General features: G+C 41.7%; 9 protein-coding genes across 12 annotated transcripts; 3 read left to right on the top strand and 6 right to left on the bottom strand.

The window, feature by feature from the left end:
• Positions 1-9002: 9002 nt before the first annotated feature.
• On the bottom strand, positions 9003-16871 carry LOC124118208. The gene is made up of 10 exons (XM_046480330.2): positions 16771-16871; positions 16038-16149; positions 14447-14575; positions 13816-13976; positions 13237-13327; positions 12680-12771; positions 11765-11986; positions 11304-11403; positions 10809-10893; positions 9003-10469 (listed from the first exon to the last, which is right to left on the bottom strand). The coding sequence occupies exons 1-10, from the start codon at positions 16793-16795 to the stop codon at positions 9981-9983; spliced, it is 1506 nt and encodes a 501-aa protein (XP_046336286.1). The 5' UTR covers positions 16796-16871; the 3' UTR covers positions 9003-9980.
• A 6010-nt stretch (positions 16872-22881) lies between these two features.
• Positions 22882-27987, top strand: LOC124118207 (coadhesin-like). Its single transcript, XM_046480329.2, has 6 exons — positions 22882-22984; positions 23943-24032; positions 24549-24586; positions 24719-24910; positions 26477-26665; positions 27660-27987. The coding sequence occupies exons 1-6, from the start codon at positions 22920-22922 to the stop codon at positions 27941-27943; spliced, it is 858 nt and encodes a 285-aa protein (XP_046336285.1). The 5' UTR covers positions 22882-22919; the 3' UTR covers positions 27944-27987.
• Positions 27988-30755: 2768 nt separating this feature from the next.
• On the bottom strand, positions 30756-46233 carry LOC124118210. 2 transcript variants are annotated; one of them, XM_046480332.2, is made up of 10 exons: positions 45834-46233; positions 38325-38387; positions 37117-37206; positions 36498-36596; positions 35613-35761; positions 35288-35369; positions 34143-34192; positions 33695-33863; positions 33158-33260; positions 30756-32077 (listed from the first exon to the last, which is right to left on the bottom strand). In XM_046480332.2, exons 2-10 carry the CDS (start codon positions 38372-38374, stop codon positions 31280-31282), a joined length of 1590 nt encoding a protein of 529 aa, XP_046336288.1. In that variant the 5' UTR covers positions 38375-38387; positions 45834-46233; the 3' UTR covers positions 30756-31279. The 2 variants fall into 2 exon arrangements, with proteins under 2 accessions (XP_046336288.1, XP_046336289.1); XM_046480333.2 differs by having other exon boundaries at positions 45965-46233.
• Positions 46234-59727: 13494 nt separating this feature from the next.
• On the bottom strand, positions 59728-82381 carry LOC124118209. Its single transcript, XM_046480331.2, has 10 exons — positions 82119-82381; positions 70295-70364; positions 69929-70090; positions 66728-66832; positions 66242-66396; positions 65651-65729; positions 64603-64652; positions 64216-64390; positions 63440-63545; positions 59728-61716 (listed from the first exon to the last, which is right to left on the bottom strand). Exons 1-10 carry the CDS (start codon positions 82141-82143, stop codon positions 60961-60963), a joined length of 1683 nt encoding a protein of 560 aa, XP_046336287.1. The 5' UTR covers positions 82144-82381; the 3' UTR covers positions 59728-60960.
• A 1663-nt stretch (positions 82382-84044) lies between these two features.
• LOC124118206 lies at positions 84045-91232 on the top strand. The gene is made up of 5 exons (XM_046480328.1): positions 84045-84171; positions 85147-85233; positions 88255-88366; positions 88921-89021; positions 91111-91232. The coding sequence occupies exons 1-4, from the start codon at positions 84126-84128 to the stop codon at positions 88982-88984; spliced, it is 309 nt and encodes a 102-aa protein (XP_046336284.1). The 5' UTR covers positions 84045-84125; the 3' UTR covers positions 88985-89021; positions 91111-91232.
• Positions 91233-100134: 8902 nt separating this feature from the next.
• Positions 100135-106142, top strand: LOC124118199 (A-agglutinin anchorage subunit-like). Of its 3 annotated transcripts, none has more exons than XM_046480316.2 (10): positions 100135-100221; positions 102029-102085; positions 102533-102595; positions 103232-103294; positions 103423-103470; positions 103635-103694; positions 103837-103920; positions 104115-104159; positions 104929-105064; positions 105400-106142. In XM_046480316.2, the coding sequence occupies exons 1-10, from the start codon at positions 100176-100178 to the stop codon at positions 105473-105475; spliced, it is 678 nt and encodes a 225-aa protein (XP_046336272.1). In that variant the 5' UTR covers positions 100135-100175; the 3' UTR covers positions 105476-106142. The 3 variants fall into 3 exon arrangements, with proteins under 3 accessions (XP_046336272.1, XP_046336271.1, XP_048257425.1); XM_046480315.2 differs by having other exon boundaries at positions 102497-102595; XM_048401468.1 differs by lacking the exons at positions 103232-103294; positions 103423-103470 and having other exon boundaries at positions 102497-102595.
• Positions 106143-109813: 3671 nt separating this feature from the next.
• On the bottom strand, positions 109814-115685 carry LOC124118197. Its single transcript, XM_046480314.1, has 7 exons — positions 115609-115685; positions 114912-115053; positions 114346-114428; positions 114020-114220; positions 112315-112462; positions 111396-111480; positions 109814-110714 (listed from the first exon to the last, which is right to left on the bottom strand). The coding sequence occupies exons 4-7, from the start codon at positions 114207-114209 to the stop codon at positions 110145-110147; spliced, it is 993 nt and encodes a 330-aa protein (XP_046336270.1). The 5' UTR covers positions 114210-114220; positions 114346-114428; positions 114912-115053; positions 115609-115685; the 3' UTR covers positions 109814-110144.
• Positions 115686-115727: 42 nt separating this feature from the next.
• LOC124118193 lies at positions 115728-121919 on the bottom strand. Its single transcript, XM_048401568.1, has 5 exons — positions 121890-121919; positions 119617-119680; positions 118309-118392; positions 116523-116673; positions 115728-115920 (listed from the first exon to the last, which is right to left on the bottom strand). The coding sequence occupies exons 2-5, from the start codon at positions 119654-119656 to the stop codon at positions 115728-115730; spliced, it is 468 nt and encodes a 155-aa protein (XP_048257525.1). The 5' UTR covers positions 119657-119680; positions 121890-121919.
• An 11078-nt stretch (positions 121920-132997) lies between these two features.
• On the bottom strand, positions 132998-138336 carry LOC124118201. The gene is made up of 8 exons (XM_046480321.2): positions 138228-138336; positions 137102-137159; positions 136699-136870; positions 136174-136322; positions 135366-135401; positions 135117-135158; positions 134417-134461; positions 132998-134259 (listed from the first exon to the last, which is right to left on the bottom strand). Exons 2-8 carry the CDS (start codon positions 137124-137126, stop codon positions 134156-134158), a joined length of 573 nt encoding a protein of 190 aa, XP_046336277.2. The 5' UTR covers positions 137127-137159; positions 138228-138336; the 3' UTR covers positions 132998-134155.
• Between the last annotated feature and the right edge of the window lie 5843 nt (positions 138337-144179).

Raw genomic sequence — 144179 nt, 5'->3', positions numbered from 1 at the left:
ACAGTGTGTCACCCTTTCTGTTTTAAGTTTGGACTTGGCATATAACGGTCTTGGGACAAAGGAAAGTATTTCAAGTTGTAGAAGAGTATAAACCACTGACATGTACTAAAACTGATACCCAGATTCCACGTAAACATTCAGTTCAGTAAAACAACACAATACGGAAAGCTAGAGGTGAACCCATGTATAGATATGACTGGAACCAGAGAACATGTGCAAGCAATTTCCAAGAAGTTTTGTTTCCAAGGAGATAATATTGTAAAATGGAAGAATGAAGTTACCTTCTGCTGAAATATTCAATGAAGATTTGTAACAGACATTTTGACAAATTCCGCACCGCAGTGTACGTTCAGACCTAGAGAAGAAAGGTAAATTACAAGCTATGTTACAAACTACACTACTCATAACTACCTCTGATACATACACGTATGCACACACGTCGCTTTAAAAGTGCAAAAATAAACGCAACGTTAAACCCCATTTCACCTCACCTCATAAGCTATACTTACACTCGGGCATCTCCGTGTATACGTTCTATGACCGTAAACCAGTTAATAGTAGCTGCAAATGCTGTTTAATGTAAAAACGCAATCAGTGATCATAATAATATCACTGATAAAGATATTTGTTTTGAATTATTGCAAAAAGAATAATTAAAACATATTGATATTAAGTGTTTTAGCTTTGAGATAATAATTAAATAGCATTGTTCTTCATACACTAAACCAACCCTATTTCATTATTTTAGGATAATGCTTTTGCAGAAGTAGATGCTGCACCATTGCAAGAAAACAAAACAAAACACAAAGACTTGAGTTGGATGTAAGGCCACAGGTTTATATACAGAAAGTACAAGGACTGGAGAACACTCCGGGCTGGGAAACGCTAAACACGGCTGACTGTCAACCCGAAGGTGCCCGGACAGAACAGCAAACGCGGCTCCGAGGGTAATCCATACAGAGCCAAATGATGGGACCCCCCAGGGAAAAGCGCATAGGGGGTCTGCTGTAGGCTCTACAACCACCATTATACAATAGAGCCTAGAGGGTACGCCTCAAAGACCCCAAAAACACCAAAATCACAACTCCCAGCCCAAAAGTGTTCCGCTACGCGTACAAACCAATTGTCGTGCGATGTAATGTGTAGAATGTGCCAGTCCAGGATCATCCCACATGTTGTGCACATACAAACCCGTGACTTGTTCGACACGTTTGTGCCAGGACAGCTCTTGCCTCGCATATATTAACTTGTCCACAACTACAATATAAAGGAAAACAAGCAGCAGAACATGTTCCTGATACATGAAGCATACAAATACATGAAATAAGATTAACTATCAACTGAGGAATTGTTATACAGATATATATGTTTGAAATGAGAAATAATGGGTGGGATGGGAGGGAAAAAGCGTGTTACTGGTGTGGTTGTGTGAATGAAAAGAGGATGTAGCAACTAAATTCAGCTGAAACATGGATTACTTCCCTTTGTTTAGTGCATGTGAAGAGCAAAGACTGAATAATACACTAATAATGTGCCTTGCACTATTAAACCAGGAAGAGTAGCTTCCCTTTGACCCTTGACCACAAAAACAGGGGGAGAAGGCCCCTTGAATTGGAATAATGTAAGATTACCAAAATAATGCATTTTATTAGTTAGTAATAAACTTAATTATTTTAGGATAATGCTTTTGCAGAAGTAGATGCTGCACCATTGCAAGAAAACAAAACAAAACACAAAGACTTGAGTTGGATGTAAGGCCACAGGTTTATATACAGAAAGTACAAGGACTGGAGAACACTCCGGGCTGGGAAACGCTAAACACGGCTGACTGTCAACCCGAAGGTGCCCGGACAGAACAGCAAACGCGGCTCCGAGGGTAATCCATACAGAGCCAAATGATGGGACCCCCCAGGGAAAAGCGCATAGGGGGTCTGCTGTAGGCTCTACAACCACCATTATACAATAGAGCCTAGAGGGTACGCCTCAAAGACCCCAAAAACACCAAAATCACAACTCCCAGCCCAAAAGTGTTCCGCCACGAGATGTGTCTATACACAACTCCTCCAATACTTGTACTGTGATTACCGTTATGATGCAAGAGATTAATTAGCCAAAAATACCTTACTTTTTACTTCAGTATCTGCCATGAAGTGCTGAAAAGCCTCTTGTAAAGTGTTTACAAACAATGCATTTCCGACTTCGGAAAGATGTACGCCATCATGGCGGAAAAGTCCTGTTTCAGACATGGTAAGCTTGTGATAAATACAGCGCCCCCCCCAATGCAACACTGCTTTGGCCCCAGCTCGGTTCAGTCGACGTCGAGCCCTTTCTATCGCCTTTGGGTTGACAGCTCCATGCCAGTATAACCTTGGTAGCACTTCTGACCAAACAAGAACTGTGCTTGGCAGCAGTTGAGCCAGGTAGTAGATGTCATCAGTAACATGGCAAACGAGGGAACCAATATTCTGGTCAACAAGGTCATTTGATCCCAAATGCAAGAGTATTAGACTTGGGGGGGGTAGACGGCCTAATTGTGTCTGGACGACTTGCACAAGTTCTGACCACTTCATCCCCCGCTTTCCAAACCAGTAAAAACGTAACCCTAGGTAAGCCAGTCCCAGGTTGTTTCCCAGTTTCAACCTCAACGACTGACGATGGGCCCAATAAATGAATGATGAGCCTATTATCCATACATCTGGAATAATAATAATTATTTATAAATAGCAAATTACCTGAAGTCATTGATTGTAAATTCAAAGTTTAGAGTCTAATGTAAGTTGAGTACGCCTTAGACTTCCATCGACCCCACATCTGTATTGTCTCCGATGACACGCCCATGTCTGCGGCAGTAGTGGCTGCTCCAATGCGGAACGAGTGTGATTTGAACTTACATGGGTCGAGTCCCATATATCTGATGCATTTGGAAACCATAGCTGCAAACTGGTATCTTGTTAAAGGTTGACAGTTCCTATGGCAAAACAGAAAAACTGAACCCACTGGACGAAGTGCAAGGTATTGCTTCATTGCTTTTAGTGGGCACATTTCACTTGCATTACCTTGGATGTGGAGTGTGCAACCCCTTGCTAACTGATCTGTCTTCGACGATCTCACGGTTACTTCTAAAAATGTCCTCTGGACTGTGACATCTGAAATCCTAAGAGGCCGTTCCAAATGAAGATGGTCAGTGTAAACCAACTCGCCAACTCTCATGAAACCGAAAAAGGCCAGAAAAAATGCACTTGTAAACAAAATAGCTTCATAGGGAGAACTGCAAAGAGCATTAAGAGCTTGAGGCATCTTAATCAATATGGAATACATGATTGGAGCCCTGCCGTCCCTATGACCCTTGAGTCGTTTGGAGCCTTCCAACATCTTTCGGATGATAAAATTGCTTGTGGTATCATGCAATCCTGTGAGCTTATGTTGGTAGCTTATTGCTGAAAGGTGCTGACACTGTGTAGAGTGGGCCAAACCTTTCAGGGACAAAAATGCAATATATGTTGTAAGTTGTCCTGATGGAACCGGCCAAAGATAAGGAAAGTTGAACTGTTGTCGAAAGCGAGAAAAGCTGGTCAGTGCTCCCTGGTAAGCCTTCCTCGTATTGTGTGAAATAGCCGCCACTAATAATCGGTTTACTTCTCTTCCACAATCTTCCAAACTGTGTCTGGTATAAGAGTAGCCGCCAAATCTGCATCTGGAGCCAGCTGCCTGAATTTCTCTAACTGAAAACGTGAAAGTGCATCAGCAAGAACATTCTTTTTCCCCTCAATGTACTCGCCCCTAATTGTGACATTCGACTCCAAACAACACAAGACAAGGTGCCTAACCAAACACATAACTGGATCTGATCTTGAGGTCATCTTGTTAATGATCTCGACTACGGCCTGGTTGTCAGAATGGAATGTGACCTTTTTCCCGAGTAACTCAGGACCCCATATCGCAACTGCAACTACAATGGGAAAATACTCAAGGAAGGTAATATTAGTCATCAAACCCTGCTGTACCCAATGATTTGGCCAAGGTCCACAGGTCCATCGTCCGGCAAAATAAATACCAAAACCTTTGCCTTGTCCACCAGCACTGTCAGTATAAAAATCCAGATCAGCATTTGAAGCCCAAAACCTTGATCTCATTATGGAAACTCCATTGAACTCCTTCAAAAATCTCTGCCAAACTCTTAGGTCACTCTTCATGTCCTTTGTCAATCTTATGTGGTGGTGAGGCTTCCTACCACATGTTGCATTAATCATTCGTCGGAGGAAACATCTGCCTGATGGAACTGCGTTGCACAGGAAATTAAGTAAACCAAGTAAAGACTGCATTTCCTTTAATCTAACCTTTAAACGTGCCAAAAATTGGTCTATAGCATCTAACGAATAAGAGAGCTTCTCCTCCGGCACACGCACACACATGTTGACTGAATCTAGTTCCAAGCCTAAAAATGTTAGCTTTGTTGTTGGCCCCACTGTCTTCTCTGTAGCTATTGGTACACCAAGATCAGCACATACCGAAATGAATGAATCCAGATTTGGCAGTGGTTTGTAGCTTTTTTACCCCCAAAAAGGAAGTCGTCAAGGTAATGCATGCTTTTTCCATTGCTGAATCTTCGTGCTCAAGCCCATTCAATAAAGATTGAAAATCTTTCAAACAAAGAGCAACTTGCTGCACAACCCATTGGTAAACATTTGTCAAAGTAAAATTTGTTTTCCAAAGTAAAACCTAATAACCTAAAGTCTCCTGGCCAGATAGGCATTAAGCGAAAAGCACTCTTTACATCGGCTTTAGCCAGTAAAGCTCCCTGCCCTAGATGCTGAACCATTTGAACTGCCTGGTCAAATGTAGTGTACTGAACTGAAGACAAACTTTCATCAATAAAATCATTTACACTCTGACCTTCTGGAAAAGATAGGTGGTGTATTAACCTATAATCTCCTTGAGTGCTCTTAGGGACCAATCCGAGCGGTGAAACCTTAAAATTTGGTAGAGGAGGGAAGTCAAATGGGCCTGCTATTCTACCCAAGTCCAACTCTTTTTGGATTTTTAAGTGTGACATAAACTGATTATTTTCCACAGATTTGAGATTTCTTGCCATAGCACCTACCACTGGACCATCATATCCTAGCTTGAAGCCATTTTTGAAACCATTAACGAGAAACTGAGCTTGAGCCTGATCCGGAAAATGCTTTGCCATACGTTCCAGCACTTGTGTCTTGACTGGTGTTCGACCGAGCTTGTATAACTCTGGAAGGAGTGCTGGCTGATGTACATCTGCAGGCTGGATGGGCATCACTTCCACATGCAGAACAGCTGTGTCGGTACTTGCACTTTTGTCTAAAGCACTTGCTCTGATTGAAGTTGTTACATGTGTTGTTTGCCGGTCGTTGTAATTTTCCCTGAAATGTGCTGACGTGTCGTTTTTGAAATCCAGAAAACCCAGAACTGACCTGTTGATGGTAAGGTGTCTGTACAAACAACATCCACAATTCCACATTCAATTTTCCCCATGGTAGAGACTGGTCACGAGCCTGGCGAAGACGATATTGTTCATCATAGGTTCTCCATCCCAAACCAGTATGACGAGACGCTGCTAAACGGACAGTAGTCATGTGTTTCAGTAAACCTTGAACCATGTCCATCCTGCGCTGGACCTAAATACTCATGTAAGTTGTGAAAGCTGTTGTCCAATCAAAAATGTTCTCAATTCTCTTGCCTTGAGACTTGGGCCTCAACTCCAGCTGTCCATCTGTACTGATGAATACTGCCGAAGTTGTCATATAATCCATCAAATCTCTGTCTGGTTTAAGCAATAGTGCGAAATTGATGTACTCACCATTCCATATTTTGTTTTTAATGTTGACAGGGACATTACAACCCAGGTTATCATCCACACTTTGTGTTGTTGTAGGTGGTGGCATATTTAACATGTCAACATTTTGAAACATGGGAATGCCTTGCGAATTAGGAGGAGCAATTGGGTTACTAACCATGCTAGGAGCATTGTTATGACACTGGGATTGAGGGACATGATTTGGGTTACTAACCATGCTAGGAGCATTGTTATGACACTGGGATTGAGGGACATGATTTGGGTTACTAACCACGCTAGGTGCATTGTTATGACACTGGGATTGAGGGACATGATTTGAAATTCCGGGAGAATACATTTTTGAGTTAACTGACGGGGTATATGTATTGTTAGGATAAAACCAATTTGCATCGACTCACCTCCTGAAGGAGTAGTGGTAACAGGCGTTATCTCGTCGATAGCCTCTGGGACCACGTGGACCTCTGCTTCGGCCATGCTGCTGTCGCCATTTTCCCCGTCTCTAAGAACAGCACTATCAGGCGTCGCATTGTTTGGAGCAACTTTCTGCGACCCTCGACGCCTCTGAGCAGACCCCCTTGCTTGCGACGACTGCCTGCTTGTTGTACTACCCTTCCGCTTGCTTCTCCGGCGACCCGACATCTCTCTTCCCAGCAAAATTGACAAAACTTACGTGTGGAAATAAAAAGCGTGTTACTGGTGTGGTTGTGTGAATGAAAAGAGGATGTAGCAACTAAATTCAGCTGAAACATGGATTACTTCCCTTTGTTTAGTGCATGTGAAGAGCAAAGACTGAATAATACACTAATAATGTGCCTTGCACTATTAAACCAGGAAGAGTAGCTTCCCTTTGACCCTTGACCACAAAAACAGGGGGAGAAGGCCCCTTGAATTGGAATAATGTAAGATTACCAAAATAATGCATTTTATTAGTTAGTAATAAACTTAATTATTAGATTATTAAAGCATGGAGGTTTGCTACCTTAATTGACTTGTGTTGATATATATTTAACACTCTGTTGAGTTTCTCTTTATGTCCTTCAAACAAAACGTTTAAAAGAGAAAAACAAGTCATGAAAAGTGCATTTAAACCACTATATTATTGAATTGCCTAAGAATTGCCTTCCACTCACCACAAAAACCCTATCACCCTGTCACACTAAAAAGATGTACACATTTACCATACCCAGATATATGTAGAGACGATCCATTTGTTGTTCAGGATGCTGAAATGAATAAACATATGATACAAGACATGAATTACTAAAGCTTATTTGACATAGCACGTGGTACGAGTTTAACGGTTTTCTCTCTCATTTGGGGATTTTATCGAAAAAAATAAATTGTTCAAGAAAAATAACTTATGCTTAAGACTAGAAAAAAAACTTGTCTGCCACAAAAAAAAATGTTTGCATTGTGTTTTTCTTGAAATATATTGAGGCACATAGTTTTAACTTAAAAAGATATTTGGTTTTGCAGCTGTAATTGAACAAAATAAATAATCTTCAGACAAAATCCCAACCCCAGTCCCACCCGAATATCACATGGTCGGTCCCTTACACGATGTGTGTGACTATCGACGTTAGACAGTCCAGATGGTAAATATGAGAGAGCTCTGGGAACGTCTGAAGATTTCAGAAAGAAACTCACCTGGGATTGGAACAAACCAGCTTCACTGCACACGCCATATAACGCCTACTGCCTTCATCGAGCACGAGAGACCGGTTAAGGGACGTCCTCGGTGCTCATAATACTGATCGATTTGCCACTTCGTGTTGACGACTGAAACGCTCTGATGACACAGAATGTAGACGGTGACATGCAATCTCTTCTGATGAATTGTGCAAAGGCATACCGAGGAAGATCGTGACTGGTAGATACCCCAGCCAAATGTATTTCCATTAGGCTGTCATAAAGCGCTAGAATTGATGGCTACCTTTTCCTTAAACGTCACGATAAATATCCATAACTCTCTATGTCTGTAGACGACTTTGATATTCAATGTGTAGATTTGAACTGATAAAATACGATTCGATATGTTAAGATCAACAAATATTACGCCGTTTCAATGTTCCAATACTATCACGGTTAAGGGCACATTGTAGCAATTGTGTTCGGGGTGAAAAACGACAGATTTATTTAACCAATTGGGTACCAAACTTGATGTATGTTGCATATAGACGTATTAACCTTTTCCAAAAAGGCAAATCTGTTAAGAAATTAATATTAATAGTTCTTTTCCGTCCCTTGTTTGTAACGGTGAAAAAGTGCGCGTATACTAACAGTGGTTGTTCGTGAAGCTGTAATGGATTGTGTTCTGTCTGAGGCTGTAGTACCAGTGGCTATGTAGAAGACTGTAGTAACAGTGGATATGTCAAAGGATGTCGTAGCAGTGGCTGTGCGTAAGGCTTTAGTGGCGGTGGATAATGTAGTACCAGTGGCTGTGTGTGAGGCTGTAGTACCAGTGGCTGTGTGTGAGGCTGTAGTACCAGTGGCTGTGTGTGAGGATGTAGTACCAGTGGCTGTGTGTGAGGCTGTAGTACCAGTCGTTTGACAGGAGACTGGTACCAGTGGCTGTGTGTGAGGCTGTAGTACCAGTGGCTGTGTGTGAGGCTGTAGTACCAGTGGCTGTGTGTGAGGCTGTAGTACCAGTGGCTGTGTGTGAGGCTGTAGTACCAGTGGCTTTGTGTGAGGCTGTAGTGTCAGTGGCTGTGTATGAGGCTGTAGTACCAGTGGCTGTGTGTGAGGCTGTAGTACCAGTGGCTGTGTGTGAGGCTGTAGTACCAGTGGCTGTGTGTGAGGCTGTAGTACCAGTGGCTGTGCGTGAGGCTGTAGTACCAGTGGCTGTGCGTTAGGCTGTAGTACCAGTGGCTGTGCGTTAGGCTGTAGTATTAATGATTGTGCAAAATTGTTTAAGTTTTGAAAATATATTGATAGGGTTTCAAAAAGTTTGATTTCGGAATAATTGCTCACGAAAGAAATGCCAATGTGATAGTAGAAAATCCCCTAGGCAGGATACCACTGATTGCTATACAGCTGGAACTAGTTGAGCACACATAATGAAAAAGTTGATATTTTCACTGCAATGTAATCAGTTGCAATCAGTCAAATACAGTGAAATATGCCATGTCAGGCTTAACACCGGCACAGGAATAACAAAAGAACCAGAGACTGAAATATGTTTAATTCACAATTCAGTATTCATTGCACATATGCCCGCAGAACAGAAGCAATGGATGTATATATTGCACAGCCAGATTAGAAGTGAACAGACATAAAAATGAAATAGTAAAACATCATCCATTACCCAATTGTAAAGATCATCTGAATGAACTGTAACAATCAAACAGAAAAGTAGTCTAAAAAGGCAGGCTATCTTGGTGGGTATGTTTCGTGTAGTCGCGTATATAGTGTGTTGTATGTTATATTATTGTGTATACCATTTCGCCAACACGTTGCTGGGCATGTGATTTTATCATCCTGTCGGAAACCAGTGACTGAAACACGACGCATAACAATGTAGATGTTCAGGTGACAAAAGCACGCTTTCCATGGCGTGAGGTTTACCGCGCACTTTAAACGAGTTTCAATAGAATTACGATGCTTACATCATTGAGAGGGGACAGCAAAGATAACGTCAACACCTTTGAAGAAACCCACATACACCGATATGGTGTTAACAAACCAAGAACGATAATCCAGAAATTGAACCAAAGCACGATGGGTCCTCTGGGCCTTTTCTCTGTATATCGACTTTGACAACTGAGCCTTTGTTGGCTTGTGATACAGGGGCCTTCGCGGGACCCCAAACCTATCACATTTGGTGATTCAAATTCTGAAGGGAAAAATCAATCATCTGATTACGCGAATATCGAAGTGTTCAAACATTGAACGAACAATTGGGCACATTATTGACTACATGTACACGGAGTTCGAAAAACAGAAAAGCGTGTCTGGTGTATGGAGGGATTCCCGTGTAACTACATTATCAAAGGGGCGTTAAAACGAAAGGTAAGTGAGTATAAGTCGTCTTTCCAAATGTATTTTTTCAAATGATTCGGTAAGCCTTTCCCACAAACATTGAAGACTCTGTTGACAATTCCTGCCTAGGGCTTAGCATTCAATAACGTTGTGTCAGTGATGCTTCAAAGAGCCTTTACATCTTGTCGATCGCCTTTCCCGAGAACTCCATCGGTTCCAGGGTGAAGTACACCCTCTTCTTTATAGAGCTGGTAGAAGGTTGTTTCTTCATGATGGTTTTCTGGGGACCATCACAGTTGTTGTGCTTCTTGGCGCCACAGTCATACTCCTCCGCCGCAGGTTGGTACTCCTCATAGGGAGGGAACTGTGCTCGGTGGTACACGTGCTCGCTGGCGGTGCTCTTCCCATCCTCTCTAAGCTTGTTGTAGACGCTGCTTCGAGACGACCGCTTGGACAACGTGTCTTGGTCCGTTATAGTCGAGTACTGTTGACTGTCTACCGACAGGGGGCGCCCCAGGTATCCTCGTGCCCCCGGGGAGATGTTGATGTTATTAAGGGTATTGTAGGAGGCGTCGTCGGCTGCGGACTTGTTGCCAACAACGCTGATGATATCAGGAGCATGGCGAGCAAGATAGCCAGCATTGCAGAGGCCGGTGTCCGAACCCTTGAAATCAAGAATATGTCAGTGTAATAAGCCTTAAATCTTGAAATCAAACATTCATTGCAATTATATAAAAACTTATACTTTCCTTCTACAGGAGTCATGAAAACTTTTACACTAAGATGTATAAATTTCACTAAGGTGCTGCGTTTGCTACAGTTTGTGCCATCAGCACCATTTTATTCTTTATTCTTATGTTGGCGGGTTAAGGGGGTTTAGTCTTGTGAATGGAGCTTTTTAGGCTGGAATAGATTCCCAACCGCACCGTATACTGTATTTCATTTCTAGACAGGCCCCCAATCTCGACTCAATCTCAGGTCTCCGACACACTACGCTACATACATTATCATCCACTTCAGCATAAATGGCAGACTCTTGTTTACGGACTGACATCCTGGGCCGAGGTGAAGAGGATGTAGAATTTGCTCTGAAATGCAGAATGTCTGTTATATTACCAGAGTATGACTATTGTTGTCACCGTAACTAGTATTACATGTAACAATTTGACATTGCTCCCTGAGAAACATCTTGTATTTGAGATATCCAACAGATGAACGTTGGTTCGAAACTGTGCTGAACTGGTTGTGTACTACATTTGGTCGTTCACGCTTTCACATAACATATCTCTCAAGTCATCCTCGATGTAACAGGTTAAATGTCTTAACGTCGTTTATGATATTCTTCACTGTCGAATACGAGATAAGTCGTCTTTCCAAATGTATTTTTATCCAAATGATTCGGTAAGCCTTTTCCACAAACATTGAAGACTCAGTTGACAATTCCTGCCTAGGGCTTAGCATTCAACGAGAATACGAGATATTTGAGAAAGAAAATTACCTCCTCCGTTTCGAAAACCAGCAGACGATGAAGATGACAGCGGTGATGAATATGCCGGTCATGACGCCGCCAAACACGCCGCCAACAATTCGAATAATATCTGAAGGGGGACACAAGAAATCAAGATCAACCATTATGTAAAACAAAGGGGTGGGGTGGGGGTGCCCCAGTCGTCAAAGGTGCCAGAATTCGCTGTGCAGAGTACTGCCCCTTGGGCACCATACCCGTGCTCGTGGGTTTCATCAAAGTGGTGAACGCCTGAAACCTGCATCACTGCGGGCTCTCCTCCCACATTAAGCTGACACGTCGTGATATAACTGGAATACTGCTAAAAACAGGGTTTAATCAAACTCACTCACTCACAAATAGAGTTGTGAATTAGAACTTTCTGAAGAGATAATAATGGGTAAAGAGGAATTGCAGATGACATGTTTTCAGACAGCATCCTTAACGAGTCCTACCATACTTGTAGTGCTCATCGCCCAGTGATCCGTGTTCATCGTGGTCGTAATCAACGTTGTTGGCGTGGTCGGAGTCATCATGACGCAATGATGACGTCACAGCAGGTTCTTCTGTGGTGGTTGTGTGTCGTTGGGTGATGATGATAGGTGGGTGGGGTGTTCGGGGTGGCGGCCATGAGTTGACTGGCGTGTTGTTGATAGGTACGGCTATCCTCCGTACACCTGCACAAAAGAATAATTAACACCCGTTAGAAAATCACATGCCCTTTCAGTCCTAGGATTTCTTTCCTCATTTGTACCGACGAGAATGTCAAACAGTGTTATCTAGCAGGTCTAATGGGAAATAAGTACAATAGTGTTCAGTGTGAATGTCAAACAGTGTTATCTAGTAGGACTAATTGGTAATATGTAACCAATACAGTGTTCAGTGTGAATGTCAAACAGTGTATAGGCAATGTCAAACACTGTATAGGCAATATGTTACCAATACAGTGTTCAATGTGAATGTCAAACAGTATTATCTAGTAGGACTAATAGGCAATATGTAACCAATACAGTGTTCAATGTGAATGTCAAACAGTATTATCTAGTAGGACTAATAGGCAATATGTAACCATTACAGTGTTCAATGTGAATGTCAAACAGTATTATCTAGTAGGACTAATAGGCAATATGTAACCAATACAGTGTTCAATGTGAATGTCAAACAGTGTCACCTAGTAGGACTAATAGGCAATATGTAACCAATACAGTGTTCAATGTGAATGTCAAACAGTGTCATCTAGTAGGACTAATAGGCAATATGTAACCAATACAGTGTTCAATGTGAATGTCAAACAGTGTCATCTAGTAGGACTAATAGGCAATATGTAACCAATACAGTGTTCAATGTGAATGTCAAGGACTGATGCTCACAGTTGAGGAAGTCTTGCGGGGCACTCCTTGTGTCGCCGAGGACGGTGTCGATGCAAATCAGCAACTCACAGAAATAACGGGACCTGCTGAAACTACACAAAGAGTACAAGTCCTTAATGACAGACCTTTCACATAATCAGGTTAGAATATTTCTTAAACTATTCTAAAAGGGTCGATAAGTAGATTCTTAGATTATTTTACCCGAAAAGGAAACAGTCAAAATAGATTTCCAAATAAAGATTATTGTCTGACATTGTAAATTTATTAAAAACATGCCCAATCGATCTTATTAAGTTCAACACATATCCATATTCACGACAAATTGACACTGAGTAATCTCCCTTTACAGAGATGGCCCAGAATAATATTGTTCCGGTCCGCACTTGCGAGGTTTTTATATTGAAACGTATTCTGTCCTCCCTGACAGACATGAACATACTTGTTTTTAAAGATTTAAAAAAGATCATGTCTAGTAAAATCTAAGGTGTTCTAAAGCAATCCTTTCCACGCTTCGTGGCAACGCATGTTGCTACCCAGGCCCTCCAGCGAACGCTCACCGACAGTCTCTGGAGAAAGGGGAATTTCCGACGTCATGGTAACACGCAATGCTCAAACCACCCATCCCCATGAAGGGGTTGCACTGAAAGCCTGGAATATATAGAAAAGCCTTAATAGCCTTTAATAGCCAAGCCCTGAGATTTTGTACTTTTGTAACATCATTAATAGGGTTTGTTTGTTGTTTCAACTACAGTAAGCACTACTCCAACTATAACAGAGCTAGTATTATATGACTGAGTCGGGGCTATCTGGTGTAAATCCAGTGATTGATTTACTGAGCAGCTTCTCAAGGCGTCCGGGATCGATGATTCGCAATCCACCAAGTCACAGAGCCTGACCACCCGATTCATTTATATGTCACTTACTGTCAGAAGGAATCATTAAAACATTTTATAAGCTATTGGTGTGAATGTTACAAATACTCATTTCTTGCAGCTGTATATAACCAAACATTATGGTTTACATATGACCAGTAATTGACTTGAAATAGTTTTGCTGGTTTTCGTTAGAAGTTTGGATTCAGGCAAGAGTTATAATCTTTTTGTTGGTGAGGAAACTTGGATGTCATGCTGGCTTACCCTCAAATGTCCAGAGATAGAGGAAGCCGACGTCGGTGCCGGTCAGTCGAGGAAGAATGGCCGGTATGACCATTCCGGAAAAGGCTCCCAGGACGTTGCTGAGTCTGAGGATACATGGCTGATGGTCCGCGCCTCCCACCTCACACAGACACTCCAGGAAGCTGGCGGAGGGAGACAACGTTAGCGGGCGAAGGACAAACCACAGACGTAACCTTAGCACAGGGCGAGGTCATGGCGTTACCGTATCGAATGGAAGCCATTTTGAGTTCAGTGTCTGGTAAAGAGTGAGTGAGTTGGGTTTAACGCCGCTTTGAATAATATTCCAGTTTTATCAGGGCGTGTCAGCTTTATGTGTAAGGAAAGCCCGAAGTGATGCAGGTCTCAGACATTTACCACTTCGGTGAATCCCACGTGCATGGGTATGGTGCTGACAAACCTAGAAATGTAATCGGGGAGAACCGGGATTGGAACTCACTATCATAGGTTTCAACTCGAATTTCTCAAACAGCGAATTGTGGCGCCTTAAACGACTGGGCTACCCGTGGCCCTCTGATAAAGATCATTACTTAGAGCGTATAATACATATGTTGGTGGTTTGTGGAGTGTCTGGATGGGGAAGCTGAAACCTTACCTGACTGTCCTGGGTCTGTTCCATCTCTCACCCGGTGGACATTGTCTAGCTGTCGTCGTTGTTGTTGGTGTCAAAGAAGTTGTAGATGCTGTTTGAATTCCAGCGCTTTGAGAAGCGGGAAGGCCAAAACTGTTTTGGAGAAACAAAATATATTGTTGAGATAGTGTTAAACGTCGTGTTCAAGATTATTTCTGAATCATTTACATTGCATACACGTGTGTGTGTGGCTGTTTGTGTATGGCTGCATTGGGTTGTCCAACTGATCGGATACCATGCCGCAGTGTAACACGGACACAGACACAGTACACTGACTCGGTCAGTACTTGCCAGACAGGGCAATAGAAAGTAACATATTTTAACGTATTTATTTTAAAAATATAATTATGCTCAGACTGTTGAAAAAAAGAAATTGTCTTCCATAAAATTACATTGTTGCAAATTGTTTCTGTTTAAAAAAATAAATCAGGATCATATTATTTTTCTTAAAAAGGCCTGTCCCTTAGTTACTGTAAACAGGCAAGATTACATACAAAAGCATTGTACGGGGCGATAGTTGATGGCAGCCATGTGTGACATAACTTCAGTTAAGAGACACAGTCAACTCGTAGAATGAAGCCCTCTCTTTAAAGTCGTGTTAAGATGAATACTTATACATACAGTATATAATAAATGTGTTTGCTATTGATAGATATATAACCCGTAGTAATTGTAGCTGCACGCCTCGTATAACATTACGACAAAGAGGAAGTTTGCAGTATATGGCATGATAAGTTACGTCGGCAACAGGAAGAGAGACGGAGGTAGACTATAATCCCCGCTGACCCTTCCTGCAGGGTATACGGATTAAGAGCAGTGCGTAATACATGCCCCCGGCTATACATTGGCTTATTCTAAGACTCAGCCGTCTAGATCTTCAATTCTTTGTCTAAGAAGTGTCTATCAAAAGTCTTTGTAGCTATCTTATATTTTCCTCTGACACCAACACATCCGCATTCCTATCATCGGTCATGACGTAGACGTGGATTTTATTCATGGTTGATTGAATTGATTGAGTATTAGTAATACTTCTTATGTTAATGAACTATATTGCACAACAGTATCTCGACACGACGTTGTGTAAGAAAACTGTTCAAGCTAATGTATTATGTACAGACATGTTTTCACTTTCATATTTCCGTTGCTCTTTTACTCTTTTCGTTACATCAGTGATTGTCTATACTTGGTAACTTACAATAAACGAATACGTCAAAGATTATGCTCAGATTCGATGCAGTGATGTAGTATTTTCTATATTATGTATCGTACTCGTATAGTTTCGAGAAATATACAAATATATTTCCTCAGGTAAATATAGGCATTGTCATAATGCACCAGAGGTACAAAGTAAAGATATTTGCATAAGAATTTATCAAGATAGTACCGAATGATTTTGCAGTTTTTTTAATCACGCCAGCTGTTAAAAAGGGGGTATCATATGTCACTACTGTGGTTATACGACCGCTCATGGGGTTACTGTGTATTACAACATGACGAGAAGCTTGGGTGGATTTAATGTTATTTATAACCCAAAATAAAATGATAAATTACTTACGACACTGGGCGAACTTCTCTATGTATCGAAACAGTTGACACCGTCTCTGTCCCCTCTGTGGTGACATTTTGTGCGGAGATGTCGCTGTAGGTGGTCACGACGACTGACAGGACTGTGATGAAATAAATTACGTAATAAATCACAACCAGATAGACGCATGGCAACAGTTTCCCAAGTTTTGATGCATGTACTTCTTAGAACGCATTAGGTACATTTTAATGTTTGAAATGTATATATTATAAGATTCATATATACTATAAGATGTATGATACTAGTGTATTACTGGTTTTGAATTTTTATAATGTTTGATGTTGTAGTCAGCAAAATTGTAACTAGTGGCCTGTAAATAGTTTGGTTCAGACAAGCCAGTGATTGATAACAGAGCAACAATCCACGCAAATCCGGTTACACATTGAAACCTCTGATCTTATAGATAATCGGCTCAATTATCAAACGTGGTTAGGCGTCATAATATGTTCATTGTTGGTCTTGTCAGACTTTTAACGAACAGTTTTGCTTTTCTATAGATGACCAGCCAACTTTGTGTGTAAACTGATTAGTAGTTGATATTACAACACAAGGTACTAGAGTGAAAGTATATAACATGAATGCTGAATTGATTTACTTGTACTTCAAAATGAGCAGATTAATTTTTTAAGAAATAAAAAACAATTCTTTCATATAAATATAAATATAAACAAGTATCACCATGCAATAATAATTTTCTACTTACAAAGAAGTTGTGTCCAGTACTTCATCTTGACCCACGGTCAAGTATACCATTCCTCAAGGATACGACTGGGGACGGCCGTGGTCACATATGACTGATGTCCACTGTTGAATTTTCTGATGCACATTTCCTTAATCAACACGTTCATCAATGACTATTTGTCTATGTCGGACACGCTCGGGTGACTACTCATGACGTCACGTTAATTTAACGCATACTTATTCAGCTTAAATAATGCAATGTAAAATTGACCATTTGTAAAACCAACCATTAGTTAAAGGGAGATAACCATTGTCGGTGTGAATGTAAAACTATTTCTCAAAACATGCTACTCCTGTTTGGTGTCAGTCTCGCTATAGCCCCAGGTAATGGGCTATTACGGATGTTTTGATTCATCAGGTAGTCACTCATAATTATATTCCGTATTAATTTAGACGTCACCTTAAAATATACCGCTCGAGAAATGACTTGATGATGCAGAGTACTTGAAATAAATGAACCCATGCTTGCCGTAAAAGGCGACTATGTTTGTCGTAAGAAGCGACTTACGGGATCGGGTGGTCAGGCTCTGTTACAACCCTTAATGTAAAAATTACTCTTAATGTAAAACTTTTTACATTAAGGGTTACGTTTTTACATTAAGAGTAACAACCCGCAACCCTTAATGTAAAACATATTTTTTTACATTAAGGGTTGATATCGTACATATCGCCCCTTAATGTAAAATATTCTTATAAACAAAGTTTGATTTGAAATATAGGATACGTTTTGCTATGTTCACGTTTTTTATTGTTTTTGCTCGGTTTCTTGCAATTATTAGTAATACGCGTAATTCGTAAAAGGTCCAAGTTCGGGAGGTATTCGGGAGGTATTCGGGAGGTATTCGGGAGGAATACCTTTGATAAAATATTCACTATTCACAAAATTTCGCTACAGATAACATGCTATTACTATTCAGTTGGATAAAAGTATGTTTGGTTTCAGTAGCGCTACATTATGTGTGTTTACATATATCCAGCCGGAGAGATCGACCTGGTAATAATAACAAAGATAGACAAAATGGGGTAGAGATTTTGTTGTATTTTTTTATTGAGTACACTGGAAGAATACACAGCTGTTTCTATCATTGTACTTGGGTTTGTTTGTTTGTTTGTTTGCCTGTTGTTTAACGCCGCACTCAGCCATATTCCAGCTACATGACGATGGTCTGTAAATAATCGAGTCTTGACCAGACAATCCAGTGGTCGACATCATGAGCATCGATCCACGCATTTGGGATTTGAGGACATGCATCAACCAAGTCGGCGAGTCTGACCACCCGATCCCTTTAGTCGCCTCTTACGACAAGCATAGTCGCCTTTTATGGCAAGAATGGGTTGCTGAAGACCTATTCTGCCCAGATCTTCACAGGTCCATTGTACATGAACAGTAGAACCGGTGTGACGCGGAACTATGTGGAGAACGATGTTATACACCATGTTAAAAGTAATAATTACTTAATAGATGTTTTTACACAATTTGAAATGGAGGGATATTCATGTGATAATTTACTTTGGAAAAATTCTTTTGGAAATGTGTTTAATTCTGAACAAACATATTGTGAATGGAAGATTTGGAACTGACTATCAAATCGGTGACTGAACATTTATTGGGCATTAAGTGAGCGAGTGAGTTGGATTTAACGCCATTTTTAACAGTATTCCATTCATATCACGGCTTGAGGCCAGTTTAATGTTGGAGGAAAGCCCGAAGTGATGCAGGCCTCAGACGTTTATCACTTCGGTGAAACCCACAAGCACGTGCACGGGTATGGTGCTGACAAACCTAACAACATAATCGGGGCGAACCGGGATTCGAACCTACAATCATAGGTTTCTGGCGTACCCAAGGGACGCAACTCTGTACAGCGAATTGCGGCGCCTTAGACGACTTGGCCACCCGTGCCTCCTATTGGGCATTTAGGGTGTAGTGTGATAGATTATGGTTTGGCATCGAGTGACATGTTCCCCGATGATGATGAATGTCTCTGTAAAAAAACATGAACGGTGCCATTATGTAAATGCGTTCAGAAATAACTAAAGATAACTCATACCTTATTAAGTAAAACAAAGTTTGCAATGAATACAGATAACTGTGTGGAATCAGGAAGGACCAGTTTGCACAATGTAAAAAGAGTGACCTAGAAAATGCAGCAGCGGTAGACTCTAAACGTTTCTGGGACATCATAAAACGTATGTCTGGACGACCGCAACGACCCAACCCTATTGATATACAAGACTGGGGAACTATTTCTCGTCGCAGAATTCTGAACCAATGGGTATTCAGAATAATCTTGGTGAGGTGGAGGACATAGTGACAGGTCATGGTTATGTGCAAGTACTGACAATTGACATATTAGAATCCACAATCACCAGATCCGAACTTTTTGAAAGCAACAGTGCCTGGAAACATAATAAATCAGCTGGCTTGACGACATCTATGGAAGCCATTGTACAAACATGGTTTGAGTGCTAAAATGGGTAAAATGTTACAATCCTTGTACAGTAATGTCAAGGCCTGTGTTCGTTCAAACAACAGAGTATCTGGTATAGGTGTTGCTTCATGGGTGTGGGTCAAGGGTGTATGCTTTGTCCCTTTTTGTTTCAGTTTTTTTCATAAACGAATTGGTTACAAAATGGAAACAAAAATAGTTGTTTTTCAAAAATAGGCGAGGTTTATCACGTTATGAAAAAATGGTATTATGATGGAAATGCGTATAAAGTAGTTACTGGATACAGTTATCTTGGCTTGTATTTTAGCAATAGATTACTGAGGTCGAATGCTTAAATAATATTCCAATTGAGGCAAGAAAGGTGTTCATGGTCCTGTTAATTAGTATACATTCCTTGAAACCACACTCGCCTCACTTTTACTTCAAATGTTTTGATCAGAGATAACACCAATACTTTTATACGGGGCTGGAATTTGGGGGTTCAGTGTCATAGAACCGAGTCTGGCAGATGTTCTATTCAGTCGCTCGCTGTTTTGAAATGTGTCAAATATTGGCTGTCTCTTTATAATATGCAGGAATCTCGTATACCCCCAAAATCTTACAATATGCTGCTGTTGTACGATGAACAAGGCCACGTAAATTGGGTAACGAAACTTAAATCTGTTACTTTCAGATTAGGTTTTGGTGATGTCTGGTACTTTCAAACATGTGGTAATAAATAATTAAATATGTTACGTCAGCGGTTAAAACCCTTTTTTTCAGGTTTGGCATGGTAATTTATGCGAAAAACCCCAAATGGCTTATTATGCACAGTTTTAAACATCCATTTCATGTGAGAACTATTTGAGTAGTATAACTGTAAATAAAATCAGGACTCGTTTGGGGTTCAGTTCAATATTCCTCGTGAATTTAGAAAATGTAAAGTTTGTAACCTAAACCATATCGAAAATGAATATCACTTTTTAATTTTTTTTCTATGTTATAGCCATCTGAAGCAAAGTTTTTACATCTTTCCAAATATTCTGAAGTTTAATACACTACTGTCATCGCAAGACCCTATTATCAATATGAATACAGAAAAGTACTTGTTTTTACGGCAATGCTGTAAGAACGCAAATACACAAATAAACTTTGATAATATGCAATTATGTTAAAACTGCTTTTTCAAAATTAAAATGCAAAGGAATGCATTGTATTTTATACTGTTTGCACTTAAATTGTATTTCGTTTGTACATAAAGTGCCATGGCCTACAAGTACTGAATAAAGTGAAGACTAATTATTCGTAATAGCTTCCTTCAACTGTGCGCGTTTATTCAGGAACAACAGAAAGTAGAGCCATTGAACTTGTGTAAGTGCAGTACACCTTACATATTCCAACAATCTCTCAACAAGGACAACCTGGTCGTTATTAACAGGTTTTCTTTATGGGTCATAACTGACGATTTTGTAAATCTTGTTACAAAGGTGTATCTAGGGACACTATACAATATGACGTTATTTACGTTATTTACGTTATTTACGAGGCATCTGATTGGTCGAAATTGAGCCCCACCCCCCAACCCCACCCACCCCCACCCACCCACCCCGAAGATCGAATGGTCGGTTCCTATATGAACTGATATGAAATACTCTACTCTACTCGTACTTCAGGATATGCTAAACTGCTTAAGAAAAGGTATAGAATTCATATTCGAAAAATGTAAACTTTAAGTGGCTATATTTGACTCGGCACGGTACTTGGGAAATCTACGGTTGTTGTTTTTTCTAACTAAACATCATTGCATTAGAATTCCTTTCGTTAGTAATGGCATATGATTCTGGTGTATGCTAAACTGCCGTATGTCATAACTGACAAAATGTCCTTTATTTTATGCCTAAAACTCTGTTTATGGACCATTCTTACAACCCAACATCATCTACAACTTGGTCTGATCTGCTTGGGCTGAGTCCTCCTTTCTTTCGTTACGGTATTAAGATAGCAACCTTGCCTTGCAGAGCATCGAAAAATAACCTTTGTAAAACAGCAAGTTTGATAAAAATCGGTTAAAGGGGTTAGGGGTCATTAACCCTTTTATGGAGCCTGAATATAACAACCAGGTGGTCGTTGTGGAGAGGGGATCTATAAATGATCAGTCATTTGCACATCTAGACAAAGTAACGATAAATTAAATCTGCGAAGTTTCATGAAAGTTCGATAAGTATTATTTCATAGTGATAACCCTTAATGTAAAAACAATATTATCTATCACTTCAACCCTTAATGTAAATTTTTTTACATTAAGAGTATTTTTTACATTAAGAGTTGTAACAAGGGTGAACCCGCAACTCTTAATATAAAATATTTTTACATTAAGAGTATTTTTTTACATTAAGGGTTGTAACAAGAGTTAACCCGCAAACCTTAATGTAATTTTTTTTACATTAAGGAGTAATTTTTACATTAAGGGTTGTAACAAGGCTCGTTGACCTGGTTGATGCATGTTATCGTATCCAAATTGCGTAGATCGATGCACATGATGTCAATAACTGGATTGTCTGGTCTAGACTCGATTATTTACAGACCGCCGTCGTACAGCTGGAATATTTCTGAGTGCGGCGTTGAACAACAAACAAACAAAAGCCATAAAGTGGTGAGTTTTCATTTGCATGTAGGCGATTGAGTCGTTTCAAACAACGCAGGTCGGCATTTTTGTCTTATCTGTTAAACACATTCCGCTGATATCAGCACACTTGCGTGAAACAAGAGTTCAATTGGGTTTCAATAAGTCAAAGTCCTGAAAACACCAAAAATACATTAGGATGTAAACCTATTTATTAAAGTAGATATTACGCTCCGTGTGCGTCAAGAGGATAAAGGCGTATCTCAAACAAAGACCGTGCACCTGTGCTATCCTTCACACATTCAAATATAAATGTTTACAATATTTTGCGACCAATATTTCAATTCTGATTAATACATTTACTAATTGTGCCACAAACTCGGATAAAGAGACAGGGACTGTGTTTGTTTGTTTGTGTGTGTGTGTGTGTGTGTGTGCGTGTGTGTGTGTGTGTGCGTGTGTGTGTGTGTGTGTGTGTGTGTGTGTGTGTGTGTGTGTGTGTGTGTGTGTGTGGTGTGTGTGTGTGTGTGTGTGTGTGTGTGTGTGTGTGGTGTGTGTGTGAGTGTGTGTGGTGTGTGTGTGAGAGTGGTGTGTGAGTGTGTGTGTGTGTTAGAGAGAGAGAGTATGGGGTCAGGGTATGGGTGGAGGGCGTGGTCTGGGAAAATTGAAATGGTTTAAAAAAAATAGGTAGGATAATTACTCACTTAATGTCCTAAATAAACTGTGCTGTAAATCCAATACATTATTTTAAACGGTGGCAGAAAAGAAACATATTTTACCTATTGAACTATTCACCCCGAAAAACCCCACCCCACCCCATGATTATTAAATGCTTGTTCCCTTATGAGGCCACAGGCTTTCATATTTGCATGGCTGTATTTAACTTAATCTCTATACGAAGTAGGAAAATGAAGTCTGTCGATAAGACCTAATAGGATCAAGGCGGTACAGGAATTACACAGTTTATCAATTAGAATAAATTTACGGTGCTGCTATATATTATGGCAGCCTTGTACGAACCCTGCAGACGCAGCCGACGTCTCAATCTTTACAGTCGACATGGACTTGAAAGCGTTCCTGGTTTTCCTGTTGATGGTGGCCTGTGTGGCCGCATACACTAAGAGGTAAGTGTAGTCCTTTACTGAATATAGCTAGGTTACTGATAAACTCATCGAAAACAAACATAAACGAGCAGTTCCGAATGTAAAATATCAAATGCCGCGTGGTATAATTTGTGAACATTTGATACACCCTGACGTTTATGAGCGTCATGTCATCTACTTCGAGACATCTACTCTCAAGTGAAAACTTCTATTCTGTTATATCTGTAAATATCTAAGTCGAGTTGGTAGAGAAATGAATTCGAAGCTTTTTATAAAGTTGACATCTGATTGGCTCAAGAACCCACGCATCTGTCATTTAATTTGGGCGATCAAAGGGTTCATCTTAAGCGACGTCCTGTGAAGGTGAAATGGACTAAAGACCCGTTCAAGATTATTGCAATTATATAGCGACGTACATGCACATGTGTGTGTGTGTGTGTGTGTGTGTGTGTGTGTGTGTGTGTGTGGCTGCTTGTACTAGTCCAGACTAATGCCTATTTTATAGTGCTAGCCCACTGAGTCACCATGCCGCAGTTTAACATGAATACCCCACTCAGACACAGTATACTGACTCCGAACCGACCAATCATTGTTTTTCCCCCTTAATGCCGAGCGCCAGGCAGGGTAACAATAAGCACCATCTTTTAATATCTCTGGTATTTCGCGGCCGGGGATCGAACCCACGACCCTCCGCTCTCCGGGCAGACGCTCTATCCACTAGACCACGGAGGCGGCCACGTCTTGTCAGATCATCACGCAGATGATCAAATGTTAATGAGAAGGAAGAATACGTTAACTCACTGATCTCCTTATTTTGGTAGCTGTCTTATACATGCCGACTACTAACGGGATGATCCACATAGGCAAATAATACACCCCTGTCTCGGGACAACGTATGTTGTGTAACATCTGCTTGTATGTCGATGTATATGTTGTCTGCATGTGGCCAACTATTTCATATGTGTTGTGTGTGCTTCAGATGCCGCAAGACCTGTTACAGCAGGACGAGGTACACAACCAACTGCAGCAGCAGGTGGAGCTGGAGCAGGAGCAGGTGCACCAGATACAGGTGGGTACAGAAGAAGGTGCACAGGACAAGGCGTGTACAGGTACAGATCTGTACAGGTGCAGGTGGGTACAGAAGCAGGTACACAGGTACAGGTGTGTACAGGTACAGATCTGTACAGGTGCAGGTGGTACAGAAACAGGTACACAGGTACAGGTTGGTACAGAAACAGGTACCCAGTTACAGAGAAGTCAGGTGCATGTGCACAGATACAGGTGCACCAGATACAGGTGCCCAGATACAGGTGTGTACAGGTGCAGGTGCCCAGATACAGGTGTGTACAGGTGCAGGTGCACAGAAACAGGTGTGTACAGGTGCAGGTGCACAGGTACAGGTGTGTACAGGTGGGTGTGCGGATATACAGGTGGGTTATCACTCTACCCTATGAATGGGTATGTAAGATAAACTGTTATATATTGAAATCTGTGTCAAGCCATCTGTATGTCAGAGCTCACATGACGAAACAGGACGACACTGCATTCGTCATGGTTTAATTCGTTTTTTCGTTGTGTTATCCAGGACCTCTTCCTACACATGCTTCGGACCGTGTCCCAAAGGTGAGCTGTGCTACCTAGCAATTTACCTTTGATTGTTAGATATCATGGTTGTACGATCTTTAAATTTCTATGTCAGTCCGTCAGTTGATGCGCTATAACTACAGTTGACTGTGACTCCATTACACACTGCAGTGAATGGCGGCTGGTCCTCGTGGTCCAACTCCCAGATGATGGGCCCCTGCTCGGCCACGTGCGGCACTGGGCGCCAGCACTACAAGAGGACCAGATCCTGCACCAACCCAGCACCAGCTAATGGTGGAGCTCGCTGCTGGGGCACAGGGGAGTACACATATTCCTCCAACTGCAACAGCAATCCATGCCCAGGTAAAACTCACACACAGTTGTGATGACGCTAATTTGGGTCGTGTTTGGGTGTTCTGTCCTTGAGTGAGCGGGCGACACATTATTCGTGGTCAATATATTCCATATGTTAGTTTTAAAACTATAATACATTAGTTTGATCTCAATCAATAATCATTATAATTCAATATCATTTTTATTCAGAATGTAGGCCTCTCAGCACATAATTCTCAGTAGGCGCAGTTTATATGATGAATTAAAATACATTATCGTAATTGCCATTAGAAATAAGTATAAACAAAATACACCATACCGCTAACCTTTCGGCACTTACCTGTTCCGAGTGATTGAAACATAATGTTTAAATTCCTTTAGAAATTAAAGTGGCTTAAAGTAATAGGCTCTTTTTGAAACAGTATTTATAAATATGAAACAAATTCACCGTCAGTAAATGCATAGAGAGGGGGCGGTCGAGTAGCCTAGTGGTTACAGCGTTCGCTCGTCACGTCGAAGACCCGGGTTCGATTCCCGACATGGGTACAATGTGTGAAGCCCATTTCTGGTGTCCCCCGCCGTGATATTGCTGGAATATTGCTAAAAGCGGCGTAAAACCATACTCACTCAAATAGAGAGAGAGAGAGATGGTTTTCTATATGTAGAGATGGTTCAGCTTGATTTTCACGAATATTAAATTTGAATTAGATTGATCTACATATACAAGACTCGGACAAGACATGTAGCCATTAATACAATATTTATCAATCGTAAAATATACTGAACAACAAAGGTTCCTGTGACATTGAATAAGGTTTAATGCAAAGTTATGTTTTTTTACCAAATCTGAAACAATTTCGGTTTGCAAAAGATAAATGATTCCTGTAAGTGTTCAAATGGTTAAATTTGCCATACTGACTTCAGAAAATGCTTCATTTCATAAAAAAATCATGAACATGCCAAAATGTCAATTTACAAATCTATAGCGTGTGTGTCTCACGGAATGGACCAGGCGTCGCACAAAGTCCTGTGGGATATCACCAAATGGTGTTTCTGTGGACGTTAAATTGTCTTGCAACATCACGTTGACTCGATCCTGCTTCAAGCATACCCATGGATCGCAGACGCTCATTTTCGGACAGGCATGGCATTTCGTAAAGTTGAATAATTGCGTAATTTTGTTGTTTTTCTGAGTGGTTGTTGTCAGCACGATGCTAAACAATGCATATGGAATCCCGTTAACTCACATGTTTTTATACCCATTCTTGGGTAGTGAAATGCATGTGGCTCAACTTTTGCATGTAATGCATGCTTTTCTGTAGCATATGCTTTTTTGTGACTTGATTCCATACATGTACTACAATATTGAAAACCAAACTTTACTTGTTTGAAAAATACACTTAAATATTGGTGTCACAGGAACTTTTGATGTTGAGTATATGTTGATCCAAATGTGTAGATTATTTCAATCTCAGATTTTGTGATTATTTAGTGACTCGTTAGACTTGGGATATTTGGTTTGATTAACCAACAGAGGAAACGTTGATGTAAATACATGCTACTGTCAGTGAAAGTTTTTTTATGACGATATTTTAGTCGACGGTCAGTGGTCTGGCTGGGAGGACTGGACACCAGTGACCGAGTGCCCCGTCCTGTGCGGTGGAGGCCAGACCGACTTCACCCGCTCTCGCTCCTGCTCCAACCCCATGCACGGGGGCAGGGACTGTGAGGGCGAGGCCACACAGAACAGGGAGATGCACGAATGCAACACGGAACCCTGCGGGGGTAAGGCAGAAATCTCCTAGTGTAATCTGGACACATTCATTACATGTAGGAGTACCACATAGCACAATGGAGTGAGTGAGTTGGCTTTGGTGCTGCTTTGAACTGTGTTTCAATGTCAGCTTGATATAGGAGGGAATTCCGAAGTGATGCAGGTTCTCAGACAAACCTAGACACATGATTAGGGCGAACTGGAAATATTGACAGTGTATGACGTTAAACGCAACAGTCTGTACGCTGACAGGGCCTGCTGTCACTGAGCCTGACCACTCAATCCTCACCACCAGCCTCTTGCAACATTCTGGGTACCTAGGATCCGTTGCACAAAGCGTTCTTAGCACTAAGGTGGTCGTAAAGACCAAACTTTAATAACGGCTTACGATCATCGTAGCGCCAAGATCGCTTTGTGGAACGGTGCCCTGCCCATGCAGTCTACACGTGCCCTATGGAAATATTGTCATGGATATTTATCAAATTGAAGGTCGTTATATGCCTTCATATACTTGGGAATCTATTGCTGAGATTGCAGGTTGAAATTGTAAATAGCATATCTATCACTGTAATACTATTAAATTGCCACCGCCTCCATGGTCTAGTGGTAGAAAGTTCGCCCGGAGAGCGGAAGGTCCGGGATTCGATCCCAAGCCGCGTCATACCAAAAGACGTTAAAAGACGGTAATTCTTGTTACCCTACCTGGCGCTCGGCGTTGAGGGGCTAAAACATGGACTGATGGGCTCTGTATACTGTGTCTGAGTGGGCTGTTCATGTTAAACCGCGGCATGGTATCTCAGTGGACTAGCACTATAAAATTGGCATCTGTCCGTACTAGTTAAAGCATACACACACACACACGTGCATGCACGTCGCTACATAAGTGCAATTATCTTGGACGCGACGTTAAACCCAATTTCACCTCACCTATTTAATTGCCAGTTCCCATGGATGAGTAATATATCTGATCAATGTTTAAACTATTTCAATGTATGTGTCATACAGACAGGTGTCGTGAGGATAGCCCAACGTCTATCGCCCACAGTGACCCCCTCAAGTACTACGAGTGCACTGACAGTGTAGCCTACCTCAAGGAATGTCCAGACCATTCCACCTTCTCCTCTTCCGGCGAGGCATGTGTCCCCAACCCATGCGCGAATGAGGGCCTTCTCCGCCGTCACCCCAGCGACAGCAGGAAGTACCTGTTGTGTCTGTCAGGTGCAAGGGTCATCGACTTGGTCTGTGCACCCGGCAGCTTCTTCAATGAGGAAACCAAGGTCTGCCAGTAGGCCTCGTAATCGAAAGCTAGCAGTCAATAAACATTGCAAATATTTTCAATTTCGTTTTCTTTTGTAAAACATCACATCTATTCGTGGTTTGGTGCGATATCTTACAGTTACACTCATAAATACATTCCCTTGCCACTTATCGATTCCGTGGTTCTTCCACGTTCAACATGTTTTACTTCTGTAGATTAGTGTAGGGTCAATACTGAATAGTGAATGGGCGAGTGAGTGAATGTTGTGTGACGCCGAAGTCAGCAGAAGGTATCTAATTCCTCGCCAGATAAAACAAGGGTTGCCACATCGATATGATGCCTGGATAAATCAGGGGTTGGTAGTTCCACAGTGCCCGGGGACAACATGCATTGATAGTTCGACAGTCCCGGGGTAAAACAGGGTTTGATAGTTCGACAATGCCTGGGTACAACAGGGGTTGATAGTTCGACAATGCCTGGGTAAAACATGTGTTGATAGTTCGATAGTGCCAGAGTACAACAGGGGTTGATAGTTCGACAGTACCGGTGTAAAACATGTGTTGATAGTTCGATAGTGCCAGAGTACAACAGGGGTTGATAGTTCGACAGTACCGGTGTAAAACATGTGTTGATAGTTCGATAGTGCCAGAGTACAACAGGGGTTGATAGTTCGACAGTACCGGTGTAAAACATGTGTTGATAGTTCGACAGTGCCAAGTACAACAGGGGTTGATAGTTCGACAGTACCGGTGTAAAACATGTGTTGATAGTTCGACAGTGCCATAGTACAACAGGGGTTGATAGTTCGACAGTACCGGTGTAAAACATGTGTTGATAGTTCGATAGTGCCAGAGTACAACAGGGGTTGATAGTTCGACAGTACCGGTGTAAAACATGTGTTGATAGTTCGATAGTGCCAGAGTACAACAGGGGTTGATAGTTCGACAGTACCGGTGTAAAACATGTGTTGATAGTTCGATAGTGCCAGAGTACAACAGGGGTTGATAGTTCGACAGTACCGGTGTAAAACATGTGTTGATAGTTCGACAGTGCCAAGTACAACAGGGGTTGATAGTTCGACAGTACCGGTGTAAAACATGTGTTGATAGTTCGACAGTGCCATAGTACAACAGGGGTTGATAGTTCGACAGTACCGGTGTAAAACATGTGTTGATAGTTCGATAGTGCCAGAGTACAACAGGGGTTGATAGTTCGACAGTACCGGTGTAAAACATGTGTTGATAGTTCGATAGTGCCAGAGTAAAACACGGGGTTGATAGTTCGACAGTACCGGTGTAAAACATGTGTTGATAGTTCGATAGTGCCAGAGTACAACAGGGGTTGATAGTTCGACAATGTTTGTGGTATCGGAATTCGCTGTGTGTTAACTGTCTGAGTCCGATGACACGCCCCAGATGGACACATTAGTATTGTGAGCGTCAGGCCTGCGAGCAGCTTGTAACGGCACAGATCTCTCATCTATGACTTGGTATTGGAATACTCCAACACTGACAGCTGTATGACACGAGTCAGTATTCCAACATCAAATGTCAATGTAGTTTGTGGTAGACGTTTCTGCAAAGCTAAACGTAAATCAACACGAAATATGCTTAACTACAGTGAGTGAGTGAGTTAATGCTTTACGTCACATCGGCAATATTTCAGCCATATCGTGACGGGCTTAACTACAGACAGACATCACAAGAATACAAGAACTGCTAAGCAATGTGCCTTGTGAAATATTGAAAATAAAGTAGAAGAAAGAATGAATAGTAACAAAAGCCTAAAGTCTCATATACCTGATGAAAGTGAAATGTACGACCCATTTCAGAATATTAATTGTGAACAGTTTCTTGAGATTCTAGATGCGGAAAATGAAAATATATGAATTTCCAGAATGTGAGGAGGTGGGTTTAAATAATGTTAGAAGAAATAAATGAATCTATCAAGACCCCAAACCGTAGCAAGTCATCGGAGCCTGACAAAATGGAAAATGACTAACATTGATTAATTTAGTTGCATGTTCATTGCTGTAGTGGGATATTGTCTACCCTGACACATGGCTATCTGGCCGTTCACACATTGACACGATAAAGGTAACAAATTAGATCCAGACGCTTAGCGACCAATTACATTACTGAGCTGCTTCGGTAAATGTTCACCTACATACACAATAGATTAAATACATTTCTGGACAAAGTAGACACAATTTATGGATAACAACTTCTTTAATACTGTAAAGGCGACGTTTCGGTATAGATCCTTATAAGTCAAGCAAGACTGAATGAGGAACATAGTACAGAACATACGTAGTAGGTAATCCGATATTGTAACCATCGGCATATGAAAATATAAATTTCCCGGAAAAGAGTCATACATTTCTTAATCTGGTCTGTATCCTAACAAAACTGCTAAATCCAAAAAGAATGATCACATCCACAGAACATTTCTTTCTCTAACAGTAACTGGTCTGTTGTTTGTCATACTGATCAAAGTATGTCCAGTGTATACATGTGTTTATTATGAAGTTGGCTTGCTGCACTAGGGCAACCGTCTCACCTCGTGCCTGCACAGTCGTTGTTTCTCTACACTGCCAACACCTGACACACTTCTTCTCGGGCAAAAGTTCATATTTCATGCACCAAAACTACAGACAGTTTATTATTTCTCTGTGTCACATACCCACATGAGGTAGGGCATTTGCTGACGAGAAGTATTCTAACGGCGTTATAGTTTCAAATAGGTTCTAGGGCATCTTCTTACCCCGGTCTTAAGGACACATAACAGAGCCACCCGTGCCCCGTTTTGCCATTTGCCAGATAGTCAACATCAGGACAAAAATGTATATAAAAAACAGACTTTATTCATGAATCCATAAAAGCAGATCATGCTTGATTGCAGACATGAGCTTTGGTGAAATACAAAACGCAATTAAACATAAATAATCAAATAAACTGAACAGGTGTAGTGGGAAAGCATTCTTTCCGAGACCAAAAACATGATAGCATAAAAATAGCACACAGGTATCAAAAACATTTTGATTTCCTGCACATCCCTGATCTCATGTATTTGTTATAGCATCCACTGCTGAACGACTGTTTTATATTTACACACGAAAATACAATGATTCTGTACAATTCTATACACATCACAATTTGGTACTCATCGCACACATCCATCGTCCACAAAATACACACACACAAGTAACTGTCAAGAATGCCTGGATCAAACATATATCTTGAAGTTGGTGTGAAGCCAGTATTATCGCGTCAGGCAACACCAGAAATAGGCTTATGGCTTTGATGTAATGAACGAAGAGTAATCACGAGGCCACCTTGACGCCCAATTGATGCGAGGCATCAGTGTATCAGACATCAACAACATCGTCCTTGTTCTTATCGTGCACACCTTCACTTTTTGGCCCCTTCCTAATAAAGGAAGAGGCAATGTCAAAAGCTGGTGCCTCCTCAGACACCGGTATTTCATATCCGTCTGAATCAGTTTCACTTTCAGGTGATTTTGACGAATGAGTTGGTTCCTCTATCAAATTTGACCGTTCTTTCACGTAACCACTGTCATTTGGACTGGTCTCAACACGTCCTTTCTCCTCGATCGTTTGTGGGGATGTTTCCTCATGTGTATCAGGAGTTACCCCCTCCTTGATGTCGAGAGTTGTGTGCTCCTGATTCTTACTGGCGCCGCGAGTATGTCCGCCGGGAGGCTCCAGGATATGGTACTCTGGTTTTGCTTCCGAGGGTTTATCATCTTGGCCTTCTACGATCTTAGGCGTTGTAATAGATGCATCCCCTGCTTCAGTTCCCATGAATGACTCATCCGGTGTGTCGTAGGGATGAAATCGTTTGACTGGCTCCGTTTCAGGTATTTCTCGACTGTCTCTGTCTGGTAACAAGGGCAGATAATCACCACCGTAACTGTCCTCAGTTTGGAGGGTGGTTTTAGGTGACGTGTGGTCACTATTTTGCGATGTGCTGTGACCTCTTAACAAAGGTTCGTAGAATTCACTATGGCTGGAATTCCTGTTGTAAGCAGCCTTGTCTTTGTCGACCTCAACTTGAGGGCCCAGTGGTGGTCTAGGTGTGATGGGCGGGAGAGATGGAACTCGACTCAGCAGGTCAGGTACCGGGTGGGTGGTGGGCGACTCATCCTGCACAAAAAAAATAATTAACCTAGTGTTTTGTTTGTTTGTTGTTTATTGACGCACTCAGTAATATTCCAGCTATATGACGTCAGTCTGTAACAGACGATCCAGTGATTAACGTCATCAGCATCTACGTAATTTGGATACAATGACACGCATCAACAAAATCACCGAGCCTGACCACCCGATCCCGTTAGTCGCCTCTTACAACGAGCATAGCCACCTTTTACGGCAAGCATGGGTTGGTGAAGACCTATTCTCTACCTGGATCTTCACGAGTCCGCACCATAGAGCGCCTCCGCCTTCGTGGAGTAGTTTATATTTTGCAAGACAAACTGTCAGTCAGTCAGATTTTACTGTAGTAAAGACCTAAGACCAATTGTACATAAAATCTTCAATAGGCTATTGTTGAGATGTATACTAATTTAAATTCCTCACGCAGTTTGAATACATTAATTAATAATTTAGCAAATTTGACACTTTTTCTGGTTGAGATAAAGCATAGAGAAGCACTGCTGTACTACTTGTCACTGTTTCGTGTAGGCAATTGGTCCCTTTTGCCAGTTATACAGAATATGATATCTACCCACAAGCACCTTACATCTTATACATATATCAAATACATAAGGAACGACCATTTGATATTAACCGGGCGTAAGCTCGGATTTTGTATTGAGACCAAATATGTTTTGCAGCTACAGATGCAAACCTGATATTTTTTAAATTAAAACTACAACAAGATACATTGCAAAAATGTAATGTTCGTCGCTGACAAGTTTTTTCCCGACAATATGAAGCATAATGCGGTTTTTTTCAAGAATTTTCGGGGGTAATTTTTTTCGATAAAATCCCTGCCCTAAACAGTCTAAAAAGTTTTAGTATACTGCAGCTTTAGTATCAGTAGTCGTAGCAAGGGGCGATGTGGACACTCTGAGCCTGTGGAAGGTCCAAGAGTTGCTTCCCTTTAGCCTACTGAGCGTCATGTGCACTGTGGATCATAACTTTCCGAACGTAATAACATTCAGATCTGAATAATTCATGTCAATATGATCGTTTGGTGGTGACCTTGGCCACGTCGTGTCTCACCACAGCTTTGACGACATCGTATATGTTTTCCTCAGTGTAGTCCTCGTCGTACAGGTTGGGCAGGCTGGAGTGTTCAGGGCGGGGCATCAGAGGCGGCAGCGGTCTGCAATATACACATACATAGTGTACACAGTGAACTCCCACTGTGGCGGCTGCTGTGTTTAACTCCAAACAGGAATGGGTGAATACGTGACTTGCATCGTGTGACGTTACAGTCATAATCCCGAGATTTTGGTCTGGCCAAAACGTGGAGTTCTAGAAAAACTAAGTATTAGAGTCCCACATAATGTAAGAATGGGTCAAGCTAAGTATCATCGTACAATAATTATACTTCACCTGGCATGGTAAGACTGGGTCAAGATAATACATTTATATTCACAAGGCTGCAAGTCGTAAGAACCGTAACCTATGATTTATCTGCTGAGGTCGCTTTGTGTTGCACAGCCCAGTAGTAGTTGTGGCAGTCTCTAATCTTTACAAACCTTTCGCCTCATCCTGGGATGCGGTGTTTGTGATTGTTCAACATATCTTCCTCACCTGTTGATGCGTCTCCTCTTGCTCCTCTTCCTCCAGCAGAAGATGCCGAGCCACGTGCCCAACACGCCCAGCAGGAGGCTGATGAGGAGGGCCATCACCAGCAAGGCGATCCGCGACTCTGGCGGGGCCGCCGTCGTCACGCCAGGAGGGGCCGCCGTTGTGATGGGGCCTGACATGGAGAAGAAAGGATGCGATGTGCAACAAAATCAACTTGATATTTCAGAAGATCAACTTGATATTTCAGAACATCAACTTGATATTTCAGAAGATCGCCTTCAGAAGCACGTATTGTACACACAGAGCATCTTTACTGGTAGCACATGCCAAATAGATAGATAGACAGACAGACAGACAGACAGACAGACAGACAGACAGACAGACAGACAGACAGATGTCACAATCACCCCCCTTACATTTACCAGATTCCATCACCATCTCTATTACTTACAGCTGAAGTCGGGCAGGCTTTCTCCCAAGCAGTCTAACACATACTGAAATCTGAATAGAAAGTCAAACTCATTACATATCTACAACGTATTTGCAGAGTGAGTGAATGAGTATGAGGTTTTACGCCGATTTTAGCAATATTCCAGCAATACCAGATGGGGAAACCAGAAATGGGCTTCACACATTGTACCTATGTGGGGAATCGAACCCAGGTCTTCCGCGTGACGAGCGAACGTTTTTATAGTCTTCTATGTAGAGAACGTGCTCATCAAATTGATACTGATCGTTTAGATTGGACCAATATTATACGTTAAATTGTTTTTTGTATAACCAGTACTATATTACAACATACGTGCATCGTATGTACGGCTTAAATTTCGTGCACATCACTAGTTTCTACTCATAAAAACTACAGGTCACCTTGGCTTGTTTCATTTAACAGTTAATCTTCATGTTTATTGATTGATTGATTGATTGAGTGAGTGAGTGAGTTAACACTTGCAGTCATATCTGCATTATTCCAGCCATATAGCGACGAGAACAAGATGACATATATGCAAGTGAGTCACGAATACAAAGTTGTATTTAAAAACAAATTAGTCAAACATATTTGGCATAACAAAATTACGCATTTTTATTGGCACATGCAACATTTTGTTGAGTGAGTGAGTTGGCTTTAACACCGCTTTTAACAGTCTTCTAATTATATCACGGCGTGTCAGCTTAATGTGTGAGGAAAGCCCGAAGTGATGCATGTCTCAGACGTTTACCACTTCGGTGAAACCCACGAGCACGGGTATGGTGCTGACAAACCTACCAACATAATCGGGGCGAACCGGGATTTGAACCCACAATCATAGGTTTCTGGCGTGCCTAAGGGACGCAACTCTGCACAGGGAATCGCGGCGCCTTAGACGACTGGGCCCCCCGTGCCCCCCGTGCGCCCAACATTTTGTTGAAACCAACGAGCAGGGTGTACGGAGTGTGGTGCTGACAAGCCAAGAAACAATTAGGGCGGATCCGGCTTTCGAACCTAAGCCTTGCGAGTCTTAGCATGGTAAAGGGATGCAACTCTGCATAGCCAATTGCGAACGCCAGCATTGGGAAGTAGACATAGATAGGTTGTGAAAGTGAAGTCTGCAGTACCTGGTCTCCCTCGGTGGGACTGGGACGTCATTCGGTCTACATGCGATTCTGCGTCCGGATTTCTTCATGTCACAGGTGAAGTCTACGGGAAGGGAATCAGGGAAAGATTACTGTCTGACTTGTGTGCCATTTAATGAGAAACTAACATTTTTTTGTATGGAAATCAATGACCAAATCAAGTTATAAGAGAGCAATTCATTAACCAGGCCACGGATGATAAATCATCCATATGATAATGGGTACAAAACAGTATTCCAAAAGATTAAATGTCCTTTTGTGAAGATCCTGGGAACAAGGCTCTGTGATGTCCCATTTTCCCACTCACTTGCGTCTAGGGATGTGTGGTGCAGGTGGACGTTGAACTCCCGCTCCCCCAGACACGTCTCCAGCACCGTCTTGTTCTGCTGCACGATAAGGAGGTTGAAGTTACAGTAGTTGAACGGGGAGTGGATGTCACACAGACAGTTGTTGAACCTGCACATGTCAAACAGAGTGAGTGAGTGTTGTTTTACGCCACATTTAGCAATAGTCCAGCAATATCACGGCGGGGGACACCAGAAATGGGTTTCACACATTGTACCTCTCCGCGTGAAGAGCGAACGCTTTAACCACAAGGTTACCCCCCACCCATAAACACAATGACAAGTCACGGGTCTAATTAGGTCTAATTAGATCTGATTATTCGGTCCCAAGTCTGGAGCATAATGTCAGTGAAAGAAATCCAAATTTATGCTGTTATGGCTTTGTAGTAGTGTCTTCAATTTCCCTGATTACATGACCAAAATAGAGTGAAAGGATCTAAAATTTAAAATCATTGCATTGAATGTAATGTTATAAATTAAGGTTAAAATACCTCTCAAATTAGGAAAATAATAACTTCTAAAAAATCTGAAATTGGAACAAAATAACGATTTTTCCCAATTTGCCTGCCACGGGCAGTTAGTATAGAATGCTAGATAATTGCCGGCAAGTACACTGTCACATTCGTCATCCCAACATCTATGGGATCAGACTGAACTACTTTGATTTACGGTGTGTAAAGTGACGACACTGTATATTTTGTGTAACCGCATTTCCACAGCCTAAACGTATAGCGCCTTCAACCTTATCCAGACAACCAGATCAGTTTACATTTGATTTGCATTCTGATTTACCCTGAATCGTTTCATGGATCTATTACCTGATTACAAACTAGAATAAAAATACTTACGTTTCCATCTCAATAAAGATGTTTTCCCTTCGAAGGAGTTTATCCCGTGTTGTGACCGGGACGCGGACTCTCTCCTCACTGATGCAGGTGTGCGTCTCACTACAAATACAGCGTCTTGCTTGTAGTAGGTAGAGGAATGTATTATAACATATAACTAATTTCTCAATACATACCGTAAATGTTCACAGGTGATGCATGACTTCACGGCGACATATCGACGAAAACTACGTCATATCTATCTGTACAAAGGGATTGCAAACTCCAGTCACGGATTAAACAGATTGCAACAGATGACAGACCGGCCATAGTTAATAATTTTATTGTGCGCTAAAAGTGAGTAGAGTGCAGGTTGTTCTTTTTCATGGCCAGGTTACCACGACTGCGAACCATGTCTCAAGAGACGACCAAAGAGTATCGGGTGGTCACAATGCGTGTGTCAGAGTAACCCGAGCCGTGGAACATTGCTCATACTTTCAAACACTGGTTTTGCCTGACACAGACTCGAATATTTACTGGTCGCAAAAGCTTACGTGGGGTATTGCTTCGGGCCACAGTTATAGAGAATATTGCTAACTGCCGCATACAGAAGCCTTCAACATATTCAGTAGCATGTACTTACTTTGTGCCTTCTACTGGCAGAGGTGTTGCTAAGGCGTTGTAGATACATTTTCGGAGTTGTCGTGGTCGGAACCTGTACTCAGCTTCGCTCCTGGAATAGTGTCAGATGGGCATAGTGACTTAGGTGTACGGAGTCGGGTGTACGGAGTCGGGTGTACGGAGTCGGGTGTACGGAGTCGGGTGTAAGGAGTCGGGTGTAAGGAGTCGGGTGTAAGGAGTCGGGTGTAAGGAGTCGGGTGTTAGGAGTCGGGTGTTAGGAGTCGGGTGTAAGGGGTCGGGTGTTAGGAGTCGGGTGTAAGGGGTCGGGTGTTAGGAGTCGGGTGTACGGAGTCGGGTGTAAGGAGTCGGGTGTACGGAGTCGGGTGTAAGGAGTCGGGTGTACGGAGTCGGGTGTAAGGGGTCGGGTGTAAGGAGTCGGGTGTTAGGACGTGAGGTAATGTTAGACGTAACAGAACCAAAACTGTCACTGGACTTTCACTAATTTTGATGAGACCCTTTGGGATAGGTCTCCAGCCACCCATGCTTGTCGTGAAAAGCGACAATGCTTGTCGTAAGAGGCGACTAATGTGATCGGGTGGTCGACTTGGTTGAAGCACGTCATAGTCTCCCAGTTGCGTGGAACGATGCTCATGATGTCAATCACTGGATTGTCTGGTCCAGACCGCCGTAATGTAGCTAGAATATTCCGGCAACCGTTCCCATTCAACATGTTGAATACTGAATATTTTATGACATGAGCAATTATGGCATTTTCCAAATCACAAGCGTTGAGTGATTGAGTGAGTTGGGTTTAACACCGCTTTTAACAGTATTCCAGTTACATCGCGGCGTGTCAGCTTAATGTGGGAGGAAAGCTCGAAGTGATGCAGGTCTCAGACGTTTACCACTTCGGTGAAACCCACGAGCACGGGTATGGTGCTGACAAACCTAGAAACATAATCGGGGCGAACCTGGATTCGAACCCACAATCATAGGTTTCTGGCGTGCCCAAGGGACGCAACTCTGCACAGCGAATCGCGGCGCCTTAGACGACTGGGCCACCCGTGCCCCCCACCAGCGTTGAAATATTGACACTTCTCATCATAATCAAGCATATCATATTAAATATTTCTGATGAAGAACACGAACGCCAGAAAGGTAACACTTTCACAGTAGCTTCATTGCGGAAAGATATGTCAGATGTTATTGAAATTATTCATCACCACATACCTGGCATCGCTTTCCTTATGATCGTGGTCACGTCGGACACGGGGAGACATCGTTAACTGATAGCTGGAACGAAAGAAAAACAAACTATCGTCAAGTCATTAATACTACATGAGCGGCAGAACTGATGACGAACACCTGCAAAGGAGCACGTTGCACGAACAAGGTCGACAGGTATCTGAAGTGCTCGTGAGGGAAGAGTGCGCATTGTTTGTTTGTTGTTTAACGCCGCACTCAACAATATTCCAGCTATATGACGGCGCTCTGTAAATAATCGAGTCCGGACCAGACAATCCAGTAATTGACATCGTGATCATCGATCTACGCAATTGGGATACGCTGACATGCATCAACCAAGTCAGCGAGCCTGACCATCCGATGCCGTTAGTCGCACCCTTACGACAAGCATGGGTTCCTATAGGTCAAATATTCACGGTGTATGTGCGCATTGGTGAGTAGAAGTAGTAGTAGTAGTAGTAGTAGTAGTAGTAGTAGGGGAATGAAATGGAGTTGCGTTCAAGATTAATGCACTTACATATAGCGACGACGTGCATGCACACGTGTGTGTGTGTGTGTGTGTGTGTGTGTGTGTGTGTGTGTGTGTGTGTGTGCCGACTAATGTTGATTTCATCGTGCTAGCCCACTGAGATACCATGCCGCAGTTTAACACGAGTACCCCACTCAGACACAGAAAACTCCGGGCCGACCACTCCTTATTTTTGCCCCTTCATGCCGAGCGCCAGGCAGGGTAACAAGTACCATTCTTTAACGTTTTTTGAAATGACGCGGCCGGGGATCGAATCTCCGACCTTCCGCTCTGTGCTCGAGAGTGAGAAGATGTATAGATTGGCGATGAGTAAATGAATATTGTTCTTTCTGGTAAATATGCAGGTTCGAGTAAATATGCTAACAGTCCATTGTCTTTGTCGGGGCGACTCTTGAGCTGCGACCCACGGACAGCGGTTCCTGGCATGACTAAGGGACACAAGTGTGCACAGTAAGATGTGCAGTATTAAAGTACTCACGGAAATGAAAAAAAACTGTTTTTACGATCTCAGATTTTAAATAAATGCAGTTAATATACAAAATATATAAATATATTTAAACAACGCAATTAGTACCAATTGGGCCTTGGCACAAATACATCGTATCAAAACAGACTATTGTGAAACTGAGCATAACCAGGTGTTAGTAGATCAAGGTGAATGTCCATGACCTATGACACCTTGACGACAGGTGAAAACAGGTGCTTGAAACCCACGTGCATGTGATTTGTCAATGGTTAGTGATTTGTAGTGGCATTGTGGGATAGTGAATCATCGTCAAAATATCAGAACGTAAAAGTAACATATTCCCTTCTCAAACAACAACTTACATGTCATTATTATTATGTACATAAACATGGCTGTTATTTTTATTGTCGTTTTGATAACTTTTTTCCAGGCTAATTCGCATAATGCCTATAGCCTGTTTCTGCAATGTCAATTTGGACTTAGTTCAATTTTTGAAGGTTGAAAGTGCCTACAAATTACCTCCTGTAAAGTACATTTTGTATTGAGCACTGAGATAAAACTAGCAAATCCAGACTAGTACTTTTCCAGTTGTTTTGTTATTTCGTACTTACATCTACGTTATGCTTTGTGTCGATTATTAAATCCAGCAAAACAGGTTTTTTTCCATTTCCATGAGTACTTTTTAGATCACTGGGCCACCCGTGTCAGTCTACATTAAGTGTCGGCGTTGTAACGTGATACCAAAATGTCCTGCATATCATAATCCAAACAAGGAAAAGACAAAACAAACATTCATGACTCATGTGAACCATAACTGAAACAGATTTCAAGGAAACTAACTTCACCACACAAGAAAATAAAACAATTCTACCCTCTCGTCTAAAAGTACAAAACAATTGTTGCACTAAGTACGTGGCGCAGGCCTATTCCAATATTGATTTTGTTTTCAAACAACAAACAGATCTTTGAGAACTAAAACCTTTCTTTGGGCCACTGTCACCGGCCCAGCTGTACAGATATATCCCACGGAAATGACACAGGAGGGGGGGGGGGGGGGGGGGGGGGGGGGGGGGGGGGGGGGGGGGGGGGGGGGGGGGAATAGTACTGCAGTCGAGCCTGTTGAGAAAGTACTTGTAGTTACAATGACGACGATTCAGAACAGCAAAATGCCATTTTTCAGATTTTTGTTTCCGGGTTAAGTTTCTGAAAACGAAACATGTACTCTTGTCTCGTGGTTGGGTATGTGGGCGTATGCACATGCTTGTGTGTTCTTCAATCACTACTGGCGTCATCACCGTCGTGTGGTGTATCGACGGCTGACCTCCTACTGGCGTCATCACCGTCGTGTGTGTATCGACGCTGACCTCACTACTGGCATCCTCACCGTCGTGTGGTGTATCGACGCGGACCTCACTACTGACGTCATTACCGTCGTGGTGGTGTATCGACGCGGGCCTCACTAATGACGTCATTACCGTCGTGGTGGTGTATCGACGGCGGGCCTCACTATTGACGTCATCACGTCGTGTGGTGTATCGACACTGGCCTCACTAATGACGTCATCGCCGTCGTGTGGTGTATCGACGCGGGCCTCACTACTGACGTCATACCGTCGTAGTGGTGTATCGACGCGGGCCTCACTATTGACGTCATCACCGTCGTGTGGTGTATCGACACTGGCCTCACTAATGACGTCATCGCCGTCGTGTGGTGTATCGACGCGGGCCTCACTAATGACGTCATTACCGTCGTGGTGGTGTACGACGCGGGCCTCACTAATGACGTCATCGCCGTCGTGTGGTGTATCGACGCTGACCTCCTGCTGGCGTCATCGCCGTCGTGTGGTGTATCGACGCGGGCCTCACTAATGACGTCATTACCGTCGTGGTGGTGTATCCGACACTGGCCTCACTAATGACGTCATTACCGTCGTGGTGGTGCATCGACACTGGCCTCACTAATGACGTCATCGCCGTCGTGTGGTGTATCGACGCGGGCCTCACTAATGACGTCATTACCGTCGTGGTGGTGTATCGACGCGGGCCTCACTAATGACGTCATTACCGTCGTGTGGTGTATCGACACTGGCCTCACTAATGACGTCATCGCCGTCGTGGTGGTGTATCGACACTGACCTCACTAATGACGTCATCACCGTCGTGTGGTGTATCGACACTGACCTCACTAATGACGTCATTACCGTCGTGGTGGTGTATCGACGCGGGCCTCACTAATGACGTCATTACCGTCGTGTGGTGTATCGACACTGACCTCACTATTGACGTCATCGCCGTCGTGTGGTGTATCGACACTGACCTCACTATTGACGTCATCGCCGTCGTGTGGTGTATCGACGCTGGAGGAAGGAAGTTGGCAGCACTTATCTACCATTGTGAAAACAGCCCTACATCCTGAGTATTTATCTACATCGACAATTATCCCCGGTACTCTAGTTAATGACAGTTTGTGTCCGGTGCACGTCTCGTGCGTAACAATATGTAGATTTAGTCACATACCATTCATGAGGTATCTAGAACTAAAGCAGCTATTCGTACATGTTCCTGCAGTAAACTACTTTGTCATCACCTCTATTTAAGATGTCTTCTAGACACATTCACTTGCATTCATTTAGAGCGTAACAAATGTGCTGCACGGTGCAAATAATATTCTTCACGTTTCTGACCCGTGAAAATCGGGGTTAGGATTAGTCTTCAGCAACCCATCAAAAAATCAAAAAGTACCGGGTATCATACGGAAAGACAACGAGGTGACTATCCTGCGGTGGGAAAAGGTTTTACACATTATTTAAATACATGGTATATCCATGACATATCCATGGCATATCCTTGAAAATCAGGTGAAATAGCAGAGTGTATAACGCTGCAGCGTCAACGCCTCCGATACATTAGCCGTACACAGTACAGTTGCGAATTATTCAGTCATAAAACTGTTGACTTAACAGCTGAACCATTAATCCTGTCTGCAAATACCCGGTCGCTCAGGCATAGACAGTTTTAGGGTGAGAATGGGGCTATGAAATATGACTTAGTTTGTCGGTCAACAGGGATCATTTACGGGGGATGTGCCTCCTCACCATGCACTCTATCTCGCTATGTACATTCAGCCTGATCTCATTACAATCAGATGTTAGTTCTCGCCACCACTAAAAGATCTGAGGACACCCAATTACGGGTTACGTTAGAACGACCTTTAGACAACTTTGACGACCATTTAAATTACTCACAAGAGGTTGACATTAGCCAATGAGAACACAGCTGTCTCGAACTTTACGACACAAGCTTGAAACTGGCGATTTTCATTCCAGGCAACGCTTTGAAAATTATCGATTTCAAATTTGAAAAATGAACAAACAAAAATTCTGGAATGTCTAATAGATGACCGAGATTGTATGGCAGAATTTTCCACGGGATATGCAAAGTCTCTTCCGTTTCAAATGTTTTGTTTCCCAATTGAAGCGATTTTGACGGAATCAGTCGTACAGTCTGTAACTGACGTTCGGAATACCTCGTGTTAAGCATTTCGAGGTTGCAAGATAAGAAAACACATCCGACAGATACGTTCCTGTTCTGGTAAGCGACGCTCTGATTGGTCGGATGAAAGGTCGTCCTGACGTGACCCGTGATGTGATGTTCTCAGATCCTTGTTCAACGATAGGTAGAGCTAAGATCTGATTTTAATGAGGTTGCATTTAGCCGATATATCGCAATTATATGTAATCGACTACTGTATACAGTTAGTTACCACAGGCAACATGATAAAGAGAGATAATTTCATAAATATGTCACAAGGTTCAACCGTCGCGTCCAAGATTATCTCACTAATACGTAAGCATGGCTGCACGTTCTGGTCTAAACGAGCCTTGTCCATGCCGCAGTTGACACGGATATCCCAATCAGACATATTATACTGACTCCGAGCCGACCATGTTTTATCTCCTTAATGCCGAGCGTCAGGCAGTGAAACAACAAGTAGCGTATTTTATGTGACACGGCCAGGGAATCGAACCATCCACACGGCAAGGACAGGCAACAGCGACTACATAGCATGGCAACATGCATGTATTGCCGTCATTCACATACAAAATCTAAACAATCCTTGAGTAGCTAATCATGACTAACTGACATGTACTAGGAGACACATGACCCGGAAGTGTCTGCTCTGTGTACATAAAGTGCGGGACTTTATGTTAAGGTTTACATCTAAAGCTAAGCTTTGTAATAGACTTCTATATCTTTAGTCGTGTGGAACGAACGACAAACCCTGGACACAATGCGTGTTTGTTGTCAAGGATCCAGATATACCAGGGCTTGTTGGGCAACCTAGTGGTCACGCCGAAGACCCGGGTTCGATTACCCACATGAGTACAATGTGTGAAGCCCATTTCTGGTGTCCCCCGCCGTGATATTGCTGGAATATTGCTAAAAGCGGCGTAAAACCATACTCACCAGGGCTTGAAACAATCGAATCTGGACCTGAGAACCCAGTGATTGATATCATGATCAACACCTCAGACTGTCACGGCAGTATCACACGCGTCGCACTATGGCGGAAATAATGCCGATGCGACGTTAAATTTAAACTCACTCTCTATGACAGGCGGTTCACTACGTCACCGACCATGACCACACTAGATATACATGTTATGTGTGTAGGTATGTGGAAAGTAATTATGCATGTGTGCTTTTAAAAACAATATTGTGGTTTCATGAAGCACATACATGTGAAGTGGTCCTTTAAGTTGTGTTTACATTTAGTTCTAATGAAGATAAGATTCATAAAGGTGTTTTTTTCATAAACCTTTATTGTCAATTTCACACGCTTCCTCTAAATTGTGGCGTTCTGTGCGGTTTAAACATATGTATTTGTAGAAAAACAATGTTGATACTAGTAAGTCATTTGGGTGTGATTTATGTTACCATGATACACATACCAACGACCTGAAGCCAGGAATATAGCACGAACGTGACCCCCCCCCCCCCCCCCCCCCCCTTAGTTGTTATTCAAAACCCCATCAGACGATAATTGCTGAAGTTGTGAACTAATACTTTGATAAATGTTAACTATTCAATTGATATTTAACTAATGGATCATAAAATAAGAATACGGGTACGTATTACATAAACAGGGAGTGTTGTATGTTGCAGGTCCCTGCTCTTACTAATTACCCTTCTTACCTAACATTGTATCATAGTAGCCCTTCACGACTCTTATATAACTGTTGTAATATCGCATAGACCATTTCAAAAGAATGCATAAATCCTTACGCTATACATGTATAATGATATTGATAAGAACATTTGGTTTGTTTATTTGTTCCATTCGCCACGATGTTCGTAGAATACATACCACACCTCTTTTGATATTTTTACCCTTCCATTATACACAAAACTGATTCTCATAATATGCTAAGTTTATAATAAAATAACATAACTGTTTATCCCTATCACATTGTGAGATGAAATAGATACATCCCTCGGTATTCATGGTAACATATCTTGTCTTCCTGAAGCAGTACTACTAATCAGCCATCTGTTCAAACAACAACATCCCTATTTATGGCAATAAATTGTCCCAGCCCTGAGGACATAATAGCCACGAGGATGCAAGTATTAATTATTCCTTAGCAATTTAAATGTCCGAACAGTATATTGCTGACTGACTGTCTGACGCGTGTACTGGTTCTGGGAGAACGCCACACCTGGTCTCACTGTGATGGTCCAGTGGTTACGTTGACCACTTACGTAACCCGACCTCTTGTCTGCATGACCGACCAAGCACACAAGCAAAACACATTGTGGCATAAACCATCGCAACATTGTTCAGCACTTGAAAGGGGATTATCTGACTGGTGACTTCGATTAGATAACCTTATTCACAGAGGGTGACACACACGCGGGGGCGGACTGGTATTTCCTAGTTGCGCGATTGTATATGTGCATCAATAGACTATTCCGGAGGTGTAGTGGTTTTCAACACAATACCACTTTTTACTGACTGTACAGATTAATACAACAAACATATGTAGGTCGGAGAAACATTGTATACGTATGAAAACATTTTGATAAACATCTGTTGCGAGAATCGTGAACATGACCCAGCTGCATAGCACAGAGTACAGTGGTATGTATGCTCATTCAAGGTTGGGGCATTGATCAAGATGCGATTGATATTACAAATCTCAACATCAGTCATAAGTGTGTATATTGCCCCACAAGACAATGTACATATTTTTATAAACCGTGGCCTATGTAAATATATTCACACAACAAAAAAAGCCAACAGAATGAGATTTGAACACCCTGTTAGCATCATTGAGACAATAACATATATAGTTTGTACATGATTTTGGTACAAAGACTGGAAAAATATACTTGTGACAATATTATCGAAAAATAAATATCATAACAACGATTTATGACGATTGTAATATTGAGAAAGACAATGGCATTTTTTAAAATGACACCACTAAAAGACTTACCTCAAAGTAACTCCACTGTTCCAAGTTTTATCTGTTGAAAATAACGACAGAAATCCGCTACACAGTAGAAGATCAGTGGCACTCAATGGCGGATAGAGAAATAGAATTGACAATGTGACCGGCGACCTCACCTCGTCTCAACCTATTTCCGTTGTCTCTGACTGTCCTGTGCCCGTCGCTGTATGGGAACAAAGTCGCCCCTGCACCGTTCAGTATATAATCTACCGCCACTACGACCACCTCGTAAGGAAATGGGACGGGACGCTGAGGCACATCGGTCACTTGGGTTCAGTAGTTACATGAACGCTCAACAATCCGCCACTGCCACTTTGTCACCTATCCTGAGTCAACTGGCGGCCATGTGTTTACGCGACATCTTACCTGACACGGGCAGGTAACTCTGTTGATTACCATTTACCTGTACGTGGGAAAATTTGCGTTGCAATTCATCATGTGTGGTTCGATTCTCTGATTTACCTGGAAAGCGATAATTTTAAGCGGAACCGTTTCTAGTGTGTAAGAAGAATGTTATTTATCGCTGTTAATAAGCTGTCAATGTTACTGACACTATATTAGAAACGAGTAATGAAATTTGTGTGCCGACGAAGCCAAGTCAATTTCGTCTGTTTTATGTTAAATGTTAAACACCTAACACCCCAAAGTGTTACCATGACAAATTTGTTTCTTAAAGTAAAAGTTATAACGGTTTATATATCGTAATCCCTAATTGAAGATACACATGGTCAAAGTGCCCCCCCCCCCCCCCCCCCCCCAACACACACACACACACGCACGCACGCACGCACGCACGCACGCACGCACGCACACACACACACACACATACACACACACACTATGCTCCCCTGACTGGACTGGACCATTCAACACCCATCACAAAAAAAGGTTAATATTTGAAATCCGTAATATCCTATTACAACCAACCAATAAGCTAGTCTGGAATGATCGATACTTTAGATTATTGCATTTTTGGTTCCATTTGCTGTTGGTGTCAATTATATGTGTTTTGCATCTCTTCTGTATTCCTTTAAGCCAACAGCTGTCAAGATTAATGCGTTTTGCTTTCTGTGTTCTTACATCAGATGATATCGAGAAAGTTGTCCTGTGTGGTAGTGATGCAGAAGCCCGATGTGAGAGTGATGAAGTTGTCTGGTGTGAGAGTGCTGCAGTTGTCTGGTGTGGTAGTGATGCAGTTGTCATGTGTGATAGTGATGCAGTTGTCTGGTGTGGTAGTGGTGCAGTTGTCTGGTATGGTAGTGATGCAGTTGTCTGGTGTGAGAGTGATGCAGTTGTCTGGTATGGTAGCGATGCAGTTGTCTGGTGTGGTAGTGGTACAGTTGTCCGTTTGAGAATGATGCAGTTGTCTGGTGTGAGAGTGATGCAATTGTCTTGTGTGGTAGTGGTGCAGTTGTCCTGTGTGGTAGTGATGGAGTTGTCTGGTGTGGTAGTGATGCAGTTGTCATGTGTGGTAGTGATGCAGTTGTCATGTGTGGTAGTGGTGCAGTTGTCTGGTATGGTAGTGATGCAGTTGTCTGGTGTGAGAGTGATGCAGTTGTCTGGTATGGTAGCGATGCAGTTGTCTGGTGTGGTAGTGATGCAGTTGTCTGGTGTGAGAGTGATGCAATTGTCTTGTGTGGTAGTGGTGCAGTTGACCTGTGTGGTAGTGGTGCAGTTGTCTGGTGTGGTAGTGATGCAGTTGTCCTGTGTGGTAGTGATGCAGTTGTCTGGTGAGAGATTGATACAGTTGTCTGGTGTGAAAGTGATGCAGTTGTCTGGTGTGGTAGGGATGCAGTTGTCTGGTGTGGTAGGGATGCAATTGTCTGGTGTGGTAGTGATGCAGTTGTCTGGTGTGGTAGTGGTGCAGTTGTCTGGTGTGGTAGTGATGCAGTTGTCTGGTGTGGTAGGGATGCACTTGTCTGGTGTGGTAGTGGTGCAGTTGTCTGGTGTGGTAGTGGTGCAGTTGTCTGGTGTGGTAGTGGCGCAGTTGTCTGGTGTGGTAGTGGTGCAGTTGTCTGGTGTGGTAGTGATGCAGTTGTCTGGTGAGAGATTGATACAGTTGTCTGGTGTGAAAGTGATGCAGTTGTCTGGTGTGGTAGGGATGCAATTGTCTGGTGTGGTAGTGATGCAGTTGTCTGGTGTGGTAGTGATGCAGTTGTCTGGTGTGGTAGTGATGCATTTGTCCGGTGTGGTAGTGATGCAGTTGTCTGGTGTGGTAGTGATGCAGTTGCCAGGTGTGTGAGTGATACAGTTGTCTGATGTGGTAGTGATGCAGTTGCCTGGTGTGGTAGCGATGCAGTTGTCTGGTGTGGTAGGGATGCAGTTGTCTGGTGTGGTAGTGGTGCAGTTGTCTGGTGTGGTAGGGATGCAGTTGTCTGGTGTGGTAGTGATGCAGTTGTCTGGTGTGAGAGTGATGCAGTTGTCTGGTGTGGTAGGGATGCAGTTGTCTATTGTGGTAGGGATGCAGTTGTCTATTGTGGTAGTGGTGCAGTTGTCTGGTGTGGTAGTGATGCAGTTGTCTGGTGTAGTAGTGATGCAGTTGTCTCGTGTGGTAGTTATGCAATTGTCTGGTGTGGTAGTGATGCAGTTGTCTGGTGTGGTAGTGATGCAGTTGTCCTGTGTGGTAGTGATGCAGTTTTCCTGTGTGGTAGTGATGCAGTTGTCTGGTGTGGTAGTAATGCAGTTGTCTGGTGTAAGAGTGATTCAGTTGTCTCGTGTGGTAGTGGTGCAGTTGTCTGGTGTGAGAGTGATGCAGTTGTCTGGTGTGAGAGTGATGCAGTTGTCTGGTGTGGTAGTAATGTAGTTGTCTGGTGTTGTAGTGAATCAGTTGTGTCGTGTGGTAGTGGTGCAGTTGTCTGGTGTGAGAGTGATGCAGTTGTATGGTGTGAGAGTGATGCAGTTGTCTGGTGTGGTAGTGATGCAGTTGTCCGGTGTGAGAGTGATGCAGTTGTCCCTTGTGGTATTGATGCAGTTGTATGGTGTGGTAGTGATGCGGTTATCCGGTGTGAGAGTGATACAGTTGTCTGGTGTGGTAGTGATGCAGTTGTCCCGTGTGGTAGTAATGCAGTTGTCCTTTGTGGTAGTGGCGCAGTTGTCTGGTGTGAGAGTGATGCAGTTGTCCCGTGTGGTAGTAATGCAGTTCACCTTTGTGGTAGTGGCGCAGTTGTCTGGTGTGAGAGTGATGCAGTTGTCCCGTGTGGTAGTAATGCAGTTGTCCTTTGTGGTAGTGGCGCAGTTGTCCGGTGTGAGAGTGATGCAGTTGTCCCGTGTGGTAGTAATGCAGTTGTCTGGTGTGGTAGTGGCGCAGTTGTCTGGTGTGAGAGTGATGCAGTTGTCCCGTGTGGTAGTAATGCAGTTGTCCGGTGTGGTAGGGGTGCAGTTGTCCCGTGTGGTAGTGATGCAGTTGTCTGGTGTGGTAGTGATGCGGTTATCCGGTGTGAGAGTGGTGCAGTTGTCTGGTGTGGTAGTGGTGCAGTTGTCCCGTGTGGTAGTAATGCAGTTGTCTGACGTGAGAGTGTTTCAGTTGTCTGGTGTGGCAGTGAAGCAGTTGGCTTGTGTGGTAGTGATTAAGTTGTCTGGTGTGGTAGTGATTCAGTTGTCTCGTGTGGTAGTGGTGCAGTTGTCTGGTGTGGCAGTGGTGCAGTTGTCTGGTGTGAGAGTGATGCAGTTGTATGGTGTGGTAGTGATGCGGTTATCCGGTGTGAGAGTGATGCAGTTGTCTAGTGTGGTAGTGATGCAGTTGTCTGGTGTGGTAGTGATGCAGTTGTCCGGTGTGAAATGCAGTTGTCCTGTGTGGTAGTGGTGCTGTTGTCTGGTGTGGGAGTAATGCAGTTGTTTGACGTGAGAGTGTTTCAGTTGTCTGGTGTGGTAGTGATTAAGTTGTCTGGTGTGGTAGTGATTAAGTTGTCTGGTGTGGTAGTGATTCAGTTGTCTCGTGTGGTAGTGATGCAGTTGTCTGGTGTGGTATTGATGCAGTTGTATGGTGTGGTAGTGATGCGGTTATCCGGTGTGAGAGTGATGCAGTTGTCTGGTGTGGTAGTGATGCAGTTGTCCCGTGTGGTAGTAATGCAGTTGTCCTTTGTGGTAGTGGCTCAGTTGTCTGGTGTGAGAGTGATGCAGTTGTCCCGTGTGGTAGTAATGCAGTTCACCTTTGTGGTAGTGGCGCAGTTGTCTGGTGTGAGAGTGATGCAGTTGTCCCGTGTGGTAGTAATGCAGTTGTCCTTTGTGGTAGTGGCGCAGTTGTCCGGTGTGAGAGTGATGCAGTTGTCCCGTGTGGTAGTAATGCAGTTGTCTGGTGTGGTAGTGGCGCAGTTGTCTGGTGTGAGAGTGATGCAGTTGTCCCGTGTGGTAGTAATGCAGTTGTCCGGTGTGGTAGGGGTGCAGTTGTCCCGTGTGATAGTGATGCAGTTGTCTGGTGTGGTAGTGATGCGGTTATCCGGTGTGAGAGTGGTGCAGTTGTCTGGTGTGGTAGTGGTGCAGTTGTCCCGTGTGGTAGTAATGCAGTTGTCTGACGTGAGAGTGTTTCAGTTGTCTGGTGTGGCAGTGAAGCAGTTGGCTTGTGTGGTAGTGATTAAGTTGTCTGGTGTGGTAGTGATTCAGTTGTCTCGTGTGGTAGTGGTGCAGTTGTCTGGTGTGGTAGTGGTGCAGTTGTCTGGTGTGAGAGTGATGCAGTTGTATGGTGTGGTAGTGATGCGGTTATCCGGTGTGGTAGTGATGCAGTTGTCTGGTGTGGTAGTGATGCAGTTGTCCGGTGTGAAATGCAGTTGTCCTGTGTGGTAGTGGTACAGTTGTCTGGTGTGGTAGTGATGCAGTTGTCCGGTGTGAAATGCAGTTGTCCTGTGTGGTAGTGGTGCTGTTGTCTGGTGTGGTAGTAATGCAGTTGTCTGACGTGAGAGTGTTTCAGTTGTCTGGTGTGGTAGTGATTAAATTGTCTGGTGTGGTAGTGATTAAGTTGTCTGGTGTGGTAGTGATTCAGTTGTCTCGTGTGGTAGTGATGCAGTTGTCTGGTGTGGTATTGATGCAGTTGTATGGTGTGGTAGTGATGCGGTTATCCGGTGTGAGAGTGATGCAGTTGTCTGGTGTGGTAGTGATGCAGTTGTCCCGTGTGGTAGTAATGCAGTTGTCCTTTGTGGTAGTGGCTCAGTTGTCTGGTGTGAGAGTGATGCAGTTGTCCCGTGTGGTAGTAATGCAGTTGTCTGACGTGAGAGTGTTTCAGTTGTCTGGCGTGGCAGTGAAGCAGTTGTCTGGTGTGGTAGTGATTAAGTTGTCTGGTGTTGTAGTGAATCAGTTGTCTCGTGTGGTAGTGGTGCAGTTGTCTGGTGTGGTAGTGGTGCAGTTGTCTGGTGTGGTAGTGATGCAGTTGTATGGTGTGGTAGTGATGCGGTTATCCGGTGTGAGAGTGATGCAGTTGTCTAGTGTGGTAGTGATGCAGTTGTCTGGTGTGGTAGTGATGCAGTTGTCCGGTGTGAAATGCAGTTGTCCTGTGTGGTAGTGGTGCAGTTGTCTGGTGTGGTAGTAATGCAGTTGTCTGACGTGAGAGTGTTTCAGTTGTCTGGTGTGGTAGTGATTAAGTTGTCTGGTGTGGTAGTGATTAAGTTGTCTGGTGTGGTAGTGATTCAGTTGTCTCGTGTGGTAGTGATGCAGTTGTCTGGTGTGGTAGTGATGCAGTTGTATGGTGTGGTAGTGATGCGGTTATCCGGTGTGAGAGTGATGCAGTTGTCTGGTGTGGTAGTGATGCAGTTGTCCCGTGTGGTAGTAATGCAGTTGTCCTTTGTGGTAGTGGCTCAGTTGTCTGGTGTGAGAGTGATGCAGTTGTCCCGTGTGGTAGTAATGCAGTTCACTTTTGTGGTAGTGGCGCAGTTGTCTGGTGTGAGAGTGATGCAGTTGTCCCGTGTGGTAGTAATGCAGTTGTCCTTTGTGGTAGTGGCGCAGTTGTCCGGTGTGAGAGTGATGCAGTTGTCCCGTGTGGTAGTAATGCAGTTGTCTGGTGTGGTAGTGGCGCAGTTGTCTGGTGTGAGAGTGATGCAGTTGTCCCGTGTGGTAGTAATGCAGTTGTCCGGTGTGGTAGTGGTGCAGTTGTCCCGTGTGGTAGTGATGCAGTTGTCTGGTGTGGTAGTGATGCGGTTATCCGGTGTGAGAGTGGTGCAGTTGTCTGGTGTGGTAGTGGTGCAGTTGTCCCGTGTGGTAGTAATGCAGTTGTCTGACGTGAGAGTGTTTCAGTTGTCTGGTGTGGCAGTGAAGCAGTTGGCTTGTGTGGTAGTGATAAGTTGTCTGGTGTGGTAGTGATTCAGTTGTCTCGTGTGGTAGTGGTGCAGTTGTCTGGTGTGGTAGTGGTGCAGTTGTCTGGTGTGAGAGTGATGCAGTTGTATGGTGTGGTAGTGATGCGGTTATCCGGTGTGGTAGTGATGCAGTTGTCTGGTGTGGTAGTGATGCAGTTGTCCGGTGTGAAATGCAGTTGTCCTGTGTGGTAGTGGTACAGTTGTCTGGTGTGGTAGTGATGCAGTTGTCCGGTGTGAAATGCAGTTGTCCTGTGTGGTAGTGGTGCTGTTGTCTGGTGTGGTAGTAATGCAGTTGTCTGACGTGAGAGTGTTTCAGTTGTCTGGTGTGGTAGTGATTAAGTTGTCCCGTGTGGTAGTGATTAAGTTGTCTGGTGTGGTAGTGATTCAGTTGTCTCGTGTGGTAGTGATGCAGTTGTCTGGTGTGGTATTGATGCAGTTGTATGGTGTGGTAGTGATGCGGTTATCCGGTGTGAGAGTGATGCAGTTGTCTGGTGTGGTAGTGATGCAGTTGTCCCGTGTGGTAGTAATGCAGTTGTCCTTTGTGGTAGTGGCTCAGTTGTCTGGTGTGAGAGTGATGCAGTTGTCCCGTGTGGTAGTAATGCAGTTGTCTGACGTGAGAGTGTTTCAGTTGTCTGGCGTGGCAGTGAAGCAGTTGTCTGGTGTGGTAGTGATTAAGTTGTCTGGTGTTGTAGTGAATCAGTTGTCTCGTGTGGTAGTGGTGCAGTTGTCTGGTGTGGTAGTGGTGCAGTTGTCTGGTGTGAGAGTGATGCAGTTGTATGGTGTGGTAGTGATGCGGTTATCCGGTGTGAGAGTGATGCAGTTGTCTAGTGTGGTAGTGATGCAGTTGTCTGGTGTGGTAGTGATGCAGTTGTCCGGTGTGAAATGCAGTTGTCCTGTGTGGTAGTGATGCAGTTGTCTGGTGTGGTAGTAATGCAGTTGTCTGACGTGAGAGTGTTTCAGTTGTCTGGTGTGGTAGTGATTAAGTTGTCTGGTGTGGTAGTGATTAAGTTGTCTGGTGTGGTAGTGATTCAGTTGTCTCGTGTGGTAGTGATGCAGTTGTCTGGTGTGGTAGTGATGCAGTTGTCCGGTGTGAGAGTAATGCAGTTGTCCTGTGTGGTAGTGATGCAGTTGTCTGGTGTGGTAGTGATGCAGTTGTCCGGTGTGAAATGCAGTTGTCCTGTGTGGTAGTGGTACAGTTGTCTGGTGTGGTAGTGATGCAGTTGTCCGGTGTGAAATGCAGTTGTCCTGTGTGGTAGTGGTGCTGTTGTCTGGTGTGGTAGTAATGCAGTTGTCTGACGTGAGAGTGTTTCAGTTGTCTGGTGTGGTAGTGATTAAATTGTCTGGTGTGGTAGTGATTAAGTTGTCTGGTGTGGTAGTGATTCAGTTGTCTCGTGTGGTAGTGATGCAGTTGTCTGGTGTGGTATTGATGCAGTTGTATGGTGTGGTAGTGATGCGGTTATCCGGTGTGAGAGTGATGCAGTTGTCTGGTGTGGTAGTGATGCAGTTGTCCCGTGTGGTAGTAATGCAGTTGTCCTTTGTGGTAGTGGCTCAGTTGTCTGGTGTGAGAGTGATGCAGTTGTCCCGTGTGGTAGTAATGCAGTTGTCTGACGTGAGAGTGTTTCAGTTGTCTGGCGTGGCAGTGAAGCAGTTGTCTGGTGTGGTAGTGATTAAGTTGTCTGGTGTTGTAGTGAATCAGTTGTCTCGTGTGGTAGTGGTGCAGTTGTCTGGTGTGGTAGTGGTGCAGTTGTCTGGTGTGGTAGTGATGCAGTTGTATGGTGTGGTAGTGATGCGGTTATCCGGTGTGAGAGTGATGCAGTTGTCTAGTGTGGTAGTGATGCAGTTGTCTGGTGTGGTAGTGATGCAGTTGTCCGGTGTGAAATGCAGTTGTCCTGTGTGGTAGTGGTGCAGTTGTCTGGTGTGGTAGTAATGCAGTTGTCTGACGTGAGAGTGTTTCAGTTGTCTGGTGTGGTAGTGATTAAGTTGTCTGGTGTGGTAGTGATTAAGTTGTCTGGTGTGGTAGTGATTCAGTTGTCTCGTGTGGTAGTGATGCAGTTGTCTGGTGTGGTAGTGATGCAGTTGTATGGTGTGGTAGTGATGCGGTTATCCGGTGTGAGAGTGATGCAGTTGTCTGGTGTGGTAGTGATGCAGTTGTCCCGTGTGGTAGTAATGCAGTTGTCCTTTGTGGTAGTGGCTCAGTTGTCTGGTGTGAGAGTGATGCAGTTGTCCCGTGTGGTAGTAATGCAGTTCACTTTTGTGGTAGTGGCGCAGTTGTCTGGTGTGAGAGTGATGCAGTTGTCCCGTGTGGTAGTAATGCAGTTGTCCTTTGTGGTAGTGGCGCAGTTGTCCGGTGTGAGAGTGATGCAGTTGTCCCGTGTGGTAGTAATGCAGTTGTCTGGTGTGGTAGTGGCGCAGTTGTCTGGTGTGAGAGTGATGCAGTTGTCCCGTGTGGTAGTAATGCAGTTGTCCGGTGTGGTAGGGGTGCAGTTGTCCCGTGTGGTAGTGATGCAGTTGTCTGGTGTGGTAGTGATGCGGTTATCCGGTGTGAGAGTGGTGCAGTTGTCTGGTGTGGTAGTGGTGCAGTTGTCCCGTGTGGTAGTAATGCAGTTGTCTGACGTGAGAGTGTTTCAGTTGTCTGGTGTGGCAGTGAATCAGTTGGCTTGTGTGGTAGTGATAAGTTGTCTGGTGTGGTAGTGATTCAGTTGTCTCGTGTGGTAGTGGTGCAGTTGTCTGGTGTGGTAGTGGTGCAGTTGTCTGGTGTGAGAGTGATGCAGTTGTATGGTGTGGTAGTGATGCGGTTATCCGGTGTGGTAGTGATGCAGTTGTCTGGTGTGGTAGTGATGCAGTTGTCCGGTGTGAAATGCAGTTGTCCTGTGTGGTAGTGGTACAGTTGTCTGGTGTGGTAGTGATGCAGTTGTCCGGTGTGAAATGCAGTTGTCCTGTGTGGTAGTGGTGCTGTTGTCTGGTGTGGTAGTAATGCAGTTGTCTGACGTGAGAGTGTTTCAGTTGTCTGGTGTGGTAGTGATTAAGTTGTCCCGTGTGGTAGTGATTAAGTTGTCTGGTGTGGTAGTGATTCAGTTGTCTCGTGTGGTAGTGATGCAGTTGTCTGGTGTGGTATTGATGCAGTTGTATGGTGTGGTAGTGATGCGGTTATCCGGTGTGAGAGTGATGCAGTTGTCTGGTGTGGTAGTGATGCAGTTGTCCCGTGTGGTAGTAATGCAGTTGTCCTTTGTGGTAGTGGCTCAGTTGTCTGGTGTGAGAGTGATGCAGTTGTCCCGTGTGGTAGTAATGCAGTTGTCTGACGTGAGAGTGTTTCAGTTGTCTGGCGTGGCAGTGAAGCAGTTGTCTGGTGTGGTAGTGATTAAGTTGTCTGGTGTTGTAGTGAATCAGTTGTCTCGTGTGGTAGTGGTGCAGTTGTCTGGTGTGGTAGTGGTGCAGTTGTCTGGTGTGAGAGTGATGCAGTTGTATGGTGTGGTAGTGATGCGGTTATCCGGTGTGAGAGTGATGCAGTTGTCTAGTGTGGTAGTGATGCAGTTGTCTGGTGTGGTAGTGATGCAGTTGTCCGGTGTGAAATGCAGTTGTCCTGTGTGGTAGTGATGCAGTTGTCTGGTGTGGTAGTAATGCAGTTGTCTGACGTGAGAGTGTTTCAGTTGTCTGGTGTGGTAGTGATTAAGTTGTCTGGTGTGGTAGTGATTAAGTTGTCTGGTGTGGTAGTGATTCAGTTGTCTCGTGTGGTAGTGATGCAGTTGTCTGGTGTGGTAGTGATGCAGTTGTCCGGTGTGAGAGTAATGCAGTTGTCCTGTGTGGTAGTGATGCAGTTTTCCTGTGTGGTAGTGATGCAGTTTTCTGGGTTGAGAGTGATGCAGTTGTCCTTTGTGGTAGTGATGCATTTGTCTGGTGTGAGAGTGATGCAGTTGTATGGTGTGGTAGTGATGCGGTTATCCGGTGTGAGAGTGATGCAGTTGTCTGGTGTAAGAGTGATGCAGTTTTCTGACGTTAGAGTGATTCAGTTGTCTGGTGTGGTAGTGGTGCAGTTGTCTGGTGTGAGAGCGATGCAGTTGTCTGGTGTGGTGGTGATGCAGTTGTCTGGTGTGGTAGTGATGGAGTTGTCTGGTGAGGTAGTGATGCAGTTGTGCGGTGTGAGAGTGCTGCAGTTGTCTGACGTGAGAGTGTTTCAGTTGTCTGGTATGGTAGTGATGCAGTTGTCTGGTGTGGTAGTGATGCAGTTGGTGATGCGTTGATAAGTTCCGAGCGTCACATAAAATGAATAACGTCATAGTGAAGTATGTTGTTGTGACATTGTGTCATTATGGTATTATCACAAAAAACTTGATTCTGTGGAGAAATATTTTCGCCGTGTCAAGTTAGTGAAATATACATGGATCTGTTTCCATTGACAAATTTGAGGAATATAAAGGGGTCAAGCACTTGCAGATGTCTACGTTCTCACACGAGTCCAGTACTCACGATCAACGCTTTTCTTTAATCATCGTAATCAAATGTTCCTTTAACTCATTTATTTCTCAAACTGCTCGATTTCTGCTGATTAATTTATATGTACAACCGGAGAGAGGTATCACACTCCTGGGAGGTCTGTGTTGATAAACCTGTCTGAAAGTATTTCCTTACTAAATAATACATAATGTTTTGTTTGAAACAGTTAGAAATTGAAGACTGAAAAACAGTTACGAAATTAAAAAACGCGAGAAAACTTTTTTTTGTTTATCATACTAGAGCGTTGTTTAAATTTCTCGACAAGGGTCACTCAGCTGTTCCAACTCGCTGTCACGTTACTGCTCAACCTGTCAATAGTTCAATTATCGCTAAACTGCTACCCCCTTTGTTTGCGTTGATAATGAAGGTAAATGCACGATAGTAATTTGTTTTGAACAATGTATCGATCAAACTTTAGTTTCTATAAAACGCAGCAATGCCTTTTTACAAATGTTTACCAGTATATGATATACAATGGTGTTTAAGATGTGATGTTCATCAATATTTACATACTTTTTGTTAGAATGAAGAATGTTTAATGTCACGTCTGACAAAGTAGACAAACCATTCTGGATAACAACTTCTCTATAATACTGTGATAGCGACGTTTCGTATAGATCTATCAAACAATTTAAGTCCCGTCTGTCAATATCCCTTCATTCCCTCCACTAATCAGGAACTGCTGAAACTACCACCAACGCATTACATGAAAAATACGTTGTCATTTATTACACTGACGCTGATTCCGAATATCTTGACGGTCATGTCACTGTATGCTAACAGTAGTGATTGTTTCAGATACTGGAATCTATTGATAGCTCTCAAATTGTCAGCATCTCCAGTAGGCGTGTACACAGTGCCCAAATATGGCGAGAGATCATGTGGACATTTCCGAAAGTCCACCCTCAGAGTGATTATATCTGTCTTTGCTACAAATCAAAGGTTATTCTCTGGTTCACGTACACAGTAGCCCGTGATCAACATGACTGCCCCAGTGCTACCCGATGTGCAGTGGTGTGTATGTTGGTGGCGGAATACGTCCAGTGGACCTGTCAGTGTCATGAGTGATATACACACACAGCAATGGCGGACAATAGAATGTGAAATGTAGTAATTTAATCTATACGATATTTGTGGGCAGTATCATATAAATACAAAGACAATATGATGAGAAATATATTAACTTCATATATACGCTATTTGTGGACAGTATGATATATATACAGGGACAATATGATGAAAAATATATTAATTTGATATCTATACGATATTTGTGGGCAGTATGATATATACTTAAACACAAAACAAATATCACCATGGATAGATATATGAGAAACCTTATTTGTCCAAACACTCTAAACATACTTTGAGACATATAAAAAACATGAAACATGGAAAAAAGTGATAATCAAGGTTGAAATTAAAGTGTCAAATGTTCTTAAAGTGAAACACAACAATAGTCTCTGAGGAAATGGCATCACAAGTCAGTATCTCGTGTGTCCGCTATGTGCATTGATGACTGCCGTGCAACGTTGATACATGGAATTGATGAGGCAGTTGATGAAGGCCATAGGCACTTGAGCCCGCTCTGAGGAACGCTTGACGCAGTTCAGCTGCAGTTGTCGGCCTTGGTCGGACGTCATTCAGCCGTCTTTGAATCTCGTCCCACGGGTGCTCAATGGGATTTAAATCAGGACTGAAGGCAGGCCACTGCGTGGTTCTGAGGCCATTCTGTTGGAGGAAGTCTCTTGTTGCTCTCGCAGTTTGGGCACCGGCGTTACCATATTGAAACTCATGGTTGCGTCGACATGCCAAATGAGGCATGGCGTGTGGTCTCAATACTTGATCAATGTACAGAGCTGCTGTGACGCCATTGCCTCTCCCTGGACCGATGTTCTGAAAGACCATAGGGCCTACCCTCTATGCAAGACCAATGCCACCCAACACCATGATGCTCGGACCACTCCACGAGTCGCTCTCAACAACACAAACATCCGAATAACGTTCCCCACGGTGTTGCCAGACTCTCCCTCTGCCATCTGCTGTTGAGATACAGTAACGGCTTGACTGAGAAGATGACTCTTCTCCACTGCTGGTGGCGCCAATGCTGGTGCTGTGTTGCCCACTTTTGATGGTCCCGGCGATGACATGTTGTCATAATGGGTCCTCGGTGTGGCCTGTGACAGTGAAGGTGTCTGTTCGTCAATCGTCGACGCACGTTGTCCGCACTAATGTGTCGCCTGTGTGTCCCCATGGTCTGTCGAGCAGTTTCCGCAGCAGTAACAAAGCGATCTTGAAGATGCTGTCGCACAATCTGACGATCCTGACGTCCGGCGGTGACAGTGGTCGGTCTTCTTTAGTTTTGGTGGTCTGGTACCGTTGCTGGAGCCTGTATATGGTACTTACATTGACTTGAAATGCATTGGCTACTTGCCGGGCGGTTTGTCCATCTCGCAATCGTCCAAGGGCTTGGTATCGCTAATTTCTTGTCAATCTTTGTATATGGTAGCAATTCAATAACGAATGAATGTTATCCGATCTGGGTGGATTTTTATAGGGCAAGAAATGGGGGAACGCATGTGCATTTCAAATTTGCACGGACCTCACGTGCATCGGGTTACCATGGCCGTTGCCGTGATGCGTTTGGACGATCGGTTTTATTGTCGTCTGCTTTGTTTTTTAGCATCAAATTTTATTTTTCCAGACAAGATAATGTTAAATTTTAGAAACTTTGTCAAAAAGTACCCAGATATTTAAATGACAACTTTCCATGCAATGTTACTTTTGCGGCTCAGTATATATATGTCCGTTATTCAGTTATGGCCTGATGAGACACACACACACACACACACACACACACACACACACACACACACACACACACACACACACACACACACACACACACACACACACACACACACACACACACACACACATATACACACGTACGCACGCACGCACAGACACACGCACGCACATAACGGACAGTATCATAATCAATTCATAACCCAAGAGGACACGATGACGGCGGACAGTATACACTCACGCGCTCACAGACAGACAAACACGCACAAACCGCGGAATATATGACACAATAATAACAGTCAAAATATTGACTGTATATTTACATCAATCACACAATATGATGGTGGGAACTAAAATGAACTTATACACAAACATTGATAATGGACAAATGATGAGATTTATAAATAAACATACAATATGTTCCAGAAACAAAAAGATTAGCTTACTTACTTCAACAAAATACAATATTTACATTGTGTTTGAACGACGCTTGTATACGTGCACTCAGGCCGCTGTCAGCGGCATTAGAGGTACATCATTGTTACATCAATATATACCGCACTATATACAAATATACAACATATGTCAACATGTACCGAGCAGTGGCTTCAGTAAATAAAGATACAGGGCAGAGTTCAGTTTCGAGACATACTGCATGTCATGGAGCAAGTATACCATTCATTTTGGACCAACTCGAGCACATTAATGAACCACCTAAATATTACTTGCCCACGTTCATGGGCAAACATAGCCCTGATCAAGACAATAGTTATTTTGTTTCTATCTGTTCGTTTCGTGGAACAAAAAACAATCAAATAACAAGTACTGTACAAATATTAGAATGCATAAAGTAACATACTGTATACAATTGCATAAAACATATTTCGCAGTTCATAAATGGACAAGCAATTAGTCCTGATGAAAATAAATATTTTGTTGTTGATTTAAAACAATTTCTTTCAAGTCGCCGCGGCAAAAGACGGGTTCGAATTCCGCTGACGACAAACGTTTTTCATGAAATTGTTCTATCATCAAGATAAATGATAAGGAGAAAAAGACGTTCCGTCCAAGCCAAGTAGTGTTTAGTCAGACCACGGTCAAAGACAAAGGAGCAATGGTTTAACTATGACTAATACATTGATATGGAAACAATGGCAAAAGAATACCCAGTGACGATTTGTCTGACAACCACAGACAATAGCTAATGAAAACCTCACGATCATGTACAGTGAAACACTATTACTCCGTACGTAGCTATTCAACTGAAGTCGGTCGGATTAACACATTTGCGGATTAGGTATCGGATTAAAATCACTTTATATACATGTAAGTGTTCCTAGTCGTAATCGTCTGGAAGGTTGAGATTCCAGATTAACAGAGTCCGGACTAAGGAGGTTTAACTGTATATGTTAGATTTAGAGGCTCTGGGTACATACGCAACCGCGGCAGATGGGCACAGATGCCCCTCGAATATCACATACCTATGTCAGGTTCCATGTATGCACACTGCAACTGATTGGCTGCACTGACACGCCCTACTCCTCCAGGACGAAGTAGTCATTTTTTATCTCCGGCTCCCCTGTGTCTGGTTGATGCTGCTGAATAGCAGGCCCTGTTAATCTCTGATAGTCTGGTGAACAAGTACTGTTCCTGTCTTCCTCGCTCTGTTTGTAGGTCGTGGCCAAGTCAAACCCTGCGTCTGGTGACAAGGCAAACTCATAGTCATCCCCACGGTGACTCACAGAGTCCATCTGATCCAGGCTGGGCTTGTTGAGTTTTTGGTAATCATGAACTTCATTGCCTCCCAGAGGGGGTGTTTGGCTACAGCATCCATCCATCCCTACATCTCTTTTCCCAGTCGTTGCACTATTCTGACCGTTCTCGTCATCTAACTTCATATATTCCCCATCTGCACCAACACTTGATGCCTCTGGTAACACGGGGCTTGTCTCTGCGGGTTCAAGGACGAAGTATGGATTGCTAACACTGGGTTGTGTTCCATCGGTCTGTTGGGAATCCTCCTCCAAATCAAGGTAGTCGTTGTTCCCCGACGACAGCCGTCTCGGAGATTGAATAGTTGTTCTAGGTGCGGGCACTGGCTTGGTTGTTCCTGATGGGGCAGGTTCTCCACCATCAGTGCGCCGGGCGAGAGCCTCGTAATAACCTTGACCTCCGGAGTTGTAAGTAACGCTCCGTAGGTTGGAGTGGACAAACACGGACTCGGACAGGTCACCTCCGAACTTAGAGTGGACAACGGATGTGGGTCCCTGTTGCAACAGGTCGGGAACGCCCTGAAACAATACCGGCATACCATTTGAGATACTCACGATCATTTGATCGAGATTGCTTTCTTACCCTGCCTTTGTGGAGGCGGTTGTGACGCCTTGTGGTTAAAATGTTCGTTCGTCAAGCCGAAGGCCTGGGTTCGATTACCTACATGGGTACAACGCGTGGAGCCCATTTCTGGTGTCCCCCGCCGTGATATTGCTGGAGTATTGCTAAAAGCGGGACCGCTTCCGTGGTCGGCGCGTCATACCAAAAGACGTTAAAAGATGGTACATGTTGTTACCCTGTCTGGTGCTCGTCAGTAAGGGGCTAAAACAAGGACTGGTCGGCTCGGAGTCAGTATACTGTGTCTGAGTGTGGTATTCATGTTAAACTGCGGCATGGTATCTCAGGAGGCTAGCACTATAGAATAGGCATTAGTCCGGACTAGTACAAGCAGACACACACACACACACCAACACACAAACACACACACACACACACACACACACACACACGTCGCTATATAGTGCAATAATCTTGAATGCGGCGTTAAACCCAAATGCACCTCACCTCACCTAAAAGCGGCGTAAAACCATACTCACTCTTGTCTTTGTGGAGCGAACTTACATTCAAACCTTTAGCGACGCTAGGTGAGGTGCTATGCGGTTCAAGATTGTTTTACTTATGTAGTGACGTGCATGCACGTCTGCATGTGGCTCTTTGAACTAGTCCAGACAGATGTCTGTTGTTTTGTGCTTGTTCACTGAGATACAATGATACATTTTAAACATGGCTTACTAGCCCAGACACAATATGCTGACTCCGAGCAGACTTGTTTTATAAAGTACCACATTTTAAGGTCTTTTGGTAAGACGCGATAGACACAAATAACATTAACATTCTCATGTGATCTTCTGAGGACTTGTGATTGGTTGTTATGATTTTGACATATTTTCTCTTTCAAAATCAGCGTATATCACTGTGCCATCAACATTAGACATTATGACTTATATTCATATATATCGAAGATATAATATACGTTGCTTGCAGATCTTAGACAGTTATATGAGGTACCATATTATGTATAATGACTGAAATTTCACTTAGGCAAAGCGCCAAAATTTATCAGTATATTTTACAAATATTTTCCCGTCAGATTGACTAAAAGTTATTAAGAAGTGCAAAAGGGCTTTAAAACACCACAATATAATAATTATGCAAGGATTAAAGGCAAAAATGTAAAAAATAAACATTGACTTTTGTTTTCTATTAATCCTATCATTTTTAGTCACTGGGTGATGAAATAAAGTGAAGCAATTTTTTGCAATTCATAATTATGATATAAAGAATGGAAAAATAATTGTAAGATGACTGAAATATTTCGGCGTTTTGTAAATTGCCTTATGGAAAGTTGCAGTCATTTTACAGATTTTACACATTGACTGCAGTATGAAATACTATGATATGTTTGCCTTCAAATAGTCTTCTCTAGGTTTAAGGAGGAACTGGATAACCTAGTAGTTAATCATAAGGTGTTCGGTAATCGCAAGGTGATATTTATGCACGGTGTGAGTTCGTTCTTGGAGTTTCCCGTTGTCTTGTTCGATTATTGCTAGAAGTTGGAACGTTCTGACAAATACTTTATCCGCTATTTGTAAAAGTAGCATTTTAGACTGGCACCTATTATAACAAAAAAACAAAAAAAAACACACAAAAAACGTGCAGTAAATGAATGTATGTGCTCACTGTGTCGGGCAGCTCTTCATATATGACGTTGTCTTGGGGTCTGTGTTCATAAGTGTTCAGAGGAACACGCGGGCCCGTCCTCTTCACTATCGACGTAGTAGGAACACTGTGATAAGACAATAAGACATCAACTCCTTATTGAATTAATTCAATAAATATGCAGGGATACATACAGTAACACATGTATACAAGACGCATAACTCAAAAACTCAATGATGTATCGCGCCCTCATAATCACAGAATCAAAATTTCAAAGTATCAACGTGGTTCGCCCTGCATCCTTTGTGATCGACAATTTGATATTCTGGGTTGGGATTTTATATCCAGAGTAGATATATGAAATATCTAATATCAAAAGAACCGTCCTTACAGCAAATTCCCATACCCCCTCCCCCTTCCGCAGCTGGCTGTTCGATTGCAGGGTTCCGTGGCAGAGACGGTCAAAATGGTTGCTTATTTGGGACATCCACATGGGTGAGACTTAGTTCAGCTTTATGTGAAACATCCAAAGTGACACAGGTCCTGAACATTTACCCTTTGGGGAACTCTGTGAGGACGGTATATTGTTCTGACAGACCAAGTAAGGAACACAATAAGGGTGTGTGATGGAGTTTACGCACGCACGGACGCATGAACGAACGAACGCACGCAGACATTCAATGACGCTGAAGGAGAATCCGCCTAATTGTAGTATATGTATGAAGGATAAAACCTGGAGGAGGATTAGGAAGCTGCTCTAATTATATTAGTAATCAAGGGGTGAATCTGACCAGTACCTTCTCTTCTTTCTCCTTCTCCAGCAGAAGACGCCACAGACAGTCCCGAGTATGCCGAGCAGTAGACCCAGCACCACAATCATGACAAGAAACACTACTCTGAACTTGAGGGACATCGCCACGGGGGAGGTGGTGGTCGTGCTGTCTCTGTAGGTTGTCTGTCCTGGCCTGTCACCTGCAGGAGAGGAGAGCAATGTGGACACACTAACATCCTCCAAATGTGTATTTTTACAACGCGTAATTATAATATATTAACCCCTTGAATAGGAATATAGATAAACGTCGGTCGCTTTTTAGATACATAAAGAAGACCAGGTCCAAGATATGGTATATTAATTTTATGTGGGCATTGGAAGCAGACAATTACTTTTCGACTAATATACTTACATTCAATACTGTCTAGAGCTCTTGATAAACACACTAATATTGACAGGAATCTGAAATAATAGTTTGGTTTCGACGTCAGTGTGTGTTGTTTGTTTGTTTGTTTAACGCCGCACTCAGCAATATTCGAACAGTATGACGGCGGTCTGAGAATAATCCAATCTCATTAAAATCAGATCTTAGTTTCGCTATCGCTAAACAAAGATCTGAGGAGATCCCCTTACGGGTCACGTCAGAACGACCTTTCGCGAACTTTGACCGACCACTGAAACGAATAACAAGAAGTCGATATCAGCCAATGAGAAAGCAGCTTTCTCGATCTTTACGGCACTCGTTTCAACCTGGCGACTTCCATTTCAGGCTACACTTGAAAAATATGTTGACATAGTTCTCGATTAAAATTTTGAAAACTGAACAAACGAACATTCCAGAATGTCTTATATATGGTTACGATTGTATGGCAGTGCTTCCCACGTACCGTGCAACGCCTCCTCCGTTCAAATCTTTTTATCCCACGGAAGCGAGAGAGACTTGACGGAATCAGTCGTACGGGCCGTAACTGTCGTTCGGGATACCCCGTGTTAACGTTTTCGAGGTTTCATGATCAGAAAACACATTCCGACTGTCACTTTCATGATCTGGTAAGCGACGCTTTGATTGGTCGGATGAAAGGTCGTTCTGACGTGACCCGTAATGGGATTTCCTCAGATCTTTGTTGAGCGATTACGAGAAGTGAGATCTGATTTTAATGAGATTGTAAATAATCAAGTCTGGACCAGACAATCCAGTGATTGACATCATGGGCATCGATCCACGCAATTAGGTTTCGATGACATACATCGATCAGGTCAGCGAGCCTGACCAACCAATCCTGTTAGTCGCCTCTTACGACAAGCATAGTTACCATTTACGCAAGTATGGGTTGCTGAAGACCTATTCTACCTCGGATCTTCACGGGTCTCAGTGATTAAAGTGGAGCAAGTAAGATGTAGGACTGGTAATAAAAGCAATAAATATGTAGATAATTATTAAAGTGTTTACACATACGTACTTGGTGTCTCTAGCTTCCAACGAATCCTGTTTAGGATGGCATCTGACAGTGAAATTATTTCTCAAGTGACAGTGAAACTCTGAAACAGATGAACAATAATCCAGTTGAAACATCGATTAAGAAACGATTATTGTACTAAATATAAAAAAGTGTACTAGAATCAGTGCGGATGCACGGGTGGCGATGTCAAAGGCCGTGCAAGTCGCTGCGTAGAATTGCGGCCCTTATGCCTTTCATATGATGATCGGGGGTTCGAATCCCAGATTCCCCTGATTGTAAGCACCATACTCGTGGGTGTTGGTTTCGAAGACATGCATCACTTTGTGCCCCCCGCCATCAGCTTATGATGTCACTGAAATATTGTTCGAAGGAGGGGTAACCTTACTCACTCAGTCATCAGTGTGCCGTGAGTATTATTTTATGCCGCTTTATGACTTTGTCCAGCCATATCCCGACAGTGGACAGTAAGTACCTTCACACGGTGTATTCATATTGGGATTCGAACCCGGCGTGACGACCGATCATCTTTACCCAGTCTACTCCTCCGTCCACTGTTGTATGAATATATTTGGTATGACTACAGTGGTGTACCTTTCGATCTGTAGGTGAGTGTGGCCTTCTCTGAGATGTTGTTGTTGCCAAGACAACTCTCTAGGACAGTCCGATTGTAGTCTGTTTCTAGCATGTTGAAGTCGCAATGATGAGGGTGGTCCCCAGACGAAGTACGACAGATACAGTTATGAAATCTGAAATAGCAGGGGGTTTATAATGTTTCTATGAATAATATTACAAATTGTAATACTATTAAATTTTTATATGATAAAATATTTTTTAATCATTTTTATTCTCAATTCTAATCCAGTGGATGATCTAGAATATGCTAATATGAAAATATTTCTCCTAAATTAAACTGGTTCTTAAAATATATATCACGCTGAAATCTCCTGAATGGATGCCTGAAGTTACTATTCGGACAGGTACAATACCTAATAAATATGTTTTGTAATACGATGCAATTCACGGAAATTGTCAAATCGTTCACTTCGTTTTAATGTAACATGTAAGGTAGAAACCTACTTTTTAATTTCTTTCTTAAGCTGTTGAGATCGTCGTTGTCGCTGTGCCGCTGTTTGAATGATAACGTTTCCACTCCGGTCGCCGTAAACACATCGTGCCGGGGTTCTGTGGATTGAACACACATGTTGGGTGAAGTGAGGAACATATTACGTGTAAGAAGTTCTTAAACTACGTCATCACTACATTCGAAGATGCTACGTGTATTTTATTCTAGTGGAGTTAGTGAGGTTTTACGCCACTTTTAGCAATATTCCAGCAATATCACGGCGGGGGACACCACAAATGGGCTTCACATATTGTACCCATGTCGGGAATGGAACCCGGGTCTTCTGCGTGACGAGCGAACGCTTTAACCTCTAGGCTACCCGACCGTCCATTATTCTAGTGGAAGGAACACGACATTGTTTAATACACGATGCTAATTTCCATTTTCAGTTCGTAAAATGCGTGTTCATTATAAACGTAGTTTACTGTATGTTCAAATGCTGCACAAGAGGCAATGCAATACAATATCCAAACTCTTGTTCATTGATGCAGTCAAATATACATAATGATTAACTGCAAACGTTCCTACCGTTGAACGTTTCTTAAATAAGGTCAGATTTCAGGTTTTAGCTTTGGAAAACTAAACCACGAATAATTGCCAATAACTCCTAGTTTCTCATACATCATCATGTTACCGTGACGCATGAATCTTTCCTAACGAGCATAGCTCTAGCTTATCTTCTGTTTTTTGCTGACGATGAACCTTAAACAGATATCATTCCTCGGAATTGTACTCTTGTTTCTTACCGGTTTGTTTAATGAGTGTAGTTCGAACCGCAGAGGCTTGCTGACACTATGTGAACAAGTGTGTCTGTTTACGTGGCTTATACAAAAATAACTGCGGGATTACACTGCAAGTTTCCAGCAGTATGACGGCGGTCTGTAAATAATCGAGTCTGAACCAGACAATCCAGTGATTGACATCACCTTCATCGATCCACGCAATTGGGATGACATGCATCAATCAAGTCTGCGAGCCAGACCACCCGATCCCGTGAGTAGCCTCTTACGGCAAGCATAGTCACCTTTTGCGGCAAGCATGAGTTGCTGAAGACCTATTCTACCCCGGATCTTCACGTGTGCATGACACTGACAAGGTAACAGAAGTATTGTAAAATCTGCCACACACTTCCTTGCTGGCACAACATGAAAGACAGTTATGATACCAGATGTGTTAATGTATACAGTTTACATTGGTGAATGATGTGGACGTGATGAAGCTGCCTATACGACCTGCTGTGATGGCCAGAACAACCTTTCCCTCAAGGTCGGAAGTACGGAAGGAACACGACACACAACCTAGTCATAGCACATTAATAGAGCTATTGTTGTTGCAATGATACAGCACAATCACATGCTATCAGTCGTGAGAAAACTATAACCACGAGAGTGAGAGAAAGAGAGATACACAGAAAGTTAGAGAGAGAGACACACGGAAAGAGAGAGAGAGCGAAAGAGAGAGAGAGAGAGAGAGAGAGAAACTACTTTTGAAACTACTGAACGTCAAACATATATATAAACTTTGATGGGGTCTATATAACACATGGCAAGTTGATGCATGTATCATGGTGTCAATCCTGCTCGTCCTGTGGGGACGATTACCTAGTTACATGGTGTCAATCCTGCTCGTCTTGTTGGTATGATTACCTAGTTACATGGGGTCATTCCTGCTCGTCCTTTGGGGATGATTACCTAGTTACATGGGGTCATTCCTGCTCGTCCTTTGGGGATGATTACCTAGTTACATGGGGTCATTCCTGCTCGTCCTTTGGGGATGATAACCTAGTTACATGGTGTCATTCCTGCTCATCCTGTGGGGATGATTACCTAGTTACATGGTATCAATCCTGCTCGTCCTGTGGGGATAATTACCTAGATACATGGTGTCATTCCTGCTCGTCCTTTGGGGTTGATAACCTAGTTACATGGTGTCAATCCTGCTCGTCCTGTGGGGATAATTACCTAGATACATGGTGTCAATCCTGCTCGTCCTGTGGGGATAAATACCTAGAAACATGGTGTCATTCCTGCTCGTTCTGTTGGGATGATTACCTAGTTACATGGTGTCAATCCTGCTCGTCCTGTGGGGATAATTACCTAGTTACATGGTGGCATTCCTGCTCGTCCTTTGGGGATGATTACCAAGTTACATGATGTCACTCCTGCTCGTCCCGTGGGGATGATTACCTGGTTACATGGTGTCATTCCTGCTCGTCCTGTGAGTAGGATTACCTAGTTACATGGTGTCAATCCTGCTCGTCCCGTGGGGATGATGACCTAGTTACATGATGTCAATCCTGCTCGTCCCGTGGGGATGATTACCTAGTTACATGGTGTCATTCCTGCTCGTCCTGTGATTAGGATTACCTAGTTACATGGTGTCATTCCTGCTCGTCCCGCGGGGATGATTACCTAGTTACATGATGTCAATCCTGCTCATCCTGTGGGGATGATTACCTAGTTACATGGAGATGATAATTATATAGCCGGTTTGCCCGACCCAGTTCGATTATTAACATGGTGCCATGGTGGCAGACTATTGCGACGTAAAACGTTGCACTCTCTCTTTTTCTTTCACTCTATATCTGTCTCTCTGTGTCTCACTTTTTCTCTCTCTCGATCTCTCTGTTTATGTGGGTATTTGTGAGTAACATCGGGAACACTGTGTGTTCAGAGAAGCATGTATTATACATGTGACTGTTCCTATAGGTTTCTACCTTACATGTGACCACGGGTACCATCATACCTGAAGGTATAAATGGGGTTGGGAAGGGGATCATGCCACGGGCTAGATGTTGTCTTCAGGCTGTATAGGAACAGACCCGTGTGTATTTCGGATTAGAATAGACCCCCAGTAACCTGTGGATGGCGCAAGATGACCCGTGGATGACCCGTGGAGTCGACTAAGTGAACTCGGTGGTCAGCCTCTGTCACTTACTTTTGTGTATTGAGTGTCATCGAACCTCGACGGCGTGGTTGTTCTCTGGTTTTGGCGTTTGTATGCCTGGGTGCGTGCGTGCGTGCGTGCGTGCGTGCGTGCGTGCGTGCGTGCGTGCGTGCGTGCGTGGTGCGTGGTTGTGGCGTAAACAATAAACACTGTTCATACACATACTTTTGAGAAATGTCGAGGATGAGGGAGATTTTGCATGTACTTACGTGGTTGGGACGTCAGTGGTCGGTGGTCGGGCAGTCACCTGCAGCTGGGGCACTGGTGATGTGAATTCGTCCCGCAGACATATTGTCAGGTCCTTGACAGACCTCATGGTTGGGTCACCAGTCGGACCTCTTGACGGCTTCTCGTCATACATCTTCTCAGCCCTTGGGAGGAAACACATACATGTGAAATGGCTCACGTTTTGGAAAAGGATGTAAATTCAGCCACATGAAAATACGAAGCAACATAGAAACGGCAGTCAACAGCGGGTAGTATGAGACAGCACTTTTACATATATATATTGAACGGGTTTAGTAGTTTTTCAGATAGCTACGATGACTTTAAAGAAGTGAAAAAATAATTATTACCTTTCCGCTATGTCTGGGCCGACTTTCATTGCGCCGGATGCTCCAGACAGAAACACGAACAGGCAGAAACCTAGGGAACAAATGGGGTGGACCATATATCTTACACTGTAGAGAGTGGAGCATATATCTTACACTGTAGAGAGTGGAGCATATATCTTACACTGTAGAGAGTGGACCATATATCTTACACTGTAGAGAGTGGAGCATATATCTTACACTGTAGAGAGTGGAGCATATATCTTACACTGTAGAGAGTGGAGCATATATCTTACACTGTAGAGAGTGGAGCATATATCTTACACTGTAGAGAGTGGAGCATATATCTTACACTGTAGAGAGTGGAGCATATATCTTACACTGTAGAGAGTGGAGCATATATCTTACACTGTAGAGAGTGGAGCATATATCTTACACTGTAGAGAGTGGAGCATATATCTTACACTGTAGAGAGTGGACCATATATATTACACTGTAGAGAGTGGAGCATATGTATTACACTGTAGAGAGTGGAGCATATATATTACACTGTAGAGAGTGGACCATATATCTTACACTGTAGAGAGTGGAGCATATATCTTACACTGTAGAGAGTGGACCATATATATTACACTGTAGAGAGTGGACCATATATCTTACACTGTAGAGAGTGGAGCATATATATTACACTGTAGAGAGTGGACCATATATATTACACTGTAGAGAGTGGAGCATATATATTACACTGTAGAGAGTGGACCATATATGTTACACTGTAGAGAGTGGACCATATATATTACACTGTAGAGAGTGGAGCATATGTATTACACTGTAGAGAGTGGAGCATATATCTTACACTGTAGAGAGTGGAGCATATATCTTACACTGTAGAGAGTGGAGCATATGTATTACACTGTAGAGAGTGGAGCATATATCTTACACTGTAGAGAGTGGAGCATATATCTTACACTGTAGAGAGTGGAGCATATATCTTACACTGTAGAGAGTGGACCATATATCTTACACTGTAGAGAGTGGAGCATATGTCTTACACTGTAGAGAGTGGACCATATATATTACACTGTAGAGAGTGGAGCATATATCTTACACTGTAGAAAGTGGACCATCTATCTTACACTGTAGAGAGTGGAGCATATATCTTACACTTTAGAGAGTGGAGCATCTATCTTACACTGTAGCAAGTGGAGTATGTATCTTACACTGCAGAGAGGGGTCATATGTCTTACACTGTAGAGAGTGGATGATATGTCTTACACATATGGGTTGGCAATGGGTCATATATCTAACACTGTTGTCAGTGGAGCATATATCTTACAATGTTGCCATTGGAGCATATATCTTACACTGTTGTCAGGGCACCATGTATTTTACAATGTTGGTAATGGGTCAAATATCTAACACTGTTGGCAATGGGTCATATATCTAACACTGTTGTCAGTGGAGCATATATCTTACAATGTTGTCAGTGGTGTATAGATCTTACAAAGTAGACAGTGAACCATATATCTTACAATGTTGTCAGTGGAGTATAGATTTTACAATGTAGACAGTGAACCATACATCATTTTATACATTTTAGACATAAAACTATATATCTTTTATTATAGTCAATCAATGATATACCTTACAACGTAGACAATGAACCATATAGCATTTATTGTAGTGAATGAATGGTATATCGCACAATTAGGACATTGAACCGTATATCTCACACTCACCTGTCTGAAGCTTACTGAGTGGTCAGTATTTATCTTACAATACATACATTGAACCGTATATCTCACACTCACCTGTCTGAAGCTAACTGAGTGGTCAGTATTTATCTTACAATACATACATTGAACCGTATATCTCAGACTGGCTTCTCTGAAGCTAACTGAGTGGTCAGTGAATGATATATGTCACAATGTAGACACTGAACCAAATATCTCACACTGATCTGTCTGAAGCAGACTGGGTGGTCAGTATTTATCTTACAATACATACATTGAACCGTATATCTCACACTGGCCTCTATGGGTGGTCAGTGAATGACCACACAAGTAGCTAACATGGACAGGACGCACATAGATGTTTTGTTCTTGGTTACGTATCTACCGGTGTCAGATTCCCTTTGGTTACTTCAACACCAGAGTTGAAGGTGTAATCTAGCTAAAAGCTATTCACAGTTCATATAACGGAATGCACTTCCAGTCAAGCAACATATACACGAATTCAGTGATATTTAAATACAGCTGTTTGAAACATGTTGCGGTTTTTCATATTGCTCTGTATTTGGCAATAGTAATACCCTATTTATGTATACATAAGAAGACATTTGGACATGTCAGTGAGTTTATTTCACTGCCTGTTACATTTTGTATGCAGTACAGTTTCCGTGTATTATAGTCTCTGAGTCACACATGCCTTTTTAAAGTGTTTCAGATTCCGGATACAAACTGCATCATGTACCGGGTTTCACTTATTGATAGTGATTCGCAAACACATGCTTATGATTTTGGTGTGTAGGTCTGTTGTGTTGGTCAGGGAAGTTTAATTACCCTTAACCAGTACATACATAGTCATACCTGAATAATATTTGGTAGTCAAGCAGATACGACAATATTCATCATCATGCGTTGAATGAAAGAAATGTCAACATGTCCTTTGGCTCAGTATAAATCTCAATGGATCATGCGTTGGTGTGGTGAGGAAAGCGGTGCGTTGTAGGTATGGTGTGATGGTGTGGTGTGATGATGTGGTGTATGGATGTGTCGTATGGGTGTGGTGTGTTGGTGTGATGTGTTGGTGTGGTGTATGGGTGTGTTGTGTTGGTGTGATGTGTTGGTGTGATGTGTTGGTGTGTTGTATGGGTGTGGTCTGTTGGTGTGATGTGTTGGTGTGTTGGTGTGGTGTATGGGTGTGGTGTATGGGTGTGTTGTGTTGGTGTGTTGGTGTGGTGTGTTGGTGTGTTGTATGGGTGTGGTGTATGGGTGTGGTCTGTTGGTGTGATGTGTTGGTGTGTTGGTGTGGTGTATGGGTGTGTTGTGTTGGTGTGTTGGTGTGGTGTGTTGGTGTGTTGTATGGGTGTGGTGTATGGGTGTGGTCTGTTGGTGTGATGTGTTGGTGTGTTGGTGTGGTGTATGGGTGTGGTGTATGGGTGTGTTGTGTTGGTGTGTTGGTGTGGTGTGTTGGTGTGTTGTATGGGTGTGGTGTATGGGTGTGGTCTGTTGGTGTGATGTGTTGGTGTGTTGGTGTGGTGTATGGGTGTGGTGTATGGGTGTGTTGTGTTGGTGTGTTGGTGTGGTGTGTTGGTGTGTTGTATGGGTGTGGTGTATGGGTGTGGTCTGTTGGTGTGATGTGTTGGTGTGTTGGTGTGGTGTATGGGTGTGGTGTATGGGTGTGTTGTGTTGGTGTGTTGGTGTGGTGTGTTGGTGTGTTGTATGGGTGTGGTGTATGGGTGTGGTCTGTTGGTGTGATGTGTTGGTGTGTTGGTGTGGTGTATGGGTGTGGTGTATGGGTGTGTTGTGTTGGTGTGTTGGTGTGGTGTGTTGGTGTGTTGTATGGGTGTGGTGTATGGGTGTGGTCTGTTGGTGTGATGTGTTGGTGTGTTGGTGTGGTGTATGGGTGTGGTGTATGGGTGTGTTGTGTTGGTGTGATGTGTTGGTGTGGTGTATGGGTGTGGTGTATGGGTGTGTTGTGTTGGTGTGGTGAGGAAAGCGGTGCGTTGTAGGTATGGTGTGATGGTGTGGTGTGATGATGTGGTGTATGGATGTGTCGTATGGGTGTGGTGTGTTGGTGTGATGTGTTGGTGTGGTGTATGGGTGTGTTGTGTTGGTGTGATGTGTTGGTGTGATGTGTTGGTGTGTTGTATGGGTGTGGTCTGTTGGTGTGATGTGTTGGTGTGTTGGTGTGGTGTATGGGTGTGGTGTATGGGTGTGTTGTGTTGGTGTGTTGGTGTGGTGTGTTGGTGTGTTGTATGGGTGTGGTGTATGGGTGTGGTCTGTTGGTGTGATGTGTTGGTGTGTTGGTGTGGTGTATGGGTGTGTTGTGTTGGTGTGTTGGTGTGGTGTGTTGGTGTGTTGTATGGGTGTGGTGTATGGGTGTGGTCTGTTGGTGTGATGTGTTGGTGTGTTGGTGTGGTGTATGGGTGTGGTGTATGGGTGTGTTGTGTTGGTGTGTTGGTGTGGTGTGTTGGTGTGTTGTATGGGTGTGGTGTATGGGTGTGGTCTGTTGGTGTGATGTGTTGGTGTGTTGGTGTGGTGTATGGGTGTGGTGTATGGGTGTGTTGTGTTGGTGTGTTGGTGTGGTGTGTTGGTGTGTTGTATGGGTGTGGTGTATGGGTGTGGTCTGTTGGTGTGATGTGTTGGTGTGTTGGTGTGGTGTATGGGTGTGGTGTATGGGTGTGTTGTGTTGGTGTGTTGGTGTGGTGTGTTGGTGTGTTGTATGGGTGTGGTGTATGGGTGTGGTCTGTTGGTGTGATGTGTTGGTGTGTTGGTGTGGTGTATGGGTGTGGTGTATGGGTGTGTTGTGTTGGTGTGTTGGTGTGGTGTGTTGGTGTGTTGTATGGGTGTGGTGTATGGGTGTGGTCTGTTGGTGTGATGTGTTGGTGTGTTGGTGTGGTGTATGGGTGTGGTGTATGGGTGTGTTGTGTTGGTGTGATGTGTTGGTGTGGTGTATGGGTGTGGTGTATGGGTGTGTTGTGTTGGTGTGATGTATGGGTGTGGTGTATGGGTGTGTTGTGTTGGTGTGTTGGTGTGGTGTGTTGGTGTGGTGTATGGGTGTGGTGTGTTGGTGTGGTGTGTTGGTGTGGTGTATGGGTGTGGTGTATGGGTGTGTTGGTGTGGTGTGTTGGTGTTGTGTGTTGGTGTGGTGTATGGGTGTGGTGTATGGGTGTGTTGTGTTGGTGTGTTGGTGTGGTGTATGGGTGTGGTGTATGGGTGTGTTGTGTTGGTGTGATGTATGGGTGTGGTGTATGGGCGTGGTCTGCTGGTGTGATGTGTTGGTTGATTTAGTGGTGTGGTGTGTTGATTTGGTGTGTTGGTGTGATGTATGGGTGTGTTATGTTGGTGTGTTGTGTTGTGTTGTGTTGTGTTGTGTTGTGTTGTGTTGTGTTGTGTTGTGGTGTGGTGTGGTGTGGTGTGGTGTGGTGTGGTGTGGTGTGGTGTGGTGTGGTGTATTGATCTGGTGTGTTAGTCTGGTGTGTAAGTCTGGTGTGTAGGCCAGGTGTGTAGGTCTGTTGTGTCAGTCAGGTGTGTTGGTCTCTTGTGATGGTCTTGCGTGTTGGTCTGATGTGTTTGTCTGGAGTGTTGGTCTGGTGTTTTGGTTTGTTGTATTGACCTGTTGTGTGGTTCTGATGTGTAGGTCTTGTTGGTCTGATGTGTAGGTCTTGTTGGTCTGGTGTGTAGGTCTTCTTTTGCTGGTCTGGTGTGTAGGTCCGTCGTGTAAGTCTGGAGATTAGGTCTGGTGAACATGTGCTGACTTGGGGTGTTGGTCTGGTGTGTTGGTCTTGTGTGTTTGTCCCGTGTATGGGCCTTGTGTGTGGGTCTGATGCGATGGTCTGGAGTTTGTTTGTATGGTGTGTAGGGCTGGTGTCTAAGTCTGGTGTGTGGACCTGGTGTGCAGGTATGGTGTGTTGGCCTGATGTGTTGGTCTTGTGTGTCTTTGTTTGTCTGGTGTGTAGGTCTGGAGTGTTGACCTGGTTTGTTGGTAAAGTGTGTTGATCTGGTGTATTGGACTGGTGTGTTGGTCTGGCGTGTAGGTTAGGTGTGTTAGTCTTTAGTGTAGGTCTGGTGTGTTGATCAGGTGCGTAGGTCTTGTGTGTGGGTCTGGAGTTATGGTCTGGTGTGTTAATCTGGTGTATTGGTCTGTTGTGTTGGTCTGGTGTATTGGTCTGTTGTGTTGGGTCTGGTATGTAGGTCTGGTGTGTGGGTCTGGAGTTACGGTCTGGTGTGTGGGTCTGGAGTTATGGTCTTGTGTGTTGGTCTTGTGTGTGGGTCTGGAGTTATGGTCTGGTCTGTGGGTCTGGAGTTATGGTCTGATGTGTTGGTCTGGTGTATTGGTCTGTTGTGTTGGGTCTGGTGTGTAGGTCTGGTGTGTTGGTCTAGTTTGTGAGTCTTAAGTGTAGGTCGTGAGTGTAGGTCAGATGAGTAGGCCTTTTGATAAGGTGTGATGTGTTGATCTTGTTTGTTGCTCCGGTGAGTAGGTCTTGTGTGTTGCTCCGGTGAGTAGGCCTTGTGTGTTGCCCCGGTGAGTAGGTCTGGTATGTAGGTCTGATGTGATGGTCTAGTAAACATGTGCTGGCCTGGGGTGTTGGTCTAGTGTGTTAGTCTGGTGTGTAGGTCTATTGTGTAGGCCAGGTGTGTAGGTCTGTTGTGTCAGTCTGTTGTGTATGTCTCTTGTGATGGTCCTGTGTGTTGGTTTTGATTGTTGGTCATGTGTGTAGGTATGGTATGTTCATCTGGTGTGTTGGTCTGGTGTGTGGACCAGGTGTGTTAGTCTGGTGTGTAGGTCTGGTGTGTAGGCCAGGTGTGTAGGTCTGTTGTGTCAGTCTGTTGTGTATGTCTCTTGTGTAGTCCTGTGTGTTGGTTTTGATTGTTGGTCTGGTGTGTAGGTATGGTATGTTCATCTGTTGTGTCAGTCTGTTGTGTATGTATCTTGTGAAAGTCCTGTGTGTTGGACTGGATTGTTGGTCTTGTGTGTAGGCCTGGAATGTTCATCTGGTGTGTTGGTCTGGAGTGTTACTGTGGTGTTTAGGTCAGCTGTGTTGGTATAGTGTGTTGGTCTTGTGTGTTTGCCTGGTATGTTGATCTGGTGTGTTGGTCTGGTAAGTAGGTCTGGTGTGTTGGTCTGGTGTTTAGGTATGTGTGTGGGTCTGGTGTGTAGGTCTGGTTCTGTAGGTCTGGTGTGTTGGTCTGGTGTTTAGCTCTGTGTGTGGGTCTGGTGTGTGGGTCTGGTGTGTTGGTCTGGTAAGTAGGTCTGGTGTGTTGGTCTGGTGTTTAGGTCTGGTTCTGTAGGTCTGGAGTGTTGGTCTTGTGTTGGTCTGGTGTGTGGGTCTGGTTCTGTAGGTCTGGTGTGTTGGTCTGGTAAGTAGGTCTGGTGTGTTGGTCTGGTGTTTAGGTCTGTGTGTGGGTCTGGTGTGTAGGTCTGCTTCTGTAGGTCTAGTGTGTTGGTCTGGTGTTTAGCTCTGTGTGTGGGTCTGGTGTGTTGGTCTGGTGTGTTGGTCTAGTGTTCAGGTCTGGTGTGTAGGTCTGGTTCTGTAGGTCTGGTGTGTTGGTCTTGTGTAGGTCTGGTTCTGTAGGTCTGGTGTGTTGGTCTGGTGTGTAAGTCTGATGTGATGGTCTGGTTAACATGTGCTGGCCTGGGGTGTTGGTCTAGTGTGTTAGTCTGGTGTGTAGGTCTGGTGTGTAGGCCAGGTGTGTAGGTCTGTTGTGTCAGTCTGTTGTGTATGTCTCTTGTGATGGTCCTGTGTGTTGGTTTTGATTGTTGGTCATGTGTGTAGGTATGGTATGTTCATCTGGTGTGTTGGTCTGGTGTGTAGACCAGGGGTGTAGGTATGTTGTGTCAGTCTGGTGTGTATGTATCTTGTGATGGTCGTGTGTGTTGGACTGGATTTTTGGTCTTGTGTGTAGGCCTGGAACGTTCATCTGGTGTGTTGGTCTGGGGTGTTAATGTGGTGTGTAAGTCAGGAGTGTAGGTATAGTGTGTTGGTCTTGTGTGTTTGCCTGGTATGATGATCTGGTGTGTTGGTCTGGTAAGTAGGTCTGGTGTGTTGGTCTGGTGTTTAGGTCTGTGTGTGGGTCCGGTGCGTTGGTCTGGTGTGTTGGTCTGGTGTTTAGGTCTGGTGTGTAGGTCTGGTTCTGTAGGTCTCGTTCTGTAGGTCTGGTGTGTTGGTCTAGTTTGTGAGTCTTAAGTGTAGGTCGGGAATGTAGGTCAGATGAGTAGGCCTTTTGCTTAGGTCTGATGTGTTGATCTTGTTTGTTGCTCCGGTGAGTAGGTCTTGTGTGTTGCTCCGGTGAGTAGGCCTTGTGTGTTGCCCCGGTGAGTAGGTCTGGTATGTAGGTCTGATGTGATGGTCTGGTAAACATGTGCTGGCCTGGGGTGTTGGTCTAGTGTGTTAGTCTGGTGTGTAGGTCTGGTGTGTAGGCCAGGTGTGTAGGTAGGTCTGTTGTGTCAGTCTGTTGTGTATGTCTCTTGTGATGGTCCTGTGTGTTGGTTTTGATTGTTGGTCATGTGTGTAGGTATGGTATGTTCATCTGGTGTGTTGGTCTGGTGTGTGGACCAGGTGTGTTAGTCTGGTGTGTAGGTCTGGTGTGTAGGCCAGGTGTGTAGGTCTGTTGTGTCAGTCTGTTGTGTATGTCTCTTGTGATGGTCCTGTGTGTTGGTTTTGATTGTTGGTCATGTGTGTAGGTATGGTATGTTCATCTGGTGTGTTGGTCTGGTGTGTCAGTCTGTTGTGTATGTCTCTTGTGATGGTCTTGTGTGTTGGTTTTGATTGTTGGTCATGTGTTTAGGTATGGTATGTTCATCTGGTGTGTTGGTCTGGTGTGTCAGTCTGTTGTGTATGTCTCTTGTGATGGTCCTGTGTGTTGGTTTTGATTGTTGGTCATGTGTGTAGGTATGGTATGTTCATCTGTTGTGTCAGTCTGGTGTGTATGTATCTTGTGAAAGTCCTGTGTGTTGGACTGGATTGTTGGTCTTGTGTGTAGGCCTGGCATGTTCATCTGGTGTGTTGGTCTGGAGTGTTAGTGTGGTGTGTAGGTCAGCTGTGTTGGTACAGTGTGTTGGTCTGGAGTGTTAGTGTGGTATGTAAGTCAGCTGTGTTGGTATAGTGTGTTGGTCTTGTGTGTTTGCCTGGTATGTTGATCTGGTGTGTTGGTCTGGTAAGTAGGTCTGGTGTGTTGGTCTGGTGTTTAGGTATGTGTGTGGGTCTGGTGTGTTGGTCTGGTGTTAAGGTCTGGTGTTAAGGTCTGGTTCTGTAGGTCTGGTGTGTTGGTCTAGTGTTTAGCTCTGTGTGTTGACCTGGTGTGTTGGTTTGGTGTGTAGGTCTGGTTCTGTAGGTCCGGTTCTTTAGGTCTGGTGTGTTGGTCTTGTGTGGGTCTGGTATGTAGGTCTGGTGCCTAGGTCTGGTTCTGTAGGTCTGGTGTGTTGGTCTGGTGTTTAGGTATGTGTGTGGGTCTGGTGTGTTGGTCTGGTGTGTTGGTCTGGTGTTAAGGTCTGGTGTGTAGGTCTGGTTCTATAGGTCTGGTGTGTTGGTCTGGTGTTAGCTCTGTGTGTGGGCCTGGTGTGTTGGTCTGGTGTGTAGGTCTGGTTCTGTAGGTCTGGGGTGTTGGTCTGGTGTTTAGGTCTGGTTCTGTAGGTCTGGGGTGTTGGTCTAGTGTGTTAGTCTGGTGTGTAGGTCTGATGTGTAGGCCAGGTGTGTAGGTCTGTTGTTTCAGTCTGGTGTGTATGTCTCTTGTAATGGTCTTGCGTGTTGGTCTGGATTGTTAGTCATGTGTGTAGGTATGGTATGTTCATCTGGTGTGTTGGTCTGGAGTATTATTGTGGTGTGTAAGTCAGGTGTGTTGGTATGGTGTGTTGGCCTTGTGTGTTGGCCTGATATGTTCATCTGGTGTGTTGGTCTGGTAAGTAGGTCTGGTGTGTTGGTCTGGTGTTTAGGTCTGTGTGTGGGTCTGGTGTGTAGGCCTGGTGTGTGGCCTTGTGCGTGTCTGGTGTTTAGGTCTGGTGTGTTGATCTGGTGTGTAGGTCTTGTGTGTTGGTCTGGTGTGTGGGTCTGGTTAGTAGGTCTTGTGTGTTGGTCTGGTTCTGTAGGTCTGGTGAGTTGGTCTGGAGTGTAGGTCAGATTAGTAGGTCTTGTGAGAATGTCTGATGAGTAGGTCTGGTGAGTAGTTCTGGTGAGTAGGTCTGGTGAGTTGGTCTGGAGTGTAGGTCAGATGAGTAGGTCTGGTGAGAATGTCTGGTGTGTTGATCCGGTGTGTTGGTCTGGTGTGTTGGTCTGGTGTGTGGGTCTGGTAAGTAGGTCTGGTGTGTTGATCTGGTGTATTGGTCTAGTGTATTGGACTTGTGTGTTGGTCTGGCGTGTAGGTTAGGTGTGTTAGTCCTTAGTGTAGGTCTGGTGTGTTGTGTCGGTGTGTTGGTCCGGTGTGTGGATCTAGCTTGTGAATCATGTGTGGTAAGGTGCGTATGTCTGGTGCGCGTGTTGGTCTTGTGTGGTTCTGGTTTTTAGGTCTGGTGTGTAGGTCTGGTTCTGTAGGTCTGGTATGTTGGTCTTGTGTGGGTCAGGTATGTAGGTCTGGTACGTAGGTCTGGTTCTGTAGGTCTGGTGTGTTGATCTGGTGCATTGGTCTCGTGTATTTGACTGGTGTGTTAGTCTGGCGTGTAGGTTAGGTGTGTTAGCCCTTAGTGTTGGTCTAGTGTGTTGTGTCGGTGTGTTGGTCCGGTGTGTGGATCTAGCTTGTGAATCAAGTGTGTTAAGGTGCGTATGTCTGGTGCGCGTGTTGGTCTTGTGTGGGTCTGGTATGTAGGTCTGGTAGGTAGTTCTGGTTCTGTAGGTCTGGTGTGTTGGTCTGGTGTGTTGGTCTGGTGTGTTGGTCTTGTGTGTGGGTCTTCAGTGTAGGTCTGGTGTGTAGGGTCGGTGTGTTGGTCCGGTGTGTGGATCTCGCTTGTGAATCTAGTGTGTGGTGAGGTGCGTATGTCTGGTGAGTAGGTCTGGTGTGTTTTGCTGGTGTGTGGGTTTTCAGTGTAGGCCTGGTGTGAAGGGTCGGTGTGTTGGTCCCGTGTGTGCATCCAGCTAGTTAATCTGGTGTGTTGTGAGGTGCGTATGTCTGGTGTGTTTGGCTGGTGTGTGGGTTTTCAGTGTAGGCCTGGTGTGAAGGGTCGGTGTGTTGGTCCCGTGTGTAGGTTTGGAGTTTAGGTCTGATGAATAGGTCCGGAGTGTAGGTCTGTTGAGTAGGTCTTGTGTGTAGGTCTGATGTGTCCCGGGAGTAGGTTTAGTGTGTTGATCCGGTGTATTTGTTTGATGTGTAGATCTGGTATGTTGGTGTGTTGTGTGGGTCTAGCTTGTGAGTCTTGTGTGTAGGTCTGGTGCGTAGGTCAGATGTGTAGATTTAGTTTGTAGTGCTGGTTGGTAGGCCTTGTGTGTGGTTTGTTCATCCGGTGTGTTGCTCTAATGAGTAGATCTGGTGTGTAAGTCTGATGTGTAGGTCTGGAGTGTTGGTCTGGTGTGTTGGTCTGATGAGTATATCTGGTGTGTTGGTCTGTTGAGTAGGTTTTGTGTGTTTGTCTAGAGTGTCGGTCTGATGTGTTGGTCTGATGAATAGGTCTGGTGTGTTGGTCTAATTTGCATGTCTGATGTGTAAGTCTGGAATGTCTTTCGCATGTGTTGTTCTGGTTGATAAGTCTGGTGCTTAGGTCGTTTCCGTATAGGCCCTTGTTAAATTGATGTAGCATTGAGAGAGAACAATACAAACACAAACAATTCATAAGCTATTCATCTGACGAAAGGATACGATACGAATATAATTCACACAGTTCATTACAAGTGAAAGAGTGACTGCATTCAGTATCTCGGCGTATATAACGGCACACCAGCTGAAAGTGAGGGGGATTCCGAAGTGATTCAGGTCTGGGGCGTTTATTACATTTACATTGGTATGGTACTGACTAAATTACGGCTACGTGTTGGTGTTTGTATATAAAGACCTATAATGAAGATAACACTAAAATTACGACCTTCAAGAAACCCCATAGTCCAAAGTTTTAAAATAGTTATTGCCTATAACATGTTTTAAAGTAACACACATATAAGTGCGGAAACATGCAAGACTTATATACAAGGTAATGAACTCACCCTTGATGATCCCAAGCGACCCCATATCAGGCCTGGTCGTGATAAGTTGTGTTGTTGAATGTATGATGTAGATGGGACAGGGGAAGGAAGTAAGTACAAGCTCGACTGATGACACATCGGAACACAGGGGCTTGTGCGGGCAAGTGGAGCCTGACCGTGGAGATGTCAGCACCACCTGCCATCAGCTGTAGGATTCACAACGTCCATTGCCCACTGCATAATTATAATGATACCCATAGCTGTCGGCAGCTTAAGATCCGTATGTGGGTCGGTCACGTATGGATTTTATTAGCTTTACTCATAAAAGTATCGGTTTCGTTGACGAACTTAAACTGCCTTATATTTAACACTTCGCCAATGTTTCCGCGTGTGTATTAATTTTATATTAACTGGTAGTTTGTTAAAGGGAAGGGGTTCGGTACGATATGATCCATCGTTCAGTGCAGTAACACACATGCCCTTCTTAAACCGTGTGGCCCAATTGTTTAAAGCGTCGCAATTAGCCTTGCAGAGTTGCGGCCCTTTGGCGTGACAGAAACATAGGATCCCAGATGCACCCTGAATATGTTTCTAAGTTCCAGCACTATATTCACATACTCGTGGGTTTTTCAAACCTTTAGACCTGCGTCGGCTGACACATCGTGGTACAACTGAAATACAGCTAATTAAATCATACTCACTCACTCATTCAAAATTTAATATTATATTGTATTTAAGTTTGTGCGTCTCTACATTTGTATTTTGCTGAGAATTGCCCCCTCCCTCCCTTAGTAGTGCCAGGATCAGCTAAAACAGGATTCAATACAAAATTAGTCCTAATTATGAACCATGGTTTCCAAGAGCAAAACCCACGGTACATGTTTAAGCGATACGACGTAACTGTTAGCGGCGTTAAACCCAACTCAGTTTATTTGTCACTCTTATTCTAATAAGATTCTTTTTAGCGTCAAATAGTGTTTATCCATGTTAGGTAACAAAAATAATCGGGAATTAATTGTACCCTCCGAACAAACATATTATAATACTTATGTGAGATTTATTTCGGTTACACTCACTAAACAATATAGGATTTGCTTCGAGCTGATTGATTAGTTGACGCCAGTTTGTACTGATTGTGACTTCATGTCTGCGCATTGTCAAAACAAATTGAAGATGACGTCCTCCATCGAAAAAGACTGTGACGTCGTTCCAAACAAAGATTGACTCAGCTGTAACAGAGATGGGGTTCTCATGACCTCTGTTGACATGAACAAAGGTTGCACCCGTCGATACTCAAACCACCCCTTAACTGTTCAGCATGTGTGTCTTGCCCCACAAAGTACCCTTATTAATACGACTACCTTTTCTTTACATAACATTTTGAAACGGAGACTCGTTTAATCTGGAATATATGACACTTGTTTTATTGATAACTTCTTTCATTCTTCGTCACGACGATTCAGAGCTACGTCTTGCTCCTTCGGCAGCGAATTCCTGTGAAGTGTATGACGTGCAGTTCTTCCATCAGGATAAACAGCGTCTGACATCCCTGGCTCTCTCATTGTAACATTTCTGTAGCTGCGATTATCTTCAATATGATGAGACAAGCACCGCGCCTACTTCCTATGAAACTGGTAGAGACATGTCCTCATTACTAGCAATAAATATTTCAAATAACTACATGCCAAAAACTTACATATGTTGATGTTGATGTTGTTATATGAAAATATATATTTGAGGGCGGATTCCATTACATTTCAAATAGATATTTTGAAACCGTATTTGTTTCAGTGAGATAAGCTATGTATTCGTGAAACATATCAAACATAAAAGCCTTTTGCGATAACGAGTATCACAGTTTGTGTGTAAGATGAAAGTTTTACTCTATTATGAAAAAACCCCGCTCACTTGCCCTACATATGCGTCCGGGTGCGAGATAACAAAAGCCATAGATGGTGTATTTCCGGTGTAAGATTTCACGTGTCTGCTTGTACTGATGCTGTCATATCTGGTCTTGGTATTCACACAATGAAGTGGTCCCATATCGTTCTCATCCTCACAGTCTTGGTCGTGGGTAAGTTAATACAGTATGTTCAGATAGACGGACACTTACAAACAGTTACCATGTTCATTAGTTGCGCGTCGACTTGGTTTCATGATTAGTGACGGTTTCAGACATATCTCCTTGACATACTGTTCCGCGTTGCTTATTGCTCATATTGTTTCAGTTTTAATGAACGGCGTACTCACTCACTGGCATACTGGGAAAGGTGGTTTAGCCGAGTGGTTACATCGCCCGTTCTTCACACCAAAGGCTTTGGTTCCATTGTCATATTGGTACAACGCGTCAAGCCCATTTTATGTGTTCTCCGGTCTTGACATTATTTTCTCATTATTCCAGCTTTTTTATTATTCCAGCTTTTTCCATTATTCCAGCTATATTGTAGCTGGAATAATAAAAAAGGGCGTTAAACCATACACATTGACTCAGTGACTGACTCACGAACTCACCAAGCACCAGCAGTGTATTTCTACTCAGTTAATGTACTCGTCTCGTCCTAGATGTTGTTGTTTATAATAATGTTGTAGTTACTTATCATGAGTAGGGGCACGCCGCAATTCGATGTGCAAAGTTGCGTCCCTTGGGCACGCCGAAAACCTATGATTGTTGGTTTGAATCCCGCTCCGCCCCAATTATGTTTCTAGCTTTGTCAGCACCATATCCGTGCTCGTGGGTTTCACCGAAGTGGTAAACGTCTGAGACCTGCATCGCTTCGGGCTTTCCTCCCAGACCAAGCTGAAACGCTGTGATATAACTGGAATACTGACAAAGCTTCGGGTGAATAAAGGGACACGAAGCATCCCCAAAACGTCGTTACAAACAGTAAAGATGATGTTATCCAAGTACACCATGTCTTCATTAACCATTGAATTATTTTCAGATTTTTTATTTCGTTCGCAAATGTAACGTATGCAGTTTGTTCGGAATGCAGAGACATATTGTCATGGATAAGGCAACTGTGCATTCACCAGATGGGTGTTGTTGTAGGGCTGATGAGCAGTTCTTTACCAGCAGACGATGAGGATAGCCCGGATGACCTTCAGGGTTCCGGATCAGGAGAAGGTGAAACTCCAGGTAATACAGGAATTAAAACGCCAAAGCCTTAAGAATATTACTATTCGTATCTCTGTCAAAATAATCGTACTTAAACACCAGGTACCAGTTCCTTGGTGACGATCACTTCGTGCACCTGGGCCAAGTTATACCAAACACGTTATATGGATACAGGGCTCGGACAGTCCAGGCAAAGCTGATTCAAGTTGATCAAAACCCCTGTGTATATTTTAATTGCTGACGTACATCTGGTTTTTTACCTATCTAACCTCCAAATACACAGTCTCAAGGTCACGTATGACAATAATTACGCCTTCTTGATTTCGAGTGGATCCAGGCCGTGGACATTACCCCGTTTCAAAGCCTAGTAGTAAATCCCGATATATCTAAGATGAGAAGGGGAAGGAGTTCAAGTGAATCCAACAAGTCTCACCACGGTCATGTTTAGGTACAGATACTCGGCATCTCTACATATACCATCTTCCCTAGGCCAGAGTGTCCAGTAGCCTATACCAAAGCCTAGTTTTCAAACTTTGGTATAGGCTTGGAGACATTCTTGCCTCGGGAGGATGACATTAAACTATCGTCGTTGATTCCTACCCTGACATGGTTAGTTATACCAGCGGGACTGCTGTACATGCTGCTTTACCGAAGACGAATACCATTTCTTGTTTTCTAAGCGACAGATATAACAATAAATCTTACCAGACCATGCTCTACCTTTGTCTTAGGGGGTGGGGTGGGGTAGGGTCATACCCATGCCAGTCTTTTACAATCGTATCTGATATTGGAAATCCCGTATTACTTACAAATTACGCTGCAAACTACCACGCTCTGGTATCAAGGCGACACCACTTACTCTCACACTACGTCACTCTGTACTATGACCCTCAGGCCTCTCAGAGCACAAACTGACGAATTCGTTTGTTCCTCCGCAAATAACTTTCTACTGTAAGGGTTGCGCAACAATTAACGCGTAATTAACGTAAATGCGCCAAGTTACCCCAGGAGTAATTATGTACACCATGAAAAATTAGTTATGTACACCGTGAGGAGTTCCTTATGTACACCATGAGGAGTCCCTTATGTACACCATGAGGAGTTCCTTATGTACACCGTGAGGAGATCCTTATGTACACCATGAGGAGTTCCTTGTGTACACTATGAGGAGTTCCTTATGCACACCATGAGGAGTCCCTTATGTACAACATGAGGAGTTCCTTATGTACACCATGAGGAGTTCATGGTGTACACTATGAGGAGTTCCTTGTTTACACTATGAGGAGTTCCTTGTTTACACTATGAGGAGTTCCTTATGTACACCATGAGGAGTTCCTTATGTACACCATGAGGAGATCCTTGTGTACACTATGAGGTGTTCCTTATGTACACTATGAGGAGTTAGTTATGTACACTATTAGGAGTTATTTATGTACACTATGAGGAGTTCCTTATGTACACCGTGAGGAGTTCCTTATGTACACTATGAGGAGTTAGTTATGTACACCATGAGGAGTTAGTTATGTACACTATGAGGAGTTCCTTATGTACACTATGGGGAGTTCCTTATGTACACCGTGAGGAGTTCCTTATGTACACTATGAGGAGTTAGTTATGTACACTATGAGGAGTTAGTTATGTACACTATGAGGAGTTAGGTATGTACACTATGAGGAGTTCCTTATGTACACTATGAGGAGTTCCTTATGTACGCCGTGAGGAGTTCCTTATGTACACTATGAGGAGTTAGCTATGTACACTATGAGGAGTTAGTTATGCACACTATGAGGAGTTAGTTATGTACACTACGAGGCGTTAGTTATGTAGACAATGATGAGTTAGTTATGTATACTATGAGCAGTTCGTTATGTACACTATGAGGAGTTAGTTATGTACACTACGAGGAGTTAGTTATGTACACAATGATGAGTTAGTTATGTACGCCATGAAGAGTTAGTTATGTATACTATGAGCAGTTAGTTATGTACACTATGAGGAGTTAATTATATATACTATGATGAGTTACTTATGTACTCTATGAGGAGTTAGTTATGTAAACTATGATGAGTTAGTTATGTACACTATGAACAGTTAGTTATGTACGCCATAAGGAGTTAGTTATGTACACTATGAGGAGTTAATTATTTATACCATGAGGAGTTGTTGGTACCCAGATAAGCCCTGTTTTTAGGTTGTCAGCACCATATCCTCGCACGTGTGTTTCACCTAAGTGGTAAACGGCTGAGGCCTGCATCACTTCGGGCTTTTCTCCCACATCAATCTGACACGCTGTCATATAAATGGAATACTGTTTAAAGCGGGCTTGGGCTGTGAGCTTAAACATTCCTCAATTAAACAATCACAACTCGCCTTGATAACCGAGTTTTGCAACATTCAAATATGAAGTATCCAAGAGTACTTAGCCTGGCCCAGATGTACAAGGCAGGCATGAGAGTTAGGTTTCCGGAGAAACTTGCCCAGACAAGCGGGGACTTTCAGTTGAATAAGAGGTACGGGAACCGTCACCAGTCACCACACTCACTCCATCCATATAACACAGTGCTCACAAGTGGCCGGCTGTCTTGTTCAGATCTGTCTCTCCAGTTTACATCAGTGCACATCGTCAACTAGGGTAATACTAGTATTTAGTCCCAGAAGTAAAGTTGTCTCATCTAAATATATATATTCACAAAATACAAAATAAAATTCAAATGGTGTCCACAACAATGCCTGGAGCCGAGGCAATCTAGACTTGCCAAATCAAACTAAACTTAAAGTTGCATATATTCTGTTGTGTCGAGGAGTCTTATCGTTGTCATAGGGGTTGTGCTAATTATCTTAACTTAGAAAGTGCTGTTAGATTATATATGCTGTTATATATCAATGATTATCAGATTTAGCCCTGCTTAGTTTGTTTATAAGAACAATTATACATTCACAAGTTTAAAACGTACAGGGTTACAGATCTGTAAATGTTTTTGTTTGGGGAAAACCACTTTAATTTGATGACCCTATGTATTTGTTTCAACGTTGTTCACGTAGGTGAAAGTGAAGGTGTTGGTTGGCTGTTCTACTTAATGATAGGCTCTGGGAGTGCAGCCGGTTTCATCATTGTGGTTGCTATTGTTGTCTTCATCCACAGATTAAGAAAACCGTGAGTCTCATTATTTTTACGTGTCTTTATCATCTAAATAACATACAATCCCAGACATAATGTCGAAAAAACAATTTCTTCAAAATGTCAACAAAGTGTAGCGTGAATCAAGTATTCACGACGGTAGAAGTAAATATTAAAGTGGAGAGTTATACATTTTCTAGCGGCTAAACAAGTTACAGTTTACATGTAACGTTTAATTTCAATATACCCCATCCATGTTCAAGTTGCAGTGTAACCTTAATTTTACTCCAGACTTTGCTACTTTCTAGAGTGGCGTTCAGAGTTTAGTCAAATGTGGCGCTATGGTTATATATCGTGGATACAAAGTTTAGTAAAGTATGGCGCTATGGTTATTTATCGTGGATACAAGTTTAGTCAAGTGCGGCGCCATGGTTATATATCGTGGATACAAGTTTAGTCGAGTGTGGCGCTATGGTTATATATCGTGGATACAAGTTTAGTAAAGTATGGCATACTGATAATATATATAATCAAGTTAAATCACGTGTGGTGAACTGATTATATATCGTGGATTTGTTTTCGCTTTTCAGACAGGAAGCACAGCCAGAGAAACCTCTGGTTAAAAGTCAAAAGAGTAACAAAGTGCACGTGTAATTACAAACGGCCAGATTTCATGGGACATGCATCCACGGTACGTGAGTTTCAGTCGACTTCAGCTTTCATTAAATCACATCACATATACGGACACATTATGTATTCTATTGCACAGAGACTGGGATTATCTATTGAACAGGGTAAGTGTTTAGATGAATGGTTATTAACACTGTTCTAAATTGTCAAATATACCCAAAACGAGCGAGGGCTTTGTTGCTATAATGTCTACACGTGTGATGACATGTGTTGAACACTTTCTGTATTTACAATGAAGCAGGACCAACTAATCATAGTTTTGACATTGATTGCTAAGTATATCCGTTAACCCTTCTTGTTAACTATGTATCAATCTTTGAGATAATACTGTATATATGTGTTCGTTGTCAACATCTGTGATAACCCAGAAGTACCCCGAATGCAAACATTTTCCATATCTACAAACGGGACATATGAGTGTGAGGGCTGCCTGTCGTCTACCACATACATACCCTTAAGCACCTCTTCATGAGTGGGTGAGTGAGTTCTGGGTTAACTCAGATTTGAACAGTATTTCAGTTATATCAATGCACAATGTGATTACAGATATAGATTATTATGTAACAGGAAAATATGGCAGTTCCATACGCGTGTATTAATGTCATGTCGTGACGCTGTGATGCTGCGACACCCGTATCATTAGCATAGGTTTTGGAGGTTTCACCAATGCACCCCCAACAAACAGTGTTTCGAGGGCTGGTCACGACTTGCAAAGGCAAGCTCCGACGTTCATACAGTTTGGCCCTCACTCTAGGAAGGTTCATACTCCAATAAACTCACACAAAGTGAAAGTCAATTCTTAAATCGTGGTCGAATCATGCCAGCTAATTGCACTTTTTCCGTGTAACATTTAGGTTTCGGTACATACCTAATATCCCTACTACTGTAATGATGATGCAAATCCTTGGTTTGTCAACAACATGCACGCTCTCGCCGGTTTCACCAATGTCATAACTGCTCACGAATGAGTCACATTGGGTTTTTCTTTCACATTGAAAACATTTTAAAACACTGTTGAAAGTGACGTTAAATTAAAATCAAATCATAAATATGGCTACTCGTTTGTTTACAATTCTTTAAAACAATCATAGGTGTGCCACTCTTTACTGCAGAGAACAACCCTGTCATGCATATATTAATACACAAATCGATTGATCAGTAACAAGGGAAAAATGAAAACTAAATCACTACGCTGATCATATCATGAAATATATTACTCAGAAGACATCTGATAAGATGGTAATGTGGCTGTTGAGCTTCTAGCGCCTCACTTACTTACTTACTTACTTAAGTTGGAGATTTTACATGCGCTTTCCGACTGATGCGTATTTCGCACACGGTGCGCCTCACAGGCAGCTTGGGTTTTTATACTCCCCGGGGAGCTGAAAAAGTTGTTAAGTGCACACTGATCCATTGACCGGGGGTAATAATGCGCGTTGAGCATGATATTGAGCAGGGAGAAACGCCATATAAATTCACTACTATTACTATTACTATAAATACAAAATGTGAACATAAGCGCATCATCAGGAATTCAGAGTTCTTTCCTTTCAATCACACAACTAAGGCTGATCTCCCGGACTGATCTACATTAGACTATAAGTCGATATTAGACGGACAGAGTTACCATGATGTTACCGGGACGACGGAGATCTGCCATTCAACATTCAACATTCAACGCTATTAAATATACTTTATTTCTCTTCTGGTTATGAAACTAAAACAACGTGTAAAGGCACATTTTTCAGACACAATACAATAAAAACACAGCCATGTACCTGTAGACATGTCGGGGTGCATGGGTGGTGGTGGTGCATGGGCAATGTGGACATTTTTCGGTCGATAGGGACTTGTTTGGTGATGGAGTTGAATGTGATAGGATTGAATGGTATGGGTGCCACGTCAGAACGAAGAGAACAGTGGCATAGCGGAGGGTGTGCCAGGAGCAGAGAGGGTAGAGATGAGTTGCTGGAAGCAGAACGCTACGGATGGGGTGCTTTCGCATAAATTTAGTGGTGTGGTTTAATTATACGTTTTATACGATTTACCTTAGTCCGAAATTGGCAGTTTTGTCGTTTTGTTTGTTTCAGATCGTGATCATGAATTCGACGCAAGGATTATTCCATAATTGTTTAACAGACACAGAATGAAGACATTGTTGAGAAATTATCACTTGGTGACATAAAAGAAAGAACACTCTTTGAATTTTATGCAAAAACTAGTCTTGTGATACAACACAACCCTTACGTCAAATAGTGTTCTTTGGGTGCAACACCGTGACATGACGACGGGTACAGTGTTTCTAAGGAACATCATAGACCTTAGTATTGTTCTTTAGGCACATCGCTGCCCCTGTTATAAAATAGTGAGTGAGTTGGGTTTAACGCCGCTTTGAACAGTATTCCAGTTATATCGCGGCGTGTCAGCTTAATGTGGTAAGGAAAGCCCGAAGTGATGCAGGTCTCAGACGTTTACCACTTCGGTGAAACCCACGAGCACGGGTATGGTGCTGACAAACCTAGAAACATAATCGTGGCGAACCGGAATTCGAACCCACAATCATAGGTTTCTGGCGCACCCAAAGGACGCAACTCTGCACAGCGAATCGCGGCGCCTTAGACGACTGGGTCACCCGTGCCCCATTTTATAAAATAATATTCTTGACATCCACTCTTCTCGAAGTACAAATCTCTTCTTACGGTCCAACAATGCATTGGTATTGGCGGACATCCCTTCCCTTGAAGTACAACACTCTTACTGAGCCACAACAATGGTGTTGGCGGACATCCCTTCCTTTGAAGTACAACACTCTTACTGAGCCACAACAATGGTATTGGCGGACATCCCTTCCCTTGAAGTACAACACTCTTACTGAGCCACAACAATGGTATTGGCGGACATCACTTCCCTTGAAGTACATGGCCATTCTTGGTTTACCCGTGTTCTTGAGATATAACCCAGATTAGAGTTAAACGCTTTCAGCAAGGCTCAATACTATGTCTTAGACACAGGGGTACATCTCTTTTCTTGAAAAAAACCCAATACAGTCTTTAGTGTACACTACTGTCGTTGATCATGATGAAGTACGAACTCGTTATATAAGTACATGCATAATACTGTCCTTAACGCACACAGCTTTCAGGGGTAAGTGAGGCACACTTGTTCATAAAAGAATACAAATATTGGACGCTCTCACTTTCATGTGAATCTCTGCCAATAAACAAAATAAGAGAACCACTATATCTATGTTGTTGCTTATTTAAAGGAATAATATAAATATTTGTTATATAAAATGCAACTGGTGAGTATCAAGTTTACTATCTGTATATTGTATCAAAAGGATATAGAGTTGTGGTATTCCGTACAAAAGGCAATGCGGCTGACTGTAGCTGAAAAAAACACCCCATCATTCCTCGACGCTGCTGGATTCCAAACGTCAGAATCATCAGTCTCGAATATCTGCCTCAATAAATTCCAAAGGACGTAAAAGGCAGAATGATGAAAATGTTATGAATGGTTCACTGAAAATATGTGTGTGCCAATTAGTCCCTGAAAAGGTCATATAATGGGGTAGTAGCGTGCTTCATGTTGACAAGTGACGTGTCATAATTATTGAATTCCCATGAAGTGAAGTCCAAACAGGAAGACCAGCAACTCATGTTTTGGGGTATCTGCATAATTCAGAGAAAATCTATTTTCATCACATCCATCAAAAGTTATAGCATTATATTTCTTAAACCCTTTCTTGGAAGCAAAGAACCTTATTGATAAGAGAGTGTAATTTATCTTTAAAATTGTCATGAGGTAGAGTTGTACAAAGGGTGGAAAAATCAAAATGGTAAAATTCAAAATGTTTTTCCTTGTCTGATATTGTGTGAGTTCAAGTAAATCTTATTCAGTTTTCAAGATCCACATGTCGTTAACTCCACTTGTCTCATATATTCTCTAACACTATTTAATAAAGCTTTCCTTGGTTGCCTTCAGAATTATTATAGAAGTTTGACAGTTTGAAACAGTGCTATCTCAAAATTACCTTCATAATCTACAGTATTATGAACATGCTTATAACTTTTGGTCCCGACCATTTGCTGTGTATCTTATCATATACAATTGATGGATATAACGAACACGCTTATAACGAAATTATGGCTATAGAGAACTCACTTTGTGGTCCCGTTCTTTCTCATGGTTCACCAAAAAACTTCTACAATCTGCCTCACAGTTCACCATCATAACCTACAACCTGTCTCACAGTTCACCATCATAACCAACAACCTGTCTCACTGTTCACCATCATAACCTACAACCTGTCTCACAGTTCACCATCATAACCTACAACCTGTCTCACAGTTCACCATCATAACCAACAACCTGTCTCACGGTTCCATCATAACCTACAACCTGTCTCACAGTTCACCATCATAACCTACAACTTGTCTCACAGTTCACCATCATAACCTACAACCTGTCTCACAGTTCACCATCATAACCTTCAACCTGTCTCACAGTTCACCATCATAACCTACAACCTGTCTCACGGTTCAACATCATAACCTACAACTTGTCTCACAGTTCACCATCATAACCTACAACCTGTCTCACAGTTCACCATCATAACCTACAACCTGTCTCACAGTTCACCATCATAACCTACAACTTGTCTCACAGTTCACCATCATAACCTACAACTTGTCTCACAGTTCACCATCATAACCTACAACCTGTCTCACAGTTCACCATCATAACCTACAACTTGTCTCACAGTTCACCATCATAACCTACAACCTGTCTTACGGTTCACTAACATAACCTACAACTTGTCTCACAGTTCACCATCATAACCTACAACCTGTCTCACAGTTCACCATCATAACCTACAACTTGTCTCACAGTTCACCATCATAACCTACAACCTGTCTTACGGTTCACTAACATAACCTACAACCTGTCTCACAGTTCACCATCATAACCTACAACTTGTCTCACAGTTCACCATCATAACCTACAACCTGTCTTACGGTTCACTAACATAAACTACTATCTGGCTTTCGGTTCACGATCATAACCTACAATCTGATAAACGGTTCACCAACATAATCTACAATTTGTTTGACGGTTCACTATCATAACCTTCAATCTGATAAACGGTTCACAAACATAATCTACAAAGTGTCTCACTGTTTACCATCATAAACTACATTCTGTCTGACGATTCACAATCATACTCTACAATCGGTCTAACAGTGCACCATCATAACTTACAATCTGTCTCATGGTTCACGAACGTAATCTTCACATTTGTCTGACGGTTCTACATCATAACCTACAATCGGTCTAACGGTTCACCATCATAACCTACAATCTGGCGGATAGTTCACCATCATAAACAACAATGTCTAACGGTTCACTAACATTATTTACAATTTATCTCCCATTTTACCATAATAAATTACAATCTGTCTTACAGTTCCATAATCTAAATTTTCTCACGGTTCATCATCTACATGTTATCACATAAATCTACAAGTATGTGCTGGCAAGGAAATGAGCAAACACTTTCATGACAATCAACAGGATAGTGGTTTTATCATAAGTGGTAATCCGTGCATCTGGTGAAATGTATTGACACACATCCGCATAATGAGGGCAGCGAGCTGCTTATACCACTAACAACTCATGCTAACAAGTGGAACTGGTTAAAAACTCGCAACCTTTTTTTTGAGTAAAGTAGTTAACACAGATAGGGTAGCTACAATCTTTAAATATCATTTACATAGTTTCTTTTTACGTACTAATAATATTACTGGAGAGCACATCGTGTTGCTGCGATGTGATAGCGATTGTTTATAAAGGAAAGTAAAATATGACAACAGTGCATATTGAAGAAATCATTTTTTAAATCATATTGAACATTGCAATAAAGTTTGAATGGTTAACTCGACCAATCAACCCTCTCCATATATTGGGGCAAAATTACTTTTAGAATAAAAAAAATAATTGTTGATCTGTCAGTACTGTACTGTGCGCAGTGGTTTGACCACAGTGGTAAAGGACGTTAACACCCCCAGCAGTCTGCATGTAGGACGTACATCACTAGGAGATGTAGAATAACCGAAATACGGACTAACTGTCCCATGGGAATGAATGGTGTTCATCCGAAGCCTTTGGCGAGGACTTACAGCACTCATTCACGAAGACAAATAATTCGTAATTCCGAGTTTCGAGTGGGTTATTCTATACATCACTCATGGACATTTTTTAGAGAAACTTCGCTGAAGTAATGTAATCAAACGTATTTTGTCTCAACAATGGAGCATTGTCGCGTCATATGGTTTCAGTTGTCAAATCAGCACCGAGAATCGCTGTAATGCACATGTGCCAATATTGGAAAGTTATTTCACACGACCATTCTACCCTGATGGGTAATATTGTCACTTACAGGCTGCTTTAGAGACAACCACACACAACCAGGCAGCATATTTCTGCAGGCAGTGGAGTGAGTAGGTATTATCTGTTGATTAAAATGGACAAAATTGGCTACCCCATCGTCATCAAGTATCTCCAACTGAAAGCTCTAACTTCAACAACCATCCATGTTGACAACATCACTGTGTAGTGTCACTGTAGCGGGTGGTGCTCCTTTCTCTGTCGCTGTCAAGAGGGGTGGACAGTGGAGTTCAAGAGGGAGAGGCGGAGGCTCGAAGATGACTCAAGATCAAGACCTTCCACTGCCACTGCTTCAGTTGAAATGTTGATAAAATACATGGTACTTGTGCACTCCAGTATCGCTAGCTAAAGTGTGTGAATCTCGTAAGGGATGATGTTGATAAATAATTAACAGCCAACTCTATCAACGCAGTCCATGTGTTCGGCTTAGAGTTTTTCAGATATCCCTAGTACTATAACTTTAATAATAAAAACAACGGAATTTACAGGTAACATTGGCTACATGTTTTGGTTAAGAGAAATCGAGAGACCGACACTGTTTAAAAAACCCCGTAAAGTATACCCACGAAGAAGGTATAAGCTTACACATTGATAGTATTTTCTTTTTTAGATATACAATAATAATTCCGATGAAGGCATGTCAATTATTATGGACAGACAAAGTAACGGTCAATTATTATGGACAAACAAAGTAGCGATTAATTATTATGGATAGAAAAAGCACCGGTCAGGTACAGTGTAGTATATGTATAAAAGCCAACACTTATTGATGTGACCCGTCACGGTTTGTAAAGGGATGATTCAGGCTGCTGATTGGTGTATTTGTGTGAGAGAGTTAAACTCTTAGTCATCTTTATAGCAGTCAAAATTTGAATAATCTGTTTCTTTCGCATTTGCGAAGATATAAATGTAGGTTTAAAATTAAGTGGGGACACGGTATATTCCTCTTATAGGTAGAAATTCCCTCTACGGTTGTTAATATGCAGCAGAAGTTCTCAGGTTAAATGGAAGTTGCATTTTTGTATTTTGTAATTGGTAGTACTCGGTGAATTTACACATTTCTGTCCTTTAGTCCTGTAAGAAACACATTTCAACGAACAATCAAAGCCTTTTTGGAATGAATGTCTGAAAGAACCTTCTGCGATGTAGAACGTAAACAAGTTCACCTTTCATCTCAATGCGCGCGTTTATTTGGTGTTTTACGTATACAGAATGAGTTAAGTGTAAGTTCTGGCCAAAACATTGTCATTTCCCACATTCTGTTATAGATGACAACGTATCTGATTGTTCTGCCCTGACGTCCTCTGAATGTGGAAAGTAAGTTATTGACGTCCTCAAGCGAGGGAAGACTGGACAACCCATGCCAAGGGAGGAATACCACTTCTTGACTAAGTATCCCCTTGTTTCCATGGATGGAGTTGACAAAGTGACGAGGAAGGACGGCAAGTACTTGGTCACCAAGGAAACAGTAGTAGAGTTAATCAGACATGCACACACAGAAACTCTCCATGGGGGTGAGAAGAAGACGCACAAGAAACTGTTAGACAAGTATGCCAATATCTCCAGAAGTTTGATTTCATCATACATCGGTCGCTGTGGGCGGTGTGTTGATAAACGTAGTAGGAAGGAGACAGCTTCAGGTGTGGTTGTAAACCTCTATCTGCCAGGGATTTGAACGAGAGAGGTCAAGTCGACTTAATTGACATGCTAACCATCAATGATGGCGGCTACCGATTCTTCTACATTACCAAGAATACCTCACCAATGTTATTCGACCTTTGAAAACCAAGGCTGTAGCTGAAGTCGCTCGTGAACTTTTATTCATATTTCTGGACATTGGAGCACCCCACATTCTGCAATGAGACAACGGAAAAGAGTTTACTGCTCAGATTATTCTCGAACTTGGATCAATGTGTTGGTGAATGGACGTCCTCGACATCCTCGGGGCCAGGGATCCATGGAGAGGAGCAGCGGCGACTTGAAACTCAGGCTGAGGGCATAGATATGGCATACGCTTCGTCCAATGGTCAATGGATACATCATATCATGAAACCATTAAGATGTAGGCTGAAGTCGTCTTTACCAGACGAGTTCCCCAACCGCATATCTCAAGCCACGAACGAAGAAGACCTATAAAGACTTCTTGCATGCCAGATGCTGTTGACGGCACTCTTGATGTGCCTGATGATGTTCACACTACCAATGTCGTGCCTGATGGTGAAGCTCCTGTTCATGCCAGATGTTGTTGACGCCACTGTTGACACTCCTGCTGATGTTAATGTTGCAGATATCGTGCCTGATATTGACACTCCTGTTGAGGTTAAGCCAGATACTGTTGACGCCACTGTTGTTGATGTTAATACTATAAACGTTGATACTTCAGATGTACCAGAATACACAGAATAGGAACTCATAAGGGAACAATAAGTGGGCGACTAGCAAGTAATCAATTTAAGTTTGTGGGATATTCCCGACTGAAACCTGCAGATGTCCCTGAAACAACATTATCTGTTCGTGAAATCGTGAGAACACATAGTGGTTGTGGCGGACAGGTGCCAATACAGGAGCAACTGTTTGACAAACAGGTGCTCCTGTTGGTAATCGGGTTTGTGATGCAATAGTGCATGAATTCACACAATTCGTATAAAAACTATGTGTTGGTGTGTAACATAACGCCGCGCCCAGTCATACTTCAATACTCTGTAGGCCTGTGCACAATGGAGTCTGGTCCAGACAATCTGGTGACACGAGAGCGCGTTTACTGATTTTGGCAGTGATTCACTATTTGATAGTGATTCATAAACACATGCTCATGGTATTGTCGGAATACTACAATAGGCTCCGCTTTTAGCAGAAAATTCTAATGTATGGAAAGGGATTGTCGCTTTTGTTTTGTTTAAGCTAAAAACAATATGTTAACTTTGAATTACGTCTGCAGAGATTCAGCTGCTTACATGCAAAGAGAACACTTTAGAAACATGTTTTCGAAGAAGCTTGCAAAAATTCTAAGTTTGGGGATACAAAATAATGCATATGGTTTTAAACGAAACATCAACAAGGAGTCCTAGCGATGTTTTGTATGTCATGAAACACATATTGTAATCGAGAAACAGGATTCCAACTGACAATATGTGAATTCGATAGGAATAGTTGTGAAAACATACCCTATATTCATAATTATATGTCTATCAATGTCCGTAGGTTTCCTTCATCTTTCCATGACTATTGCGAATAAACTTATAATCACTTATAGCATACTCACATACCTACACATGCATGACATAGTTGACCAAGTTGACATGCGTTGTGCATGCATGGGCAAGTACGTCAATACGCCATATAACTGCGGGTTGGACGCATCAATTCCCACAATATAGGAAACCGTGGCCCGGCTAAGTTTTTGCGAGGTAAATCCACATTCTCTCACTAACAATGTTCCCTTCTTTATTTCAAGGATGAACAAGGCCCTTAGCACTATATGCCTATCATACGAGGCGATGAGAATGGATCGGATGGTTCGGTTGATAGCTTGTCAGTGTACCCCGACGGCGTGGGACGTTGCTCATTATATTAACCACTGTTTTGATATTTTCAGGCCACCGTTATATACTAGGATTATTGTTGATTGTGGCTTTTATCTACATGCACTCACACACTTGTGCCGAATGGTATCACAGTTGCGTCTCGTGTGTCAATAGTTTGTGTTAAAATATCACGAGGGAATATGTCACAATCTATGCATATTTTAGACGTTTACCACTGAAGATCCGGGTTAGAAGTCTTCAGTAACCAATGCTTGCCGTAAGAGGCGACTATACTTGTCGTAAGGGGCGACAGACTGGATCGGGTCGTCAGGCTCGCTGACTTGATTGATGCATGTCATGATGTATCCCAATTGTGTGGATCGATACTCATGATGTCAATCACTGGATTGTCTGGTCCAGACTCAATTATTTACAGACTGCCGCCATATAGCTGAAATATTGCTGGGTGCGGCGCAAAACGGGTATTGGAATTCCTAACCATGAAACATAATTATATAATGTTGGTTTTGGTATTAAACTTCGGTTATCAAGGTGACGAGTTTGAATGTTTATTTATGTCCTGTTCAAGGCCACAAAACGATACTGGTGGAAATGCTTCATACCACCAACATTAACTAGAGAATGAGAGTGAGTATGGTCTAACGTAGCTTTAAACAGTATTCCAGTTATATCACGGCGTGTCACCTTGATCTTGATGTGTGTGTTGGGGGGGGGGGGGGGGGGGGGGGTCTCTTAGACGTTTACTTAGACGTTTACTACTTTGTTGAGAGCCGCAGGTTTAGTATTGACAAACCATAAAACATTATGTTGAATTTGCTCCTCCAATCATAGGTTTCTGGCTCATCTAAGGGACGCCACTCTGCACAGCGAATTGTGGCGCACCAAATATCCTACGACAAATGATTCACTGATCCGTTTCAACGACATATGAATTGACTGAATATTCAGTGGGCGTCTATAATATTTGAAGTGATGGAATAACTGGCGAAGAGATATGTAGTTGATTGAAGTAGATTACTCGTCAGCTTTGCGTCAGAGCAATATCCGCATCGGGCGGCGCTTGACATATGATGACACGGAAACCAACTACGTCATCTCATGTTATACATGTATATAAGAAATACGAATACCGCATTTGAGTGTGTTCTGTTTCTCTAGCCAACATGCAGTCCGCTGTGCTACTGTTGTTTTGCTCTGTTATGTCAGTGGGTAAGTTCTAGGCAGAATATTATATACATTCTTTACAATCGCCTTGTCTGATATTAGACAAGATATTTTCAAAGCTTGCTTTGAAATTGAGCAACTTATCATTTATCTATATTGTTTTCTTTGATGTTTAAAAATCTACGGGTTCATATTTAAAACCAAACAGACCTTTCTTGAGATACAGTTACTTTAAATTTAATAACTTGCGAGTAAACAGTTGTAGATATGTCCACACAGTTGTCTCCTGTACACCAGGCCGTGAGATGCCATACATCCCGAGAAGCCTACTGCTTAGGTTTTGGTTTGGTTTCTTTTGTTGTTTAACGCCGCACTCTGCATGACGGCGGTCGGTAAATAATCGAGTCTAGACCAGACAATTCAGAGATTGACATCATGAGCATCGATCCACGCAATTGGGATCGATGACATGCATCAACCAAGTCAGCGAGTCTGACCGTTCCCGTTAGTCGCCTTTTACGACAAACATGGGTTGCTGAAGACCTATGCTACCCCGGGTTTTCACGGGTCCATACCGCTTAGGCTTTGAAAAGTCATGTAAATTTTATCATGTTTCTTAACAAAATTTCAGCTGATCATAGGTATGACAGTCAAAACCCTTAAGATGAACAAGGATATATCTAGATAAGTTTTAATTTAATCTGTTGTGCGTTGCTGTGGCCAAGTGTACAACTGAAGGATCTGCCATTTTAGAAAATATGTCACATTCATTTCATAATTTCTCCCCCCTCATACTTCTGCTTAAATATCAAAACAATTCGAAGTCAAATTTGTGATGGTAAATCGCGACTTGCTACATGATAGTAACTTTCTTTTAAATCCTGGTATCACTCACCACGCACACTTTATGTTTGTGAGATCTAACCTATATCCTGGACAATTGCTGTAACATTCCTAGAGACTGACCAGCCAATAATACCTTCATAACATAACGTGTTTGCACAGAAGACATTTGATTGGCTGTGTCCAATCAACTCATGCATAAGGATTTCCTTTTCCTGAAGAAAGTAATAGCTGACAGGCATTATTTCGTCCTGCGGGAACTGCTAGCTACTGAGTGAATACACTGTGTCTGCAGTTCTACTTTACAGATAGTCTGGTTGAGAGAAAAATTAGAAACATTGAACGGTTTAAATATTATTCACGACCTCACTCTCGACCTTATACATTTTAATGAGATTGGACCTCATAACATTTAGACAGAGTTAAAGTGGCTTGGACTCCTAAATGATGAAGGATCCGCACGTCTTTGCTTATATGTAGCCAACTTCAATCTGTACCAAACTGCCGGTCAAAAGCAAGTATACATTTGAAAATTGGATTTGACAAAAAACACGTTTTCAAAACGTTACTGGGCTGAAAACACTCGCCGGAACATTGCAAAGGTCGAAAACACAGTTATGATATCCGTATCAAATACATCACCAATCGAAGAACCATTTCTTGTTTAATTCATTTTATTGCCCCCGCCAAACATACGAAGGCCTAATTATGCCACTTTGGTACCATAATTTTATTTTTTTCAAATCGAAATTTCTCGTTATTTCAATTATTTTCGCGTTACTTCGAGTTTTTTCTCGTTACTTCGAGTTTATTTGTAAAACTTGGAATTTCGATTTTGTCTCGTTCTTTCGATTTTTTTCTCATGATGGATATTATTTAATTTTATTTGATATATAATTTCCAATCATTGGTTTGGAGGCTTACATTTTGATACTGAAGGTTGTAGGATACATAATTTCGTTAATGTTCTGGAGAATTTCGCATTTATCAATTGCCGTTCTATTTTCAGGTCTTGGGTCCAACGGTTTCTATTTCTGGGACCGTACAGAAGTTGGCATCAATCTAGGTGAGTCATACTACGTTAGATGGGTGGGGGGCCGCCTCTGTGGTCTAATGGTACAGCGTCAGTTCTGAAATTACGTAAATTTAGGGTCCCTTGATACTCGAGGGTTTCGCCATAGAACTGTAGTTGTTTATCCGTACACACAATTACATTTCGATTATTATATGTCTTGGTGTTGGCGATCATAGACTGACTATCATTGCTAGATATGGTTGGGATGTCTCAAGACGTAAAGGCACAAGATTGTTTTCCTGGGTGTCAAATTGCTATTCATAACCTGATTTTCGTGTACCATGTGAAAAGGAGTATGTGAACTTCCGTGGTATGCTATACAACTACCATTACTATTACTGGAGGTAACATTAAATGTATAACCAAAATAAAACTAATTATTTTTAAATAATCCAAATATAGGCATGGCATTACATTTTCCTATATCGACTGTTGGAGATGAAGACACACAGTTTGATGATGAGGACCTTCTCTCTGGGTCGGGCTCTTCTGATTATTCAGGTGAGTGGCCAAGAGCAATATAGTCTCACAGAAACTCGGTGTAATTCCCATGCTCATCACTGAGCCCTCTCCTATGACGGGAACGTGTTGTCATGGTGTGAAAGTTAGTCTCGGCGGACTAGCTCTAACCTGGGCTGTGTTTTATTTGACACCGCCATGCAAATCAGCGCCTTTATAACGAGAAGATATGGACACTTGTCCATTTATCTGGGGCTACTCATGTGCGTGTTCACTCCTAGAAATGCTGCTTTATTCTTGTAACATCAGCAGAAAGCAGCACAAATAAAACACCCTGCGATATATAGAAGTTCAACACCCCTGATGATCTGTAATCTCACAAATTTACAAACCTCTTTTTGTGAAAGCTATCGTTACCTATTGGTCCAAAAGAATGCTTCGAAGCAACATATTAATTTAGAATGCTTTATAATAATTAACCAATAGGGATTATTGGGTAGTTTCACAACATGCGTTGGATCTATTTGTCTTCCGACATTTAAATATGTTTGAGGGAGAATTGGAAGACGAGATAAAGAGGATGTATTGTATTAATTGAGCTGCATCCGAAAACATATCCGACTCTGACTAAAGGTTCACGTGTGCGTTCCATGTATACATGTTCAGTGTTGTTCACAGGTTCCGGATCTGGGACACATGAAGTGTCTGTAACTACCACCTCCTCATCACCACAAACACGAGGTGAGTAAAGCTTTTGAAGAACGTTATATTTCAAGAACAAACTGTAGCAATTTATCGAAAACAGTAGCTATAACATATATACATTATTGTTACTTGTTCTGAGGCTAATTGTAACTCTATCTCCGCAGGTTCCAGTACAGCTGAGCCTTCACAGATGCGTATTTCACAGTCAACAGGTAGGTCGCATAAACAGGCATAAGATTTGATCAGATTACACGAGATTACTTTCTGTATCCTTTCTTATACACAGACAAAACTGACTTAACGTATAGAATAATAAAGATAAAAAACAACAATATCATTATCCGTTCTGTGACTAAATCTAACTTCGTAACCACAGGTTCAACTACAACTGAATCTCGAGAGACAACCACTGCACCAGCAAAGACAAAGTCGACAGGTAAGTCACACGAGTTTGATCAGCTTGTTTTCAACAACTACTGTAAAAGGTTTTCTTTCTGAAGAAAATTTAAATAATTTTCAATGAAATATGACACATGCATGAAATTGTACGCTAACCAAATGTCACTTTTAAACCACAGGTTCAACTACAACTGAATCTCGACAGACAACCACTGCACGTCCAAAAGCAGAGCAACATCACCAGTCTAGAGCAACATCACCAGGTAGGTCACAAATAGATTTACTAGGTTTGAGAAGCTTTTCATTTTTTGACGGATTAATACTAAGAAAATAACGAATAAGACAATAAATTTTAACAGAGAACTAATGCTGATCCTGACTATAAAACTTTCACAACAGAGATTCGATGATTCCGGTTAACATCATCGATACATGCAACTCTAATTTGTAACCACAGATTCAACCAAAGCAGACCAAAGGGTATCCACGTCCAGGTCAACAGGTAGGTTACGTCGATGGTACTGTCCAAACTACGACTGACATGAAAGATGTACCTTTCAGTGATGAACCCAGTTGCTGTGAGATACAAAACATCATATGGCGTAGTCATACTGATGTGATTAATTAATGCGTCTCCAAATTAATACGACTGCTGACCCCTAGCCAAAACTGCGACTCCCCCCTCCCCAGTGGAATGATACATATCCTTACCTCAATCCAATCAAACAGCAAACAACACCCCTTTTTAGCTCTGAGTAGAGCACTTCCGTTAAAAACAATAAACACTGTTTTATTAAAAAGAACACACATTTTATATGTATACTCTGTTCACTGGCATTAGTGAAGTTCAAAGGCAATAAAAATCAATAAACTAACAACAATTCACAGTGGGTAGAACTCTTGACCCCAGCAGTGATAACTCACCGGATGCCCATTGTGTAATTCCTATTCTTTACATGATATTGTTATAATCTTGTTACAACTGCTGCTCAGTAAATCGTGTTTGTGTTTATATTCAAGTTGGCATTTCCGCTATCCTAAGTTTGCAGTGAGGCCGTCTTATTGTTGATAGTATTTTGGAGACATAAATGCGAAGTTAATTAATGCGAGCAAAAACCACGCGTATTTTTCGCATTTAATTCACGCTCGCGTTAATTCCAAGATCAACAGTGTATGGAAATAAAACTATGCACACTTGCACAATATTAAGAATCACGATCGTTCATCCACCTTTGGTATCAATAAGTACATTGTTTTTTTGCTCATTTCAGGCACAGTCGGAGACAAGACGGATATTACCGATGAGACAAGACCTTATCTAATAGGTGGCCTCATAGGCTCAGGCTTGGTACTCCTACTGGTTGCCATCGCCCTTGGTGTCGTCATCAAACGCAGAGCATCACGCAGGTGAGTGAGGATAACGGGTCAAAAATTACGTTTATTTTATCTCGTTCTGGACTTTGTTCCTGTGACTAGCGGATCCTGGCACAACCCAACTGCGGACATCTCGTGCCCTTTAGTGTCATTCTTCCATCCTCCGATGGGTGTCGCTTCGCGTAGCGCAGCGAGAATAGCGCCGACCATAAGTCAAACCAGTCGATATTATAGTCCATAATAACCAAATTTTGAATGTGCGAAGAAAATGCCGATCCATATTTCAATACTTTCAAACTTGAAGAGTTGTTTCCCTTTAAGCATCTTCAACATTCTCCTTTCTGAAACTCATGTTCTCCCTTTCACAGGAACGAACATTTACTCGATGACGACGTGAGCGATGCAAACCACCAGATACAACATATACAGCGTCTGATCAGCTAACCCAGCAAGGCAGTTATACTCGATGCAAGTCTCAATGAAACGTCCTGATGTAGAGATTGCGTTTGCAATAACGTACATACAACATATCGGGGTTACACACGGTTGCACATGAGAAATTGTCTACGCTATGTTTGCATACACTGGGAAAACGTAACTGTGATCATGTTAATGTATTTATCAATTATTTTGTGTTCTTTTAGAAACACGAAACTCAAACCGTCTTTATCTTATATTTAATGTGTTCTGGTGTTTAATTGGGTTAACCTGTACTTTACACAATTCTTTATAGCCTGACTACCAATCGTTGTGCCTTACAAAAAATACATCGAAATAATGTTGGTTTCTTTGAATCACCAGTAGAAATGAACATCAATTTAAAGAGGAAAGTAATTAGAAATCCTTTTGCAAACAACAAAAGATCTGAGATTCGAACCCACGATCATTGGGTTCCGGCACCATTAAGGGACGCAACTCTGTAGAAACTCACAGTGTTAAACAGTTTTATTTATCAGAAGAATACATCCGTGTTGAAACCACTTCCGTCAAAAAACATCCGCAGCAGAAATATACTACCATGTTTTCAGACAGCTAACGGAAGCGTTGGTACTTGATACCGTAGTTTCCATCCATGTCCATTTGTTTGAAATAAAGAGAAATTGTAAACAGAGATTGTGTCCAGTTTGTTTTTAATGTTGTTCAGTGTTCACGATGTCCGGTGTATTTATGTGATGAGGACATTGCATTATCAGAATTTCACAATGCATTGTCGTTGGTTTTAATGACTTAAAAGTAAGTACTTAGAGTTGTTTAACAGAGTGAATTTAAAGATATTGGGATTGACATGGTAATATTCAGGTATATACTTAGCCCTTAATGTTGCATAAAATGGGCATAGACGAAGGAAGTGGTATTCATCTTCAATGTCAATTATGGCGCACAATTGACAAATCTTCTCTTTTAATACCCGTGTAACGTCCAGTTTCAATAAATACATCGTGTGAACAACATCGAAATCTTGCTGGGGAAACTCGGATTTTTTTTACATTTAAACAAGATAAATACTGTTCGGGATATAAATCATTTTTTACCACTTTGTAATAAATACATTTGTTTGATTCAGATACAGGTTGAGACCAATTTTGTAAATATATATCTCTTAGTCTTTGTGTTAATGATCTAATGAAATAAGAATGACATTGTAGATTTTGTTCACACCATACATAGCCATAACCAACAGAAAACAGCAAGTCTCTTCCGTCTGTTACCCAATTTCGTTTTCCATTTTTATCAAAGAGTATAACATTTTTGGGGGAACCTATAAGATGGCAAATTCAATAATCTTAACCAATATTTGATAACATTTAGATATGAATATATATAGATTGGAAATCTGCCACAATCACCATATACCATAACACTTGGTGTATTAACCTTAACACCAAGGAATTTCTTACAGGCATATAAATGTATTTTTTCTATTTGTTCAAGCTTACTGAGTCCCCATGTCTCTGTTCAATATAGTAATATCGGACTTATCTTTAAATCAAATATCTTGGAGGACGACTTGTAAGTAATATTTACAAGAGTAAAGATTTGTTTTAACACACCAATTAATACCTTTTGAGCTAGCATCGGTGCTTGCTTTGCATGCATAGACCGACTAAGATGATTTGTAAAGCATACACCTAAATACTTGTAGAAAGAGGTAGTATCGTCCGCAAATAATTGTAAAAATAATTGTGTCATGTCAGGATGTAGTTGAATTCCATTTGTACACTTATCTTGAATTTGTGTTGCTAATTCATTTATAAAAAATGAGAACAATAAAGGACTTAGTATGCAACCTTGTCTCACTCCAAGTTCACTATCAAACATTTCCGTCAGTTCTCGGTTATTTCTGACACATACTTTTACATTTTCATAAATATTACATAGAAGTTTGCTAATTTTACCACTAAGACCATGGGAATACAGAAGTGACCATAACTTATGTCGTGGTACAGAGTCAAATGCCTTTGCAAAGTCAACGAATAGAGCATAGAACTTTCCACCTTTTGTACTTAGATACTTTTGTACGATTGTTTGTTGTATAAACATATTATCAATAGTTGTATAATCTTTTTCTAAATCCAGCTTGGGCTTCACTTATTTTATCCATAACATTAAACAAGAACACTAATCTCTTGTTAATGATAGATGTAAATATCTTACTGAACATGCTTTAAAGGGTAATACCTCTGTAATTATTTACGTTATTTATATCACCTTGTTTATGGATTGGGACGATAATACCAATCGACCACGAATTTGGAAAATGTCAATTTTTCCAATATCAAATTAAATATTAATTCTAAGTATGGAAGTAGTAAATCTGAAGGATGTTTAAAGAATTATTCACGAATAGTATCATCTATACCAGCTGCCTTGTTACTTTTAAGATTATATATGCTTTCTAAAATCTCATACCTCGTTATTGGAGAATCAGGAATATCCTCGGTAACATTTGTGTTTGTATCATATCGAGCGGATCTATCTGGTACTGTAGGCGCTGCGTCAGACTGGTCTTCAATGGTGGGGGATGACAAAAGATTTGTAAAGTGTTGGTACCAATCATTGGTGGTAATATTATTGCTAGATGCATGTTTTTTATTTACACTTTTGAGATTAGACAAGAATATTTTAGAATTATATATGCTTTTTTCCAAACACTGTTGTTTTTGTTTATAAAATGTATCTCTCTTTTGTCTACACACAGCATTATACTTTTTTCTAATGCAATTGTACTCATCTTTCTTTCAAAACCTATTTAGAAGTTTGCATCTTACCCTTTTCAGTCTCTCCCACTCAGCGTCAAACCATTTATTAACAATAACATCTGATTTTATATTACGGATTTGTCGTTTCATATCGGCACCAGCCAAACATATCGCTTCTACGATATATTCTACGCTGCTATCAATATTGTTAAACGCTATTTCGACAGATTTATTCAGTAAGTTTTGGACACTATCTGTTAAAAAGTTTTGTCGAAAGAGCTCTTGTTTGTCGTAATCCCATACAAACTTAAACGACCTATCACATTTACTTCCATCGGATAATTTCAATGTGAGCGGAAGAAGTGCCGATTCAGTACGTGACCGTATCGTAAAATCACTCGTGTACTCAAAAAGCGATGATGAGGCAATAACATAATCAATAACAAATATAAACACATTTGCACATATAAACATATAATCTCCCACTTGGGAATCTGTGCCACATCGTCCGTTCATAATATGAACATTTAACACTGTACATAGATCTAACAGACATTTACCGAAATTATTTACAGTTTTGTCAGCTGAGAATCGCTGGACGTTAAAATAATCAAGAAGGAAACCCCAAAGGAGTGATTTTGACTTTCAGTGCGTTCAATTATGTCGTCCTCAACAAAATCGTGTTTGGTGCCTGTACAAGCATTAAAATCTCCGCCACACGAGATATAAACATTCGGGAGATTAGATAGTATGTCTATAAGTCTATCTTGGAATATTGTTATTCCATTTTTGCAATACAAGCCAAGTTTGTTTAATTGAGGCCGGGCTCTCACTGGTTGGTTTACTCTTCGGTCCATTTTCGAAATGAAAATAACATCACTCTCAATTTTATGTCAGTACTTTTCAAATTCTTTACTTTTCTTTCACACGACTTTGTTTTTTATTCACTCACCAGATGATCAGACTCGGAGTTAATAAAATCAATCTTTAAACTAGATTATTTTTCCACATTCCTGATATCTGAGTCGGCGGATCCGTAAACCAACCCAGATAGCATTCAGGCGTTGGCCCAAAGTCGGCAACGGTTGTCAGTGTCGCTTTCGGATTTCATACGTTGACCCAACGTTGTTACAACGTTTGGTCGCAACTCGGAAATTATTTTCAAGGGGCGCTACTCTTAATTGACAGCTTCTCATAGAGGGCGCTGCGTTTTTTTTGCGCCTCTCTACGAGCAGACGACGCGACACAAGCACAAGCTCGATCATCGGAATACTGTTTTCCTCGAATATATAAAGGTAAGTGTTATTAATGTCTTGTTATAATGTTCAAACAGTACCTGATAAAAAAACCACATTGTTCATTCAGAAATATCAACACGAGTAATTATTTCCCAGAAATTAAAAACACCACGTTCACCAACTGCATGACCGAAGCCGAATAGGAATATGTCACTCTGATTGCTTACAAATATAGCATACTATTACTAGCATACCCAAAATAATCGAGCTTGTTCGTATCATAAAGTTTGTCGTGAACGTTGGCCCTGACTACTATCTGGGAACGTGGCACCAGTACCTAGAAGTTTGAATTTAAATATCTTTATTTACAGTCCGATACATAAAGTATGTCGAATAAAGGGCGATAACTCCAATAAATGTGATAATTACATTCAACATTTTGGTTCATTACGAAAGAAAGACATGATCAGGCATATTGAAACAACGGAGGGTAGCCGAAGATGTTTTCAGTCAGTTAATGGCGGCCTGAGACAGCTTTGACATATTTCATGAAGAGCATGCAGTGTCTTACAACAGATAAAAACGAACTCAACGCATCAACCAGGGTCATAGACTTAACACGCCATCACGTGTGATTTTGATATTCACGACATATCAACATATCACATGTCTTCTTTATATGTTGTAATAGTTGGGGTCTGATTGGTCAATACGCACATACTGATCGACATCGAGGCTGGAAGGGTCAGTACTGCTGACTGACGTAGTGTTGTCCATTTTAATGTAGGACTCATCCGGGTGGCCGCGATCCTTTCTGACATGACAGGGCTCAATACACCGGTCAGCGCTTGGAAGTTCAGGCAGAGGTTGTAGATAGTGGGGAGGGTAGCGGACATATCGGTCATCTTCGGACACTGGTTCCAGGTACTGACCGCAGCTGGCCGAATCGTGGCAGCCAGGGACTTCGGAGTTGTCAGATGGTTTGGCGTATATGCCGTCAAGATAAAAACTGTCTCTATATGGAGTTGCCTCTCCTAACACGAGTTCTTCCCCTTTGTTCGTCGTCAGTTCCATTTCATATGCAGGGTTATCATGCGGCCCTCGCATATCACATTCGTTTAATGTCGCGTACGTGTCGTCGGTTGACAACTTCACTTCCGTTGTGTCGTGAATGACATCTGGTACGTCAGCGTTCCGTGTTGTTACACCGTTGCAAGCCAAGGGGTTAGTTGCTGTGATGTTGGTCTGCAAGGCAGAAAACACATGCGTGAACAGGAGGTGAGGGGAAATGGGGTGTAACGTCGCGTTTACAATTATTGCACATAAATAGCGACGTACATGCCCACGTGGCGTTAAACAACAACCACACAAAAACGAAAAATGATGATACACGACTTTATATGATCACATAGACAGACTATCACGCGTCATTTAAAATACAGTGTTGAGATCCGCTGAACGTGGGTTCGAATTCAAGACTGGCCCTGATCTTGGATATTGGGATGACAGACTAAGGATTGTCCTAGGAGGGAATCGGATTTGAAACCACGATCGTGGGATTCCGGCATGCCTAAGGGGTCACCTTAACGCAGCGAACAATGAATGACTTACATTTAATGCCGCTGTGAGCGCTTATACCACGGCGTGTTCGCCTCATGAGAAGGAAGGAAAGCCCAAAGTCACACAGATCGAAGACGTACAGCATTGATGTGAAACCCATGAGCACTGATATGGGGCTGAAACGGAGACTCCTTATTGGGGATTCGAACCCACGATCCTCGGATCCACCACGTTTAAAAACAACGTGGCACGCCGAGCTCGACGCCTTAGGCCAGTAGAGACTAGTGAAGTGAGAGAGTTGGGTTGAACGCCACTTTCAGAAGTACTTCAGTTATCTCACGGCGTGAAATTGGTATCTATACTCACGTGTTCATCTAGATTGGTATAGTCACGTGACTGCCCGGTGTCAGTCTGACCAGCAAGCACACAACTGACCGGCGGAACGTCTTGCCTGTACGAACAATACACAGCAATACAACCAGTTACATTTCTTAACATAAAGCTATGATTTGATTGATTCAAACGTCATAATATATATATTTCGATGACGTAATATAAATGTATTGATAACAAAAATATAGATCATATCCCTTTTTGGCTTTGCAGCTGCAGATTGATTATTCCCCTAACTGTATTCGCCACACACTGCACGTCAAGACAGGTGGAGACTGCACACTGAGGTTTGAATGCCTGGTGGCGGTCAAAGATAAAGTCGCCCCTCAAATGTTCATTTTCCCTGAAACAATTATATTTTTCTGATGTTGTATGAAAATAATCGATGTTTCAGCATCACTTAGATAAAAACTCGTGATATTCAGAATAAACGGTCGCACTTGCGTTCGCTTCAGCGTATATTTCATAAGAAGTAATTCCAGGAAATGTATATGCGTTATGTTCATATTATGTGTGGCAGGGGCTTCAACGAAGGTGTATTTCATGTATGTTTTGTCTGTGGAAAGGGTAACTCCCTTATGCAAATATGTTTTGGACAAGCGAAATGTGAAATTACCTTCACACATGAACACACTAGTCAGCCAAAACAACGTTTAACATGTAAACCAGCAAATGTCAATGTAATCTGACCACGAGGCAGTTAAATGTGTATTTTAATTTAGAATAGATAACGCCTAAAGAAAACCTTTCGGGTCCATTTTCAGCTAAATCAAATACCGGTACACTTTTAATCTTCAAAGATTTTCGATTAATACGCTTCTTAAAATTCATGATACCATATAAATTGAGACAATTGGTGTTATCAGTGTAAAAATGCAACTATCCAGCCTACTTTCGCCTCTGTTTCTTCCTCCACATCAACACAGTGAGTCCCATGACAGCCAGGAGTACCATTGCAAGGAGTCCGCCGATTAATCCACCAACGAGAGATGAAGGCGAGTCCCTTGATTCCAGATCCGCGCCATCTTGCTGGGCTGCATCTGGTAGTAGTTGATGGTGCACATTCAGTCTTTCAATAGCATAATGGATTCAGATTGACTGTCATATTCCTACCTGTTTGAGTAACATAGTTTCATACGCGTGAGAAGTAGTGGGTTTGGCAGGAGTAGGGAGAACTTTGTGAGGGTTGTTTAGAGTTGGCGGCTTGTTTTAGGAGTAACCCCTCCCCACAGTAGAACATAGCACAATCACATTTTTCTTCACCCAACATTTGACCACAACCATCTTGTCCGTTGGATACATAAACATAAAGAAAATCTAAGTTTGCTTTGTTCTTCTATGGGGAGGGTAGATTGGCAGTTTGAGGTTCTGACAACTACTCTATAAACTTGGGGTCATTAATATATAATACCGTCAGCTCCCAGATACAGGCTCATTCACACACACAATAGCATTGCTTAGATACACATGCAGAGATACAGAGCAGCTGAATGGTTATGTGAAATGGAGGGTAACGTGGCGTTCAATCTCCTAACTCACATGTGCATAGTTTATACTGATTCCTTCTAACTCACTGACCCAGGTTCGATTCCCGACATGGGTACAATGTGTGAAGCCCATTTCTGGTGTCCCCCGCCGTGATATTGCTGGAATATTGCTTAAAGCGACGTAAAACCATACTCACTAACTCTAGTTCACGATGATATGGCTTGCCTATTTTGATTTGCACCATACACTCCCGTGCTCTTTCAGGTGAACAATTGACCTGCTTTTGCATGTGTTCGTGACGGGTGTCACCGGTGTGGCAGGATACGCTCACCTTTTCGCGAACACTTGGTATCATCACTATTTGTTAACATTCATAAACACGTGCTCATGATATTGTCGGAATCGTACACTCGACTCTGCTTTTGCCAGAATTTCTTATGAATATGGAAAGAGTTTTGTTGCTTTTATTCAAGAAAAACGACAAAACGGTAATACAATGGTTTCTTAACGAATATCAGCTGTACATTAGGTGGAGAGATGAGGTGTGGTGAATTTGGGTTTAACGTCTCGTTTAAAATTGTCGCACTTATATAACGACATGCAAGCACGTGTGCGTATATTAACGTGGACGCGTGTGCGTGTGCGCACCTGTGTATGTCGCGCGCGCGCGTGTGTGTGATATGCTTTATAATCAAAGAAAAATCATCACTTGATTAAACTGTATGTTCAGGTCTTCATTGCCTTTTCTTAACACTGACAGACGGTCTCCGTGGTCTAGTGGTAGATTGTCCGCCCGGAGAGCGGAAAGTCGGGGGTTCGTTCCCCGACCGCGTCATACCAAAAGACGTTAAAAGATGGTACTTGTTGTTATCCTGCCTGACGCTCGGCATTAAGGGGCTAAATCAAGGACTGGTCGGCTCGGTGTCAGTGTAATGTGTCGGGTATTCATGTTGAACTGCGGTATGGTATCTCAGTGTGCGCGCACAAACAGCCACACACACGTACATGCACGTCGCTATGTAAGTGCAATAATCTTGTACGCAACGTTAAACCCCATTTCGCCACACCTTGAACACTGACAACAGGCAACACATCGCCGCAAACACTACCTGGTACGGCTGTATCTCTCGGCGCTTGTTTGACGGTTTCACTCTGGATGAAGATGGTGTGGTTCATGGAGGGCGGCAGTGGCGGGGACACGACTGGCGAGCGAGATATCTGTGAGTGGACAGTCCGGTCGTTGTTGACCCCGGGCGTTAGTGCCGGGGCTACGGTTGTAGTTGCTGGCATCGAGCACATATGCTGAATACCTGCTCGATACAAACATGCTTTTAATTCATTTGCTGAGTGTTATCGTCATGATCTTCGTTTCAGTTTATCGCCATCATGTAACATTTAAGATGGATCACTATCTAAACATACATGTTAGGCTTACATTTTTCGTATATGTTCTCAAAAGTTGCCCTTCCATCGTCGCTCCATGCTTCGTAGATACATCGGAACCGACCACAGAATTCACTAAAGAAATAAACAAATTAGTGAACTTTACAAACCAGCAAGATGACTGCACAAGCTCTGTGCCTTACGCACCAACATGCCTCTACATGGGGAGAGGATCCAATACAATTCAACTTTGACAACAAAACATGCCTAAACTAATTAAACGACAAACCAAATACAAAGCCGCATATTTCTGCACGGTTAAAAAGGAATTCTTTTTGTTCACGAACCCTTATACCAACAAAATATAATCCGTTTCTCGATATTTCACATTTATTTCAGTTGCAATTTGCATGACACATGTCAACTGAACGAGTGAGTTTTACGCCGCTTTCAGTAATATTACAGCAATATCACGGTGGGGGACACCAAAATTAGGCTTCACACATTGCACTCATGTTAGGAATCGAGCCCGGGTCTACGGCGTGACAAGGGAACGCTGTAACCACAATGCTACCCCAGCGACCCTCAAATGAACGAGATAATTGTATATGTTCTCACCCACACTCCGATTTGTGAATTAACTCCCCTTGTATCTGCTGAGCGAAGTTTTGTATCTCAATCCGCGACGGCAGAGGGACGTTGATGCGCTGGCTGTAGTCACAGGTGATGGTGGACGCGGAGTTGATGTTACAGTAGAAATCTTACATGAAAATAAAAAAATAATGTGTATTATTATCGTCATGCAAGGTGTTACTTTGATCGGACTGTGGATTCGCGTGTATACATGGTGTAGTATCACAGGGTGAAACTTCTCAAATGTGATCTTATACTATGTATAGTATTCGGAGTTATTGGGAGTAATGAGGCCACACTGAAGGTCTGGATCCAGTGTTACGGGTGGGACCAGTTCTCCAAGGTGCCGCAATTCGCTGTGTAGAGTTGTGTCCCTTGGGCGCGCAAGAAACCAGTACTGAGTTATTGTGGGTAAGAATCCCTGTTCGCCGCGATTATGTCTCTATGTTTGTCAGCACCATACCCGTGCTCGGTCGGAGACCTGTGTCATTGCCTCCAACAAGAAGCTGACATGCCGTGATATAACTGGGATACTGTCCAAAAGCGGCGTTGAACCCAACTCACTCACTCACTGTTCCATGGTAATGACATCGTGTCGGAGTGTTCTCTAATGTATATGGTTAATCATTTTACCCAATAGACATGCATGGTGTGTTTCCCGCTGTCAGATCATGGGTGTTACCTTTAACGACGCCGAGCCAGTGGAAAACCACAGAGAAGCTGCTGTGTATTGCAAAGTTGTCAACGCTGTCGGGGTAGATGGAGTGTCGGAGTGTTCTCTAATGTATATGGTTAATCATTTTACCCAATAGACATGCATGGTGTGTTTCCCGCTGTCAGATCATGGGTGTTACCTTTAACGACGCCGAGCCAGTGGAAAACCACAGAGAAGCTGCTGTGTATTGCAAAGTTGTCAACGCTGTCGGGGTAGATGGAGATGTTGAGGTTACACACGTCGCCAAGTCTGGACGCTGCACATATACACCTGCTGAAACTGATAGAGAGAGTATTGAGATCTGAAGCAGCCATAAAATTGAAGATTATATACGACATGAAATTGAATAAGAACAGACTGACGTGTATATAGCGCCAGGTTGATGCTTGTGGAAACCCTGAAGTGATACTTGTCTTGGATGCTTACCATTTTAGTTAATCTCAAGCAACGGTATTGAGCTGACGTGCTTGAAAACAATCATAGGTTTCTGTGTCTGCACAGAGAATTGTGTTGCCTTTGGCGACTAGATCACCCGTGCCTCCAAAATGAAACCTTTCAGTATTAAACATATTACTTATAGTTGGAGCGTTCAGCAAAATACCATTATGCATCTCTCGTATACTTCTTGCTGTCTTCTTCGTTGCAACACTGAAGAGTTTTAAAAATATTGTTACGAAACCATCTGTAACGTCTTACACATTTTACTGAAACTATGTAACGTACGTTAACATCCTGACGTACGCATCTGTGCACTGGCATGTGTTGCTAACTGCATGTCATATACAACGAATTAAAGACGAAAAATCCCCTGTTTGCTGTTATAGAAACTACTTAAATGTTCTTGAAGCTTCAGAACACATGTTGAAACTACGTCATGTCACCTGTTAATGGCCGTCTCCATGTTGGTGCCATGGCCGGTACTCCCAGGGGCGGAGGAGGACCTCGCGTCTCTCGGTACTCCACCCGTACAGCTTGGGTCGGACACCACACACCAGGATGTATGCAAGAGCCGCTCAATCTCCCTCGTCTTCACTGCAAACAACACGACAGTGTAACATGAAGCTTATAGTACGACTTGAAATCTGCTGTTAAAATTGTACCCCCAACAACCATCTCGAGCACATACTTGATAAAGAAGTAGTATCGAGGGTACAGAATTCAAGCAATTACTACAGCTAACTTAACCTGCAGCGAACACCTACATACCTCTAACACAAGCTGTAGTGAACACCTACATACCTCTAACACAAGCTGTAGCGAACACCTACATACCTCTAACACAAGCTGTAGTGAACACCTACATACCTCTTACACAAGCTGTAGTGAACACCTACATACCTCTTACACAAGCTGTAGTGAACACCTACATACCTCTAACACAAGCTATAGCGAACACCTACATACCTCTAACACAAGCTGTAGCGAACACCAAGCTACATACCTCTAACAAGCTGTAGCGAACACCTACATAACTCTGACATAAGATGTAGCTAACACCTACATACCTCTAACACAAGCTGTAGCGAACACCTACATACCTTTAACGCAAGCTATAGTAAACACCTACACAGCTCTAATACAAACTAGCGAACACCAAGCTACACATCTCTACCATGAGAGGATATTTATTGTCACATCGGCCATATTTCAGCTATATCGTGACTAAATCGTTATACCGTAATAATACATACATTTATATGATAAAACCTGTCAACAAAGGGCGGTAAAACAACTAGATTATCACAGATTTATATTTTAAAACTAGTTTGGAACTATAAAAAGTTATCACGATAAATAACAAAATAAACATTATAAAAACGGACTAGAGATCGCCAGCAACAAAGATTAGGCCACCATACTAGGGACCGTGGGGACTTACGATACTTCTGCTACCGGCACGCTTCCCCACCAGGATTTCCACCACCTCTACTGCTGCTGGCGATTATCAGCAACTTTAGCCTTCTGGCATAGGACTCTTGGCAATATATTACTTCAATAGTTAGTGTTTCCAAAAAGACCAAAACCAAGCAATACATTTGTGAAAAATAAAAACACATTTTTAGGCACAGAACTTGGCGTGACCAGCCGATTGATAGAACCGGACCCATTCTACCACCCGTCTAGGTGAATCGATGGTCAAAGTAGTGTGTTGTGCAAAGAAACACAGTTCCTGGAACCAGTGCCCTAAAATACAAGACTCCCTTCCTCCATCAACAAAAGGGGTGCACAATTTTGTCCCTTTTCCGACAAGCAATGGGTGCTGAGGACACATTGTACCCCGGTTCCCCACGGGTTGGTGCTTTCACATAGGAATCCAATCCTGACGTGACAAGTAGATAAGACGGAATTCAATTAAAAGGCCTCGAACAGCCCTCCTGTCTCTCTTACATATGAATACAGTCAGCCTTCTAGAAACTGTCCCTTCCCGAAACTTCTCGAACTATGAAGTCTGTCATGTTTGTCAACAACGAACCGAGGCGGTAACTCTAACTTACAGGCTGCCGATGCCTGCCACTAAAATCTTGCCACTACAAATAAACTTACAACACTCTTTACTGCCATATAAAAATACCTACAAAAACAAGTTGTGCCGCAAACCCATTTGTGTTACAAAAGATGTGCCGAAGAAAACGTTCCCCAAACAAAAGCTTTTTGACAAACCCTTACCTCTTATGAAAGCAGCAGCTAGTGCCGACGTTACGCCCGAGTCGTCATCGTCGTCGTCAGCAACAACCCCAGCACGCAGGGCACCTGCCATCAAATATATGCAGTGAAGGAGTTAGTAACGAGTGAACGTTTGTATCAATAGGTAAACCAACCGCCCCTACATACATGTATATACGACCCGTGAAGATCCGGGATAGAGTTCAACAACCGATAGGTCTTCAGCAACCCATGCTTGTCGTAAGAGGCGACTGATGGGATCGGGTGGTTAGGCTGACTTGGTTGATGCATGTCATCGTGTCTCATTTTCATGCATCGACGCTCATGATATCACTGGATTGTCTGGTCCAGACTCAACTATTTAAAGACCGCCGCCATATAGCTGGAATATTGCTGAGTGTGGCGTTAAACAACAGACAAACAACCAACCAAAACATGTACATACATAGAGATGTATCATGTCAATATAAATTAAAAATATGTAGAAGGATACCAGATTTTGTATTTAACGTTGTGGATTACAACTATTATACATGATGATTATAAGCCAATAACATGTTTGAGATTTTGCCAGTTGAAATAATTTGACAGCAATTCTAAAAATGTTCTGTTTGACATTCAGTCAAAATGCCAGTCATTTCTCATGTGTTAACTCAAATTCCATAAATTGTGAAATATGATAGATTTGTGTTTTGAAACAAAAAGCTGTAAATCTTCTACATTTTACATTTTTATATTAAAGGCAATAATCTAGAAGACAGACATAACGATGACATCAATACAATCTCCAAACTTACCCAGGTTCAGTTGTATACTGCTACCTTCTACATGGGGTGAGATGGCTTCAAGATATATATATATATATATATATATATATATATATATATATACGTGTGTGTGTGTGTGTGTGTGTGTGTGTGTGTGTGTGTGTGTGTGTGTGTGCTTGTACTAGTCCAGACTAATGCCGGGTTTATAGTGCTAGCCCATTGAGACAGTATGCCGTAGTTTAACATGGCTACCCAACATTCAGTATATTCAATAGACTCACTCCGAACCGTCTTGTATCGCGATTAGATATCTTTTTCAGCTACAGCTATAGGATTTATAAAATTTAAGACTGAGCTTGTGGCAGACAAGTTCTTATGTTTGACAATACCCGATATCACTGCTCTTCATAAACTCGAGTAACTACTTATTGACGATTCGAACACTAGCCGCCAGACAGGTTTCCGGAAGAAATGGCGTCACTGTACCGGGTATAGGTGGTATTGATACTTAACATACTTAGTATGCCACAGTAATACTACATACCCAGTATTAGTACTGCCAGAATACCCGTGGGAGGGTGCATGCCGAGTATTGACCTCCACTGAAACTAAAAGAAGAACAACATAATTATGCATAATTCCGTGTGCGATGTTAAACTATGTAATCCCTTACTCTAAGCCGGTGAAGCTTAGGGGCGCTTGTGACATTGTGCCTTGTCTGTGAGGACGGTAGTGTTGGAAATAGTGCACTACACGGTAGAAGGCAACATGTACAAGTTGCTGGCGACCCTAATTAATCATCTTACTCACGACAGCCTTGAGGTAAGGACATTGTTCAGTATTCAACAAAAACGGAAAACGAAACAAAACTTGAATGACGTACGAAGTAGCTATTGTTAGGGCTATGCCCCGGGCGAAATACTTCTATAAACGATGAAGGACAGACGGGTTATATTTCCTACGTATTGTTCCTCAACAACACAGAGAGTAATATCTCAGGTGTTCACACTCAACTATCAACATTGCTTAGAGAACTTAGATTTAAGAAGAAGACGAAGAAGAAGAAGTGCATTTGAATGAAGTGCAATTTATAGAAGCTGTTTTCTATCCAGTTAACACCTGGCTTCTGTCGGAATATATATAATATCTCCGTTCATGGGTTGTTGATGAACACATGCATTTGGGAACATTTGTGTGTTGCAATTGTAAGCCTATATCTATAAAGACTTTCCATTTATAATAATTCAGTTTGGAGTTATTCAAGAAAACATTTTGGCACCTGTAGGCCCATAACTACACGAACATAATGGCCTGGCTAACTATTGTAATTGTGTGTGGTAGAAACTTGGTTTTTCTTACTACTTACAGCTCGTATAAGCTGGGTGTTTCAGATGTACATTTCAACCACGTGACACAACGAGCTGCATGGGAAACGAGCATGGAGACAGAGCCCATGACTGTCATGTCATATATAAAACAATGTCAGCGCCCCTACCGGAAAATGACGCACGGCTTTGTCATGTGTGATCTCATTTCGTTGACATTTCATAAATATTGCAAGACGAACGGAATAGATGTTTTTTGTTAGGAGGTACATAACATGTGTTTTTACCAACTGCTAATAGCTGTTGACAGCTAATGTATGTTTTTTTGCATTCCTCGTGTGAATTAAGAACGATCGTATCCGTGCCAGTTTCCAACATTGATCAATGTATGCAATAATATTTCAAGTATCATGCACACGTCACATTTTAAACTTTAAACAGAAGAGTATTCATTTATGTTTACATGGTACATTGGTATGTCAGGTTCGTTCTATTGCGGAATAGTTTTATAATTATAATACCGATAACACTCCTCAACTGACATTACCTAAATGGTGAGTTGGATAATTCTCATCTAGCATAATATTTTGTTTCTTCTTCATAAAAATAAGTCATGGAACAAAATACCTTACGTTTGACAAATGTAATGGAGTGGTGATATACTTGAACATGAATGCATTAACCTGAAAAGATGTAATAATAATTCATTTATATGAAGGAAGTATAAAAGAATGATACAATGTCGAACATATAAATAACTCATCAGTCACAATAATTGCATTTTAATGTTACGACCCGTCAAATCAAACCAATCACTTGACATGAATGTCACTTTGAGTTTGGGATGTGAATAATCTCTCTACCATACGTCAAAGTGGTAACTTTACAGCTGCAGTTGTTGCCCGTCAGGTGACGTGTAGAGGAATCAGATGTACGTACTGGCCGCCACATGACGCTTTCCTTTATTGGCTAATAAACTGTCAGCTAGCATGTTGTTGGGAATATTGTATTGGGCGCTTGCAACAATGGCGGCATCTCCTTACACAATAATGGCGGCAGGTCTAAAGATATAAGGTCATGTCAGAGCCGTTCTAATTATCATTTTTCTCAAAATTGAGAAATAATTAAACAGAAACATACATCCCAGTCGAAATGACTTTAAGTCTATGAAAATGACAAAGTCAATAATGCAAGCGTCGGGAAGCAAAGTCATGAAAAAGTATGTCGCTTTTCTCTGATTGACAATGTATTAATTATGACAGGATAAATACTCTCTTTATCAAATGCAACACAGGGAGATGGTAAGGAAGAGAATGTATAGATTTCAACTTCTTTATTATGAGGAACACAACGTTGTGATCATCATAATAAAGAAGTTGGCATCCATAAATTCTCTTCCTTATGTGTATCACTTCTAAATGCCCTTCAAAGACTTGAGGGAGATGGTGTTATATATTAGCTTTGTTTCGAGCCTCAAAAGTACATTTCTTACTGGACATAACTTATCAGGTATCGGTGTATCCCGCCCCTCCTCTCTCGGCCGGGGTTTGGATTACAAAGTCATATACCTACAAAGGTAGCCGTGAAATGACCGCGACGTGTCAGGAGGTCTGGCGTGTTTGGGGTACATAACCACTGTAGCTCCTAAATAGTCCATTTCACCAAAACGGTGTGCCCACACGCCACCAATGCACCTGTGCCCCCTGGCTGTCATCGACTCCCCACGTGAGCTGGCAGTGTGCAATGTACATGTTCATGCCTGGGTCATGTATGGAAGCAACGTGTCTCATTATGCAATCGACATAATTTATAGCATAGCACATATTTCATGTCATTTACAAGAGGCACATACCTCTTACGTCATTTGTAATTATTCGATCCACAGGAGTAAATGCTTATGGGGTCATTTTCATTTTGACATGCGGATTTTCATGTTTCTTGGATTTGGAAAAAACCCTGATAATTCTTTACTATCTTTCAAGGATAAGTGTTGTGTTCTGCTGTAACCTCTATAAGTAGTATAAATTATTATTGGTTAACGACATAATCTATACGCTATTCAGATCTATAATTATTATATACAGAACACACGAGCTGTTTATATAGGAAATTCGGATACATATGTATGATAGGAAAGTGCACAAATTTATAACTACACAACTATATATTGCGTACGAAAGGTACTTTAATAGGAGAACCTACCTTACTGTTTCAACTGACCTTTCTGTACCAACTAAAATCCGAGAAAATTACATTTGAAGTTACTTGACCTCGCTCCACGTGTAGAGGAACCCGACCATTGTTTGTGACGTCACAGTAGTTCTCAAGTTATTACAATCTAGTTTATCGCCTGGACAATAGCTTGACCGGTGACACCGAGTCCGCTGAGGCAAATGTCACAGGTGAGCGGGCTGCGAGACAGTTTTCGTGTTATATGTACTGTGACGTTGGTGGTATTCTGCTTGTGATTGGTTGAACGCCCCTAGCAGAGGTGTCGCTCGGGACTTTTCCATATGTATGTATGTATGTATATATATATACCCTCTTACATTGGGTGACTAACGATTGGTTGGAAAAAAATGTTAAGGATTAAACAAATTTTAATCAAGAAATTAATGAATGTACTTTTAAAACCTATTTGTGAATAGCATCCGAGCGTAGACAATGCAGAGGGATTAATGGGTTTCTGAACAATGGCGTATTGTAGATGTGACATGCACCTTGGCTAAAATAGAAGAACAACAAACCATAACAATATGCAAAAATCGAAGAGGATAGTACCATGTGTGTGTGTGTGTGTGTGTGTGTGTGTGAGAGAGAGAGAGAGAGATAGGGTATGTGTGTGTTTTATATGTAATTGGATGAAGAGAGGATAGTAGCGAGGGTGCGCGTCGGGGGGGGGGGGGGCTAGGTTAGGCATACAGGTTACATAAAATGGGGAGAGGGGCAGCAAATTTCTTTGCCATACTGTCGGAGGTGATGTACACAAACCAGATCGTTTACTCCTAAAGTATCTAATTAGTTATACATTATCTAAGACATTTACTGTAGATCTACACTAAAAAGCTGAACAGCATACCCAATTTGTATCAGTCACTGATATTTCTATACACAATCATCTGGATGTCTTGAATTGATCGTGACATGATATCTGTTGCTGTAGGATATATCGCAAAAGGTTTTTACTTTTTTTCACGTGAAATAATGAAACAAAAATAAGGTATAGAAAATATAGAAAAGACATGATGGTTTTTTTTGTGGGAGCATGCTTGTGAACGACGAGTCTTTCAACCGTATATTCTACCAGGAACAGGACAGCCTTGGTAGAGGTCATAAAGGTCTTACAGGTCAGGGGTCAACTGACTTGGCTGAGGTAATCCACTCACAATACACTTTGACGTTGACATTGTGAAAACCGTCACTTTCTGACATGAACTCACTTTCAGGTAGCGTGTGGCCCGTGTAGGGTGTGGGACTCCGGCACCATGTGCTGATGCAGTGGGGCGTTGATGTGTTCGTTTTTGGGTTTACCCGTTATCACGCGAAATATTTGAAACGTGACAAGTATAGCTGGTATAATAAAAGAATTGGCGATAAAGACCGCCTGGCATGCCCTTCATTAAATCCGGACAATTCAGATGGTCAGGTAATCGTCCAATGACTGCCTCGAACCAGGGAACTGAGCATATTGACGGTCAAGCTCGCCAGCACTCATGCAACAGCTTTGCACAGATAGCGATACACCAGTATATATATAATAGTAGTAGTAGTAGTAGTAGTAGTAGTAGTAGTAGTAGTTGATATGGTTGTCTCTGTGATCTAACCTTGTCCTGCTGGGCCCACATACACGTGATTAATGCTATGCTAATCTTATTCAGTAAACTGTCCACTTAAAGTGTCATATTCTGTCATACAGACCCTGAACCAAATATACCCAAGACACCCCACGCAAGTCTATAATATTTGGCAAGTCTAGATTACTGCAGTATCAAGAAAATCTCTTGGCTTTTTATGATATTTTATAACTATATTTCTGAAAATATGTTCATTTCAGAGACTAGATGTTAGTCTAAACGTGTACAATCTGTTATGTTGTTACCAGAACTGCACTTACTCAAAATTCACGTGTTATGAAAATAACCTCGTTCGTAAAGTATCACGCAGTCATGAGTCAAACTGGATGTATATCTGACTCCAAACAGCAGTATGATTAATGGATTCTTTGAATGTCGTTTGTTAGAGTGTCGCGTGAGGTAAGAACGTATGTGAAAATGAGGAACAGTTATGCTAGCACAAATAATGGAACTCGTGACAATATTTTGTAATTGAATGCCTCGAGAGCAAACTAAGGGCTGATGTAAAAAGCAAATAATTTGTCAGAATTAGTTCTTTAGTCTTGAGAACAAAGACCATCGCGATCGCGATCGTGCTCGGTCATTAATGGGTCTCTTGTATCACGGTCGTGTGTGTTCCCTGTATCGGTTGTGTCAAACTCACATGACCACGGCCGTTGCCAAGACAATGACGTATTAGTTAATAATACAGTCAGTGTATATTGTAACGTTTTCAGCAATGCTGTTTGTGTCATGTATACGTTTTAGCTTTTAATAACCATGCATTCGCGAATATATATTCATACATGACCCGAACTTATCTACTTTCTGACTCAGTGAGCTTTATTTATGAACACGAAATCTAATTCTTATTTAAGATTAATCCATTTCATTTGTATGGGGGTATTGATTTCGAGCAAAATCTTTTTTTTCCCAGAAGTATCCAACCAACTGTTTATTTCCTGAGCACCATCAAACAATCTATTCATTCTCACTATAAAGCTCCCAAAGACGTTTGAGTATTTTGCATAATATAATATAATATCTTCATTGTTTTCACCAGTGCCAACAAACATTTCATTTTGGGCATATTTCTGAACAAACTATTCATTTAAAAATTATTTCCACATCCCCAACGAAATCAATGCTCATCACGTGTCCTTTATTCGTTGTGACGGTGGAGAATATCATAAATGGTAATCCATTATGTCAATAAATAAATAAATATATCAAGTTATGCAAACAAACATGTCCGTATTATTGTATTTGTCCATTCTAGTTGGCTTCATATCTATTTATGTATCGGTTACAAGTAGGCCATGGTGTACTACGGGATCGAAAATGTTTATTATTTGGTCATCAGTTTTTAATCGAAGTTTGGGTCTGAAGTGTCCAACGTTTCTGTGTTTCAATCGGGGTTGGTGTTTATATCCATTCTACCATGACTAAATATAACGCGAACTCTTTGGTGTCAGCAAATATATTCTGTGAAACAGCTTGGACAGAGTCCAGGGTTTTGTGAGGGTTGTCGATCTGAATCACGGAATCACCGACAACAGCCTTTAAACGAAACATTGCGCTGTATATGCTCAAACAGTTTGTTTACACTGTAATACTTCACTCGAACAAATGACAGGCATTGAAAGCATGTAGCACGGCAACATGGTAAGCTAACATTAGGTGGGCACCCTTGAGGAAAACTGTGCAAGCCTTTCAAGGTTTCGTTCCACGCCACGCGTCACTATTATGACGTCATGTCGCCCATGGTGACGCAAAAGATGATGTCACACTCGTATATAGAGAATCTCCAAATTTGAATCTTTCCTGCGCTCTTTAAAACTTGAAACACATTCTCTTTGTAGATTTCTATCGTGCATTCGGCACAAAATGTATTGTCACACATCCTTAGAATATTGTAGTAACCGCAACTTCAAAAATGTCTGCTGTCAATGACTAAAAAAGAACTACTACTCTATAAAGACCAGTGGGGATTTATTGTGATTTGATAACCAATCAGAATCGAGCATATTCGAAATTCTAGATTTAACTATCTGCAGGTAAACGTGACATATCTGTGATATTGATGACTGCGGCGTAAAACAACAAGCTCTCATTTACAATTGCATAAACTACAAGTTAATCATTCATATTAGGTTTATAAGACAACATGTAAAGGTCATGTTCAATAAGTAAATTCCCAAAGGTAAAGTAAAGGTACACACATATCTGCAATTATAACATATAGTATGTAAATAGCACTCTTGAGTGAGTGAGTTGGGTTTAACGCTGCTTTTAACAGTATTCCAGTTATGTCACGGCGTGTCAGATTAATGTGGGAGGAAAGCCCCAAGTAATGCAGGTCTTAGACGTTTACCACTTTGGTGAAACCCACGAGCACGGGTATGGTGCTGACAAACCTAGAAACAAAATCGGGGTGAACCCTGATTCGAACCCACGACCATAGGTTTCTGGCGTGCGACTGGGCCACCCGTTTGAATATTCATGTGATTTGTTCAGTAAAGCCTGGCCTGGTTACAAGAACCATGTACATCACGTCCTTAATATATACTCAGCAAAAAAAAGAAAGAAACGCAGAATTATATAAATCGTTAATATCTGTCAGAGTGTTGCCGCCATTCATACAAAATTAATATCAAAAATGAATTGGGTATGTCTGCATGGATTGGGATTGATTTGTGTGGAAAGAATGGGGTACTGCAGAAATTTGGTAAAAAGATGGGAAAAATCGCAAAAACACAGCCTCTTGAGAGCCTGGCGCCGAAACGCACTAACATGACATGCGCGTGCAACATCACTTGTTGGGCTATGTTGGGCTCGTGGTGTGTCATCGCGAAATATTTGCGAAACTGATACAATTGCCCCTTTTATGAGGACTACGTTGTTGCACGGCCCCTGTGTGTCGGTACACACTTTGGGTAGGGTGACAAGTCATATCCCTTAACGTATAAACGTGGTCAGGGATTCACTGATGTGTGGTTTTCGCTATTCATTTTTTAAATTTATTTATAATTCTATAACTGAAAATATAAAATGACTCCAAATTAGAATTATACTAGACCGAACGAGAACGATAAACACGTAAGTTTCTACATTATTTCACAACTGATTGTCAGCGTCATTAGCCACTGTGTGTGTTGTTTGCATTGTCCAAGGAACGTTTTGAAGACCATCTTGCAGATTTAGACTCAGGAATAAGAATACTATTGGTTAGCATGAACGTAACCAATCAAACACATCAAGCCCCGCGGTAGACGGGACACAGTTATTGGTCAACCGTTGACATCACTCTTACAGACTGGGTTGAGAATGAGGTGTGTGATGGTTCACGCGACAACGGACACTGCTTTGCTGACTAATGTTGGGCATTTTCCCGAGATAATGGAGTAAACTGACTAAATAGTCCAGTTTTCACCCTTGCCGAACTAGGCCGCAGTTTACGAAATCCACATCCGGTTCGTGAATAACAAGCATTTCAACGTGCAGATTACGGTCGACTGCAGGATTTGCAAAAGATGTTTACCGTCAACTGGGTGTCGACAGATATTTCCAAATCTGTTGTGATTTGATGCACTTCACGAGGTATTACCCGTTTTAATACAATATGTATTTTGATTATCGATCAGATCACCTTGACTGGGCGCCGCCATTATTTTAAGTAAATGCAAGCGAATCAGATTGGTCAATAGGAGGGGCAGATAAGGGACACATGACTCGTAAAAGCCACTGGTGGCGCTACGATCGAGCCCTGGAATTCCAGGCTAGTTCGGCAAGGGTGGAAACTGGACTATTAGAGTCAGGTTACGCCCTTGCCTCGGGAAGACGAATGTTGGGCGGCATTGATCATGATCTCGCTTCCAACCATACCACTGAACGATGGCACATGCGAGGAATGCCGGGGAAAAAACACGATCTGTTCTTGTTGCATATCAAGGCACCAGTTCCTCAGTCATAAACGTTGTGTCTGTGCCTTGTATATCAACAATTAACGTCTATGTGTTATTTCTACAACATAATACATACATGCTATACCTATTGGCCTATAACATGTGTGTAATTACCTAACTGCGTGAGTCGGTTTATTAACATCTGTAAAACACTTTACTCCAGGTTAGTGTGGCAGATTGAAATTAACCATGGAGTGAGCAGGGATTGTAGATTCCCCTGTAAATTTGTCCGACACTGTAACTAGACATAACTTGCCCTTAGGCGAAATACAGTGACTGTCTATATTGAAGAGTAACCGGGCGCCCCAAGAGATATCACTAAAAGTATTAGTCTCTGCGTTTATAATGAGATACAGTTACAAGCAATTACGATTATTAACATCAGGTACGTGTATTCAGGAACTATTAAAAAATGTAGACACTTGTTTATCTCTCTTCCTGAGCATATTTCTGCATGTTGAAAAATTGGATTTGAACAAAACATTACAAACGTTATAAAAAAGTTCATAGGCTGAAAATAGTCGCAAACTTGAGGTCCAAATCACAACTCTAGTATCTGAATCAAATACATCACCGTGGAATTACCAATTATTGTTTGTTTTATTTTCAGCCACCATAAACATGGGTGTACACTATAGGGGTCCATCACACAATATGCCCCGAGCGATCGGTTGACAAGGAATTTATCTCACCCACATTCATTCATACAGACCCGGAACATATCACCGTAGTTTTACCGATAAAAACGCTTTGATTCGGCCATTTTGACCGAATTACTCCCCTTTACCTACTGCATTCGGAAAAAGACCATCGGCTTCGTTTCAGTTCATCGATACGTATGCGAGATAAGCTAGTTACATACGGTGTGTTCCGATTGGTTTTCCAGCAGGGTATACGAGCGATCTACATGGAAAATAATTGCCCGCTCCTTAACCAATCTGAAGACAGCCGAACACCCTTTTGTCGAAGGGACACACTAAGGGAGGTGAGGATAACTGAAGAAAACACAACCCCGACTTCAGTATCCTTACGGAAAAACATAAACGGGTGGTTTGCTAAAGTCTCCAATTGTCACTTGAGTGTAATAATAATATGTGATCATCTTGTATATACTGCACGTAAAAACCAAGCGTCAGAACAATCAGACATAATCAATTACTACAAACTAACACTCCATATATTTAGACACACATTCAATAATTATATAGTTTATTTTCGTTTGGATCTTGTAAGGTTCAATATTGGTTTGTTTTTGCTAACTGAACTGAAAATGTCTGAGTCAGTGAATGGATATGGTACTAGTATATACCGCGTTAGGAAATATTCTAGCAATGTATCGACCTGGTACATGCATCAGATTACAGGTGCACATTGTTCTCATATTGGTCATCAAACTGAATTATAGCGTGCCAATAGCAATATTATGTTGTAACGTGAGACGGGTAGAATTCCTTTGACAATTAGTATCAAGAAGCGAATGATTGTTTCTATAATAATAAACTTACTGTAATTATTTATGACATACATTATCAAATATACACCACAAACAATACCACTCGAAATGGATTAAGTGTATTGAGGATATATTGGGCCGTTGTGGTTGAAGCGTTGTATGGTTAAATCAAAGTGTTGTAACGGACAGTAGGCTTGTAGACCAGTTTATACAAGAATGGCTCAATGGTCAACTATGTCATCACGAGAAACATATTATATTTAAGTATCAAACCAGAATTTAGGCCTGAACCCTATATTTATAAAAAATAACATACATGTGTTGCCTTTGAACAAGTTCCAAACTAGCAACCACACTCTACCTGTTGACAGGGGACGATGGATAGATTTCCTCCTTGTTGATAGGATTTTTTTCCACTTTGTAATATAACTGTAGGTGTAGTTTCATATTTGTTTGACTGTATACAGTTGGAAATAGATCGTCCTTTAAAAGAATTATTCTGTGAAGTCTAGTTACCACAAATTACATCATTTATTTTGCCCTTCTAAAGTCTCAGTGCTAAGAAATATCAGCAGATTTGTCTCTTGTATAATAAAAATATTCTAATTCTAATCTATAACATCTTACTTTTGCAAAATCCTGCGGTATCAAAATGACTCTCTTGTATCTATGTACCACTGTGAGTGGTATCTTATGGAAATAAACAATGCCAATGCCAGTGTCAAAGATTAGGAATCAACTCTTTAAGGATACTACCCCCCACATTCTCAGAAGCATTATTTAGATGGGCTGCTTTATACTGAGAGAAAACACAACGAAACCTGTGTATACAACTTAGTAGACAATATGTGAAACAAGTCTAGTGATGTGAACTACTGATATGAACTAAACGACTTAACCTACCAATGTGCAGGGCATGGGTTCACATCTGAAGTAGCGTTCATATGCCACCACATGACAATGGTATTTGCTTCATTCTGTTTGTCCCTGTTTTTTGCGAACACCTAGTGTCATCACTATTTGATAATGATCCGTAAACACGTGCTCATGATACAGTCGGAATAGTACACTAAGATTGCGTGGTGGCACATGCTACTATGTAGTGAAAAAGGTATGTCAATGTGTAACGACATTACCTGTATGCACAACGATGTACACCACAGATAACAAAATAATAAATGACATTCAAATTTTACACAAGAGGATATTTCACGGTCGATTATTCATTCAACGGTCAGTTATTCAGAAATATTTATCCAAGGAATAATGAATGCAGTGTTTATTGATTTTGACAAAACGTTTGACTCCGTAAGGCATGTTCTTATATTATATGTGCTTACGAAGAATATAATAAGAGGAAGAACTTTGAAGATCGTGTGTGAACACATACGGTAAACGAAGTGAGTACCTTAATTGTACAGTTGGAACCAGACAAGACTGAAGGACAAGCCCAACATTATTTGTGTTATTTTTGAATGAATATATAGTCTAAGTTAGGATGAAGAAATCTGAGTGCAGAGGAGTGCACTTTACTTGTGTTATTTGCCGATGATATGGTTCATGCAGCTGACGTAGTATTCAGATTACAACAACAGACTGGCCTGGGTAAATAGTGAAATATATTTGAAATGAAAGTGACGATAAAATTAAGGTCGTTGTACTTAGACGAGGAGGCGTGTTAAAGAGCACAGAGAAGGAGTGTTACCGTAGGTGCGAGTTAATGGCTGTACCTCAACATAGGTGTCTTGGTGTGTTCGTCACAGTTAAATATAATGGAGCAAAACCCATTTACATCTGTCAACAAACAAACAAGAAGAGTGTCACTTTACTGAATGAGATTCATCCGTAAATACAACCTTGATATTGAGCGGTCATTGTTTGATAGAATGGAAGTATGGCTCACGCGGATACCAGAATACTGAGATTATCGCGCAGATTCAGCAATGAAGCTGTACTAGGTAAGGTTGGATGGTTACCTCTAGCAGTTCACAAAATAAAGGGACATATCTCGTATTGGTTATTTAAACACATGACAGAAGGTAGAAACTCGAGACCATGTTACAGTATGCTTAACAACCTTGATCATGTGGACAGAAGGACATGGGCAAGCAACATAAGACAGTCATAATTCTCGCTGGGATTTGGATATGCGTGGATGTGCAGATATATTTTTCTACAAACATTCACTCAACGTCTTAAAGATCATCATCATCAGATGTGGAACTCAAATTTACAAGGAGACATTAAACATAAACTCGAACTATGCCAGCAACTTCAATCGTCGTTAGAACCGGAAAAGTATCTTCTACAAATAAAAAACTTCATATTCAAGAGACTCTTACTTAGATTAGATGCGGACACCACAACTTAAATTTTGAAAAGGGCAGTAAGTAAGGATAAGATTTACGGATGAACAACTTCTTTATAACAATTAGGAGCGATGTTTCGGTGTAGGTTCTAACAGCGTTAACAAGCAACTGTTTGAACCGTGTTAAAACCTACACCGAAACATGGCTCATTATTGCTATAAAGGAGTTGTTCATTCATAAATCTTACTGTTACCTGTACTTAAACTTTGAAATGTCCCCCAAAGAAGATGAAAAAGGAAGGTGGGAAATTATTCCAAGAGAAGAAAGACTGTGCAAATATTGCCCTTATACATGAAACATAAGCACTGTTGAAAATGGAAAACATTTTTGTTTACTTGTACAACGACAGGAATTCATCGCTCCGTTGTGTGTTAAAGATCATCTATGTTTAAAAAATCATTCGTTGTATTAACCGTTGTTATCAGTGAAGTTGAAGCTTGGAAATTGTGGGCATATCTATATTTTAGCTAAATGTTGAGGAAAGATTGGATAGAAAGACATTAAAAGTAATTGAGCACTAATCTTTGCATCTTTATCGTATACACATACAAAATGTGGATGCTGGTGCTGTTTTGATTTAATATATTATCATTGTGGCGTATTCGTACTTGTATATGCTAGAGGTGTAATGGACTGTGTGCCTTGATATGTATGTTTCATATCATGTATAGGGACATAGTTGTGACCAATACTGTCAATAATAATAACCCAATGTATTATGTGATCTATCTATCTATCTATCTATCTATCTATCTATCTATCTATACCAGGTACCATTCTTTATTATACTACACTTATCATTTTCAGATCAACGGAACCAACCCGCTATTTTTGCGGAAGAGTATATATCAGACCTGGTTACATGTTGAGTATGTAGTGTAAGTTTGTTTTCTGTAAACCTGAATGATGGATGGACGTCAAATTCACACACCTATTTTGTCAGTAGACAGGGGTGAAAAATAAATAAATTAAACATTAAACAATCTTTATTATTTATTATCCATTGTCCATCACATATGCATATTCATAACAACAATGCTATGTACAAGCATTTAAAAATTCCGGGTATTAATTATCAACATGTAACATTTTAGAAAAAGCATACCTACCAAGTTGAGCTTGACAACGACATATCGGTGAACCCAAGTAACGTCAGCATTGTTACAGCTATGTCACAGCCATTTCACATTAATGCTATTCGCGGAGACCGAGAAAAAGCAACGTAGAGTGACAGCAGAATAAGCAGGTATTTTTATGCATTATAGAGTTGAACGTTTCTAGAAAACCTGTTATTTTATGTACATTGATGACGCACTTACAAGACAACGTTCATGTCGATGTGACGAAACCCTCAATGTTTCTTTACAAGACTTCATTCCAGTCGCGTACTTTATTCAGTAAATGAATAATAAACAGATTTACTTTACAGATTGCACGAGATATCTTACGTTAACCACACAAAGCATGTGTTTGCACAGGTATTAAAATAAGTATGGTTTTCAAAAACTTTTGAGGATACGCTGACCTTTTCGCGAACACCTGCCAGCATCACTATTTGCCAGTGATTCATAACACATCGGAATCGTCAGCATTGTACCATCGATTCTGCTTTTGGCAGAGATATCTCATGAATATTGAAAGAGTTTTGTGTTTTTTATTTATAAAGGTATTAGGAACTATGGATATGTCCATTTCTGTGACGTCATACTGAACACCATAAGACGTCACACGGAACATCATATGCTGCCATCAGTCACAGAAATCAAGATGGAAATGTCTTAATTAAATGATTTAGTTTATCATATATATATAATTAAAACAAAACAAAAATACATGAGTAATTTTCTGATAAATAACTTCATAAACCGAGTAAATCATATAACATATTAATAAATAATTAACGTTAAGAATTTTAACAACAAGGATATATACAGTTAGAAATAGTGATTGTGATATAAGGCACCGTGGTCGTTGCCTCTATCAGTGCGAGGAAAATGAAACCATCCACAAAAACTGCTGTCTTGAAGACATTTAAGTAGATAGATACCCTAAAGATCAGTAGTATATTGCACCACAATCCCGACCGACTGGTTTTCTCATTTGATAAAAAATATATTGCAATAAAATATTTAAGCCCTTTATATCAAATTCAAAATGACAGTAACTACTGCAACGACGACAGTAACCAGCCTCCAGTTTGGTAGGTTGGTAGACAACCCGCTTCCTTTGGTGTCCGGGGGATCTGCAAACACAAACACACAATTACTTTACACAGAAAGACATGCGCGCTTTTCTTTGTACATGTTGTTATCTTCTGTTAAAGTATTTAGAGATGCCCATATTGAAAACTCTAATTTTGTGCAAGAGTAAAGAGGAGTGTACACCAAAGCAATGTTTACCTGTAACTGTAGCAGACACCCCCTTCGTCGAATCGCTGGTATTTGCTGAAATTAAAAACAATAGATTGTGATAATCTGGTTTAATTCAACAGTTTCATAAAATTACAAACGTTTCAACACACAATAACAGCTTCATAAGATTTCAACTTTCTCAGAATTTTATAGGAATTTTTCTCAGAATTTTTTTTATAAGACTGGGATTTTTCATTGGCCCTCCTGTATACATGAGAATACGAGCTGAGTATACAAATAAAACAATGAAAACAATAATATGAAAACAATTGAAAAGCAGTGTTGCTTTTATTCCGCCGACCAGACAACAGATTTTCTGTCAAAAAATAATTTAATATCGTTATCAATATAAATAAATTATTTAAAATACTTTTATTAAAACCTGTTGAAAAGTTATCTTAAAAACGATTTACACAACGAATTATGACGAACAGCGACAGAGCCGCATCATTAAGGGATGGGGCGGTTTCATTCCCTTTTCCTCACGTCACTGTTTCTGTTTCCTCCCTCCTACTTAACATTTAATGGAAATATAAACAATATAAAAATGAGATTGGACTTTTTATTATTCCCCCCCCCCCCCCCCAAACCGTAAAAAATATCAAATCTGATCTAACTAGATACAACATATGATCATTATTTTCACATAGTAATATACAACTGAGTATAGCAAAGTATATCTCTTCACCTTTTCCCGCCAATTTGGACTTTGCTGTTGTTTTTGAAAGATCTGAAAGTAATACATACATATTAAAAATATAAAAGACTTACATTAAGCACAAGTCTTTATGTTTATGCATATACTCTTTGATATACTGGTATATTTTCTTAGATAGAAAAAAATTGAACAAGTGAGAATTGTATCTGTGTACATAGTACAATATATCATAAATTGGTAATTTATTTCTTAATCAAATTCAAGCGAAACAGATCATACCTGGTTTTTTCTTATTTGATGCTTTGGCTGGTTCATCTGAAAGTATAACAGGAAGTAAATTAATTACGACAGCTATGATACTGTACGCTTACATGAATTTACTGTGCAAAATATTAAGATCACGAATTATTTATTCCTTGTGATATTGATATGAAATGCAATACCCCTGGTATCAGTTGATAAGTCAAGGATGAATTTTCTTGAACATTTTACCATGAATATTTTATGTGTTCTATCGATTCCGCCCGAAACATCCACTGAAGTAATAAAATATGCATATACAGCCAGAAACCTAATACCTCTCCTCGATACAGAGACGGCACTACTTTCTCTAAATACTCAAGGATCACTTTGCTTGCATACCCAAGATGAACTTAATATGAATACAGGCGAAGTCTCTGCGCTATGCCATTCAAATATCTAATACTGAAAGCCATTCATCGACACTCAGCCCCAAAATATCCATCTGATCTTTTGGAAACCTTAATCTACAAAATACGTATATTATGATGAAAATCGCAGTAAAATCTGCATAACAATGCAATGTTAAGGTATGAAATCTAATTTCTCCTTTTAAAAGTATTTTACAAGTTTTAGAAACAACCTTCACGAGAATCTGTCTTTTTATTTTAATGTATCCCTGAAGATGAAATAAAAATAGTTAAAGAATTGTATCTTTGACGGACAGATAATTACAAAGACATACGTACTGTAGCCTGGAAAGTAAATAAAAAGTACCCGGAAACAGTGTGAAATAATAGTAATGCGCAAGATTTCAAAAGTTCTCAGGGAATCAGGACCAACTTACCATGCATGGGGCGATGTTTATGCATGCTGCCTTTTTTTACGCTCATCGTGGGTACTGCCTTAGCCGCTGCGGGCTGAGGTTTGTCTGCCTTGATCTCCTTGACTTTGTCTGTTTGCATTACCTTGGATTTGGCATCAGTAGTTTGTGTGCTGGAAGCCATGTATTATATTTACTTTATTTGAATACTGTATTTTATTGTGAATATGAATCGATAATTTGGAACATATATGACTGCTAGGACTCTTAAAACCTTATACAATTACAGGCAAAATACACGTCATGGTTCAACAAGGTGAATATAGTTTAAAAAAGAGAATTATTTCTCTATTATTCAAAGCAATTATGTATCTTTGAAAGTATTTTTTTATGCTCCGTTCCTCAAAGGGATGTTTCTGCTACGATGATAGTAAGCCAAGGTTAGTGTTCGGGACTTACGATCACCTGAGCGCTAAGATCACGTTGAGGAACAGGGCCCTGACTTAAATGAATAATATAACTTGAAATAGACAAAAATAGCATATGCACCCTTTAGCCACACCAGAACTTTTGGCTTTCTCAGCGGATGCAGTAGTTTTTTTAGTTTCTGTATCATTCTTCAGCTTTGCTAATGTTTTAGTGGAGGTTGGTTCCGCCGTCGGCGTAGGTGACTGCGATGTTGCTTCTTCACCGTAGATCAGTGCCGTCACGGACAGCAACACTGAAGTGTAACGATACGCCATGAAATGTAAGATACTTTAACGGTAGTGACATTTGTTAATTAGTATTTAGGTAACATGGATGCGGGAAGTTTTTTCACAAATACCAATATTCTTAAAAGTGTCAACGCAGTGATTCATGGGTAGGTCCGAGAATGCAATAGTATTAGTTATATGCCTTGATACATATAACAAGGGCTATTGTAAGGCATTGTGAAAGCGGAAACACTTACGTACTGCCGTGATGAAAGCCCTCATTGTCACTCGGGCCTCAAATGACTGCCCACTCAACTGCAACAACAAATCATTGATATTTCAAAGGAGATTACAGTGTTTTGTGGGAATTTAGATACATATGACATTACTCTGCGATAAGCATTCGAACGCCATCTGCTAAGGCTTAACAAAAACAACATTTACACTGTAATATTATTTTCAACCCTGAAAATATAGCCAAATATTTATTTAAAATACAACATTAAGAATTTCTGAAAACTCCTTTCTAAAGGAGTACATTTGCTGAATAGTGAAATAATTTCAAATATTTAGCATTAAAACAATAAATTTAAAAACAATAATAAGAACAACTCCGTGCAAATCTTTCTCTTTGCTCGTGACCATTGTATGCAAAGCAACCCATTCAACAACATGACATGCCCTTTACGTGGGTATGATTAACACACAAAATACATGAAGCTATATCTCTGGTTCGCAGACAGTCTGCCGAAGATGCAACTACGGCCAGCGAAGGAAGATTTGTTACACCTCCTGCGCAGTCCGAAGTCACACCCGGGACAGTAAAGGTTCTTCAGAATGTCCAGTAGTGGTGCAGATGGCTTCTTGTGATACGGTTGAAACATCAAAAACATCAACACACTTTAAAAGAACATGCACGCTTATGGTGAAGACTAAGTTAACATTTAACGTCACATCGTCGCAGCCTTAGACTATGGATAACCATCATCGCTGAGGGATCTCAGAGTACAGGAACATTTTAGATTCTTTGTGTAGGGTAAAAGAATAATACAAATACAGCACACAACTATCATCATAATTTATTTGTTCTTTGACACATTTAAATTCAATGTTCTTAAAAGTTTATTCAGTCGAGAAATAGCAGAAACTGGTCACAGATTATCCTGAAATTTCCGTACACACCAAAACATACACAATTTGTACAAGTAAAGTTTACACTTTTATGAAATTTGTGAACGTATTTCGGTTCTAAACATAAAAATACAACTGTTAACATACAAAAATAAACAACGAAAACACTAAACTATGGCAACACAAATTTAAGGTAAAATACTATTTTGTTAAAAAGGGCAATTAAAGGTGTGAAACTTGTAGTATTCCTACCTCGTCAGCCGAGACGCCGCAGTTCCCTCTGTGCGGTCTTCAAGCCTTAGCTCCTGCGAAGCACCTCTTTCGAAGTGTCCCTTATTAGCAAATCTGACAACTACATCGTCTACCCCTAGATTTTACTCGGGTGGAAAGCCACGTGACTCCCTCTGAACCAATCAGCTGATGCAACGTTAACCGTAAACCCAGTCGATTAGCAACGGCTGTAACCGGAAACCTTGTAGAAGACCACAGGCAAGCTGGCATGCGTTTTCCTGGGTAGATTTATGGCCAAATGCTCGGGGTCCATGAAAAGAACAGTAGGCTTTAGGGGTCATTTGAGTCATTTGAGACAAAGGATGCACCCCGAAGTGTACATGAGCGATGAAGACTCTCTGCTTGCATATTTTATGAGGACAAATCGTGTCGAGGAGAAATGAATCTCTGTGCACGAAAAGAGAAAGAAACCAGATATTCCTTAACACAGGTGGTGATCCTGTCGATTGAAAATAACTGTTTTGCGGCATACTGAAAGTCATAAGTTTCAAATCCCCTTGCACTTTCTAATGTATTATTTACAAAGGTTATCGGGTTCAACACTGCTATTTTCTTGACGTTAATCATCTGGCTTAACAAAAACAGGTATGGAACATGCACAACCGACATACTTATAACATCTGTGCATTTAAACCATTTTTTACAAAAGCGGCATAATTCGAAAATTTACTTTTAACTTTAAACTGGTCGCTTTACTCTTTATGCAAACACAAAATATGGAATATATCGCCGGAATGTGTGTATGTTATTCTGCATTCACGTTAGAATCATTAATCTTTCAAACTATTAAACAAAACACAAATTCACGTGACGTTACTGAATGCCACTTCGATTTCAATGTCTTGCGTCAAATATATGAATTTATTTCAGAAGACGCTCTGTCTGGTTTGCCTAGTTTCGTAATGCATAACTTTGTATCCAGCAGGCGAAAGCTGGCTACACTTACAGGCTGAACATGAGTTGAATTGTATAAAGGTAGAGCATGCATGGTCACTGACTGGACAAAACAAACTGATAACAGGAGCTAATCAGGTCTCGCTACAGCCAAGCCCACTTGTGCAATGCTGCGTTATGTAGTATTCGCCCTCAGTAGATATGGGCCCGTGAAGAACAGGTCTTCAAGCGACTATGCTTGTTGTAAGAGGCGACTGACGGGATCGGGTGGTCAGGTTCGCTGATTTTGTTGATGCATGTCATCGATCCCAATTGCGTAGATCGATGCTCATGATGTCAATCACTTGTCTTGTCCAGACTCGATTATTTACAGACCACCATCATATAGCTGCAATATTGTTGAGTGCGGCGTTAAACAACAAAGAAAAGAAAAGAAATCAGTAGATATGACACGGGGGCAACTCTATAAATACGTAACGTAACCGTGCTTTGTTCGTCATCTGCACATCAAGTAATGACATTATCGATTTATGAAACATCCTCATTTTAACCATGTCCCGTTTCCGATTTCCCCGCCATTTTGCCTAGATGGTATTCCGTGACAATCTAAATGACACAGTTATGATTTCGTGTCTAAGACAGTGCATACACATGTGTTCGTAACCTGTCGATCTATTTGTGTACAGAGAGGATTGCTGTTTCCAGGTTTCCACAACTCAGAGCCTCACACACATTCCACATGTTGTCTCTTCATATTTTATTTATGGTATACTTGCTACCTGGCATCTGGAAATGAACCGATGGCAAACAACGTCAGAGTAACAAAACAAAAACATATCATGGTATCCGTTTTATCACTGGCATGATCTGACTTGTACTAGAAGCGTATATGTCTTTTGTTTATGTTATATATTTACACATTCATTTTCGAATGCTACCTCTTATTGTTCATTCGCAGAGGTACATTTAATCCATAATGACCAAAATTACCATCTTCAGATAAATAGATTCAGAATCTAGTCATAAACGTCATCAAATTTCTTAAAAAAACGATTTTTCTTTTCACTTTATGTGTTGTGGAATGTTGAACTCGACACCGCTAGTGACCTTCATTCGCGATTGACGCTAGCATAAAACACGAAATTTACAAAATCGCCAATGTTGACGCAGTTGTTATTATAATCTGTGAGTCAAGAAAATTTAATGTTTTGGTTTTATTTTTGTTGGACTCCTCTGAATATGTTTGTGCAGAGAGAGTGTGATAATGGCTCTTTGTAATTTGGTTTATTTCGCATAATAAATGTTCTCATTAGTGATGGTGTACCCGGGAGATGTTGATCTCAGTAAGCAGTCATAACCTAGATACTCCAACACTATTTCACAAAAATAGAGGATCACCCGCTTGTTTGCTTCCTTAGTGGGCGGATATATCGGAGGGCTTTCACGAGAGGTTATCAGAACAACAAAATATGTAAAGGAATGCTGCATAAATCTATGGGAACCATATAGCCCAATACCAAGTATTTATTGTTTGACGCCACACATCAGTACTCCTGACATGCGACGGCGGCCTGTAAACAAACCAAACAATCGGGTGATCGATGAACCAGAAAACTCAGTGACACGACAGTGATTTACTGATTTTGTTAAAACTACTATAAACGCCATGTTAATTTTGGATTACGTCTGCTGTGTACAGGTGCAGAGATTCTGCTGCTTACAAGTAAAGAAAAACATTGAAGAAATATATTCGCCTTGCAACACACTGGACGAATGCTCTCCCGAACAACCTGGTAGTGGCTTGTAGTGCAGTTGGTGCTTCTTATCGTAAGATTCATGTACATACCGCGAAGCCGTGTCTAGCAGACTCCATATATGGCGTTTCAGTAAAGCAGTTGCTTCATTATGACCACTACGAATGTAATATGAGTAAGAACTCAAACTATTAAAGTAAACTATTGTCAACCAATATGTTATGCATAATCTTTGGGCTTTTTTTAAATAAAAGGGATGATTCTATCGGCAGGTGTTACAAAATTTGATTCGAATAATCCAAATCTAAATCCAAATTTGAAACATCTCGGGGTAGAGCTACTCGACGTTTTATAGGTCTAAATGTTTCAAATGTTTATTTCATTTTCTTCGTACATTGAAGCAAAACAAAGAGGAAAATTGGAAAAGATATGTAGCAGAAACTACGTACGTATCAGTTACCTGGAGATAAGGCCAGTATATATTATTCACGACCTGTAAGCGCGTTATTAGGCTTGGGTGTATCACATTTCCTCCCAACTCCAGCTTCTGTGCAAATACAGTAGCAATGATGGCGAACGAGAATTTGAAACTGGCAAAGAGAATATCGAAAATAACAATTACGAAAGGTTATTCTTTTCAAACTTATAGTTATTTATGTATGAATCTCGATTTAGATATAACTTCCCCTGTTTTGAAGTATTTTTTAATGAATGATGGTATTCTAATTAAATGATAAGGTGTAGCGAATGGAGTTATGAACTTCATTAAATTTGAGTTGACCTGCTTGTATGTTTTCTGAGGTGAACAGGCTCTGTGGTTTTACTGTTATTTTGGAAATATTCTCAGCTTCACTGCGATCAGTAAAGAAACCTGCGTACAAAGGGTATGTCCTTGACACGACCCAGGAACACTAATTAATATTGTATGGTGCAGCACGTGATTCCATTGTTTTTAGAACAAAGGGCAATATGATGGTTAAAATTCTATTTCCCCAAATGTATTTGCCACATTTTGGTGTTTATCTCTTAACAGTTCAACAGATAATACATGATTGTGTTTCACCTTTCTGCATTTGAACACACCTATCTGCATATGCATACTGTTTCATTAAATCGATATATTACCTCAAACTACATGAACATAGAACAAGGATCGCAACACGCAGGATAAATGACATAATATATTGTTCTGAAACGAATTTAACTGCAGAACATATGAGTCTGGATTCTCAAACATGTATCACCCTGATATTGAACGTCTTTCTATGCAATTCAGATATAACTAATCACCTCTAAACGTGATTAATGTTATAACTTATTACCTGTTTAACTTACAACAAAGAAAGGCACGTGTATTATGGCCACGGCAAACTACATTATGTCACATATGACACCACAGAGTGAACATGAGCGACTTGTAGACAGTCAGTGGAACAATGCCCAGTGTTGCATTCAAGCATGTGTTCATAAAAACCTCAAAACACAATTTACATGTGGTCATGGATGCACGTGCACGTCATGATACAATGCCTTGTGCCATAACCCATGTGTTCATATATACCTCAAAACAGTTTACATGTGGTCATGGATGCACGTGAATGTCATGATACACGTGCATTTGGAATACTATTCCGTGGCCCAGTGAAATGTTCGTTTGTCCGAAAAAGAGAAGGTCGGTGGTTCGATCCCCCGGCCGCGTCATAACAAAAGTCATTAAGAGATGATTTCCCCAGTCTGCGGCACGGCATCAAGTGGCTAAAACAAGGATGGGTCGGCTCGGAGTCAGCATACTGTGCCTGATTGACGTGCTCTGTGGGCGGAACACTATAAAAGAGGCATATGTCAGGACTTGGAGAAGCAGCCACATGCACACACAAGCGCGAGTGCGAATTCACACATACACATTCATGTCGGTATATAAGTGAAATAATCTGGAAGATAACCCAACACCCCATTTCACCTCGAACTACAACAATGTATGAAATGTATGAAATGAAATGTGTGGATGCGACACATTTCCATATTTTATGCTGTTTTATCATTTTGCTATATTTTGTTAAATAGAGGGCCCATGCTGTTTGATATGTTAAAACCTAGTGTTCGAGGTTCTGCTACACCAAATTAGAATCAGTCGTTCAGTGCAGATTGATTAATCTGGCCGCTATGATTGGATGGTATTTTGAAAGATTTATATAATTAAAACTGACCACTTTTTCAATTCTTAGTGTTGTCTTTTTTACATGATGACTTATGCTGAATGTGACCACATCAATTTTCAAGCAGGTGACATTTGTTGCGGAACTAGAGTGTTTAGCTTTCTGGACTGGGAAAAGGAAGTGGCCAAACTTTGTGATTTTATTACAGCTTTAAGGCCAGACTGTGCATACATGTACATGTCATGGGTGTTGAACACCTAGTTATTGTTTTGTTTTTTAAAAAGAATATGACGTTAGTATAGAAGTCTCGGGGGAAACATTTGGTTTTGTGCAACCTCGAAGGCATGACATGACGCAGGCAGAGTTAACTCCCTTAGTGGAATGAATCTACTGATTGGCTTGGTCAACACATATCCATCAAATCATGAACCAGATAGAATCATACCCATCCTCGCCAAGCGGTCAATGTCTAAGACGGGCTTGACTTGGGATTTCCTTATAAACCTAGATGATGCAACTGCAAAACTGTCTAAAGAGGCGACAAACCCTGAAACTCACTCTGTCATATGATGAATTCATCGGGCATCATTTTAAACATTCAAACTGTTTTAAATTTGCACAAAAGGTAACGTTCAGCGTGTTCCTGCTGTAACGTGGCCTTGGTAGCCCCCCTGTGCACAAACACAGCAACGTAACTACTCAGCCACGTCATTGTTGGTACGTATTCGCTTCACAGTTACTTGACATGCGATTGCAAGAATTTGAGTAACTATTCTCCTACCTAGCACTGAGGACTCCACGATAACTGGATCAGCAAAATTGTCAAGCGTAGGCAATTTCACATAAGAGGAATCGAATCTTTGAGACAGACTTTTTGATCAGTCATTACTTTATCAAAACATCATTTCTCAGCACATCGATCATGTCTATCGTTCACAATGTATTACTTTTCCTCCAAGCATTTTCTGAACAGGTTATTTTCAGCCTCACCTTCCACCATGAACATGAAATGGTCTGCCCCATCAGTAAAATTCATACAACAATGAGAAATACAGCATTGAGAAAGATGTTGAAACAAGACTGTATAAATGCAACTTCATGCGGAATCA

The sequence above is a fragment of the Haliotis rufescens genome, unplaced genomic scaffold, assembly GCF_023055435.1.
Source record: "Haliotis rufescens isolate VD_foot unplaced genomic scaffold, xgHalRufe1.0.p SCAF_22, whole genome shotgun sequence".
Classification (NCBI taxonomy): domain Eukaryota; kingdom Metazoa; phylum Mollusca; class Gastropoda; order Lepetellida; family Haliotidae; genus Haliotis; species Haliotis rufescens.
Note: the sequence above shows the minus strand (reverse complement) of the source record. Positions and strands in the feature narration are given on the sequence as shown.

Excerpts from the sequence above, each read along its gene's own strand:
- LOC124118208 (XM_046480330.2), bottom strand. The coding sequence starts at position 16,795 with ATGAAGTACTGGACACAACTTCTTT. Across the intron at positions 13,328-13,815 it reads CTATCTCTGGACATTTGAGG|GCTTTCAGTGCAACCCCTTC; the intron begins GTAAGCCAGCAT and ends TATATATTCCAG. Across the intron at positions 12,772-13,236 it reads CCTTTCTCCAGAGACTGTCG|TTTCAGCAGGTCCCGTTATT; the intron begins GTGAGCGTTCGC and ends CTCTTTGTGTAG.
- LOC124118207 (XM_046480329.2), top strand. The coding sequence starts at position 22,920 with ATGGACTTGAAAGCGTTCCTGGTTTTCCTGTTGATGGTGGCCTGTGTG. Across the intron at positions 24,587-24,718 it reads CTTCGGACCGTGTCCCAAAG|TGAATGGCGGCTGGTCCTCG; the intron begins GTGAGCTGTGCT and ends TACACACTGCAG. Across the intron at positions 24,911-26,476 it reads CAACAGCAATCCATGCCCAG|TCGACGGTCAGTGGTCTGGC; the intron begins GTAAAACTCACA and ends ACGATATTTTAG.
- LOC124118210 (XM_046480332.2), bottom strand. The coding sequence starts at position 38,374 with ATGTCTCCCCGTGTCCGACGTGACCACGATCATAAGGAAAGCGATGCC. Across the intron at positions 33,864-34,142 it reads AAGCCTGCCCGACTTCAGCT|GCCCCATCACAACGGCGGCC; the intron begins GTAAGTAATAGA and ends TCTCCATGTCAG. Across the intron at positions 33,261-33,694 it reads AAGAGGAGACGCATCAACAG|ACCGCTGCCGCCTCTGATGC; the intron begins GTGAGGAAGATA and ends TGTATATTGCAG.
- LOC124118209 (XM_046480331.2), bottom strand. The coding sequence starts at position 82,143 with ATGGGGTCGCTTGGGATCATCAAGG. Across the intron at positions 63,546-64,215 it reads AGAAGGAGAAAGAAGAGAAG|TGTTCCTACTACGTCGATAG; the intron begins GTACTGGTCAGA and ends GTCTTATCACAG. Across the intron at positions 61,717-63,439 it reads ATGAAGAGCTGCCCGACACA|GGCGTTCCCGACCTGTTGCA; the intron begins GTGAGCACATAC and ends GTATTGTTTCAG.
- LOC124118206 (XM_046480328.1), top strand. The coding sequence starts at position 84,126 with ATGAAGTGGTCCCATATCGTTCTCATCCTCACAGTCTTGGTCGTGG. Across the intron at positions 84,172-85,146 it reads CCTCACAGTCTTGGTCGTGG|GGCTGATGAGCAGTTCTTTA; the intron begins GTAAGTTAATAC and ends GTGTTGTTGTAG. Across the intron at positions 85,234-88,254 it reads AGGAGAAGGTGAAACTCCAG|GTGAAAGTGAAGGTGTTGGT; the intron begins GTAATACAGGAA and ends TTGTTCACGTAG.
- LOC124118199 (XM_046480315.2), top strand. The coding sequence starts at position 100,176 with ATGCAGTCCGCTGTGCTACTGTTGTTTTGCTCTGTTATGTCAGTGG. Across the intron at positions 100,222-102,028 it reads TTGCTCTGTTATGTCAGTGG|GTCTTGGGTCCAACGGTTTC; the intron begins GTAAGTTCTAGG and ends TTCTATTTTCAG. Across the intron at positions 103,295-103,422 it reads CTCATCACCACAAACACGAG|GTTCCAGTACAGCTGAGCCT; the intron begins GTGAGTAAAGCT and ends CTATCTCCGCAG.
- LOC124118197 (XM_046480314.1), bottom strand. The coding sequence starts at position 114,209 with ATGTGCTCGATGCCAGCAACTACAACCGTAGCCCCGGCACTAACGCCC. Across the intron at positions 112,463-114,019 it reads GAGAGATACAGCCGTACCAG|ATGCAGCCCAGCAAGATGGC; the intron begins GTAGTGTTTGCG and ends AACTACTACCAG. Across the intron at positions 110,715-111,395 it reads ATACCAATCTAGATGAACAC|ACCAACATCACAGCAACTAA; the intron begins GTGAGTATAGAT and ends TCTGCCTTGCAG.
- LOC124118193 (XM_048401568.1), bottom strand. The coding sequence starts at position 119,656 with ATGCACCCTCCCACGGGTATTCTGGCAGTACTAATACTGG. Across the intron at positions 118,393-119,616 it reads TCTGGCAGTACTAATACTGG|GTGCCCTGCGTGCTGGGGTT; the intron begins GTATGTAGTATT and ends ATTTGATGGCAG. Across the intron at positions 115,921-116,522 it reads ATGGAGACGGCCATTAACAG|TTTCAGCAGGTGTATATGTG; the intron begins GTGACATGACGT and ends TCTCTCTATCAG.
- LOC124118201 (XM_046480321.2), bottom strand. The coding sequence starts at position 137,126 with ATGAGGGCTTTCATCACGGCAGTAC. Across the intron at positions 135,159-135,365 it reads ATCAAATAAGAAAAAACCAG|ATCTTTCAAAAACAACAGCA; the intron begins GTATGATCTGTT and ends TATTACTTTCAG. Across the intron at positions 134,260-134,416 it reads GGTGTCTGCTACAGTTACAG|ATCCCCCGGACACCAAAGGA; the intron begins GTAAACATTGCT and ends TTGTGTTTGCAG.